Below are 126,735 nucleotides of genomic sequence, written 5' to 3' on the forward strand. Positions count from 1 at the left end.
GAAAATGAAAATAACATGGCTATATACAGGGAGTAGAAAATAACATGGCTATATACAGGGAGCAGAAAATAACATGGCTATATACAGGGAGTATAAAATAACATGGCTATATACAGGGAGCAGAAAATAACATGGCTATATACAGGGAGTATAAAATAACATGGCTATATACAGGGACCAGAAAATAACATGACTATATACAGGGAGTAGAAAATAACATGGCTATATACAGGGAGCAGAAAGTAACATGGCTATATACAGGGAGTAGAAAATAACATGGCTATATACAGGGACCAGAAAATAACATGACTATATACAGGGAGTATAAAATAACATGGCTATATACAGGGAGTAGAAAATATCATGGCTATATACAGGGAGTAGAAAATAACATGGGTATATACAGGGAGTAGAAAATAACATGGCTATGTACAGGGAGTAGAAAATAACATGGCTATATACAGGGAGTAGAAAATGAAAATAACATGGCTATATACAGGGAGTAGAAAATAACATGACTATATACAGGGAGTAGAAAATGAAAATAACATGGCTATATACAGGGAGTATAAAATAACATGGCTATATACAGGGAGTATAAATAACATGGCTATATACAGGGAGTAGAAAATAACATGGCTATATACAGGGAGTAGAAAATAACATGGCTATATACAGGGAGTATAAAATAACATGGCTATATACAGGGACCAGAAAATAACATGACTATATACAGGGAGTAGAAAATAACATGGCTATATACAGGGAGTAGAAAATAACATGGCTATATACAGGGAGTAGAAAATAACATGACTATATACAGGGAGTAGAAATGAAAATAACATGGCTATATACAGGGAGTAGAAAATAACATGGCTATATACAGGGAGCAGAAAATAACATGGCTATATACAGGGAGTATAAAATAACATGGCTATATACAGGGAGCAGAAAATAACATGGCTATATACAGGGAGTATAAAATAACATGGCTATATACAGGGACCAGAAAATAACATGACTATATACAGGGAGTAGAAAATAACATGGCTATATACAGGGAGTATAAAATAACATGGCTATATACAGGGAGTAGAAAATAACATGGCTATATACAGGGAGCAGAAAATAACATGACTATATACAGGGAGTAGAAAGTAACATGGCTATATACAGGGAGCAGAAAGTAACATGGCTATATACAGGGAGTAGAAAATAACATGGCTATATACAGGGACCAGAAAATAACATGACTATATACAGGGACTAGAAAATAACATGGCTATATACAGGGAGTAGAAAATAACATGGCTATATACAGGGAGCAGAAAATAACATGACTATATACAGGGAGTAGAAAGTAACATGGCTATATACAGGGAGTAGAAAATATCATGGCTATATACAGGGAGTAGAAAATAACATGGGTATATACAGGGAGTAGAAAATAACATGGCTATGTACAGGGAGTAGAAAATAACATGGCTATATACAGGGAGTAGAAAATAACATGGCTATATACAGGGAGCAGAAAATAACATGGCTATATACAGGGAGTAGAAAATAACATGGCTATATACAGGGAGTAGAAAATGAAAATAACATGGCTATATACAGGGAGTAGAAAATAACATGACTATATACAGGGAGTAGAAAATGAAAATAACATGGCTATATACAGGGAGTAGAAAATAACATGGCTATATACAGGGAGTAGAAAATGAAAGTAACATGGCTATATACAGGGAGTAGAAAATAACATGGCTATATACAGGGAGCAGAAAATAACATGACTATATACAGGGAGCAGAAAATAACATGGCTATATACAGGGAGTATAAATAACATGGCTATATACAGGGAGTAGAAAATGAAAATAACATGGCTATATACAGGGAGCAGAAAATAACATGACTATATACAGGGAGCAGAAAATAACATGGCTATATACAGGGAGTAGAAAATAACATGGCTATATACAGGGAGTAGAAAATAACATGGCTATATACAGGGAGTAGAAAATATCATGGCTATATACAGGGAGTAGAAAATAACATGGCTATATACAGGGAGTAGAAAGTAACATGCCTATATACAGGGAGTAGAAAATAACATGGCTATATACAGGGAGTATAAAATAACATGGCTATATACAGGGAGTAGGAAATATCATGGCTATATACAGGGAGCAGAAAATAACATGGCTATATACAGGGAGCAGAAAATAACATGGCTATATACAGGGAGCAGAAAATAACATGGCTATATACAGGGAGTAGAAAATGAAAATAACATGGCTATATACAGGGAGCAGAAAATAACATGACTATATACAGGGAGTAGAAAATAACATGGCTATATACAGGGAGTAGAAAATAACATGACTATATACAGGGAGTAGAAAATAACATGACTATATACAGGGAGTAGAAAATGAAAATAACATGGCTATATACAGGGAGTAGAAAGAAAATAACATGGCTATATACAGGGAGCAGAAAATAACATGACTATATACAGGGAGTAGAAAGCCATTAACATGTAGGCCACCCTGTCTGGGTGACATATATCAGACCCTCTATGGGGGTTTACAGCTGTTATCCAGATGAGAAGGAATGTTAGGCTCTGGAGTTCCACAGGAATCTATGGATTTCAACATATCCCCCACACCTGTGATATAAATCACTGCATTTCAATGTATCACATAATAAAACACGGAGACACCCACGTGGTGTCAGAAGAATGTAGGAATGCAATTAACTTAAATGAACCAAGCCTAGGAAGGCTAACTGTCCACCAGCATCTTGTCGGTCTACACTTGACATTTAACTCAGAACAAATGAGTAGGGCAAGAGTTGTTTGGAAAAGGTCCCTGCCACCACTGTGTGCCAACTTGAACGCTGAGTGTGAGAGGCAAACGACAGGAACACTCACACACAATCACAGCAAGCCTTTGAAAAGCAATACACTGATATAACCATCTGTGGCATTTACCTATCTACAGGTACTTATTCATAATGTCTTGGAAACTATTGGTGTCAAATGGCAAGTTTAAAAAGTACTCTGAAAAGGTTTTGTTGTAGAAACTGTGATATTACTGAGTTATTACTATGTGTTGCATAGAAACAATGCATCTGTCACAATATGACACGGGATAAAATGGACATATCCCCATATCATTCCATTGATCAAACTGCAAGAATTGTTATTTGGTGTCTGTACACAGCAAAGGATCAGAAACAGGCAAAGCGTGACAAAACTGCAACAAAGAAACAAATAAGGCACAAGCCCTGACTACATTTTTGGCGGGGATCCAAGCAGCCAGAGCGGGAGATCCTATTATTCTCTTAGATAATATACACTCTTAGGAAAAAAATGTGCAATCTAGAACCTAAAATGGTTCTTTGGCTGTCCTCATAGGAGAACCCTTTAAATAACTAGTTTTGGTTCCAGGTAAAACCCTTTTGGATCCAGGTAGAACCCTTTTCGGTTCTATGTAGAACCCTTTCCACAGACAGCATAAGAACCCTTTTTTCTAAGAGTGTATGATGTTTAGAAAAATGATCTTGCTTATAAAAGCTACCTAATAATCCTCTGTTTACAATCCTGAAAGGTGTGATCCATCTGTCATCTATTATGTATGTATATTCAGGCTAATCCCTCTTGTGCCTACATTGATCAAATCAAGCTTTCAGGACATTCGGGCAATAGCCTAGACTGGGTGCCAGTTTGTTTCTGCAAAACATGATAAGGAGTGGCAAGGAGTGGAATGATAGCTAAACAGACTGGTACACACAGGCTAGCAATAGCCTACCCCATGCACAAAATGCACAGTGAAAAAATAAATGAGAATCGTTTTTACCTGGATGATGAGACGGCAAAGTCCCCACCGTCCAACAATCGGATCTTGCAAAAAAGTACCCCATTGACAAACGGTACGGCCGTGAGCTCGTCCAATGTAAAATGGATTTGAAACTTGAACCTCTTCTTTTTCATTAAAAACGCCATTGAGACGGTTGAAACAGGTGAACTGGAATATGTTGACAGGTTTATTCAGCAGAAATAGTCCTAAATTAAACCTTTGGGATTGACCAACAAAAACGGATAGGAAATGAAACAAAGTATTAATTTCGTTTTTAAATCAGGAGCTTGCAAGTCCTTGATTTTTTGCCTCAGCATCTCTGATGACCCAGTGTTGATTCGGACCTGTAGCAGGAACAAAATAACAGGTGCTTTACGATCATATACTGAAGAGTGCAAACACATCTTATTGGTTATCCCTCATTTTTCTCACATATAGGTTAAAAGCCTTTCACAAAATATATATAACAAACAGATTATTGTAGTGATATTCATAGCCGATTATTATACTTATATTCAATCAGGGCAACTTCAGAGAAAATAGTTTGAAGGCATATTCTACACACGAACAAATGCTTTGTTAAGATGTTGTCTTGGCATTTCTTTACACCCTGTGTTGGTTATGGAATTTAGACATTATAAAATATCTACACCATTCCCAAAACCACACGTTAATTCGCAACTCGTGATTTTTAGGTAGTCGGCGTCAGTAAAGTAGATACAAAAAGGAAAGGGTAGTTCCACCCATGATCTATTCGATTCTTCTGCATTACATGAATCGTACCAAGAATTTCTTGCCAACCCTCCACGCAAACACAAGCGCATTTCAACCAGAGAACGAGGTGAATTAACAGAAAGTATACAGACACAATTACAACTAAGACACTCAAATATGTCAAAGAAAGTAATAGTTTTACCTCATATTCAAAGAGGACAACGTGACATCTCCTCACAGTCCAGCAACACTAACATTCATACTTTACTTTGAACCATAGTGGGCTGTTCTTGACTTTAGTCCCTCCTTTCTTCTAAATATAAATCGAGATGCTAAGCACCGCCTTCGGCTCAGAGAACCGTGTAAATTACGTTTTGCATTATGTATAATAAATAACCTGAATTGATAGACAGTATTCACAAACATAAACGTCTTAAACATTAGAATCCATTTCTTTTAACCACCCAAAAGTTATATAATTTTCAGTTCATTAATACTCATAAATCCACATTTTATGAGGAGAAAATAATCATTTTCTTCTACTGGCCTATTATCAATATGTGAAAACATCAAAGTACGTTAATGTGTAGAGTACTCGTCTAAAATAAATAACCTTCACACTGTCATGTCAAATTGTGATTAGTTAAATCTTAACATAGAGCGCCATCTGCTGGTAATTGTAATATTGACGTTGCATCCTCATTTTTATTCAGTCAGGGTTAGCATTCATTTTACCGTCAGTCGTGTCAGTGCCAGCTAACTGTATTTTTCCATCAAACCCAACCAAATCATGAGAAAACAAAAAGGTAATTACTTGACACTTTGGAAAGAATTTACAAAAAAACAGAGCAAACTAGAATGCTAAAGTATTTGGCCCTAAACAGAGAGTACACAGTGGCAGAATACCTGACCACTGTGACTGACCCAAAATTAAGGGAATCATTGACAGACTCAGTGAGCATAGCCTTGCTATTGAGAAAGGCCCCCGAAGGCAGACCTGGCTCTCAAGAGAAGACAGGCTATGTGCACACTGCCCACAAAATGAGGTGGGAACTGAGCTGCACTTCCTGACCTCCTGACAAACGTATCACCACATTAGAGACACATTTCCCTCAGATTACAGATACACAAAGAATTAAAAAACAAATCAAATGTGGATAAACTCCCATATCTATTGGGTGAAATACCACAGTGTGCAATCACAGCAGCAAGATTTGTGACCTGCTGCCACAAGACAAATGCAACCAGTGAGGAACAAACACCATTGTAAATACAACCTATATTTATGTTTATTTATTTTCCCATTTGTGCTTTAACTATTTGCACATCATTACAACCCTGTATATATACATATGCCATTTGAAATTTCTTTATTCTTTAGGAACTTTTGTGTAATGTTTACTGTTAATTTTGTATTGTTTATTTCACTTTTGTTTATTATCTATTTCACTTGCTTTGGCAATGTAAATATAAACTCAGCAAAAAAAGAAACATCCCTTTTTCAGGACCCTGTCTTTCAAAGATAATTCGTAAAAATCCAAATAACTTCACAGATCTTCATTATAAAGAGTTTAAACACAGTTTCCCATGCTTGTTCAATGAACCATAAACAATTAATGAACATGCACCTGTGGAACGGTCATTAAGACACTAACAGCTTACAGACGGTAGGCAATTAAGGTTACAGTTATGAAAACTTAGGACATTAAAGAGGCCTTTCTACTGACTCTGAAAAACACCAAAAGAAAGATGCCCAGGGTCCCTGCTCATCTGCGTGAACGTGCCTTAGGCATGCTGCAAGGAGGCATGAGGACTGCAGATGTGGCCAGGGCAATAAAATACAATGTCCGTACTGTGAGACGCCTATGACAGCGCTACAGGGAGACAGGACAGACAGCTGATTGTCCTTGCAGTCGCAGACCACGTGTAACAACACCTGCACAGGATCGGTACATCCGAACATCACACCTGCGGGACAGGTACAGAATGGCAACAAAGAACTGCCCAAGTTATACCAGGAACGCACTATCCCTCCATCAGTGCTCAGACTGTCCGCAATAGGCGGAGAGAGGCTGGACTGAGGGCTTGTTGGCCTGTTGTAACATCACCGGCCACAATGTTGCCTATGGGCACAAACCCACCATCGCTGGACCAGACAGGACTGGCAAAAAGTGCTCTTCACTGACGAGTCGCGGTTTTGTCTCACCAGGGGTGATGGTCGGATTTGCGTTTATCGTCGAAGAAATGAGCGTTACACCGAGGCCTGTACTCTGGAGCGGGATCGATTTGGAGGTGAAGGGTCCGTCATGATCTGGGGCGGTGTGTCACAGCATCATCGGACTGAGCTTGTTGTCATTTCAGGCAATCTCAACGCTGTGCGTTACAGGGAAGACATCCTCCTCCCTCATGTGGTACCCTTCCTGCAGGCTCATCCTGACATGACCCTAACATCTCACAGCAAGAACTGGCAAATCTGGTGCAGTCCATGAGGAGGAGATGCACTGCAGTACTTAATGCAGCTGGTGGCCACACCAGATACTGACTGTTACTTTTGATTTTGACCCCCCCTTTGTTCAGGGACACATTATTCAATTTCTGTTAGTCACGTCTGTGGAACCTGTTCAGTTTAGGTCTCAGTTGTTGAATCTTACGTTCATACAAATATTTACACAGGTTAAGTTTGCTGAAAATAAACGCAGTTGACAGTGAGAGGACGTTTCTTTTTTTGCTGAATTTATGTTGTTTCCCATGCCAATAAAGCCCTTAAATTGAAATTGACTATGGGAAGGGCACACACCCCTGTTGGGCCCACGTGTTGAGGGTCAGCGTGGCGGGAGGTGCTGTTGCCTACCTTCATCATCTCTGGGTCAGCTCGTCAGGGGGAGGGGGGGGTTCAGACATAGGGCCCTGAGCTTAGTGATGAGCTTGGAGGGCACTATGACGTTGAAGGCTGAGCTGTAGTTGATGAACAGCATTCTATCCCAGGTGGGATAGGGCAGTGTGCAGTGCAATGGCGATTGCGTCGTCCATGGATCTGTTGGTACGGTATGCAAATTGTAGTGTCGGTGGAGGTGATATGAACACTTCATGATGACAGAAGTGAGGGCTATGGAGTGAGTCATTTAGTTCAGTTACCTAGCTTTCTTGGGTACAGGAACAATGGTGGACATTTTGAAGCAAGTGAGGACAACAGACTGGGAAAGGGAGATTGAATATGTCCAGAAACACTCCAGCCAGCTGTTCTGCACATGCTCTTTGGACGCTGCTTGGGATGCCGTAGAGTACCATAAAACATACAGAAGAGGTTAAAAAAGACTAAAGGAAAAGCTAATATTTATGGTATCATTTAAAGAGTTTATTTTTGTTGCATTGATTTTGAAAATAACGAGCAAATTCTGCACAGAGGTAAAAAGGTGATGTAACTATGGCCCACTGGCTGTAAAGAACAAAAGTATTTCATTCCAAAATCATATGATAAGGAATATTAACTGGGTCAATCTAGCCATGCTGACTAAGAAGAAAAAGGGTTTTGACAATTCAGTATACTCTTTTTAGTCAGTATGGCTAGGGTCAATTACACCAATCAATAGCAGAAAATGTCAACTTCATTTTACAAGCAATACAGCAACTTATCTCTATCTAGATATGTATTTCTAGAACTACAACCCTAAACCTAAATGCTTGTTCTAAGGCAACTCATTACAATTCTCTCTCACAAACATGAGCAAGCTCACAAATGCATTTCATACACCCTCTCTCATTCACGCACACACACACACACTTTCTCATTCTCTCTCACACACAAACAAACAAACAAACACACACACTGAGTCTTTATTAGCCTTCGTCTGCTGGCTGTGGAGGCGGGGTCTTGGGCCTCTGTTCTGAACCCTCTGCAGCAGCCCCAGAGCTGTTGTTGGAGTTGTCAGTCCCGCTCTGCAGGAACTTCCTTAGGTCCTTGAGAGCAGGCCTCATCATCTGAACCAGGGCCAGCAGGGCTGCCTGGGTTCCCTCCAGGGCCTGGGCCTGCCTCTCCTGGGCGTAGGCCTGCGCTTCCTGGGACCTCCGGATCATCTGCAGCAGCTCGTTCTGGCCCTCCAGGTGCTGGGCAATCTGCCTCACGTGCACATTGGTGACCCGCTGTTCTTGGAGGAGCCGGGCTGAGTTAAGGGCGATGCGGCTCTTCAGCTCCTGGGGCTTGGCCTGGCTGTGTGGCGGAGAAGACGACACTGACGTCAGCATCTCCACCGGATGCGACTCCACAGCGGTCACCACGGTGGGCGTGGCTTCAGTGGTGGTGCAGTACTCCACCACACCGCCTTCCTCCAGTGTGTGGTATGTGGTCTCGGCTGGTGGAAAGAAAGATGGTTTTGCCCGTAAGTATAGGATTATTCACTACTGGTCTTGAAGATATTCAGGCTGATTCAACTATTCATCAAGACCCTTGATTAGCTGAATGATTCAGCCTGAGAATCAGACTGAGTCTGATGTGGCTCTGTTGGTAGAGCATGGTACTTCCAACACTAGGGGTGTGGGTTTGATTCCAATGGGGGACCAGGCCGAAAAAGTATGAAAACGTATGCACTCAGTACAGTAAGTTGCTCTGGATAACAGCATCTGTTAAATGACTGAAATGTAAATGTATTAGTGCTGTGTAGGGGGGGAAAGCCTGCACACCCTGTCGTTCACCTCAAGTAAAGTGTGAAATTAATTCAAAATAAATTATAATACCAAACATTTGAAACCTTGGAATAAACTACTTACCATCTAATTTAGTCTCCTCGCATGATGCTGAAGCTGTCTGAAGGCCTATACATATCAGAAAAAGAAAAGGTCAGGAGAGGAAATTGTAAAGAAAAAAAGTGTTTTGAATAGATTAAGCAATGTATTGATGCAATGTTTTTCCTTTAATTTTGGGTGGCAATCTGAATAAATGGCTATTGCGACATAAATAACATTATAAACATATCTTCACACTATTAGTGTGTAACATTGGCGCTGACGAACAGTAATTCACTCTAGCTCTTTTTGCCAATTTCATTACAGTCGGGTTAAAAACATGTGAAAAACGTACTCTCTGTGAGTGTCACGGTGGTGGCTGAACTCATAGTAACAGGTAAAGTTATCTCAGCATCTGGGTCTCCAGTAGGTAAACTGATGATAGTCGCCTCTCCCAAAAGGTTACAAATACGCTGCTGCATAGCAGTGAGGATGACGGGAACCGGAGTGCAGTCGGTAGTGGTCTCCTCAATTGCCGCCCTAGCCTGGGCCACTTTGCGCCTCACCTCGGTCTTCATATCCGACCACTTCTTCTTGACTTCAGCCAACTCTCTTGGGCATGTTGTTACAGCGTTCACCTTCTTCAGAATTTCTATCCACGCGTTATTCTTTGCTATGTGAGTGACTCCAGCATTGAAGTGGTTAACGAGTGTGTGCTTTTGTTTCTCTATTTCCTCCACAATAATTTCGACCTCCCGCTCTGAAAAATTCATTTTTCTTTTTTTGGTATTCGATGCCATATTTGAATAAATTCCTGTTTTTAAAATACAATTGTGCGTATTGTACGCAAAAATAGTAGGATTTACTCAATTGATCTGCGCAACGTAATGGCTTCCAGAATCGGCTTCTTCTTCTTCTTCCTACAAACAACGCTTACGTTCGTTGTGCTTAGATCTCCGCCCAACCTACCAATGTAGCGCCATGATTGGTTACATTCTGAGGGTCCCTCCAGTTTTACCTGCTGCCGTTGGCTAAACCAAATGCCAATCGTTAAAACTCACAAAATGATTTATTTCTGTAGTAAAAACAACAACAAATTGATAAAATGGTAACATTGCATTAATATATACAATAGGCTATGTTGTGATGTGGATGTTTTGTCATGAGATGGTGAGACTAGCCATTATGTATTTAAATTCACCGGTTTCCTTGTGGGCCTGACAAATGCACATTTAAAGATGGTGATTGGCTACTGGACCTATCCATCATGCGCATTCCAACACCCCTCCCCTTTCAGACGTCGCGCTTCTCTTGTCACTCGTTGAATGAGTTCGTTTTGCATGGCCCGGTGCCACGGGGGAGAAGTTTTTCATTTTAGACCATGCCATCAAAGATTTTTATAACTAAGCCAAGATAGACCAGTGCATGTCGTTGTCAAATGGAACACATTTGTCATAGTGGGCAGAAAAAGCAAGGAGGTGGGCAGGCCTATTTCTATTTTGCCCTGTTTGTCAAAAGTGTTAGAAAAACTTGTCAATAATCAACTGACTGGCTTTCTTGATGTCTATAGTATTCTCTCGGGTATGCAATCTGGTTTCCGCTCAGGTAATGATTGACTTTAAAAAAATGTTTTAACAGCTTTCTTATTAGAAGAATGTTGAATGGTCTTAATGTACTGTTCGAATTCCTTTATAGAAACACAGAAGAGTGTTTTTTATTAGTGAATTTACGTTTATGAATATGAAATCTTTCCATTAGCACAATTAGATTTATGAGGTAAAATTGTTTTTCTTTATCCTTATTATGGTTAAGGAAACCGAGCAGCACATTCTCTCATAAAAAAACAAATGTCATCAAGAATATTAACAATTATAAAACTGAATATCTTTCCATAATTGTTTTACATGTAGACAATGCCAAAATAAATGCTAAACTTTTTCTGGATGCTCAACACAAAAAGTACAGTCAATGTTAATGTCTTTTTTAAGTTTCTTCAGGTAATGAGTCGCAGGGTAATACTTATGGATCATTCTGAAAAAGACCTATTTGACCTTGTTAACAAACAGGTATTTGTGTGGTAATAACCATACTTTTTTTCCAACAGATATTAGTGACCAATGTATTCCAGTAAGTTGTGACATAAGGAATGGATACAATATCCCTTTGAAATAAAGCACTCATAGATCTGTTGTTTTGAGGGAGCAAGGAGAAACCCATTTTTCCTATTGGTGAGTCAACTGGATTAAGCGAGGGTAGGTCAAGAAGGTGAGGTCTGGCTACACCTCTAAACAACATGAGAGTTCCAGATGGAATAGCATCAAATACTATGGCTGTCACAGGGGTCGTGAAATGGAGACCAAGACGCAGCGTGGATAGTGCTCATTTTCAAACTTTTAATGAAGACACTTGACAAAATAACAAAAACGACCAACACAGTCCCTTAGACTTAGACTAGAACGGAAAACAACTACCCACAACCCCAAAGGATAAACAGGCTGCCTAAGTATGGCTTCCAATCAGAGACAACGAAAGACACCTGCCTCTGATTGGAAACCATACCCGGCCGAACATGAAAACCAACACATAGAAATAGACAACTAGAACAAACCCATATAGAAACAGAAAACCCAAAATACATACAAAACAAACCCCCCTGCCACGCCCTGACCATACTACTATGGCAAATTACCTCTTTCACTGGTCAGGACGTGACAATGGCAAACTCTCTAGGTGTAACAGGGATATTGTAACGACATAAAAAAAATCCTCATAATTGAATAACAATCCTTCTGCATTAAAAAGTTGACTCACCAACAGGATATGATAATTAAACCAGTGCTTAAAAAATAAAAACTTGTTTCTATGCAATATATCCTTATTGTTCCAAATGAAATACCTATGCGGGGAAAAATTATGTTTATATATTAACGACCACACTAAGAATACTTGTCTATGAAAAGCAGATAATTTTGTAGGAATCTTATCAATGTTTTAGTTACAAAGTAACATAAAATTGAGGCCACCAAAACGGGGGAAGATATAATGAGGGATGAGATTCCAAATTGAAGTTGGATTCTTTAAGAAATGTTTAGCCCAATTTATCTTACAAATATTATTCAAAGTAGGAAAATCTAAAAAATTGAGACCACTATATTCGTATGAGTTCATAACGACAGATTTCCTAATATAATGTGTACGATTTTTCCAGATGAAGTTGAAAAGCACCTGGTCAACTGCTTTACCTATTTTGTTGTCAACATGTAGGGACTAGGCTGCATAAGTAAGTCTGGAAACACCTTCAGCTTTAGAAAGAAATACTCAACCTTTCAAGGATTAATCCCTCTGCAATCAATGGTTCAACTTCTTTTTGTTTTTTTAAATAATAGGTATGAAATTGAATGAGCATCTTTCCTGTTGATCCTTAAATATGGTAATCCCAAGTATGTTACTTTTCCCTTGATTGGAATATTGCATATAGAGGGTATCACACAGTCTTTAACAGCAAACAATTCACACTTATTAAGGTTTAGGCAAAGACCAGATGCTTTGGAAAATATATTTATCACATCGATTGCCCTAGTAATCTGGTCAGCATCTTTCAAAAAGAGGGTAGTGTCATCTGCAAGCTGACTTATGATAATATCTCTGTCAGCAATAGAGATCCCTTTTATATCGCTGGATTTAACAGAACTTGTAAGAAGTTGGGTTGCAAGCAGGAAGAGGTAAGGCGAAATTGGGCAACCTTGCCTGATTCCTCTTTTCAAATCAAATCTAGGAGAAGTGCCATGCTTTAATTTAATGGAACTGTTCCCATTCATATAGAGTTTTAATAGTACTACAAAATAATTCCCCAAAACCAAATTTCTCAAGGGAGAGAAATAGAAACTCATGTTCCACTGTATCGAAGGCTTTATAAAAGTCTAAGAAGACGATAAATCTATCTTCGAGGATTAGATCAGAATAGTCAATAAGGCCTAACACCAGTTGGATATTATTAGAGATATGTCTATTCCTCATGAAGCCAGATTGGGTCTCTTCTATAATTGAGTCCAATACTGCCTTCATTCTTTTTGCAAATATAGAGGCTAATATTTTGTAGTCATTATTGAGCAGACAGATTGGACGCACCAATTATCGAGGAGAAGCAAGTCTTTCTTGGTCTTAGATATTAATATAATCAGACCTTGAGTCAAACTGGGAGGGAGACTATTATTTGCAAGGCTTTCAGAAAAGACCTCCAACAGAAATAGGGCTAAATGTTGAGAAAAGGTTTTGTAAAACTCAGCAGATATACCATCAGTCCCAGGAGACGTATTATTTTTAAGGTGTTCAATAGAATAAATGATCTCTTCAACTATAATAGGGTCATCACGCTGTTCCCTCTCAGCCTCCCCAATTGATTTCACATCCCCCAGAGAGTAAAAAAAAGAGTTGAGGAACCCTCACAATACTTAGAAGTATATACATTTCTGTAAAAGTTGCAACTAAAGTTAGAGATTAATTTGGGATCATCTGTGATGAGACCATTAATATTTAATTGTTGAATTGTATTCGTTTTAGAGTGGTATTTTTCTAACCTGAAAAAACAAGATGAATTTTGTTCACTCTATTTTAGCCACTTCTTCCTAGATCTGACAAAGGCTCCCTCTGCTTTCAGTTTACACATCCAACTGTTTTGTAGCTCAAACAGAACAGATTTGTCCTCCTCTGAAAGACTTTCAACAGCCTTTTGAACAAGAGAGGTGATCTTTGTAATTACACATTCTTCTTCAGCTCTCCTCGTCTTGGCAAGAATACTCTCATATTTTCTTAAATATTTTCCAACCTCATATTTAAACATCTCCCAGTTATTACTGTATGAATTGTCATTTATAGCTTTGTTCCAAAAGTGTGTAATATATTGTTTATCTCCATCTTGATCAACTCATGTTTTAATATAGAGCTATTAAGCTTCCAGTAGGATGCTCTGCCAAGGCCATTATCAGTGATAAAAAGTTTCATGTCAATATAAATAGCTCCATGATCAGTAAGGGGAGTGGCAAGGATGTTAATCTCTAGGGTATGTGGGACGAAATCGTCCCACCTCGTCAACAGCCAGTGGAATCGAATGGCGCGATATTCAAAAACCTTAAAAATGCTATTACTTCAATTTCTCAAACATATGACTATTTTACACCATTTTAAAGACAAGACTCTCGTTAATCTAACCACATTGTCCGATTTCAAAAAGGCTTTACAACGAAAGCAAAACATTAGATTATGTCAGGAGAGTACCCAGCCAGAAATAATCACACACCCATTTTTCAAACTAGCATATAATGTCACAAAAACCAAAACCACAGCTAAATGCAGCACTAACCTTTGATGATCTTCTTCAGATGACACTCCTAGGACATTATGTTATACAATACATGCATGTTTTGTTCAATCAAGTTCATATTTATATCAAAAACCAGCTTTTTACATTAGCATGTGACGTTCAGAACTAGCATACCCCCCGCAAACTTCCGGTGAATTTACTAAATTACTCACGATAAACGTTCACAAAAAACATAACAATTATTTTAAGAATTATAGATACAGAACTCCTTTATGCAATCGCGGTGTCAGATTTTAAAATAGCTTTTCGGCAAAAGCACATTTTGCAATATTCTGAGTAGATAGCTCGCCATCACGGGCTAGCTAATTTGACACCCACCAAGTTTGGCGTTCACTAAACTCAGAATTACTATAAGAAAAATTGGATTACCTTTGCTGTTCTTCGTCAGAATGCACTCCCAGGACTTCTACTTCATCCACAAATGTTGTTTTGGTTCAAAATAATCCATAGTTATGTTCAAATATCCTCTGTTTTGTTCTTGCGTTCAAGACACTATCCGAACGGTGACGCGTGGACGCATGTCGTGACAAAATTTTTTAAAATATTCTATTACCGTACTTCGAAGCATGTCAAACGCTGTTTAAAATACATTTTTATGCGATTTTTCTCGTAAAATAGCGATAATATTCCGACCGGGAGACGTCTTTTTCGTTCAAAGACTGAAAATGTAAAAAGGACTCTTCACGTGCACGCGCACACCCGTCTCATTGTTCTCAGATCGACCACTATCCAAATGCGCTACTGTTTTTCAGCCAGAGACTGCAGAGTCATCATTCAACGTTCTGGCGCCTTCTGAGAGCCTATGGGAGCCTTAGAAAATGTCACGTTACAGCAGAGATCCTCTGTTTTCGATAAAGAGGGTATAGAAGGCCAAGAAATGGTCAGAGAGGGCACTTCCTGTACAGAATCTTCTCAGGTTTTGGCCTGCCATATGAGTTCTGTTATACTCACAGACACCATTCAAACAGTTTTAGAAACTTTAGGGTGTTTTATATCCAAATCAAACAATTATATGCATATTCTAGTTTCTGGGCAGTAGTAATAACCAGATTAAATCGGGTACGTTTTTTATCCGGATGTGAAAATACTGCCCCCTACCCTAGAGAGGTTAACAGAAATACCCTGTTTATCAAAATATTTAGACACCAGCCAGAAATCTATGTGTGATTGTCTGGAGCGTGCCTTATTACTCCATGTGAAAGACTTGTCATTAGGAAACTTTACTCTCCAAATATCTATAATATCAAACCTTTCCATAAACTGCCTCAAACTTGTATTCATAGAAGTGGACTTTCCCAGAGGCCATTGTCGTGTCTTTGGCTATGCCGGATTAAGTGATATGACATGCTAACTTATAAAACGATTTCTCTGTAATTAATATTACCTGATTAAGCTAATCATGTAAATGTAATTAACTACAAAGTCGGGGCACCACGGAAGAACGTTTATAGAGCCGTTATCTTCTGAATAAACTCTTAAAATACTTAGTAATATTTTACATCGATAGCAGTCAATGTTAAGCCTTGTCTTATTTTCAGTCTCATAATGAAAGTTGTAAATTCTTGGCTATCTTCACGAACCCTGGCTAACAAGTTGAATCAGCAATACAAAATTGGGTTTAATTATTTATTTACTAAATACCTAACTAATCACACAGAATTACAAATACACAGAATACAATGATGTCATACAGAAAACGTCCTGGTGGACGGAACCTGTATGAAAGCTGGTTACACAAAGGAAAGGGGGTTGGGCTTGAATGAAAGAGCGGGAAGATTTAGGAACACAGAAACAGCAGCTATGCTATCGTAAATACATTATCTTATGCATTCTAAATTACCGCCCATTTGGAAAAGGAAAATGCAATAAATATTTACTCTGAGCTGCGCTCGGTAGATTGGTCGTAGATGCTGGCCGGGTTGGCCAACAGACCTTCCTGTCCTCGCAAGAATGTCTCTGGTGGTAAATTGGATACGTGGTGGTATCTTCGTCCGTCTGTTAGACTGGTTCCGTCGTCCGTCCTTTCCTAGCCCACGTTACAGCGGCCGCTGCTAACTCAACGGCTAGGAAGTAGCACTTCTGTAGTGAATAAGCTCAAAGTTCATACCAGTTCATACCATAGCTCACGCCGAGGTTGGCTTAGTTCTGTCCTTGACATGTGTGTCCTTCTAACGTAGAGGCTGCAGACCTCCCGTACTGGAACCAACGTGGTTATCTTTTCGTCAAAGGATTATATAGTGGAGAGGGGGGGGGAGGTGTTTCATCGTTTATAACCCCTGTCTCTTCACAGGGTTGGGCCACTGATCAAGCAGGACACTTTCCTTATGAAAACCCAAATCTCTCATTCGGAAGCTAAAATTACATTTCATCTCCTAACAAACATTTTCAATATCAAACATTTCAATTGCATAACAATTCCATGTGACTCTGATAACTAGAGGGCGTATACTTTCTCAGATACAGTTTATGTCGTCCTGTCATCAGTCATAATGTCTCAGATGACAACCGAACTGACATACATACTCATTACGTTCCCAAGCATATTTCCAACTGGTTTTATTAACAAAATATGTGGTACCTTTCCCCATTTGTTTGATGTTCCCAGACTCTCTATATTTAACACAGGCTATACAAGTCCTTCAGTAGATTCAGAGAGGGGAAGGGAGTAAGGTATTTATGGGGGGGGGTCATAAACCTTACCCACAGGCCAACGTCATGACACCATCTATCAATTAAATTATTCGAGAAATCTTAAAATCCCCACCTACAATAAGTAAAGCATTAGGGAACTTGGTTAGTGTAAGGGCCGTCGTCAGAATTAGACCAAGGTGCAGCGGAGGATGTGTTCATCTTTGGTATTTAATGAAAAGAAAACACTTTACAAAAATAAACAAAAACGACAGCGAACAGTCCTGTCAGGAAAACACACTAACAGAAGGCAATCACCCACAAAAACCCAAAGGAAAAAACAGGCTACTTATGTGTGACTCCCAATCAGCAACAACGAACTACAGCTGTGCCTGATTGGGAGCCACACACGGCCCAAAACAAAGAAATACAAAAACATAGAAAAATTAACATAGAACGCCCACCCAATGTAACACCCTGGCCTAACCAAAATAAAGAACAAAAACCCCTCTCTATGGCCAGGGCGTTACAGTTACTGCGCCCGGCTGGCGGGCGATTCTGGTTGTGCCCGGCTGGTGGGCGACCCTGGCTGCGCCCGGCTGGCGGGCGTCCCTGGGTGCGCCTGGCTGGCGGGCGACCCTGGTGGCTCTGGGCTGGCGGGCGGCTCCGGCGGCACTGACCCAGGATTCACCAGGCTGGGGAGACATGAAAGAGGCCTGGCCCTGGGCGCAGGCACAGGACTCACCGGGCTGGCGGCGGCTCTGGCGGCTCCGGACAGGCGGGCGGCTCTGGCTGCTCCAGACAGGCCGGCGGCAGAGCCGCCCGGTCAGGCGGGTGGCTCTGGCGGCTCCGGACAGGCGGGCGGCTCTGGCGGCTCCGGACAGGCGGGCGGCTCTGGCGGCTCCGGACTGGCGGGCGGCTCTGGCGGCTCCGGACTGGCGGGCGGATCTGGCGGCTCCGGACTGGCGGGCGGCTCTGGCGGCTCCGGACTGGCGGGCGGCTCTGGCGGCTCCGGACTAGCGGGCGGCTCTGGACTGGCGGGCGGGCGGCTCTGGCAGCTCCGGACTGGCGGGCAGCTCTGGCCCAGGACTCACCAGGCTGGGGAGACATGAAGGAGGTCTGGCTCTGGGCGCAGGCACTGGACTCACCAGTCTGGGGAGACCCACTGGAGGCCTGGTCCGTGGAGGAGGCACAGGACTAACCAGGATGGGGAGACCCACTGGAGGCCTGATCCGTGGAGGAGGCACAGGCTTGACCAGGATGGGGAGACCCACTGGAGGCCTGGTCCGAGGAGGAGGCACAGGATAAACCGGGTTGTGGGGGAGCACTGGAGTTCTGGTACGTAGGCTCTTTACCCACACTCCAGGCTGAATGCCCACTTTGGCCCGGCACGGGCGGAGCGCAGGCATTGGGCGAACTGGGCCCTCCCAGCACCCTGGAGACACAGTGCGCAGAGCTGGTGCAGGATAACCTGGACCGAAAAGGCGCACTGGAGACCAGACGCGCTGAGCTGGCACAATCCGTCCTGGCTCGATGCCTGCACTCGCATGGCACTTGTGGGGGGCTGGCCTATAGCGCACCGGGCTATGAACGCGCACTGGAGACACCGTGCGCTTCACAGCATAACACGGTGCCTTACCAGTACCACGCTGCTTCCGGTAAGCACGGGGAGTTGGCTCAGGTCTACCGCCTGACTCCGCCAATCTCCCCGTGTGCCCCCCCAAACATTTTTTGGGGGCTGCCTCTCGTGTCTGCTGCGCTCCCTTTCCTCATACCAGCGCCTCTCAGCTCTCGCCGCCTCGATCTCCCACTGCGGGCGGCGATAATCCCCAGCTTGAGCCCATGGTCCTTTACCGTCTAGGATGCCATGACCTCCCGAGCACGCTGCTTCATCCCCTCCTTGTGCTGCTCCTTCCTCCGCTGCTTGGTCCGTTTTTGGTGGGTGATTCTGTAAGGGCCGTCGTCAGAATTAGATCAAGGTGCAGCGGAGGATGTGTTCATCTTTGGTATTTAATGAAAAGAGAACACTTTACAAAAATAAACAAAAACGACAGCGAACAGTCCTGTCAGGAAAACACACTTAACTTAACTTTTCCTTCTAGGACTTTAAAAATAACATGTAAATCGCAAAATTTATAAAATGCATCAGTCAACTCTTTTAGGTGGGCACAACTCTATCTCAATTACCTATCCATTTATTATTAGAATTCATTAGATTTAGGTAACTGTCTCTTCTTTGATTCAGTTATTTAACTTCTTGGTGACAGGGGGCAGTATTCAGAAATTCAGATGAATAACATGCCCAAATTAAACTGCCTGCTACTCGGGCCCAGAAGGTAGGATATACATATTATTAGTAGATTTGGATAGAAAACACTCTGAAGTTTCTAAAATAGTTTGAATGATTTCCTTGAGTATAACAGAACTCATATGGCAGGCAAAAACCTGAGAGAAAATCCAACCAGGAAGTGGCTTGTAGTGTTTCTCTCTAATCCCTATTCAAACTACAGTGTCTGTGGGGTCATTTTGCACTTCCTAAGGCTTCCACTAGATGTCAACAGTCTTTAGAACCTTGTTTTATGCTTCTACTGTTACTGGGTAGAGAATAGGAGCTGACTCAAGCCTGGGACCAACGAGTTGTTTACTGCGCTCTCACGCAGGCGTGCCGCTCCTTCTTTCTCCTCTGTAATGAATACGCTATTGTCCGGTTGGAATATTATTGAAGATTTATGTTAAAAAGACCCTAAGGATTGATTGTAAACATCGTTTGACATGTTTCTACAAACGGTAATGGAAATATTTGACTTTTCGTCTCTGGTTTTGCGTTCGCGCGTTATGCCTTTGGATTAGTGATCTGAACGCGCGAACAAAATGGAGGTATTTGGACATAAATATGGAGTATATCGAACAAAACAAACATTTCTTGTGGAAGTGGGAGTCCTGGGAGTGCATTCCGACGAAGATCAGCAAAGATAAGTGAAGATTTATAATACTAATTCTGAGTTTAGTTGACTCCAGAACTTGGCGGGTAACTGTATAGCTTGCTTTGATGGCTGAGCTTTGTACTCAGAATATTGAAAAATGTGCTTTCGCCGTAAAGCTATTTTCAAATCTGACACAGCGGTTGCATTAAGGAGAAGTGTATCTATAATTCTTTCAATAACTGTTGTAAATTTTATCAACGTTTATGATGAGTATTTTTGTAAATTGATGTGCTCATTCACCGAAAGTTTTGGTGGGAATACATTTTCTGAACATCACGTGCCAATGTATCAAATTTCAAATCAAATTTATTTTTATATAGCCCTTCGTACATCAGCTGATATTCTCAAAGTGCTGTACAGAAACCCAGCCTAAAACCCCAAACAGCAAGCAAAGCATGTGAAAGAAGCACGGTGGCTAGGAAAAACTCCCTAGGAAAAACTCCCTAGAAAGGCCAAAAACCTAGGAAGAAACCTAGAGAGGAACCAGGCTATGAGGGGTGGCCAGTCCTCTTCTGGCTGTGCAGGGTGGATATTATAACAGAACATGGTCAAGATGTTAAAATGTTCATAAATGACCAGCATGGTCAAATAATAATAATCATAGTAGTTGTCGAGGGTGCAACAAGCACGTCCGGTGAACAGGTCAGGGTTCCATAGCCGCAGGCAGAACAGTTGAAACTGGAGCAGCAGCACGGCCAGGTGGACTGGGGACAGCAAAGTCTCATACCAGGTAGTCCTGAGGCATGGTCCTAGGGCTCAGGTCCTCCGAGAGAAAGACAGAAAGAGAGAAAGAGAGAATTAGAGAGAGCATATTTAAATACACACAGGACACCGGATAAGACAAGAGAAATACTCCAGATGTAACAGACTGACCCTAGCCCCCGACACATAAACTACTGCAGCATAAATACTGGAGGCTGAGACAGGAGGGATCAGAAGACACTGTGGCCCCATCCGATGATACCCCGGACAGGGCCAAACAGGCAGGATATAACCCCACCCACTTTGCCAAAGCACAGCCCCCACACCACTAGAGGGATGTCTCCAACCACCAACTTACCGTCCTAAGACAAGGCCGAGTATAGCCCACAACGATCTCCGCCATGGCACAACCCAAGGGGGGGCGCCAACCCAGACAGGAAGACCACGTCAGTGACTCAACCCACTCAAGTGACGCACCCCTCCCATGGACGGCATGGAAGAACACCAGTAGGCCAGTGACTCAGCCCCTGTAAAAGGGTTAGAGGCAGAGAATCCCAGTGGAAAGAGGGGAACCGGCAAGGCAGAGACAGCAAGGGCGGTTCGTTGCTCCAGCCTTTCCGTTCACCTTCACACTCCTGGGCCAGACTATACTTAATCATAGGACCTACTGAAGAGATAAGTCTTCAGTAAAGACTTAAAGGTTGAGACTGAGTCTGCGTCTCTCACATTGGTAGGCAGACCATTCCATAAAAATGGAGCTCTATAGGAGAAAGCCCTACCTCCAGCCGTTTGCTTAGAAATTCTAGGGACAATTAGGAGGCCTGCGTCTTGTGACCGTAGCGTACGTGTAGGTATGTACGGCAGGACCAAATCGGAAAGATAGGTAGGAGCAAGCCCATGTAATGCTTTGTAGGTTAGCAGTAAAACCTTGAAATCAGCCCTTGCCTTAACAGGAAGCCAGTGTAGGGAGGCTAGCACTGGAGTAATATGATCACATTTTTTGGTTCTAGTCAGGATTCTAGCAGCCGTATTTAGCACTAACTGAAGTTTATTTAGTGCTTTATCCGGGTAGCCGGAAAGTAGAGCATTGCAGTAGTCCAGCCTAGAAGTAACAAAAGCATGGATTAATTTTTCTGCGTCATTTTTGGACAGAAAATGTCTGATTTTTGCAATGTTACGTAGATGGAAAAAAGCTGTCCTTGAAACAGTCTTGATATGTTCTTCAAAAGAGAGATCAGGGTCCAGAGTAACGCCGAGGTCCTTCACAGTTTTATTTGAGACGACTGTACAACCATCCAGATTAATTGTCAGATTCAACAGAAGATCTCTTTGTTTCTTGGGACCTAGAACAAGCATCTCTGTTTTGTCCGAGTTTAAAAGTAGAAAGTTTGCAGCCATCCACTTCTTTATGTCTGAAACACAGGCTTCTAGCGAGGGCAATTTTGGGGCTTCACCATGTTTCATTGAAATGTACAGCTGTGTGTCGTCCGCATAGCAGTGAAATTTAACATTATGTTTTCGAATTACATCCCCAAGAGGTAAAATATATAGTGAAAACAATAGTGGTCCTAAAACGGAACCTTGAGGAACACCGAAATTTACAATTGATTTGTCAGAGGACAAACCATTCACAGAGACAAACTGATATCTTTCCGACAGATAAGATCTAAACCAGGCCAGAACTTGTCCATGTAGACCAATTTGGGTTTCCAATCTCTCCAAAAGAATGTGGTGATCGATGGTATCAAAAGCGGCACTAAGATCTAGGAGCACGAGAACAGATGCAGAGCCTCGGTCTGACGTCATTAAAAGGTAATTTACCACCTACACAAGTGCAGTCTCAGTGCTATGATGGGGTCTAAAACCAGACTGAAGCGTTTCGTATACATTGTTTGTCTTCAGGAAGGCAGTGAGTTGCTGTGCAACAGCTTTTTCAAAATTTTTTGAGAGGAATGGAAGATTCGATATAGGCCGATAGTTTTTTATAATTTCTGGATCAAGATTCGGCTTTTTCAAGAGAGGCTTTATTACTGCCACTTTTAGTGAGCTTGGTACACATCCGGTGGATAGAGAGCCGTTTATTATGTTCAACATAGGAGGGCCAAGCACAGGAAGCAGCTCTTTCAGTAGTTTAGTTGGAATAGGGTCCAGTATGCAGCTTGAGGGTTTGGAGGCCATGATTATTTTCATCATTGCGTCAAGAGATATAGTACTAAAACACTTTAGTATCTCCCTTGATCCTAGGTCCTGGCAGAGTTGTGTAGACTCAGGACAATGGAGCTTTGGAGGAATACCCAGATTTAAAGAGGAGTCTGTAATTTGCTTTCTAATGATCATGATCTTTTCCTCAAAGAAGTTCATAAATGTATTACTGCTGAAGTGAAAGCCATCCTCCATTTATGTAAAATGGGGTTTATGGATATAAATATGAACTTTATCGAACAAAACATACATGTATTGTGTAACATTGAGTCCTGGGAGTGTCATCTGATGAAGATCATCAGAGGTTGGTGATTCATCTTAGCTGTATTTCTGTTTTTTGTGACGCCTCTCCTTGCTTGGAAAATGGCTGTGTGGTTTTTCTTGTTTAGGCGCTGTCCTAACATAATCTAATGTTATGCTTTCGCCGTAAAGCCTTTTTGAAATCGGACAATGTGGTTACATTAACGAGAAGATTATCTTTAAAATGGGATATAATAGTTGTATGTTTGAGAAATCTGAATTAGAAAAAAAACTTTGGGGTTTCTGAAGCGGTGTAGTAAAATGAATGCTGACCAAGTGTTTGTGTTTTTTCTCTGTAAAAATTAGTGTTTCATTGTCTCTGGAATGTTTCCTGGGGCTATAATCTTGGAGAGAGTGAATGAGATAGAGGCCGTGAACTACCAGGTTGAAAGAGCCTGGCAATGTTTTGTTTGTTTTTAACCTAGGGTTTGCAAATACCCACACACAACAAATAGTGTATAACTATTTGTTGATATTTTTAAAATACTATGTTTGGATTGGTGTGTTCTATTTCCTTTGGGTTTGGTGAGATTTCTATTTGTCTTAGTGCCACGATATCTTAAAGGACATTTCCATTTTTCTTAGTGCTATGATATCTTAAAGGGACACGCACACACATGGAATTTTAGAAGTTTTATTTTCTGAGTTTTAATTAAACACGTGATTTCTTTTGATAAAGGAATGTTCTGGGGACCTGGGATACAACATGTAGAAAATGTTTGATGGTTTTTCTTTAATTAGTCTAATATAGTAAGAAACACTTATTTGAAGGGGTGGTATGACTTATGACCTCTATCATGACTTTCCTTTGTGGTTTGATCAGCCTCATTGGAAAGCCATTTGGATAATGAATTTAACCTGTTGGGTCTAGGGGGCAGCATTTGCACGTCTGGATAAAAAAAATGTACCCGATTTAATCTGGTTACTAATCCTACCCAGTAACTAGAATATGCATATACTTATTATATATGGATAGAAAACACTCTAAAGTTTCCAAAACTGTTTGAATGGTGTCTGTGAGTATAACAGAACTCATTTGGCAGGCAAAACCCTGAGACATTTTCTGACAGGAAGTGGATACCTGATTTGTTGTATTGACTTTAAACCTATCCCATTGAAAAACACAGGGGTTTAGGAATATTTTGGCACTTCCTATTGCTTCCACTAGATGTCACCAGCCTTTACAAAGTGTTTTGAGTCTTCTGGAGGGAGATCTGACCGAACAAGAGCCATGGAACGATGATGTCCCATTAGACACCTGGCGCGAGTTCATGTTGGGTACCCTCGTTCCAATACGTTATAAAAGAGTATGCATTCGTCCACCTTGAATATTATTCATGTTCTGGTTAAAAAAGGCCCTAATGATTTATGCTATACAACGTTTGACATGTTTGAACGAACGGAAATATATTTTTTCCCCTCGTTCATGACGAGAAGTCCGGCTGGCTTACATCATGTGCTAACGAGACGGAGATTTTTGGACATAAATGATGAGCTTTTTTGAACAAAACTACATTCGTTATGGACCTGTGATACCTGGAAGTGACATCTGATGAAGAGAATCAAAGGTAATGGATTATTTACATAGTATTTTCGATTTTAGATCTCCCCAACATGACGTCTAGTCTGTATCGCAACGCGTATTTTTCTGGGCGCAGTGCTCAGATTATTGCAAAGTGTGATTTCCCAGTAAGGTTATTTTTAAATCTGGCAAGTTGATTGCGTTCAAGAGATGTAAATCTATAATTCTTTAAATGACAATATAATATTTTACCAATGTTTTCTAATTTTAATTATTTAATTTGTGACGCTGACTTGACTGCCGGTTATTGGAGGGAAACGATTTCCTCAACATCAATGCCATAGTAAAACGCTGTTTTTGGATATAAATATGAACTTGATTGAACTAAAAATGCATTGTCTAACATAATGTCCTAGGAGTGTCATCTGATGGAGATTGTAAAATTGTAGCTGGTTTTATGGTTTTGGTGACCCTGTCTTTGACTTGACAAAACATTACACACAACTCTTGTAAATGTACTGTCCTAACATACTCTAAATTTATGCTTTCGCCGTAAAACCTTTTTGAAATCGTAAAACGTGGTTAGATTAAGGAGATGTTTATCTTTCAAATGGTGTAAAATAGTTGTATTTTTGAAAAATTTGAATTTTGACATTTATTTGGATTCAAATTTGCCGCTCTTGAAATGCACCTGCTGTTGATGGAGTGCACCACGGGTGGCACGCTAGCGTCCCACCTAGCCCCAAGAGTTTAAGGTCATCTGTAATACTGATTTTAAGGTAATTTGTGTAATTAATAATTATGATGGAGTTTAAAGTTCTTAGACATATTTGTAATTTGAACCAATGAGAAGAAAAAAAGGGCATAGCCTTTGACTAAGGGTAGGCCTCCTTAAGTCTATTTTCCTATGACCACAAGGGTACAATAATTTTTCTTTGTGGAGTTTTTCAGAGTAGTTGTTTGGATCTGATTATGTTATTTGAAATTGTATTTTATCTTTTGACCAGTAGTAGTATTTTTTATACATTACCTAGCTAAATTTTATTTTCCCTTAGGTAGTTAGCTGTTGTTATATATGGATTATTTTTTGTGTGAAATTTAACAACAACAAGGCGGTAAAATTGATATTATAGTATTATCATATTTTTTTAATTGAAAAAGATTATAAAGTTAGTAAGAATACGTTTTATTTATGGTAGACTTAAGTTAAGTATTTAGGACATATTTTAGGACACTCCTGAAGGAGTAAGAATAAATGGAGAAAAGATTTTGGTCCGTTCAGCTTCTGGACATCAGACAGTGGAAAGACTGTCTGCTCCATTGGTTATAAAACATGAGAAGTCGGGAGGGCTGGCATGCATTCCAGTCCTTAACTCCAGGTTATGTCTAGTTAATCTCACTTAATCTCACCATTGCCGCCTGCTATAGACCAGCCTCTGCCCCCAGCTGTGCTCTGGACACCATATGTGAACTGATTGCCCCCATCTATCTTCAGAGCTCGTGCTGCTAGGTGACATGAACTGGGACATGCTTAACACCCCAGCCATCCTACAATCTAAGCTTGATGCCCTCCCTCAATCTCACACAAATTATCAATGAACCTACCAGGTACCACCCCAAAGCGGTAAATACGGGCACCCTCATAGATATCATCCTAACCAACTTGCCCTCTAAATACACCTCTGCTGTTTTCAACCAAGATCTCAGCGATCACTGCCTCATTGCCTGCATTCGTAATTAGCCAGTGGTCAAACGACCTCCACTCATCACTGTCAAACGCTCCCTGAAACACTTCAGCGAGCAAGCCTTTCTAATCGACCTGGCCTGGGTATCCTGGAAGGATATTGACCTCATCCCGTCAGAAGAGGATGCCTGGTTATTTTTTTTAAATGCCTTCCTCACCATCTTAAATAAGCATGCCCCATTCAGGAAATTTAGAACCAGGAACAGATATAGCCCTTGGTTCTCTCCAGACCCTTAACCAACACAAAAACATTCTGTGGCGTTCTGCATTAGCATCGAACAGCCCCCATGATATGCAACTTTTCAGGGAAGTTAGAAACCAATATACACAGGCAGTTAGAAAAGGCTAGCTTTTTCAAGCAGAAATTTGCTTCCTGCAACACAAACTCAAAAAAGTTCTGGGACACTGTAAAGTCCATGGAGAATAAGAACACCTCCTCCCAGCTGCCCACTGCACTGAGGATAGGAAACTCTGTCACCACCGATAAATCCACTATAATTGAGAATTTCAATAAGCATTTTTCTACGGCTGGCCTTGCTTTCCACCTGGCTACCCCTACCGCGGTCAACAGCACTGCACCCACCACAGCTACTCGCCCAAGCCTTCTCCATTTCTCCTTCTCCCAAATCCAGTCAGCTGATGTTCTGAAAGAGCTGCAAAATATGGACCCCTACAAATCAGCCGGGCTAGACAATCTGGACCCTTTCTTTCTAAAATTATCTGCCGGAATTGTTGCAACCCCTATTACTAGCCTGTTCAACCTCTCTTTCGTGTCGTCTGAGATTCCCAAAAATTGGAAAGCAGCTGCGGTCACCCCCCTCTTCAAAGGGGGGGACACTCTTGACCCAAACTGCTACAGACCTATATCTATCCTACACTGCCTTTCTAAGGTCTTCGAAAGCCAAGTCAACAAACAGATTACCGACCATTTCGAATCCCACCGCACCTTCTCCGCTATGCAATCTGGTTTCAGAACTGGTCATGGGTGCACCTCAGCCACGCTCAAAGTCCTAAACGATATCGTAACCGCCATTGATAAGAAACAATACTGTGCTGCCGTATTCATTGACCTGGCCAAGGCTTTCGACTGTGTCAATCACCACATCCTCATCGGCAGACTCAACAGCCTTGGTTTCTCAAATGACTGCCTCGCCTGGTTCACCAACTACTTCTCTGATAGAGTTCAATGTGTCAAATCGGATGGCCTGTTGTCCGGGCCTCTGGCAGTCTCTATGGGGGTGCCACAGGGTTCAATTCTTGGGCCAACTCTTTTCTCTGTATACATCAATGATGTCGCTCTTGCTGCTGGTGAGTCTCTGATCAACCTCTACGCAGACGACACCATTCTGTATACTTCTGGCCCTTCTTTGGACACTGTGTTAACAACCCTCCAGACGAGCTTCAATGCCATACAACTCTCCTTCCGTGGCCTCCAACTGCTCTTAAATACAAGTAAAACTAAATGCATGCTCTTCAACCGATCGCTGCCTGCACCTGCCCGCCCATCCAGCATCACTACTCTGGACGGTTCTGACCTAGAATATGTGGACAACTACAAATACCTAGGTGTCTGGTTAGACTGTAAACTCTCCTTCCAGACTCACATCAAACATCTCCAATCTAAAGTTAAATCTAGAATTGGCTTCCTATTTCGCAACAAAGCATCCTTCACTCATGCTGCCAAACATACCCTCGTAAAACTGACCATCCTACCGATCCTCGACTTCGGCGATGTCATTTACAAAATAGCCTCCAATACCCTACTCAATAAACTGGATGCAGTCTATCACAGTGCCATCCGTTTTGTCACCTAAGCCCCATATACTACCCACCACTGCGACCTGTACGCTCTCGTTGGCTGGCCCTCGCTTCATACTCGTCGCCAAACCCACTGGCTCCAGGTCATCTACAAGACCTTGCAGGTACGTCCCTTCCGTCTTCAAGAGAGCGAGAGTTGCACCCCTTCTGAAAAAACCTACACTCGATCCCTCCGATGTCAACAACTACAGACCAGTATCCCTTCTTTCTTTTCTCTCCAAAACTCTTGAACGTGCCGTCCTTGGCCAGCTCTCCTGCTATCTCTCTCAGAATGACCTTCTTGATCCTAATCAGTCAGGTTTCAAGACTGGGCATTCAACTGAGACTGCTCTTCTCTGTGTCACGGAGGCTCTCCGCACTGCTAAAGCTAACTCTCTCTCCTCTGCTCTCATCCTTCTAGACCTATCTGCTGCCTTTGATACTGTGAACCATCAGATCCTCCTCTCCACCCTCTCCGAGTTGGGCATCTCCGGCGCGGCCCACGCTTGGATTGCATCCTACCTGACAGGTCGCTCCTACCAGGTGGCGTGGCGAGAATCTGTCTCCGCACCATGCGCTCTCACCACTGGTGTCCCCCAGGGCTCTGTTCTAGGCCCTCTCCTATTCTCGCTATACACCAAGTCACTTGGCTCTGTCATATCCTCACATGGTCTCTCCTATCATTGCTATGCAGACGACACACAATTAATCTTCTCCTTTCCCCCTTCTGATAACCAGGCGGCGAATCGCATCTCTGCATGTCTGTCAGACATATCAGTGTGGATGACGGATCACCAGCTCAAGCTGAACCTCGGCAAGACGGAGCTGCTCTTCCTCCCGGGGAAGGACTGCCCCTTCCATGACCTCGCCATCACGGTTGACAACTCCCTTGTGTCCTCCTCCCAGAGTGCTAAGAACCTTGGCGTGATCCTGGACAACACCCTGTCGTTCTCCACTAACATCAAGGCGGTGACCCGATCCTGTAGGTTCATGCTCTACAACATTCGCAGAGTACGACCCTGCCTCACACAGGAAGCGGCGCAGGTCCTAATCCAGGCACTTGTCATCTCCCGTCTGGATTACTGCAACTCGCTGTTGGCTGGGCTCCCTGCCTGTGCCATTAAACCCCTACAACTCATCCAGAACGCCGCAGCCCGTCTGGTGTTCAACCTTCCCAAGTTCTCTCACGTCACCCCGCTCCTCCGCTCTCTCCACTGGCTTCCAGTTGAAGCTCGCATCCGTTACAAGACCATGGTGATTGCCTACGGAGCTGTGAAGGGAACGGCACCTCCATACCTTCAGGCTCTGATCAGGCCCTACACCCAAACAAGGGCACTGCGTTCATCCACCACTGGCCTGCTGGCCCCCCTACCTCTGAGGAAGCACAGTTCCCGCTCAGCCCAGTCAAAACTGTTCGCTGCTCTGGCACCCCAATGGTGGAACAAGCTCCCTCACGACGCCAGGACAGCGGAGTCAATCACCACCTTCCGGAGACACCTGAAACCCCACCTCTTTAAGGAATACCTAGGATAGGATAAAGTAATCCTTCTAACCCCCCCCCACCCCCCCCTTAAAAGATTTAGATGCACTATTGTAAAGTGGTTGTTCCACTGGATATCATAAGGTGAATGCACCATTTTGTAAGTCGCTCTGGATAAGAGCGTCTGCTAAATGACTTAAATGTAATGTAATGTAAATGTAAAGTCCCCCCTTATCTCAGCTCACTGGTCACCATAGTAGCACCCACCTGTGGCACGCGCTCCAGCAGGTATATCTCTCTGGTATATCTCTCCCTCTCCCTTTGGCCATCTCTCCTTCCAGTTCTCTGCTGCCAATGACTGGAACGAACTACAAATATCTCTGAAACTGGAAACACTTATCTCCCTCACTAGCTTTAAGCACCAGCTGTCAGAGCAGCTCACAGATCACTGCACCTGTACATAGCCCATCTATAATTTAGCCCAAACAACTACCTCTTCCCCTACTGTATTTATTCATTTATTTTGCTCCTTTGCACCCCATTATTTCTATTTCTACTTTGCACTTTCTTCCACTACAAATCTACCATTCCAGTGTTTTACTTGCTATATTGTATTTACTTTGCCACCATGGCCTTTTTTGCCTTTACCTCCCTTATCTCACCTCATTTGCTCACATTGTATATAGACTTATTTTTCTACTGTATTATTCACTGTATGTTTGTTTTACTCCATGTGTAACTCTGTGTTGTTGTATGTGTGAAACTGCTTTGCTTTATCTTGGCCAGGTTGCAATTGTAAATGAGAACTTGTTCTCAACTTGCCTACCTGGTTAAATAAAGGTTAAATAAAAATAAATAGCTTACCTCTGGGCAGGTGTCTCGGAGCCTTACACTGGGCAGACACCGAGCAGGAGGAAACATAAACCCTCACGTCCAGTACTTCCCAGTCAGACAGCGCACCGTCCGACCGATCCCCGGATGACCAGAGGAGGGTGACGTGTGGGCCCAATAGATCAATTGGTCACGGACAGCAGACGGAACATACATACGCCCGACAGGACACTGGAGGGGAGCAGGCTCTGTACGCAACGCCTGCTCAATGTCCGCGTCCAGCTCCCACATGACCGGTGCTACCAGGCAAGAGGCCTGGAGTATGGGAGTCTGATCCATGGGCTGCTCCTCTGTGTCATACAGCCGGGACAGTGCGTCTGCCTTCGTATTCTGTGAACCTGGTCTGTAGCACAGGGTAAACACAAAACGGGTAAAGAACATGGCCCACCTTGGCCCACCAACAGAGTCATTGTATCTCTTCCCAACAGATTTTTTTACATTTTTATTTATTTCACCTTTATTTAACCAGGAAGGGCTCATTGAGATTTAAAACCTCTTTTTCAAGAGCGTCCTGGCCAAGACAGGCAGCACCAAGCCATTTAAAAAATTACAGACAAACAACATGAAAAACTACAAGTAATCTAGTAAAAACCATAGAATTCACAAGAGTATAACAAAATCAAAAACAGCAAATTAAAAACATTGACAGGTCAGGGAATCAGTCTCAAGATCATTCATCAGTGATTTAAAAATACCAATCGGGACAAGTTCTTCCAGTTTAAAAGTATTTTGTAAGGCATTCCAAGACGATGGCGCAGAGTACATAAAAGCCCTTTTACCAAATTCAGTTCGGACATTTGGAACAGTTAGCAGGATAAAGTCCAGCGAACGAAGAGAGTACCCACCACATTTCTGAACAATAAAAATGCCCAAATAAAAAGGTAGTAAACCCAAAATGGCTTTGTAAATAAAAGTATACCAGTGACTGAGCCTACGAGTGACTAGAGAAGGCCAGCCAACCCTGGTATACAAAGTGCAGTAGTGCGTAAGGGTTTGCAGTTTAAAATAAATCTCAAAGTGCCATGGTAAAGGGTGTCAATTGATCTCAAACACTGAGCGGAAGCATTCATATATAAAATATCCCCATAGTCTAGTAAAGGCATAAATGTAGCTGATACTAGCCTTCTTCTGGCTTCAAAAGAAAAACAGGCCTTATTCCTAAAATGAAATCCCAATTTCAGCTTCAATTTTTTTGTAAGTCGTTGAATATGCATTTTAAAAGAGAGGCCATCATCAATCAAAATTCCAAGATATTTATATGAGGTTACAACCTCAATCTCCTTGCCCTGACAGGTAGTAATAGGTGAAAGGTTCAGAGGTCTATTTCTTGCTTTAGAAAACACCATTAGTTTAGTTTTGTCAGTATTGAGGATAAGCTTCAATTGACACAAGGTATGTTGAACAGTATAAAAAGCAGTTTGCAAGTTCTGGAAAGCTTTTGTAAGAGACGAGGCACAACAATAAATAACAGTATCATCAGCATAAAAATGAAGTTGCACATTTTGGACATTTTTGTCTAAATTATTTATATAAATAGTAAATACACCCCTTACCCGTTTCACAACGACCTTGGTCACACCTGTCTGTGGATTTTTTTACCAATATACCTCTTTCACAGGGAAACACTACGATCCTGGTCGTTGTGGATCGTTTCTCTAAGTCCTGTTGTCTCCTCCCTCTGCCCGGTCTTCCTACGGCCCTACAGACTGCGGAAGCCCTGTTTACTCACGTCTTCCGGCACTACGGGGTGCCTGAGGATATAGTGTCTGATCGGGGTCCCCAGTTCAGGTCAAGAGTCTGGAAGGCGTTCATGGAACGTCTGGGGGTCTCGATCAGCCTTACCTCGGGTTTTCACCCCGAGTCAACCAGGATGTTGGCAGGTTTCTGCGGTCCTATTGCCAGGACCGGCCAGGGGAGTGGGTGTCGTTCGTGCCCTGGGCCGAGATGGCGCAGAACTCGCTTCGCCACTTCTCCACTAACCTTTCCCCCTTTTCAGTGCGTATTGGGGTACCAGCCGGTTCTGGCGCCGTGGAATCAGGGTCAGACCGAGGCTTCTGCGGTGGACGACTGGTTCAGGCGCGCGGAGGAGACATGGGAGGCCGCCCATGTTCACCTCCAGCGAGCCACGCTTCGCCAAAAGATCAGAGCGGACCGTCACCGCAGTGAGACCCCGGTGTTCGCACTGGGGGACCGGGTCTGGCTCTCGACCCGAAACCTGCCCCTCCGCCTGCCCTGCCCGGAAGCTGGGTCCGCGGTTTGTGAGGCCATTCAAAGTCCTGAGGAGGGTGAACGAGGTGTGGTACAGATTACAGCTTCCCTCTGATTACCGTATTAACCCCTTGTTCCATGTGTCTCTCCTCAGGCCGGTGGTGGCTGGTCCGCTCCAGGAATCTGAGGTGTGGGAGGTCCCTCCGCCCCCTCTGGATATCGAGGGTGCCCCGGCGTACTCCGTTCGTTCCATCCTGGATTCGAGGCGTCGGGCAGGGGGCCTTCAGTACCTCGTGGAGTGGGAGGGATACGGTCCGGAGGAGAGGTGCTGGGTCCCGGTTGCGGATGTTTTGGACCCCGGGAGTTTCACCGTCGCCGGCCGGATCGCCCTGCACCTCGCCCTCCGGGTCGTCCCCGAGGCTGGTGTCGGCGCGCCGCTGGAGCCGCGCGTCATGGGGGGGCACTGTCCTCTCCTTGTTCGGGCGGCGTTCGGCGATCGACGTCACCGGCTTTGTAGCCATCGCCGCTCCATTTCTCATATGTCCATTTGTTTTGTCTTGTTCCATACACACCTGGTTTTCAATCCATAATCACACTGCATGTATTTAGTCCTCTGTTCCCCTCCATGTCTTTGTGTGTAATTGTTTATTGTTATGTGGATATTGTCAGGCGCCATACTTTTGTTATGTTCCGTGTTTTTGGCACATTTATGTTTTTATGTGCTGTCGTTTTTGGACCGGAATTAAAGTGCGCCTGTTTACTACACTCTGATCTCCTGCACCTGACTTCACCTCCGTACACACCCCTAACAGGTAGCTATCTAGGTAGCCTATGTTGACCACCAGGCACAGCTTATGACAGTTCTCAAGGAGGAAGGTTGATTTCGGATCCGTTGATGAAAGTGCGCCCTCCGATGAAGTAAGATGCTTTCCATTCTTTTCCTGCTTTTTCCACAGCTGGCCACAGTTTCTCTCTCCTTTCTCTGTCTGCTTTCGATAAGTCTTCAGCAAACCGCAGATTTTTATTGCGTAGGAAAGTAGATTTCTTGGCTGACACAGTTATGGATGTCACTGCAAACTTAAAGGTCCTCAATGATGTCACCATTGCTCTTGATTCTAAGCAATATTGTGCTGCTATTTTTATTGACATGGCCAAAGCTTTTGATGCGGTAGACCATTCCATTCTTGTGGGCCGGCTAAGGAGTATTGGTGTCTCTGAGGGGTCTTTGGCCTGGTTTGCTAACTACCTCTCTCAAAGAGTGCAGTGTATAAAGTCAGAAAATCTGCTGTCTCAGCCACTGCCTGTCACCAAGGGAGTACACCAAGGCTCAATCTTAGGCCCCACGCTCTTCTCAATTTACATCAACAACATAGCTCAGGTAGGAAGCTCTCATCCATTTATATGCAGATGATACAGTCTTATACTCAGCTGGCCCCTCCCCGGATTTTGCGTTAAATGCTCTACAACAAAGCTTTGTTGGTGTCCAACAAGCTTTCTCTACCCTTAACCTTGTTCTGAACACCTCCAAAACAAAGGTAATGTGGTTTGGTAAGAAGAATGCCCCTCTTCCCACAGGTGTTATTACTACCTCTGAGGGTTTAGAGCTTGAGGTAGTCACCTCATACAAGTACTTGGGAGTATGGATAGACGGTCTTTCTCTCAGCACATATCAAAGCTGCAGGCTAAAGTTAAATCTAGACTTGGTTTCCTCCATCGTAATCGCTTCTCTTTCACCCCAGCTGCCAAACTATCCCTGATTCAGATGACCATCCTACCCATGCTAGATTACGGAGACATCATTTATAGATCGGCAGGGTAAGGGTGCTCTTGAGCGGCTAATGTTCTTTACCAATCGGCCATCAGATTTGCCATCAATGCCCCTTATAGGACACATCACTGCACTCTATACTCCTCTGTAAACTGGTCATCTCTGTATACCCGTCGCAAGACCCACTGGTTGATGCTTATTTATAAAACCCTCTGAGGCCTCACTCCCCCCAATCTGAGATATCTACTGCAGCCCTCATCCTATACATACAACACCGTTCAGCCAGTCACATTCTGTTAAAGGTCCCCAAAGCACACACATCCCTGGGTCGCTCCTCTTTTCAGTTCGCTGCAGCTAGTGACTGGAACGAGCTGCAACAAACACTCAAACTGGACAGTTTTATCTCAATCTCTTCATTCAAATACTCAATCATGGACACTCTTACTGACAGTTGTGGCTGCTTTGTGTGATGTATTGTTGTCTCTACCTTCTTGCCCTTTGTGCTGTTGTCTGTGCCAATAATGTTTGTACCATGTTTTATGCTGCTACCATGTTGTGTTGCTACCATGTTGTTGTTATGTTGTGTTGCTACCATGCTGTGTTGTCATGTGTTGCTGCCTTGCTATGTTGTTGTCTTAGGTCTCTCTTTATGTAGTGTTGTGTTGTCTCTCTTGTTGTGATGTATGTTTTGTCCTATATTTATATTGTATTTATTTTTTATTTTTAATCCCAGGCTCCTGTCCCCGCAGGAGGCCTTTTGCCTTTTGGTAGGCCGTCATTGTAAATAAGAATGTGTTCTTAACTGACTTGCCTAGTTAAAGGAAGGTTCAATATTTTATTTGTATATTTCCATTAGGGAACTTGCTCTGTGAAGTGCGCGTGTGCAATAACTAAATTCGCCCTTGCAATCCTTCTAAACAACGCCATTTTTAGAAAGTCTACAAAACACAGTCCACTCTGTTTGTTACAAATTCTAGTTTTGGAAACAGAAAACAGTATGGAGATCAAATGTTTCATCAATGAGAAAATGAGCAGAATGTCTGCCAAAATCCATCGCGCTCCATCTTCTCCCATTGCTGGCCACTGGGCTTCCTCTCATCACCATATTTGGTAGTGAGCGGAAACAGCAACCGGATGCGTCACATTTATACATCCGGTGAAATATCTGGTTCTATCTGTGATTCCATTGGTCAAGTGGTAAACTCACCACCAACTCGGGGAACCGGGCCATGCAAAACGAACTGGCCCAATTTGTGGCAGGAACAGCCCTCATACGATACCGGTTTATTTTGTGTCATCACTATCAAACCGACCGCCAATTCAAACGGGAGGATTTCGCCGGGACCTTAGTCAAGACAAGAAAGTGGACCTCTTCACGAACAGTAGAAGGTATCTCTGAAGGGATTTTCGTGGCACTGAAACTTGTCTAAATTGACTAACGTTACATTCTAATCCACCTCATTTCTCAGCTGTAGCTAACGTTAGTAGCTAACGCTAGTAAACCAACTGAGTTAGCAGATAATAAGTCAACCGTTTTGGACTAAACAGGCATAACAGTGGAATAAGAAAGTTAAATTGCAAAGTCTACAACATTTTACTGTTTAGTCTGTAGCTACTACTTTAGCAATCCTTAACAATTTGGGGTTATAACGCACGTGACATGGTGGCTAAAATAGACAGCTAGCAAAGCTACCACACGTCACCACACTTCGATATTGTAAAATATCGTCATTGATCGTAGTAGTTTGACATTATTGGTTCCATCCGTATGATGCACCAGCAAGGGACTTTTGTGTCACCCTTGCTCAGCGGGGTCTTTTGTCAATGCCGAACAGAGGAGGCCCACATGGGTTCTGACCCCGGTGGAGGGCTCGAGGGTGCTGGGGGCGCATCCTCATCATCTTTCACATCCTCACCTCTAACTCGGGAGCGTCCGTTGTCAGTAGAGATCACAGGTTCCTGTGATGACTCCTGTGAGCCATCATACCCATGCGAACTTTGTGGTGGACCCGAGCAGGACCATAGACTGAAAGTGCTGTTTCAAGTCCTGGACGTGAATGGTGATGGGGGCATCTGCGTCAACGACCTGTCCATTGGGCTCAAGAAACTGGGGGTTCATCGCACTGAGCTCGAGCTTATGGTAAGTGTGAGGGTTCATATCTCGCTATAGTAAGTCAATAACTTATTGTGAAGGAGTAGGTGAAAAGCAGTGAGTTCAAGCATGCTATTTAGCACTGTGTCAGGATAAACACTTTATGTTGACTCCCTGGTTAAGTGTTTTTTACATTTTTGAGTTGGTGGGAAATATGAGTTTTCTAGCCCATAAAGTCCTATCTATAACAGATGTCTTTGATTTAAAATTAGTGTCTAATATGGAATGTTGTGAAAATTTGTATTTTCAATTTGTGTAGGTTCCCACTCAGTTGTTCTTATACAGATGCAGTCCGGGATCTTAAGCGCTTACCTATTTGTAAAATGTTATGCAAATTTCAGGACGAAACATGGATGACAGTACACATTTGGGCACAATTTTCAAGGACCCATTTTGGCTCGTGAGCACTACTTTCAAATCTACTAGCTGAAATTATGCAAAAACTCTGGAGCATCACATTCATGTGACTGTCCCTTTCATAACATGTTAAAGAAAACACCCCACATTGTTGCTGTGGTTTACATCAGTAAACTCTGAAAAGCATGAGTAAAGTAGTAATACCCAGTGAATTACCAAGGTCTCGTACAACCCACCTCTTTATGAACACACCTCTTTAAATTAGGTGACTCTTATTTTCCAACCACATTCCGATATTTGAACATTAATACTGCTTAAGCGATTATTCCCGGGTTGTTGTTATTGTATTTTTCCTGTTAAAGCCAGAGGATTAAACCTTTTTCATTTGGTATTTGTGTCAGTCTGCTGATGTGGACATCAATACCAAACAGACTCCCATTGTTGTGTCTAGCCTAAACTACTAACACAAAAACAAGCAATGAGCTCGCATTTTATTTCTTCAAGAATGTCATCCCTGCCAGGGTTTAGTGACTTCAGTCTAAGATAAAGATGCCATCTAACTTAACATTTCCAAGAATATATTTTTCCTCCTACACGCATGCACATGCTATAAATGTCCATATCTGTTAAGTAAGTACAGAACTAGCGAGTTGACACTGGCAGCCTGTCATGACTCATGTCCTTCATATGGATCTGGTGCTGAGTTGGGGACTGGGGTGGGCAGAAACAAGTCAGGTGCTCGGAGACAATCACACGGGAGAAGCAGAGGGTAGGAAATACGAGGGGAAGATGAACAGGAGGGTACAAGGGGCTCTCTGTGGGTAACCTAACGTGGCAGGATTAAAATAAATGCCTGGGCGGGATCCCCACATCCGGTTTTCAGGGGAAAAGGAAGCTAGGTTGAAGATACTGGAACCCTGAAGACTGGATGTTTCCCCCTATCCTGCTGAGGGTGCTCTGGGGAAGAGAGGGAATGTTTAAGAGCATTAGGCTTGAGCGGTATCCAAATGTTCATATCATACCGTTCTTCTCTCATTCTGGGATTTACGGTATTACCGGCATGACACCCAATGGGGCGCTAAAATGCAAGAAAAGCCCATTGGGCCCCTATTACCAGAATGGTAACAAAATTAGCATAAATTAATAGGGGAAACTAGAGGTCGACCAATTAATCGGAATGGACGATTAATTAGGGCCGATTTCACGTTTTCATAACAATCGGAAATCGGTATTTTTGGACACCGATTTGGCCGATTTTATTTATTTATTTTATTTTGTATTTATTTTTTATACCTTTATTTAACTAGGCAAGTCAATTAAGAACACATTCTTATTTTCAATGACGGCCTAGGAATGGTGAGTTAACTGCCTTGTTCAGGGGCAGAACGACAGATTTTTACCTTGTCAGCTCGGGGATTCAATCTTGCAACCTTACGGTTAACTAGCCCAACGCTCTAACCACCTGCTTTACATTGCACTCCATGAGGAGCCTGCCTGTTACGCGAATGCAGTAAGAAGCCAAGGTAAGTTGCTAGCTAGCATTAAACTTATCTTATAAAAAACAATCAATCATAATCACTAGTTAACTACACATGGTTGATGATATTACTAGTTTATCTAGTAATATCATCCCACAAATGCTGATGCTCCAGATACTCAACTAGTCTAAAGAAGGCCAGTTTTATTGCTTCTTTAATCAGGACAACAGTTTTCAGCTGTGCTAACATAATTGCAAAAGGGTTTTCTAATGATCAATTAGTCTTTTGAAATGATAAACTTGGATTAGCTAACACAACGTGGCATTGGAACACAGGAGTGATGGTTGCTGATAATGGTCTTCTGTACGCCTATGTACATATTCCATAACATTTCTGCCGTTTCCAGCTACAATAGTCATTTACAACATTAACAGAAATACAGTGTAGACATTGATCAATTTGATGTTATTTTAATGGACCAAAAATTTGCTTTTCTTTCAAAAACAAGGACATTTTCTAAGCGACCCCAAACTTTTGAACAGTAGTGTACATAAAACTAAAGAGGGACTGAGGAGGAGTAGGCTACAGCAGGGATCACCAACCGGTCGATCCCGATCGATCACCAAACGTTTATGTAGAAAAGCTCAACGATAAAGGTTTGCGCTCCTATTTTCTATTTTTCTTCGTCTTGCTCTGTTGGTGGTCGGTGGACTTGATTCACAAGCCCTGCACGCCGGGTAGGCAAAGTGTTCCCATTTTGAACCATTTCATTTGTCTGAAGGGACACATTCCGCCTAGCCGGCAAACCAGGACCGCTGTGGCTAAATCAAGTGCGCCTACAGCGCTCAAATCACCGTGCCTACAGCTTCCACGACCCCAGAGCAAATTTTCATACTAGCCTACGTGAGATTTCATAACTTTTAAAACCATGACTGGAAAGACTGTCAAAGAATACAGTGAAGAGTTGCTGTTTTTGAGTGCGTTCATGTCTGTGTTTCTTCAGCTCTGTCAACCCTATTTTTATTCAACACTTTTACAAAACATAAAATGCTTTTCTTCCTACTTCCACTCGCGTTGCAGCTGCGATGAATGAGTAACCAAGTGTATTGATAGGCCTGCATTTTCATTATTAGCAGCTTGTAGTGTCTATTTTAATATCAAGAAATATTTTACTTTCTCTGGCCATGGGAACAACATGAAGACTGAGTCCCCTCTCTCTGGTCAGACTCACCATAGGAAAGGGTAGAGCAGGGACCGTGAGAGGTGGACCCTCTGCTGCTCTCTCCCTCCCTCCTCAGGTACCATCAATACTGTAAAATAAAAAAGCAAATTATTTCAATTTATGCTCAGCTGTGCCTCGCAAGTGATACAACAACTGATCTATTTTGTTATCAAAGCTCGAGTTTATTATATAATATGGACTGAGAAGAACAATATTGGCAGGCCGAGCATAGCCAATATGCTGTATTAAGCCTACTGCCCAAACCTAATTCCTACAGAACAGTTTTTATTCGGTTAATGTTGCATAGGCTTACATTTTGTTTAAAGTCATGGGAGAAAAAAAAATCTTAGTGGCAGGTCTCGGCTAGCTTTTTGACTGTGAAAGTGATATTGACTCAAAGGTTGGTGACCACTGGGCTATAGCTTAAAGAGATGGCTCTTCCTATTTATATGTTTCTACATCGGGGTGAGCAATAATTTTGACTTGAGGGACACATCGGGATTTCAAGATTCAGACCGATTTGTTTGGCAAAAGCCATTTGTGGGCCAGAAAAATGTATAAATTATTTATTTTTAATATATATATATATATATATATATGGGTAAAAAAAAAAAATTTTAAACCCTCCAGGCAACTCTTGAACATCTGATAGAAAGTATGCAGACATTATTATGGACCTACACGTTTTTTTTAACGTGTAGGTCCATAATAATGTCTGCATACTTTCTATCAGATGTTCTAGAGTTGCCTGGAGGGTTTAAACATTTTTTTTTTTACCCAAAATAATAATTTCCCAAAAACCTTCCGAGGGCCAGATTGAATGGGCTCATACAGTGCAAAGTATTCAGTACCCTTTCCATTTTCCACATTTTGTTCCGTTAGCCTTATTCTAAAATGGACTACATTCATGTTTTCCTCATCAATCTAAACATAATACCCCATAATAACAAAGTGAAACAGGTTTTAAACTGTTGCAAATTTGATAAAAAATTAAAAACAGATGCCTTATTTACATAAGTATTCAGACCCTTTGCTATGAGACTCAAAATTGAGCTTAGGTGCATCCTGTTTCCATTGATCATCCTTGATGTTTCTACAACTTGGAGTTCACCTGTGGTAAATTCAGTTGACTGGACATGATGTGCCTTTCCAAACACCTGTCTATATAATGTCCCAGAGTTGACAGTGCATGTCAGAGCAAAAACCAAGCCATGAGGTTAAAAGACTTGTCCGTATAGCTCACAGACAGGATTGTGTCTAGAAAGATCTGGGGAAGGGTACCAACACATTTCTGCTGCATTAAAGGTCCCCAAGAACACAGTGGCTTCCATCATTCTTAAATGGAAGACGTTAGGAATCACCAAGATTCTTCCTAGTGCTGGCTGCCTGACCAAACTGAGCAATCGGTGGAGAAGGGCCTTGGTCAGAGGTGGCCAAGAACCTGATGGTCACTCTGAAAGGGCTCCAGAGTTCCTTTGTAAAGGTGGGAGAACCTTCCAGAAGGACAACCATCTCTGCAGCACTCCAACAATCAGACTTTTATGTTAGTGGCCAGACGGAAGCCACTCATTAGTAAAAGGCACATGACAGCCCGCTTGGAGTTTTCCAAAACAACCCTAAGCACACAGCCAAGACAACGCAGGAGTGGCTTTGGGACAAGTCTCTGAATGTCCTTGAGTGGCCCAGCCAGAGCCCAGCTGTGCAGTGACACTCCCCATCCAACCTGACAAAGCTTGAGAGGATCTGCAGAGAAAAATGGTAAAACTCCCCAAATACAGGTGCGCCAAGCTTGTAGCGTCATACCCAAGAAGACTTGGGGCTGTAATCACTGCCAAAGGTTATTTAACAAAATACTGAGTAAAGGGTCTGAATACTTATACCAATTGAAATATCACATTTAGATATCTTATACATTTGCAAAAATGTTCATCTGTTTTTTTGTTTGTCATGGGGTATTGTGTGTAGATTAATTAGGGGGGGAAACTATTTAATCCATTTTAGAATAAGGCTGTAACGTAACAACAAAATATGGAGAAAGTCAAGGGGTCTGAATACTTTTCGAATGCACTGTTGCCCACCCCTTTAATTTTTCTCTACATATTTTCATAGGGCCAGTATTGCAAAAATGAAGGGCAACAACAACTTTTCTCAAGTAAATAAAATAATTTAAGCCAAAAATGCAGGCAGGGGCAACAAAGGAAAGGGGGAGGCTATCTCACCAAAGTGATGTGAGGAGAAACACGTTTTTGAATAAGAGGTCAGGTGCAAATGTGAGGTCACTTATGGACACGTGAGCTCCCCTTGTCCAAATGCCTTACAAAGCAAAGATATATTTGAGTTCACCACAGGAAACCAGTAAATTTAGGTCAAATCCCAGACTAAGGCAGGGCTCAGGAATTAGGTAATGCCACACAATATTTCATTTACTTAGGCCATCCGCTATCTGTCATCTGTCAAAAACAGGATAATTTCTGACTTATGACAAATTATCAGGTCAATAAAATCTCACTAGTTTACATTACTAAATTCCTTATTTTGTAAACATAATTCCTTTCCCTAAATTACATAACCCAATTCATTTAGTTAGGCCTAATATGTAGTCCTGTATGGCTCAGTTGGTAGAGCATGGCGCTTGCACCGTCCGGGTTGAGGGTTTGATTCCCGGGGCCACCCATACTTAAAAATAATGTATGCACACATGACTGTAAGTCACTTTGGATAAAGGCGTCTTCTAAATGTCATATTTATACTGAACAAAAATATAAATGCAGCGTGTAAAGTGTTGGTTTCATGAGCTGAAATAAAAGATCACAGAAATGTTCCATACTCTCAATTGCTGCACATTTGTTTACATCCCTGTTAGTGAGCATTTCTTCTTTGCCAATATAATCCATCCACCTGACAGGTCTGGTATATCAAGAAGCTGATTAAACAGCATGATCATTACACAGATGCACCTTGTGCTGGGGATAATAAAAGGTCACTCTAAAATGTGCAGTTTTGTCACATAACACAATGCCACAGATGTGTCAAGTTTTGAGGGAGTGTTCAATTGGCATGCTGACTAAAGGAATGTCCACCAAAGCTGTTGCCATAGAATTTTATGTTCATTTCTCTATCATACTCTGTTGTCTTAGAATTTGGCAGTACGTCCAACCGGCCTCATAACCACAGACCACGTGTAACCATGCCAGTCCAGGACCTCCACATCCTGCTTCTTTATCTGCGGGATCGTCAGACCAGCCACCTGGACAGCTGATAAAAATGAGGAGTATTTCTGTCTGTAATAAAGGCCTTTTGTGGGGAGAAACTCATTCTGATTGACTGGACCTGGCTCCCCAGTGGGTGGGCCTATGCCCTCCCAAGCCCACCCATGACTGCGCCCTGCCCAGTCATGTGAAATCCATAGATTAGGGCCTAATTCATTTATTTCTATTGACTGATTTCCTTATATGAACTGTACCTCAGTTTAAAAGTTATTTTCCGATTTTTATATTTTGGTTCAGTGTGTATATATAGAATAGCTTACGCTATATTTCATGGAGGCTACTGTGTTTTGTATTGTATGGGTGAAATAGTTGATATTGGAGATATAATCCTGGGTTCCTGGTGGTTTTGAGCATTTGCCAGACTGATTCGGCACGTGAAGGCTTACAATTGTCTAGTACTTTTCCCCATTGTTCAGAGAGCAGTGGCACTTTCCAGAACAACCACATGGATATGCTAGCCCACTCTATTGGCTGCAGATACGCAAAGGTCATGGGGGCATATTTTTAACACTGCGCTCAGTTTGCTGCCTGTGACATCCACTTTATCTATGATCTTGTCTCACACTTTCACATAAAGAGCATGACTTTGCTTTTCTTTGTTCCTCTTCAAAATGGAGCCCAATACCTTGTTGTCTGTTCCTATCTTCTGAAACATTTGGTTTAATATTAGCCTTAGTAAACCTGCATTTGTTGACCCAAGGTTAACCACCACCTTGACCTCTTTTAGATAAAACTGTTTTGAATATGGATTTGCTTTTGACCAAAAATATTTATTTGCTCTGCAATCTGTTTTGGTGGTTTGGCTGTCTAGTCAGGTTGTGATTCATATTTCAAATCAAATTTTATTGGTCACATGCACCGAATACAACCTTACAGTGAAATGCTTACTTACGAGCCCCTAACCAACAATGCAATATAAAAATACGGATATGAATAAGAAATAAAAGTAACAAGTAAGTAAAGAGCAGCAGTAAAATAACAATAGCGAGACTATATACAGGGGGGTACAGGTACAGAGTAAATGTGCAGGGGCACCGGTTAGTTGAGGTAATATGTAGGTAGAGTTATTTAAAGTGACTATGCATAGATGATAACAACAGATAGTAGCAGCGGTGTAAAAGAGAGGGGGGGGGCAATGCAAATAGTCTGGGTAGCCATTTTGATTAATGTTCAGGAGTCTCATGGCTTGGGGGTAGAAGCTTCTTGGACCTAGACTTGGCGCTCTGTTACCGTTTGCCATGCGGTAGCAGAGAGAACAGTCTATGACTAAAGTGGGTGGAGTCTTTGACAATTTTTAGGGCCTTCGTCTGACAGCGCCTGATATAGAGGTCCTGGATGGCAGGAAGCTTGGCCCCGATGATGTACTGGGCAAGTACGCACTACCCTCTGTAGTGCCTTGTGGTCGGAGCCCGAGCAGTTCCCATACCAGGCGGTGATGCAACCAGTCAGGATGCTCTCGATGGTGCAGCTATAGAACCTTTTGAGGATCTGAGGACCCATGCCAAATATTTTCAGTCTCCTGAGGGAGAATAGGTTTTACCGTGCCCTCTTCACGACTGTCTTGGTGTGCTTGAACCACGTTAGTTTGTTGGTGATATGGACACCAAGGAACTTGAAGCTCTCAACCTACTCCCCTGCAGCCCCGTCGATGAGAATGGGGGCGTGCTCGGTTCTCTTTTTCCTGTAGTCCACAATCATGTCCTGTGTCTTGATCATGTTGAGGGAGAGGTTGTTGTCCTGGCACCACACGGCCAGGTCTCTGACCTCCTCCCTATAGGCTGTCTTGTCGGTGTCATCGGCAAACTTAATGATGGTGTTGGAGTCGTGCCTGGTTGTGCAGTCATGAGTGAACAGGGAGTACAGGAGGGGACTGAGCACGCACCCTTGAGGGGCCCCTGTGTTGAGGATGTGTTGTTACCTACCCCAGGGTCCTTAGCTTATTGATGAGCTTTGAGGGCACTATGGTGTTGAGCGCTGTGCTGTAGCCAATGAATGGCATTCTCACATAGGTGTTCCTTTTGTCCAGGTGGGAAAGAGGACTGTGGAGTTTAATAGAGATTGCGTTGTCTGTGGATCTGTTGGGGCGGTATGCAAATTGGAGTGGGTCTAGGGTTTCTGGGATGATGGTGTTGATGTGAGCCATTACCAGCCTTTCAAAGCACTTCATGGCTACAGATGTGAGTGCTACGGGTCTGTAGTCATTTAGGCAGGTTGCCTTAGTGTTCTTGGGCACAGGCACTATGGTGGTCTGCTTAAAACATGTTGGTATTGCAGACTCGGACAGGGAGAGGTTGAAAATGTCAGTGAAGACACTTGCCAGTTGGTCAACGCATGCTCGCAGTACACGTCCTAGTAATCAGTCTGGCCCCGCGGCCTTGTGAATGTTGACCTGTTTAAAGGTCTTACTTACATCGGCTGCGGAGAGCATGATCACACAGTCTTCTGGAACAGCTGGTGCTCATGCATGTTTCAGTGTTATTTGTGTCGAAGCGAGCATAGAAGTAGTTTAGCTCGTCTGGTAGGCTTGTGTCACTGGGCAGCTCTCGGCTGTGCATCCCTTTTGTAGTCTGTAATGGTTTGCAAGCCCTGCCACATCTGACGAGCGTCAGAGCCAGTGTAGTACGTTTCGATCTTAGTCTTGTATTGGCGCTTTGCCTGTTTAACGTTTTGTCGGAGGGCATAGCTGGATTACCGAGTTAGAGTCCCGCTCCTTGAAAGTGGCAGCTCTAGCCTTTAGCTCAGTGCGGATGTTGCCTGTAGTCCATGGCTTCTGGTTGGGGTATGTACGTATGGTCACTGTGGGGATGACGTCATCGATGCACTTATTGATGAAGCCAATGACTGATGTGGTGTACTCCTCAAGGCCATCGGAGGAATCCTGGAACATATTCCAGTCTGTCCTAGCAAAACAGTCCTGTAGCTTAGCATCTGCTTCATCTAACCTCCTTTTTTTATTGATCTAGTCACTGGTGCTTCCTGCTTTAATTTTTGCTTGTAAGGAGGATAGAATTATTGTCAGATTTGCCAATGGAGGGCGAGGGAGAGCTTTGTATGCGTGTCTGTGTGTGGAGTAAAGGTGGTCCAGAGTGTTTTTATTTTATTTGTTAATTTATGATTTTATTTTTTTACCCTCTGGTTGCACATTTAACATGCTGATAGAAATTTGGTAAAACGGATTTACGTTTCCCTGCGTTAAAGTCCCCGGCTACTAGGAGCGCCGCCTCTGGGTGAACGTTTTCTTGTTTGCTTATGGCGGAACACAGCTCATTCAATGCTGTCTTTGTGCCAGCCTCAGTCTGTGGTGGCATGTAAACAGCTACGAAAAATACAGATAGTGTGGTCTACAGCTTATCGTGAGATTCTTTACCTCAGGCGAGCAATAGCTTGAGACTTCCTTAGATACCATGCACCAGCTGTTATTTACAAAAATACATAGTCCCCCGCCCCTTGTCTTACCAGACGCCGCTTTTCTATCCTGCCGGTGCAGCGTATAACCAGCCAGCTGTATGTTGATGGTGTTGTCGTTTAGCCAGGACTCCGTGAAGCATAAGATATTACAGTTTTGAATGTCCCGTTGGTAGTTTAATCTTCCGCGTAGGTCATTGATTTTATTCTCCAAAGATTTCATATTTGCTAGCAGAATGGAAGGAAGTGGGGGTTTATTTGATAGCCTACGAATTCTCAGAAGGCAACCTGCCCTTTGGCCCCTTTTTCTCCACCTCCTTTTCACGCAAATCACGGGGATCTGGGCCTGTCCCCGAGAAAGCAGTATATCATTAGCGTCGGGCTCATCAGACTCGTTAAAGGAAAAAAATGATTCTGCCAGTCCATGGTGAGTAATCACAATCCTGATGTCCAGAAATTATTTTTCGGTCATAAGAGACGGTAGCGGCCACATAATGAACAAAATAAGTTCAACGCAAATAAACGAACAAAGAAACACAATCGGTTGGGGACATGTAAAACGTCAGCCTTCTTCTCCGGCGCCATTTGATCCTTTGCAAGGTAAATTATGTACAAATGCCTGCTGGGCAATTTGCAAATGTCATTCTGATATCCAGTGAGTTTTGGAAGAAAGGTAAAGCTCTAGTGCTTTAAAATTACTTGTACGCGTTCTCTACAGTTTATCATCTTGACGATAATACAAAAAATGCTACACTTTAACCAATCATTACAAGCATGGACAATACAAATACTCCCTTCACTGCTGCAGAGTCTGAGACAAGTCCACTGTTCTATGCACTTTTCTTGTCCAATTAGCTGGGTAATTGTAATGTGTGTGTGTGTGTGGTGCCAGCTCAGCTTTTTTGTGTGTGTTTCGCTTAGCTGCTCTACTGTAAATGAAGTGCCTCCGAAGGTCAGGCAAGGGGTTTGAGCTCAAAATGGGTATGAGAAAAGTTGTCTTTGATGCTTCTCATATACTGCATGTCCATGTCCCTCCATTTACTGTAGAATATGATGCATTTTACCTGCCATAAAAATTATAATTTCTTCCTAAATTTGCCTTGGTCAAACTCCGTTGAAAGGGAATGGGGGATACCTAGTCTGTTGTACAACTGAATGCGTTCAAAGGAAATGTATAATACCCTTTATTCAAATGACTAGGGGATGATTGAGTGAAACGATTGTTCGTGAAGACATGATCTCAAGATGAATGCCACGACTGTCCAACCTCAAGGGTAACTGCTAAGTTGGTCGATTGCAATAACAGTCAAATGTGTTCTTATGGCCATTCTAAACAGGATTGTTAGCCTATTTAGAACACATTATTATCACGTTTACATAAGCATTATTGACCTAATGTGAAGTTAAGCTTATATGGAATGGCAAGACCCCATTGTTTTCCGTAGTAGGGTACGTGGCCCTCTTTACAGCGTTATGCGGTTTAATTTCAGGGACCCTTTCTGGCTCACGAGCGCACCTAGAGGCAAACATGGAGGGCATCCTATTATATAGTGCATCTTTTAATTGAATGGACAATTGGTGAAAGCCAAGGAAACGGCTAATGGTTTCAACACGTAGGCTAACCTTCACAGTAATGAGCCTAACCTTCACAGTAATGAGATTTGGGCTGAAGGGATCATTATGGAAGGAAGCATGGTGATTCTCCCTGAGGTAAACTTCACCCATAGACATCATTCTGCCAACCTCTAAAGCTCACTCCATTAGCCACTCCATCTCTGTGAATGTCAATGGGATTTCACAGCATTTCCTCACCATGAGTTCATAACTTGTGGCTCTTGTCTTGTATTCTGGCTAACACCGGACTCCCAAGTCTTCCTGATGTTGAAGGCACGATGCGTTGATAATAAAGGGGGCTGTTCTTTTTTACTGAATTGGTTCTCCTCTGTCTTTCACACTCAAACAACCAGATGGACAACCACACACAGCCCCCGAGCGCGCCCTCTTCCAATACAACTGTTGGATTTTCAAATCCAAACAACTTGAGATCAAAGCTCAGCCAATTTCTGCGCGAATACTGCATTTACAACAAACTCCTGTCCAGAGCGAGTCCCGTCAGCCAGGCTACTTGTCTTCCTGATAAAAATACTTATTATATTGTCCAGCAGGGGATGCCCCACCTCTGACTCTTTATTTTATTGAAAGCAGGGACATACTGCCTTTCGTCAGAATATAAGCATTATGTATATAATTTACACCTGGAACATCTATGACATTAAAATTATTATTCAGATTTTTTTATATGATCAGGACTGTAATTATAAGGGAGGTACAATTTGATTATGTGGTGATGAAACAGTAGTATTCTGTCAATACTGTTATTTCTTTCTGTTATTAACAGGTCAGGCCAAGTGCTGTGACGGTCATGGAATTTTGGATAACTGTTATTGGTCAGCCAAATGACCGTTTGCTACAACACCTTGCTTGTTGTAAAGCGTCCACAAACTCAACTGCACGAATGCCAGGCTGTCCCGTCTTCAGTCAGCTGTTCATTCCACAAAAATGGTTAAACGTTTATGACAGACATTTTATTTTCATGATGGTCTTCTACCATAATCGTTGGTTATACTATTATACGGTAATTGTGCCAGCCCTAGTCAGAACCTCAAATCAGTTCTGTCAAGGGTGAGGTGAATAGTCTGGTCTTAATTGTTGCCAGCACAGCAGGGCTGCAGACATTAGTAAGGCCAAACCAAATCTGAGGGGATTTTTTACATTTAATCAATACTTTCACAGCAGTTGTCTACACATAGTTGGTAGGTTAAACTGCAGCTCTAATATTGTGCAGCTCCATATTTAGTCTTGCAAAGAGTGTGCAAAGTTGTCATCGAGGCAAAGGGTGGCTACTTTGAAGAATCTCAAATATATTTTGATTTGTTTAGCACTTTTTTTGGGCTACTCCCTGATCCCATGTGATATTTTAGAAAATAGAAAATAGTTTAAAAAAATAAATAAATAAATAAAACACTTGAATGAGTAGGTGTGTCAACTTTTGATCGGTACTGTATACGCGCACACACACTACCACACACACTCTACACACACGCACACACGTACATTGTAATATTGTTCTATGGTGGTATTATACATTTTGTATTGTAGGTATGTTGTGGCTTAATTCTGTTATATGATGTACTGTTATCTTTTGTTTTGGATCCCTTATAAATACAAATACAAATGTATCACGCTGCATGAGGTAAAAAGGTGGTCACACCAGATACTGACTGGTTTTCTGATCCACGCCCCTACCTTTTTTTTAAGGTATCTGTGACCATCAGATGCATATCTGTATTCCCAGTTATGTGAAATCAGTAGATTAGGGCCTAATGAATTCATTTCAATTGACTAATATCCTTTATGTGGATATGTCCCTAGACATGAGGAGGACTCGCTGACCTTTGCAATAATCTTCTGTTGTTATCTCTGGATAAAATCCCAATGCACAATCAGCTAGTGTTGAAGGAAACAAATATGTGTTTCCTGGCCAAAAGGTCAACATGGGGAAGTCTGGACACCAAGGTTAAGTCTGCTCAGAAAATGACCAGAATTCAATTGATTTAAATGTTTTAAAAGTATTGGCATGATTGAAGCTAATGGGCAACATTCCAAATCATTCACGGAATGAGACATCCTTGACTGAAAAATGGAATTGACTCCAACCCTGTCGGAGACATCGTAATAAATTCAGTAGTCCTAAGTAATGGTAGGGATTCAGCTGTAATCGGTTCTGCGCTTCAATTTCAAGTTGAAAATGAATGAAAAATACAAATTCAAACTAATACTCAGACGTGCAAGCTCATTCAGAACAGTGTCTTGGATGGAGCAGTCTTTAAAAAAAAATGTATAACCTTTAATTAAACTAGGCAAGTTAGTGAAGAACAAATTCTGATTTACAATGACGGCCTACACTGGCCAAACCCGGACGACGCTGGGCCAATTGTGCGCCGCCCTATGGGACTGCCAATCACGGCAGGTTGTGATATAGGCTTTTGCAGACAGAAAAGATGAAGAGTGAGGAGAGTTGAAGAGGTTTTGCTGATCAGTATGTGTTAGTGGAAAAGAGCATGCAGAGCTGGGTGAGGTTGCCACGGTGATACTGACATTCTGATGGAGAGAATCGAAGAGGAGGAGGGGAAAGAACAGTCAGCAGGTTTTTCTGAGAGTAGAGAGACTTCCCCCAACCCTTACAAACCCATTCGATTCAGGATGACAAGTCATAAATGAGTTGCTTCGTTGTATCCTCTATTCTAATTGGTTGTGGAGTCCAGCTCTGGGGAATCTCCAGTTGGACCTATCAGTGTGGGCTGCTGTGATTGGCTGATGCAGCGCTGCAGTGAGAATGCAGGTTTCAGGAGCCTCTTCTTTTTTACTGCATTACTCTGTGCCGGTTAGCAGGCTCAGTATCGACGGACAATCTCACTGTAGCTCCTGTCTCAGTCTTAACCTCAGTAGATGATATGCAGCAGAGATGCAGCCAAGGTAGTATCGAACTAAACTCAAGATATCAGTTGCAGGTGCATCATTCTTTAGTCTTTAACAGAAGTTACATGTTAGTGGTTTAAGAGTTTGCCCATAACATCGTTTTGATTGGAACAGGTTAGTCCTGCATATTTGGCTGCATTAAAGCTACAGCTAAATTTATGTTTTTGTTTGGGCAGAGAAGAACTTACGGTGTGCGTTGATTGAAAGAAAGAAAAGTGCCACTAATACTGACTGATACATCTGAGGAAGGATGACGAAAGGAGGAGCACAGCTGAGTGCACACAGGAAAAGGGGCTTTTGTAGCTGAAGCAGTGACGCGGAAGAAACTTGAAGGACCCTCTTTTGCATTCTGCGGTTGTCCTCACCTGCCCTCGCCGTGAATTCTCTTTTCTACCGGCGCAGCACTCTTACCTCGGCTGACCCACCTTTCTAATTGTGTGTTGACACCGGCTTTTCAGCACCCAGGCGAGCATCAGTCTAGAGACGATGCTGCAGAGTGTGTGGACTTCCCTATGCCAATGGTTTGTGGGAAGGACAGAGTGTGAGCCCGTGGGAGCCCAGTCACCGGAGGAGAGCGAAGCAGAGGTTGCCGTCAGTGGAAAGACTGCCAAGAAAACTGGACTCGAGGGAGACCTTGACACATCTGCGAGGGATGACAAGGGCAGGAGTGATGGTGCACCTGCGAAGAAGACCACAGTGTTAATCATGGTGGTGCCCCCTGATGGCTTTCAACAGGTAACGCAGGGATGGAAGCAACCACTTTGTATGTGTGGAGGGGTGGCAGGTGGAGGGATTGAACTGGCCATTTACTGGTTGTCTCCTTTGCAGCACATTTGAAGTTACAGTAATTAAGACACTGAAAAGTGTGGTTCAATTTGGAAAAGGTAATTTTTGAGTTGAGTATTTCAACAGTTTGTGGACAAAATTCTGTAATGTTCTAGGACAGAATATAGAGATTACAGGGAGCATGTCTTCTTTGGTGATCTGACAAACTTGGCACATCTTTTAAAGTTCACACTGTGTCCACAGGCTGACACTGAACTATAGTGCCACCCTTTCAGAGAGGAGAAGTTTCTGAGAGATGTCACAGGTACTGCTTGTCCATTTCACAGCCAAAATACCTAATTCCAGTGAACATGCACAAACAACTTTAGAAATCTTTAGAAATTGGCTCGTGATTGTCCTCTGGGATGTGATGAGCATTTGTTTAAGTGCTGTCCTCTTCAGGGTCACTTAAGGGTTACCATGTACAGTGGTGGTACTCAACTGTGCCGTGGTACTCTCTTAGCATTGTGCTATGTGACAAACGTTGGCTCAAGTTATCAGGTGGGTTCAGAACATTGTGTCCAAAAAGGCTTCAAAAGTAGATGTAATGTGTGGCTTGTTGCAGGTCTGTGAAAACCGCTATGTATGGACGATCTGTCCAATGCCTGCTTTCAATTCGACTTCACCGCAGATTGCAGAGTAAACGTGATAATACGATGTATGGCATTTGACTAATAATATATGCTAGGCTTTGGTGGTAAATGGCACAAAGGGAGAAAGTGGGAGATGGCGAGTCCAGCTGTGTATCTGGTTTAACATGCTAGTTAGCTCAGTAACTGGCTGAATCAATAAGGATACGGGGCATCATATAGTGTTAGCCGTGTTTTGAGAAGTCAAAGCGTTTGGTTGACTTATCTGTTCAGCTGCCACTGCTATAATGATTTCCTTGCGTCTTGCACGCCTCTCCATTTTCGGCCCCTCAGTCTGCTCTTCTCCGAGCAGAGCAGGCAGGCCTGTTGCAGGCCTCTACATATGCGCCTAAATATTTTTCTGTGCGACCTGGAATTTTTATTTAAGAGCACCAGTGAGTCTATAAAAATGTAAGATTCTAGCTTTGTTGCTTCCCATATTTTTCATTGTACTCCTAAATGTCTTTGTGTGCGCCTACATTTTTCAGCTTAGGCGCACACGTGCTCCTTGTAAATAAAGGCCAGCGTAGAGCCCTGTGTTATTCTAGCGACTCCACACAGACACAGCGTGTACACATGCTGCTCCAGAGCCAGTGCTCTTCTTCCTTCAGACAAGCATGTGTCAAAACTTTGTTCATTTCACAATGTCTCTCATTCACATTCACTTGTAAATGTCCAAACTCTCCAAAAATGACATTTGGTAGCTACTACCTATACTTGTATAACTTTTAGCTAGATTGCCTGTCTTTGCAATTAGTTTCTTTTCGTTTTGCGCTCGTTAGCATATCTAGCTAGCAGTCACTATGGAAATACGCTATGTGCAAGTTTTGTTAGCATTCTGGTAATAGACGCCCAATGGGCTGTTTTTGCGGATTCTTTGCACCCTTAGTACACAAAGACAGTAATACCTTAATTAAATCCTGGGATGAGAGAAGGACTGTACTGTTTGACAATATGAAAATCTAGATACCGCCGCCATTTAGACTTCTAGTCCCCAATCCCATTATAATAGGTTTCTTAACGACAGGACATTTAGGCCTGGCAAAGTTGAACTGGAGTGAAGGACACACACACACACACACACACACACACACACACACACACACACACACACACACACACACACACATACACATACACATACACACATACATACATACATACATACATACATACATATCCCTGTGGCTCAGTTGGTAGAGCATGGTGCTTGCAACGCCAGGGTTGTGGGTTCGATTCCCACGGGGGGCCAGTACAAAAAAAATACAAACGTATGCATTTAAGTCGCTCTGGATAAGAACGTCTGCTAAATGACGTAAATGTAAACACGCACGCACCCACACACATCGTTCATGACACATGTACGTGTGTCACACATGTTAGACTTTATCTCAGCTCAAACCTGTGACTTTCACCAGTTACAACAATACATTAGGGCTGGGAATTGCCAGGAACATTCTGATACAATATCACAATACTTAGGTGCCAATACGATATTGCGATTCTCACGGTTCAACATGTATTGTGATTTGATACTGTGATTTTATTGCGATTCAATGTTCCCAATTTGGCTCCCTGTTTTTAAAAGAGGTTCGGGAACAAGTTATAAATAAAACATTTTGGGGTGTTTTGGTGCAGCCAACTAGTGCAAAAATATCACTACAATACATACTGACTGACCGCATGTTTTTTTGCTGTAGAAAAGCGTTTTGACACTTTGGACTGTTGTGGACTGATTAGATGAGAACTTTTAGACCGGCCTAATGACAGGACTGTATTGGAGAGAGATTGCTGATATGCTGATAACTATATGTTTATGGCCTTTTCTAAGGTGTCTATTGCATAGAGAGGGAGTAAACGCAAGATGGCCTATATTCAAATCAAATTTTATTTGTCACGTGCCGAATTCAACAGGTGTAGTTCTTACAAGCCCTTAACCAACAATACAGCTTTAAGAAAAATACCTAAAAGAATAAGAAATAAAAGTAACAAAGAGCAGCAGTAAAATAACACTAGCGAGGCTATATACAGGGGGTACTGGTACAGTCGATGTGCGGGGGCACCGGTTAGTCGAGGTAATTGAGGTAATATGTAAGTAGAGTTATTAAAGTGACTACGCATAGATAATAACAGAGAGTAGCAGCGGTGTAAAAGAGGGGGGGAGGTGGGCAATGCAAATAGTCTGGGTAGCCATTTGATTAGATGTTCAATGGAGAAGGAAGAAAACAACATGTTTTTCTGTTGTGCTTATTATTACACACATATGTAGGATCTTAATTTGATCACCCTGTTGCAGGAGAACTTTGAGGTTTTAAAAGGCTTATTTCCACTTACAAATTTCAGACTTGGTTTTCCCTTATGAAAAAATGTATCAACCCCTACAAAAATATAAATTTTATTATAATTCACATTTCCTATTATTTTCCTGCAGTATCAAACTGGCTCAAATTAAGACCCTACAGCTGTAAGACCCCATGTCCCATTCCCAGGGTCGTCCCTAGTTACCACAGCCACAAAGTCATAAATTGTAGAAATAGGCACAATTTATCTTCTTAAAATGTGATTTTTAAACCTAACCTTGACCCTAACCTTATCCACACGCCTAACCTTAAATTAAGACAAAAAATAAAACCAAAAATGTTAATGAATTTTTACAAATTACTTTGTGGCTGTGGTAACTAGGGGTAGAGCTGTCCCCGGGAAGGAAAAAAAAAATCTTGGTTGATCGAAAGTCGTGTGTTCCTTCGACCAATCGATTGGTCAAAAATGTTTAACTAGTATTTTTCCATATATAGACACACACCCTATGTGTTTTTAATAAAATTATGATTGAGCATGTGTGAGGCTTTAAGCTTACTGTTTGATGAAATAAGACACAAATGACTCGTGGGCGCCATTCAACCATTCTCATACCGCTCCTGCTGGCTATTGCAGATTCTACCAATACTCTCCTGAAGTTACCAACACGAGGAGTCGGCTACCTTTCTCATATGGAATGGCAATTTATCTTACCATTTCTAACGAACTGGAACACAGATCATATGTTCATGGAACAATTTTATTTTATTTATAATAATAATTCATTTATAATTCATTTCATATCTCAATCATTGTCATGTGGTTAATAAAAATTATATCAATCTAAACTAAAATTATACAAACCTAAAAAGTAATAATTGCCATTGTATGTAAAAAATAGCCTACATTAAGCCAACAAATAAAAACATTGCAGTCTGCAGGTGGAAAATATCCTGATTTAATTTGTTTACATCCCTGTTAGTGAGCATTTCTCCTTTGCCAAGATAATCCATCCACCTGACAGGTGTGGCATATCAAGAAGCTAAATAAACAGCATGATCATTACACAGGTGCACCTTGTGCTGGGGACAATAAAAGGCCACTCTAAAATGTGCAGTTTTGTCACACGACACAATGCCACAGATGTGTCAAGTTGAGGGAGTGTGCAATTGGCATACTGACTGCAGGAATGTCCACTAGAGCTGTTGCCAGAGAATTGTATGTTAATTTCTCTACCATAAGCCCCCTCCAACGGGGGCTGGGCGGTATACCGTATTTGACTAAATACTGGTATTGATGGTAATACTGGTATTGATGGACCGGTTGGGGTTTTTACTTTACCTTCTAAAACGGTATTTGAGTGTTTTGGTTTGTTAAATGTGATACTCCGTGCGTAACATCCCATTTTTAGAGGTTACTTAGCTACTTGAGTCATCTCTCTCTCACTCCATGCTGCTTTCCACACAGACCTATCCCCGCCCCCTGTCACTCAATGGGCACATTTTGTTGTTGCTCGAGCACAAGACACTTGCGTTTTAATATAAATCCACTAGCGTTCTATAATTAAAATCCACTAGCGTTCAATAATTACACTTAATTTGTTTCGTACATCTGCAAACAGCTTAAGCTAGTTGTTTTTTTCTTATCAAGTTGGGCCTAAATCTTGTTAGCCGCAAATGCTAATCGTTAGTTAGCTGGCATACTAGCTATCTAATAAATGTACTGAATCTGAGCAAACTTAATTAGCTATACGTCCTGATAATACCAGTGATGGTGTAGCCCTCAATCAGCATGTTTGTAAAACAGTATATTCTAAATTAGAAAGGAATACGCAAAGCATGAACGTTAGCTACATGAAGTAGCTGAGAAAACATTCAATGTAGCCAAAGATTATTGGGTGCCCTAGGAAACACTTATCAACACTTTGGTTCCTACCCTGTCACAATAACTCCTCCCTGGCATTTTCATTCGTTGTCATGTCCATCCACACTGTATTGAAAGTGCCCACTATTATATTTGAACTATATAATTAGAATAATAATTTTATTTCCATTATTCCAACAGTTCGCCGAAGTGTTTTGCTGTAAATTGCAAGTCAAATCGCAATTGCAACATTTGGTAAAATAAGGCCTAGATATTTTGACCATATCGTGCATCCCTATGTAGCAGTGTAAAAATTATCTCAAATGAGTGCGGGAAATGCAAAAATTGAAAATGCTGAAAATATTTTAGGTTGAAGTTGAATTTAACAGTATAAAACAATCAGAATGGAGAAAGACCCATTTGAAGTCACTTAGAATGTATGTGTTGCCACCCAAGGGGCACAAACTACTCATAAAGCAAATGTAGAACTTATTCCAAAACATAAAATACTGTCAATTTATTTTTTATTTTTTTAAATACTGTGATATTATGTTTTTGTCATATCGCCCAGCCCTACCTCCGTCATTTTAGAAAATTTGGCTGTACGTCCAACCGCGGACCATTTACATTTTAGTCATTTAGCAGACGCTCTTATCCAGAGCGACTTACAGTAGTGAATGCATACATTTCATACATTTTATTTTATTTTATTTTTTACTTTTTCCGTACTTTTTTCCGGATCACGTGTAACCTTGCCAGCCGAGGACCTCCACACTTGGCTTCTTCACCTGCAGGATCATCTGACACCAGCCACCCGGACAGCTGATGAAACTATGAGTTTGCACAACCGAAGAATATCTGCACAAACTGTCAGAAACCTTCTCATGGAACTCATCTGCGTGCTCGTCATCCTCACCAGCTTCTTGACCTGACTGCAGTTCGACGTCGTAACCGACTTCAGTGGGCAAATGTTTACCTTTGATGGCCACTGGCACGCTGGAGAAGTGTGCTCTTCACGGATGAATCCTGGTTTCAACTGTTAACGGGTAGATTGCAGACGGTGTGTTTGGCGTTGTGTGGGCGAGTGGTTTGTTGATGTCAATGTTGTGAACAGAGTGCCCCATGGTGGCGTTTTAGTATGGGCAGGCATAAGCTACGGACAACAAACACAATTGCTTTTTATCGATGGCAATTTGAATGCACAGAGATACCGTGACGAGATCCTGAGGCCTATTGTCGTGCCATTCATCTGCCGCCATCACCTCATGTTTCAGCATGATAATACATGGCCCCATGTTGCAAGGATCTGTACACAAAGTTTGTGGAAGCTGAAAATGTCCCAGTTCTTCCATGGCCTGCATACTCACTAGACATGTCCCAATGTTTGGGATGCTCTGGATTGATGTGTACAGCAGCATGTTCCAATTCCCACCAATATCCAGCAACTTCGCACAGCCATTGAAGTGGGACAACATTCCACAGGCCACAATAAACAGCCTAATCAACATGATGCGTCACACCAGATACTGACTGGTTTTCTGATCCATGCACCTATTTCTTTTTATTTCTTTTTTAAAAGTATCTGTGACCAACATGCATGTCTGTATTCCCAGTCATGTGAAATCCATAGATTAGGGCCTAATTAATTTTTCAATTGCAATATTAAAGCTGCTCATGTTGTGTTTCAATATTTTCATTGTAGCAGCATTTTTAAATGTATTAACTCAATCAACTTGGCTGGTTTTGAATAAGCGTGTTATGTGTAAAGGGTGAGTCTTACCTTACATCTCAGCCACGTGCATTCTGGACAAAGCAGAGTAAAAGTGACTGAAATGTTTTACCCTACAAATCAGTGACGGCCTAATGGCCGTAATGACTTTGACCAGACGTTTGTTTGTAAATGTCTATAGCCTAACTCTAAAGGGATGACTAGGTTTAGTGGATATAACAATGTTTTAGAATCTCGGAGCGATCTACCATGTTTTAGGATCTAATAATCTAGCAGCATCTAAACTCTGTACAGGTATTCTCCTTGCATGCACGTGTAACAGCTCCTGGATGTGCGTACATTATATTGAACCGTGGATTTGACCTACCTACACACACACAGACCCCCCCCATACCAAGACCCCTCTCGTCAGCGGCCATTCTTCCTTTACCCTTGGACCCCAGCCGAGTGACTCACCCAGAAATAGCTGGCCAAGTGAAATGGGAAGACCGAGAGCTAGATACCTGGCGGTCACCCAAGTGATGCTTCGCTGAAAATGTCCCCCCTCTTCTGAAAACGGCCCCCCTGCACCCCTTCAGTGGGATAGCTTTACAGGTGGTTCCTCTAGCAGGCAGTGGACAAGTGCGTGGGTTCTACAGGCTTGCTGCAGTCAGGCACCCGGCAGTCTCTGGGACTCTCCAATCTCCTGTGCCTGTAATTGAATCACTCCTTACTCTCACCACCTCTATCGTTGACAGAGGACACTTTACTGGAGCAGACTGTTACGTCAATGGTGATCTCTATTACTGACACACAATACAGTCTGGAATGGTGGTAACCTCTCATTTAGTCCTAATTCTACAGGTACATGTTCTTTCTTCAGAAGGGGACGTTTCATGCTGCTTTTTACTTAAGTTTTCTACTTAAAGGGCCCATTTGTAAGCCTACCTGTATACATTTCAAGAGCAGGCTACTAAGTTAAAATAGGCTAAACTTAATAAATCCACCAACTTCATCCCTTGGGAGGCAGGTAGCCTAGTGGTTAAGAGCATTGGGTCAGTAATTGAAAGGTCACTGGTTCGAATCCCTGAGCCGACTAGGTAACACTAATTGCTCCTGTAAGTCGCTCTAGATAAGGGCGTCTGCTAAATAACTAAAATGTCAAATCCCTCTTGACTACACTTTGGGTTAGCATTTGTGCTTCTGCTAGTACTCCTTGGGTTAGTGGTAGCATATTAGCGTAATGGTAGCGTATTAGCTGTGATGGTCTACTGCAGTCAGTCTCAAAAAATATGTCATCAATGCTAATGGTGTGGTAGTGTGTCGCCAAAGTTCCTGAGCACATCAGTGGGCCATTTTCCTTTTCTAACAAGATTACTAATATCCAGTGTATTGGCCATCTTGTTAGACATAAAAATTGTCAAATTTCTTGAAAGGAAGATGTTCGACGTTTCAAAGTTTCCCCACAATTACAACTGCACTTTAGTGTGTAACAGATTTTGTGCATGACCTTGTACTATAGGAGATGGTCATCAATGTCAAACTTCAGCTAGTTTAAATATCAAATCCCCCTTGATATAATGGTAACACTTCTCTGTAATAACCCAGTTAAAGGTGTTGATCATACAGCGCACCACAGTTTCGGTCCCAGGATCTGATTCCCTGTAATGCTGATGATCTCATGATTTCCTCTGTGTAAGAAAGAGGAAGATGCCTAATATTGCCACAGTTGGTCACATTCCAGTACGGTAGGATGTGACTTGTGTATTTAAGCTGTTGTAATTAATTACACATAAGAAGAATTTGGACTGAAAGAAAGAGGAGCTTTAAAGGGTTTTCCGGAAAGTTCACCTCTGGTTCCTTAATTTCATTCAAGTGCACAAGTCATTTTTTTTCATGAAGGGGCCATTTGTTGGGGGCTAAAGGGGGGGGGGGGGGCTCCTTTGTCAGAATGCAGTCTTGTTTGGTTCTCTTGAAATATTGACAGCCTGTGGTGGAAAGATAGTAAGAGGGCGGGATGTTGTGGCATCCAATAAGATTGCTCCTTGGTCCTACCAGCCTCTGTGTGGGAGGGACCTTTTTGAGTCCTTTTATCCCATATGTGTCTTCTGCCTACCAGCATTCCAGCTTTGCACTTCAGAGCGGGCAAACTTTTTTTTTCTTCTATGTAACTTATTTATTTTTATTTTACACTTACCTAAGAGAAACATGTTGTGCGTGTGCCTGTGCGTGCCCTTTCCAAACTCAGAACACACTGAATTTGAGTATTTTGAATCAAATGGACTACCAGCTGAACTCAAGTCTCTCTTCAAACTGAGCTTATTTCTTCCTTCTCAGGAATTTTCTACATATCGAAACTGGCGGAAGGTAGATATGCCATTTTTAAATCTGGAATCTTTTTATAGCTGTACAATTCTGTTTATGTGATTATAGCAATAACACTTGAATGAATTCCAGTTAGCATTTCGCTATTTCATTCAGCACTTTCATTCATATGGCAAGACTAGCAGACAGCCCTACAGCTGTAGAATTCGCTTTTTGATTGATTGTGTGAGTGGCCAGTCTGTAGACAGGCTCTCTGCCGCTGTGTAATAACTTGGAAATTATTGTAAATTCACACGAATTTTAATGAACTCTTTCTTGTTATATATAATCTAACGTTCTGCTGAACATTTGTCAGCAATGCATTGTCCTTTGAACCCCCTAGGACCTAGCTTTTTAATGTGCTTCATGCACTGTCCTTATTTTGTCATTTGCTTTTTCATAGGGGTCAAATATGGATTTAATGATTTATTCCAACAAAATATTTCAGACAATTCATTTCATAACCATGAGTTTGTCTTTAATTCACGTTCTTCCAAACTCTATCCAGTCAGACTTCATTTAGCCTCTGCCACAGGCTTTGAACTCACCTTCTGTATGTGAGTGAAGCCTGGGAGCCGACGCTAGACTACTCTTGACTCTGAGTCTGAACTGGTTCTTTAGATTATTCATTTAAGGTTAAGTCAGGGGTTTGGCAGGTATCCTTCAAAGAAGGCTCAGACGCTTCCTGTGGAACAAAGAGTCTAGAAATGTCTAGAAAATGTAAGAAAGCCCAGATTAGTGTCGTCAAAAATTCTTAGAATGTAGGCTAATGCTTTGGTTGATATTTGCTTGTTGTCAACCAAACTTAACTTAAATGTATTCTGAGGGATGAGTGAGAAAATGGCACTATAGTTCTTAAGACTGGACTTTGAACTCATTCCTGTTATTGCCCAAAAATTCTGTACTTCCTCAATAATTAGACTATTAGCTGGAAAACCCACTATTTTATAAACAAACTAGTGGGCGTCTCCAGTTTTACCCTTAACTTTGGTCAGTCGCTCCTGGTTCTGTTTTTAGGTTTCAGCTTGCAGAAATGGCCAGCTAGTTAGTGCACATGGTTGAGTTTATCTGATGTTCAGTCAAAGCTGTCTCCTTCTTTTCGAGGGCAAACAAACCATTGTTAAAAGGATTGCTCATGGTCATGCGTCTGAGTTCGCAAACACCCATATTAGCTTAGTTTCCTGGGTCTACTGACCGACCCTGGTTATTAGAATTGTTTTATTTGCCTTCTCCTATTCTCAAAGTATCTCTATATAACACTATACTCAAATTGCTGTCACTCGATTTAGTTTATGGCAGTCAACTTCCACTTGGCACTATAATCCACTCTTTGACACCTTTTTGCTACCAACAAGAGACTGTTCAATATAGTATAAAACCTAATGCTCTAAAAATACAGTCTGGTCCAAAATTGTCACCCTTAATAAAGATGATAAATACTGTGTCAAATAAATAAATGTTGTTTAACATGTAATGTTTTTTATTCTAAAAAAAGATGGTAGTCAAATTTATTGGCACCCCTGTTTAATACCTCACCTTGTGAGGATAATGACATTGAGCCTTTTTCTAAAATGTTTTATGAGATTGGAGAACACATTAGTAGGGATCTTAGACCATTCCTCCATACAGAATATTTTCAGATCCTTCATCGTTTGTTTGTTCTTATGGACTGTCCTCTTCAATTCAAACCACAGGTTTTCAATGGGGTTCAAGTCCAGAGACTGAGATGACCATTGAAAATGTATATTTTTGTGGTCAGTTAAGCTTATTTTTGTGGATTTTGATTGGTGCTTGGGGTTATTGTCTTGCTGGAAGATCGACTATTTTGCGTCCTGGGGTCCTTGTTAAGGTCAACGGCATCATGAACATTACCCAGTACCAGGACATTTTAGCCAAAAACCTGGTTGCCTCTGCCAGGACGCTTAAACTTGGCAGCAAATTGATCTTCCAGCCTAATCTTTCTTCCCCAAGCACACACCAAAATCCACAAAGAAATGCTTAATTGACCACAAACTCAAGATTTTGCAATGCCCATCTGTCTCCAGACTTGAACCCCACTAAAAACCAGTGATTTGAAATGAAGAGAACAGTCCATAAGCGCAGACGAAGGATGTCAAGGATCTGGAAATTTTCTGTATGGAGGAATGGGTTTCCCAAAGTCAGTACTGGGACCCCCTCTCATGCTGCAAGTTTTGTTTTTTGCTGTAGCACTACACAGCTGATTGAAATAATCGAAGCTTGATGATGAGTTTGGTTATTTGAATCAGCTGTGTAGTGCTAGGACAAAAACCAAAACGTGCACCCAGGGGGGGCCCCAGGATCTAGTTAGGGGAAACCCTGGTCTAAGATCCCTCCCAATGTGCTTTCCAATCTCATAAAACATTTAGAAAAAGGCTCAGTGCCGTTATCCTCGCAATGTGAGGTATTGATGACATCCCATATGGATGTCGATTTAAGGCAGCCCCCCGCACCTCTCTGATTCAGAGGGGTTGGGTTAAATGCGGAAGACACATTTCAGTTGAAGGCATTCAGTTGTACAACTGACTAGGTATAGCCCTTTCCCTTTCCTTTATTGAAAACAGGGGTGCCAATAATTTTGACCCCTATCTTTTTGAGAAAAAAGTATTACTTGTTAAAAAAAAGTATCTTTCTCTGAGCAATTGTATTAGTATAATTTTCAAATTTTGAGTATACAATATAGCTCAATATTTGTATTTATTTTTGTACATTTTGCTCATCTTTATCAAGGGTGCCAATAATTTTGGACCCATCTTGACGAAGACAGGTGAATCATGCTTAGTTTGCAATGGGAAGGACACTTTCCCCCTCCCACAGTGATGGCCCAGTTGTCCCCAAAAGTAGGAATATTGGTAGGCAAGTTAGTGTCCGGCTTAAAGAACTTCACATGCACTGTAACGAGTGTCGTGTGTGGAGGACCAAGACGCAACAAGGAAGTGTATACTCTTCTCTTTTTAATATATAAGAAGGAGAAACAAAATAAACACGTATACAATTAACAGAAACGACACTAACCGTTTTGTCAGGTGACAAGCACAAAACAGAATACAACTACCCACAATCCACAATACAAACACACCCCTAATTATAGGACCTTCAATCAGAGGCAACGATAGACAGCTGCCTCCAACTGAAGGCCCCAACACCAATTAACTAAACATAGAAATACAAATGACTAGACAGAACATAGAAATAAACTAACATAGAACAATAACCAAAACCCTGGACTAATAAATCAAATACCCCTCTACCTGGACACATACACAAAACCACCCTGAACCACATAAAACAAAATCCCCCCAAGATCATCTATCTTTAACTGTTGGCTGCGTTTTACCCAGAAGCCACTGCTGGCCATCAGCCAACTGCTCAAGGAGACCTAAGATTTGCTCTATTTATTGAATCATAAGGAGGAGACACACACTTCTCAGGAAAGGACTGGTAGGAGTTAACCTAACGTAGCAGGCGTAAAAGAAACGCCTGAAACTAGATCCCCTACATACTGGTCTTGACCAGAAGATTAAATAACTGTTTGGAGATTCTCTTCTGAACTGTTCAACCAATCCAGTAAATGTGGAGGAGGAGTTAAGATGGAGTGTCGCCTTGTTAATGTCCAAAAGCGGAAGTCTCGTCACAGGCTCTCTTTCTATTTCCCCTGAAAACCGGATGCATCCGGTTGTTGGGGACACGGCAGAGGCTAGGTAGGAGTTAAAAAGGGGCTGGATTGTTAGAAACACAATAGTCCTAGAATATATAGATATATTGGACCTGTATTTAGGTAATCTACTCTATAAACCTGATGTGATAACCTAAAAGTCTAACATAAGGAGTTACACTAATAACAAAGAGTTATTCTTTCACCTGTCCCCTAACATGGCCCCCAAAGGTCAGAAGTTCAGATATTTTTGGAAATGCACAGAACCATACACACACCCCTACACTCATGGAAATGCACACACAACCATGTGAGTCAGTCCTCATAGATTCAGCTGGCCCAGACCCACTCATAAACTCCTCACCCAAAGTTTATAACTGTGAGTCAAGATTGACTTTAAATCGCTGAGAAGAACTCCCAGGCCTAGCTCCACCTTTTTAATAGAGGCTCTTCCTTGGCTCAGAGCCCATTGGGGTAGGGGTTAATGATTGAAATGCACTCAGCTCCACATGCATTTCTCAACGCCTTCAGCTCAATGGCTCGGACAGCCCGTATGCTCTTTCCGCCAGGCTTGAGTTAGAGTTCAACGTGGCTGTGATGGTCTAAACACTCCACACTAATGGATCAGGTGATGCCCACCATATGACCACTCTGGAGCAAACAAGACCCAGATGGCTGTCACCTTCCCCTCACTGACCTACACGCCTGTCCTCAAATCACTCGGTCCATCTCTTTCTCGTGGCTCACCTTTGTCATAGTTTTAACTAAATTTAGGCTATAATTTCCCCTTGCCTTGAATCCTCCATGTTTTTGTTTTTTTAACAGCTGTATCCTTGACTCACCTGTCTTGTCTTCAACCTGTATGTAAGTTGATATTTAATCCTTATCTAAATGTAAAATGCCTCTTTCTCATCTGACAGAAAATAGTGAAAGCGGGAGACAAGGACCTGGACGGCCAGCTGGACTTTGAGGAGTTTGTCCACTACCTGAGAGACCACGAGAAGAAGCTTCGGCTGGTCTTCAAGAGCCTGGACAAGAAGAACGATGGTACGATGGAACACAGGCTGGAGCCACTCAACCACTGCCTGTGTTAACTTCTATCACTACCAGTTACACTTAAACCACTGTTTAGCCTTCAAAGTGCTATAACATACTAATCACTTGGGCAGTTGGGGGGAAAATGATGCATTGGGTTAAGCTGTGCATACATAATGACATACTATAACTGAGGAAATTCTGCATTTATGTCTATTACATTTGATGTAGTATTCTATAAGCTGGTATTAAAAGCTTAGTGATATAATATCCGGTTAATGAGATGATATCATCATAATTCAAGCACATTGCGAGTGGTCGATGTTGATGTTTACTCTTTTGCCCCACAGGTCACATTGACTCGCAGGAAATCATGCAGTCCCTTCGAGACCTGGGGGTTAACATCTCTGAGCAGCAGGCTGAGAAGATCCTCAAAAGGTGAGGCTGTCAACCTGGGCTGACGAGTCTCCCGTCTCACCAACACTCCTGTCTAAACTAATGGCTCGTAATGTCCAGCATGCATTTAGTCTCTGACTGTCTCTACTTCTCTCTCCTCTCAAATTCAGATTGCTTTGACATGACATACAATTTCTAGATATTACCAAAGCAATATAGTGGTACAGCATTTCAGTAAATGCAGTACAATGCAATGAGGATAATGAAATCCAGTTAATTTCAGTAGTAATAATAGTACATATAATCATGTGTGCAGGTTCAACACTACTGATGTTGTATTGTGTAATCTTCGGTTGAAGATCCTCGGGGGAGAAATCCTCTCTCTCCCCATTTCTCTATTTCATCTTTAATTCCCGAATGGCTGACTGGTCGCAGTCAGTGTCGTCCATTTACCACTGCCAGGGTCGACTGGGTAACCCGAGTCCACCAGAACATTCCACAGAAGTATTGGTGTTTCCCTCGATTACTCTGTTAGTCCTGGTCAGAGTTGCCACTCCAGTCCTATCTTGTCTTACCTGATGGCTTTTTTGAGGCTTGCCCTTTCAGGGTTCTCCCCAGGATTTTTTAACAAGGTGGTGCTGCTGAGTACAGCGGCAGGAGAGGCCCGTACACCTGTTACTGCCATTTCCTGCAATCTAGAGAAAATGTTTTGCCATATATTCAGTACCAGTCAAAAATTGGACACGCCTACTCATTCAATTTTCTTTTTTATTCTTGACTATTTACTACATTGTAGAATAATGTCAAAATATTGTTTATATATTATACTCTTCAAAGTAGCCACCATTTGCCTTGATGACAGCTTTGCAGACCAGCTTCACCTGGAATGCTTTTCCAACAGTCTTGAAGGAGTTGCCACATATACTGAGCACTTGTTGGCTGCTTTTCCTTCACTCTGCGGTCCAACTCATCCCAAACCATCTCATTTGGGTTGAGGTCGGTGATTGTGGAGGGCAGGTCATCTGATGCAGCACTGCATCACTCTGCTTCTTGGAGTCAATATGGGTATCTCAAACTCTCCATAAGTTCTTATCCTAATGTTTTCAACATTATCTTGTGGACTTTCTTTCTACCTACAGTACCAGTCAAAAGTTTGGACACCTACTCATTCAAGGGTTTTTCTTTATTTTTACTATTTTCTACATTGTAGAATAATAGTGAAGACCATTAAAACAATGAAATAACATGTGGAATAATGTAGAACAAAAAAGTGTTAAACAAATTAAAATATATTTAGATTCTTCAAAGTAGCCACCCTTTGCCTTCATGACAGCTTTACAACTCTTGGCATTTTAACCAGCAGCACCTGGAATGCTTTTCCAACAGTCTTGAAGGAGTTGCCACATATGCTGAGCACTTGTTGGCTGCTTTTCCTTCACTCTGCGGTTTAACTCATCCCAAACCATCTCAATTGGGTTGAGGTCGGGTGATTGTGGAGGGCAGGTCATCTGATGCAGCACTGCATCACTCTGCTTCTTGGTCAAATAGCTCTTACACAGCCTGGAGGTGTGTTTTGGGTCATTGTCCTATTGAAAAACAAATGATATTCCCACTAAGCTAAAACCAGATGGGATGGTGTATTGCTGCAGAATGCTGTGGTAGCCATGCTGGTTAAGTGTGACTTGAATTCTAAATAAATCACAGTGTCACCTGTAAAGCACCATCACACCTCTTCCATGCTTCACGGTGGGAATCACAAATGCGGAAATCATCCTTTCACCAACTCTTTGTCTCAAAGACACGGCGGTTGGAACCAAAAATCTCACATTTGGACTCATCCGACCAAAGGATAGATTTCCACCGGTTTAATGTCCATTTCTCATGTTTCTTGACCCAAGCAAGTCTATTCTTATTATTGGTTTCCTTTTGTAGTGGTTTCTTTGCAGCAATTCGACCATGAAGGCCTGATTCACGCAGTCTCCTCTGAGATGTGTCTGTTACTTGAACTCTGTGAAGCATTTATTTGGGTTGCAATTTCTGAGGCTGGTAACTACAATGAACTCATCCTCTGCAGCAGAGGTAACTCTGGTGTCTCTCTCTTTCCTGTGGCGGTCCTCTTGAAAACCAATTTCATCATAGCACTTGATGTTTTTTTCGACTGCACTTGAAGAAACTTGAATAGTTCTTGAAATTTACCGCGTTGACTGACCTTCATGTCTTAAAGTAATGATGGACTGTCGTTTCTCTTTGCTTATTTGAGCTGTTCTTGCCATAATATGGACTTGGTCTTTTATCATATAGGGTTATCTTCTGTATACCACCCCTACCTTGTCACAACACAACTTATTGGCTCAAACGCATTAAGAAGGAAAGAAATTCCACAAATTAACTTTTAACAAGGCACACCTGTTAATTGAAATGAATTCCAGGTGACTACCTCATGAAGCTGGTTGAGAGAATGCCAAGTGTGCAAAGCTGTCAAGGAAAAGGGTGGCTACTTTGAGTAATCTCAAATATAAAATATGTTTTGATTTGTTGAACACTTTTTGTGATTACTACTTGATTCCATATTTGTTATTTCATAGTTTTGATGTCTTCACTATTATTCTACAATGTAGAAAATAGTACAATTTAAAGAAACCCTGGAATGAGTAGGTGTGTCCAAACTTTTAACTGGTACTGTATATACTTTTTTTTTTACATAGTGGCGCAGCGCCCCTCTTAAATTCTTTGGGGAGAACCCTGCCTTTTACAGTTCTAAGGACCCACATGTTTAATATGTGCAAGGCATATTGATAAGCGGAGGAAACTACAATGATTTACTCTAGTTGAGATAAAGTTAGCCTTATGTCCTTCTGACTGTGAAGTTGTTTTAATACCAGGAAGTAGATCTATTTTACTTGCATGTTACATATTAAGCCATTTTTCACCACGTCCAATATGGATATCATGAAATCACTAAGAGTAGTTGGTTTTATTCCATCCATTTGAAAGATTCTTCCTCAGGCGTTAGTTAGGGTGGGCATTATGACATCACCACCAGAGCCCCCCTCGTTCTTTTGTAGTTCTAATTGTGTGTTTATGTGCATGTCCCTGCCCTCCCCCTTTCTGTGCCTCCCCTCTCCTTTCTCTCCCCTTCTCTTTCGCCCTCTTGCTGGTCTCAGAATAAGGAAGGGCCTTGTCTGGGCCCCTATCATGTAGTAAGTAATGGAATCATCTCCGTCTGCTTGCCCTGCCTCACAAACGCACATCGTCTTCTTCGCTTCGTATTTGACTCTGTTTGTTTCTGCCCTCTCCTCAAGTTTAATTTAATTGTTACAAAGAAAGCCACAGCAAAAACCTGCAGCCCTTTAATTGCTTATAAAAAGCCCAAATTAAGAAGATTACTGAAAGATTCCCATAACCCAACACAGAAAATGCCCATGGCATGCTTAAATTTGGAAAGTAAAAAAGCAGCACTTAAAAGCATTTATAATCTTATCAGAAAGTTGTGCATGTGTGAGCTTACTGACACTGAATTCAGGCACACGCCCACACATAGACGGTCTGGTGAAACAAAAGAGAAGCGGCGCTGTAAAAAGCTATGTTGTAATGGTTCTGGTCTTTTCTGTTTTCTCTGTCAACAGCATGGACAAGAACGGCACGATGACCATCGACTGGAACGAGTGGAGAGACTACCACCTGCTGCACCCTGCTGATAACATTCCTGAGATCATCCTGTACTGGAAACACTCTACGGTAAGATGGAAAAACTGCATGTTTTCCTCTCAGGGTTGTTCAAAAGCAAATTTTGTTTTTCATTGGTTGTTTAAATTTAGTTTTTCATTTAAGTAAAATGAGTGGTCCTGTATGGCACAGTTGGTAGAGCATGGTGCTTGCACCACCAGAGTTGTGGGTTCGATTCTCGGGGCAACCCATTCGTAAAAATGCACGCATGACTGTAATTTGCATTGGATAAAAGCGTCTATATGGCGGCGTGAACGCCATGCTCTACCAATATTAAAACTACTAGGACTGTATGTTGACACGTTTGTCTTATGTCCTTTCTCTTCCAATTGAATAGCAGAGTAGTGTTCATATATTATTAATAGTCCCACAGATACAAACACATTCTCTATGCCCCAACCATATTAGCCGTCTAGGCCCTGACCAGGGTTCCCGGAAAGACTCCCTAGAGGAGCCAAACTGGTCAGTGTGATCCTGCTTAACCAGACCAGATCAGCTACTGCTGACGTCAATAAGCTGGTCTTTCTGCTATTGTATCCCGTTAGGCCAGACAGTCAGACCTGTAGATCAAATCCAAATTATTTGCCACGTGCGCCGAATACAAGTGTAGACTACTGTGAAATGCTTACTTACAAGCCGTTAACCAACAGTGCAGTTAAAGAAAAATAAAATATTTACCAAGTAGGCTAAAATAAAAAGTAATAATAAAAAGTAACACAATAAGAATAACAATAACGAGGCTATATGTCAATGTACATTTTAATGAATTGTTCAGCAGTCTAATGGTTTGGGTGTAGAAACTGTTGAGGAGCCTTTTGGTCCTAGACTTGGCGCTCCGGTACCGCTTGCCGTGCGGTAGCAGAGAGATCTGTCTAACTTTGGTGACTGGAGTCTCTGACAAAGATCATAGTGGAGATTCAGTTCACACACTCGTCATTCACACACTCGTGGTCCATATGTGACCGACCTGACTTGATTTGGTCTTATGTAGCAAAATTTGAAATTGTGTTTTTTATATTGGATAAAAGTAGACTCAGAGCTAGAAAATTGTATATCATACACTACAGTTGAGGAACGATGGGAAAGTAATTCTCATTTGAATGTTAATACATTTGTAACCCCACTTTTGAGAAAATGGTCCTTGAATGTTTTGTAACACCTACTGGAGAGCTCTTTGTCTACGCCCATTCTGCATCGTTCACACCCTCTTAAGCCTTAGCCCCACCCATCTCTTTAAGGATTCACGTGAGGCCACGTGCTAAACAGAGTGAGTACGGTAGTGTACTAAACAACCAAAGATTTCAAGACTAAAGTCTGGTTTATACTACGTCTATCGACATGTCTGTAGACAGTTGTCACACTGACATCATGAACATTCTATTGTCGCCCGACATCAAACTTGTCGTTATGAAAAAGTATAAACACAAAAATGACAGGCTGCAAGACATCAGCAGCCTGGTGGTCCAAAATTGAATATCTGGTGTATTTTAACACCAATAAGTCCATCCAGTCAATCTAGCAAACGAGGCAACTAAAAGCAACTTTCTAAACAATGTTTTTGTTTGTTTCTGGCTAGCGAGTCAGTCGGATAATGTTAGCTAGCTAAACCGTATGCTTTAACTTTCAATGAAAACGACTTTCATTAAAAAAAAGCTGCGTTAGACAGGATTACCTACACATACTGAGCAGCTCATGTTATAGACAGAAGCATGCTACATGGCAGACCAATCCGAACTCATCTCCCGGCATGTCCAGCCCATCCATTATGCCAGCCAATCATGGCTTGCGGGAAAGTTCCCATCTTTTTCTGTGGCTAAAACAACTAGTCTCATAATTGGAACAATTTTATTCATATTTACAGATGGCATACAAGTTTGTTATTAAGGCACATGAAAGTTCACATGTTCCACAAGGCATTTCTGCCAAAAAAACGCATTTTGCTATAAAAAATTAAAAATAAGAATTGGGGTTTCAAATGCCTCTCCTGTGAAGTAGTGACGTGCAACATACGCCTAGTTTCTTAAAACGAGCCACATACTGGAGCTAGGCTTAGGCGGTATCCAGATTGTCATACCTTTTATACTGACCTTGTGCCATGCTGAGATATACGGTAATACCGGCACTGAACACGATCACTGTTTTCAAACCCCACAGTCTCTGTAATCCATAGATTAGCAATGCTAAAAGGTAAAATGCTAACTAAATGCTAGCTAGAGCCTTGTGAACATTTTATTTGACCTAAACTATTTGCAGGACAGATACCCCAGCTCAAAAGTCCATAGTGTAATTAGATCTTACACCTGGCACTTGCTGCACAACACTGAGTGACTCCCAAGGCTCTGGTTTCTCGTCGTTGTGTGCTTGTAAACATGACTGGGGACTACCGGTAAGCTTCATAATGAAAAATCATGAAATGAACGCGATCTTCTTTATCTGCTAACGTATTGCACAAGTTGACTGCAGGTATTTACTTTAAAAGCAGCTTCAAATATTCACATTTATTAAAACACTTCAAATAAATAGTTTCAACGGTATTGACAGTATTAAAAAATGATCCCATGGCTATTTCCAAATACCCGGTATGTAGTATATATGGTAAACACTGGACCATAAGGAGTACCGTCACTTATATGTAAATTACAGTTTGGAGCAGGATGCCTTTTAACTACTATCACAAGGAATCTTATATCCTGGTCGGTTAGACCCGCTATCATTGTGAATCTTATATCCTGGTCGGTTAGACCCGCTATCATTGTGAATCTTATATCCTGGTTGGTTCGACCCACCATCACGGTGAATCTTATATCCTGGACGTTTCGCCCTGCCATCACGGTACGTTTGCATGTGACAAATGTTTTTATTTTTAATTTTGATAAATAAAATGTTTTTAAACTACAGTAGGCAAGTCAGTTGAGAACAAATTCTAATTTACAATGTTGGCGTACCCCGGCCAAACCCTAACTGGACGACACTGGGCCAATTGTGTGCCCCCCTATGGGACTCCCTGTCACGGCCGGTTGTGATACAGCCTGGAATCGAACCAGGGTCAGTGGTGTCTTACACCGCTGCGCTACTCGGGAGCCCCACATGGGGGACCAGTGCTAAGTGGACTTAAACTTGAGGGGATTTGAAGGGGTTAAAAGCGGTTCTGCAGCTGAGATACAGTGGGTGTTATCACAATTTGTCGTGACCCCCACCTCCTTTTAAGAGCTCAAACTTAATTTCAAGGGACATTCCTGTTTAAATGATTGTAGGGTAGCGACTGGCTGATTCCCTGCAGGAGGTGGAACTTCTTCTAAAAACCCCTGATGCTTCTGTTCCTTAGAGGACCCCCCCTCTACAGTTGTCAACAAAGTTAAATGATTTCCCAATCGTTTGCTTATATATTTAAATAGTGTTTATACTGGGGTATGATACCGTGCTACGCCACTGCTTAGAACTTAACTAGAAGTTAAGTATAACTATAAGAAATCTAAGATGTGTCAAATAAATGATATGCAGCTCCAGCTGTGCATTTGGTTTACTAACTTGTTAGCTAAGTGGCTAGATGTTAAAATCAAGCTTCTTGGTTACAGCAGAGACTGAATGAATGAGTGAAAATTTTTTTTGTGTCAAATCGCCAGTTGGCAACCCATCCCTTACGGAATTAATTGACACACAAACAAACATTCAATCCCCTCCTGGATCAAGATCCCTGTTGCCTAAATAGTAGTATTTTAAATATAATTTAAGAAATAGTGCCCCTTGTGTGCACATTGAGTAATACCGTATACCCCAGTATGGTACAGAAACTGTATGAAAATGTGGATACCGTCCAACCCCATTCTGGATGATGATTGCATAATACTGTTGGTCACAGGGTAGAATAAGGAAAGCAGACCCACCAGTCCAACAACTCTATGTCAATCATGGGACCTCGCTGGAAGTGTGTATATGCCTCGTACTTCCCTCCCTCTTATCATGTCAGAGCAGCCTGTGCTACTCCTTATCCCTCCCATGTCCCAGAAAGTCTTATAGAACTTACCCAGACCGGATGTGGTGCTTCAGTGCTCATCTAATGCCCCAGGCAAGGCCCATAGTTGCCAGTTCAAGGCATAGCAGTCATTAGGTCATGATCATTGCCTTGAAATGGTACACACATACAATAGTCTTGGGCATCATGTTTGCAATTTTACATTGTTCAGATACAAGACCAGAAATTACTTGTAGATATAATTGTGACAAGTCTATATGATATATAATCTATACTACCGTTCAAAAGTTTGGGGTCACTTAGAAATGTTGGACAGAAAAAAATGTTGGTCCATTTTTAAAATAACATCAAATTGATCAGAAATACAGTGTAGACATTGCTAATGTTGTAAATTACTATTGTAGCTGGAAACGGCAGATTTTTAATGGAATATCTACATGGGCGTACAAAGGCCCATTACCAGCAACCATCACTCCTGTGTTCCAATGGCATGTTGTGTTAGCAAATCCAAGTTTATAATTTTAAAAGGCTAATTGATCATTAGAAAACCCTTTTACAATTATGTTAGCACAGCTGAAAACTGCAGTTCTGATTAAAGAAGCAATAAAACTGGCCTTCTTTAGACTAGTTGGGTATCTGGAGCATCAGCATTTGTGGATTAGATTCCCGGCTCAAAATGGGCAGAAACAAAGAACTATTCCTTGCGAGAAATTTCCAAGAAACTGAAGATCTCATACAACGCTGTGTACTACTCCCTTCAAAGAACAGCGCAAACTGTCTCTAACCAGAATAGAAAGAGGAATGGGAGGCCCCGGTGCACAACTGAGCAAAAGGACAAGTACATTAGAGTGTTTAGTTTGAGAAACAGACGCCTCACAAGTCCTCAATTGGCAGCTTCATTAAATAGTACCCGCAAAACACCAGTCTCAACGTCAACTGTGAAGATGCGACTCCAGGATGTTGACCTTCTAGGCAGAGTTCCTCTGTCCAGTGTCTGTGTTCTTTTGCCCATCTTAATCTTTTCTTTTTATTGGCCAGTCTGAGATATGGCTTTTTCTTTGCAACTCTGCCTAGAAGGCCAGCATCCCGGAGTCGCCTCTTCAACCCACAAATGCTGATGCTCCAGATACTCAACTAGTCTAAAGAAGGCCAGTTTATTGCTTCTTTAATCAGGACAACAGTTTTCAGGTGTGCTAACATAATTGCAAACGGGTTTTCAATTAGCCTTTTATAAACTTGGATTAGCTAACACAACGTGCCATTGGAACACAGGAGTGATGGTTGCTGATAATGGGCCTCTGTATCTAATATAATTATTGTATAGTTTTTTTTTTACAAACATCAACCCCCCCCCCCCGCCCCACATAATACGCCTCAGGTTTTAGCCTCTAAAAGTATGCGGACGTCTGATAGAGCTGTTGAAGGTACTACTCAACAATGTACATGCACTGTAATGTGTGTGATTATTACACTGTACTTGCCTATGTTATTTCCATGTAAATACCTACGTGCCTTGTCGAACATCGCAAGACACGTTTTCGTTGACAGTGTTCATGGACATTTTGAAATGGGTTTGCCTATAGTTGTGTTGATATTGTTTAGGCCAGAGGAAAAACTCAATTGACCGGTCATCTTACCGGCACCTCTTTGTTTGTCCGTCAGATCTTCGATGTTGGGGAGAGTCTGATGGTCCCAGATGAGTTCACCGCCGAGGAGAAGAAGACTGGGATGTGGTGGCGACACCTAGTGGCTGGAGGGGCAGCCGGCGCCGTGTCTCGAACCTGCACAGCACCTCTGGACCGGCTCAAAGTGCTCATGCAGGTAAGGACACTTCCTTTGAGAAGATATGGCAAGAACTGACCTCACGCAAAAGGGACAAGAACTCGGTTCTTTGTGTTCACACTGCAAGTGAACCCGGATCCCCTTTAATGCAACGCTTCTTAGTTCACTTTAACTTTAAACAGCCAGTCAGGATTTTGTCTCACGTTAAAAACAAACTTCAGACCCTACTTCTACCCTAAACAGTAGTAATATCACGTATCTATGTGTTAGTCCTATAGACGGGTGCGTGCGCAACTATGGAGCAAAACAGACGGGGTTGGCTTAGATTGTTTATTGAAAGCATAAATATATTTGCACAATGAGCACTTGTCTCTCTTACATCGTTACAGTTGTTGGTTGGTTAGCTAGCTAGCGGAGTCAATCACCACCTTCCGGAGACACCTGAAACCCCACCTCTTTAAGGAATACATAGGATAGGATAAAGGAAACCTTTCTAACCCCCCCATAAAAGATTTAGATGCACTATTGTAAAGTGGTTGTTCCACTGGATATCATAAGGTGAATCCACCAATTTGTAAGTCGCTCTGGATAAGAGCGTCTGCTAAATGACTTAAATGTAAATGAATTTTTGCCATATTAGCATAGATGTGACATCAGTCAAAACACCTCAAAACAACATATGATATTAAGAACAAGATAAAACTATATGAAATGAACCACCTACGATTCCCTACATGGCAGCTTCTTGTCATTGTTGCTAGCTATCTGGCCATCCAGAATCACAACAACACAGACTTCTGATGTTGTCAGCTAACCCGTCTATAGCAGAGAGACAATTGCATAAGGTCTGTCCTTAGGACACCGTTTCTGCTAGCAAGTGCAATTCCACTGATATGATGCACCAGGGATTGAGACACAGATGGGTGACATGGCAGAGTAGGAGGCAGAGTTCAGCTTTCTCACATTTCATTTTTTATTCAACCTTATTTATCCAGGTAGTATTATTGGGATGAAATCTATTTTTCAAGAGCGACCTGGTCCAACCAAGACAGCAGCAGGGGGGAACAATGTCTCAGACAAATATCCGACGTAACAACTTAGACATATACGCCATAAACAAATTATAGATGTAGACAAATATACATTATAATTACATACCCAGATCAATCCCTAAGGCCCGAGCTCACCCTCGGGTTGTAACGTGATTGGGTGGAAGAGAGCCAATGCAAGGGAATGTTCATGTGTGTCTGTTGGTCAATGATGTTAGCAGCGTGTGTTCCACCAGCAGAAGCAGACTGGCATAAATAACAGCTCAGAGTTTGTCTCTCTTTCTCGATCTGTTCATCCCTCGGTTCTTCACTCACATCCAGTTTTTTTTTATGAGCCGAGAGAGAAATTCTCATTCATTATAGCATAATCAGGGTAAGTACAATAACGGCAAAAGTCATGAAAATATGAACAATGTTATAAGGGGATTTTAGGATGTGAAGTTGCATCCAGTTCCTCCCTGTTACAATGCATTTCAATAACTTGAGTTCACATGCAACGTGGTGATTTGAATAATGTGAATTTTGTGTTGACTAAATTGTCTCTCGGCTTGGTCTCCAGGTTCACGCCACCCGTACCAACAGCATGTGCATCGCCGGCGGCTTCACCCACATGATCCGTGAGGGTGGCATGAGGTCGCTATGGCGAGGCAATGGCATGAACGTCATCAAGATTGCCCCCGAGTCGGCCATCAAGTTCATGGCTTACGAGCAGGTAAACCTATCGTTCAGCACCCTTACTTTGACATGACGGGACCCTTTCTAGTGTTGTCAATTGAAGCCAATGAAAGATGTGGTATCAACAGCTCTGTAATTTACGGTCCTTTGGGCAAAAAATGACTCCTTCAGACTCTGTCTAGAAACATACTCAGAGGAAAAATGTTAAGCAACTCGCTTAACAACTTTGTCTTAACTAGGTCCTCATGTCCTAGTTGTTCAGAACTGACACTAACAATAGTTGTTGTTGTCCAGATCAAACGGTTGATAGGCAGCAACCAGGAGACCCTGGGCATCCTGGAGAGGTTTGTGGCTGGATCCCTGGCTGGAGCCATCGCTCAGAGCAGCATCTACCCCATGGAGGTGTTAAAGACCCGCCTAGCCCTGAGGAAGACAGGACAGTTCTCTGGCATCGCTGACTGCGCCAAACACATCTTCCGGAAGGAGGGCATGGCCGCCTTCTACAAGGGCTACATTCCCAACTTGATAGGCATCATCCCCTACGCTGGCATTGACCTGGCCGTCTACGAGGTGGGTGGGTGTGAGTGAGTGAATGGAGGGAATTGAAAGGAAGTTGTTTAATACTATTAGTCTCACTGTCATTCTTATCTCTTGCTACCACACATCTACTTTCTCTACAACTAACCTCATTGTCTATTTCTTTCTCCCTTCTCCTTCCTCCATCCAGACTCTGAAGAACTCGTGGCTGCAGCGCTACGCCACAGACAGTGCAGACCCAGGGGTGTTTGTCCTTTTAGCCTGCGGTACCACTTCCAGCACCTGTGGCCAGCTGGCTAGCTACCCCCTGGCCCTGGTCAGGACCCGCATGCAGGCACAAGGTACGCCCTCTGCCCATTTCTATTTGGAGTTTCATAAGATCACTTGCATAGAATTAATTGGTGACAGTGTTGGTTCATGGACCAACCATAATCGGTGGTACAATGGAATGTGTTAATCGGGGATGCGTAATACGTCTGTCTCCGTACTGGTACAGGGGTAGTGTATTTTATTACAGATGTTATATATAGTTTCCATATCAGATAGTTGTCGACATTTTGAGATTTCCATACCCAACTACAACATTTTCTGTCAAGATTGAACTGCCAAAGGGGGAGGAGTTAGCCTGCAAAGTTCTGTCATACTTTCCAGGTCTATGCCCAAACAGTTTGAGCTTCTAATTTAAAAAATTAATCTCTCCAGAAATAAGTCTCTCGCTGTGCCCTGGTCACCATATGTGAATTGATTGCCCCCCATCTATCTTCAGAGTTCGTTCTGTTAGGTGACCTAAACTGGGATATGCTTAACACCCCGGCAGTCCTACAATCTAAGCTAGATGCCCTCAATCTCACACAAATTATCAAGGAACCCACCAGGTACAACCCTAAATCCGTAAACATAGATATTATCCTGACCAACTTGCCCTCCAAATACACCTCTGCTGTTTTCAATCAGGATCTCAGCGATCACTGCCTCTTTGCCTGCATCCACTATGGGTCCGCGGTCAAACGACCACCCCTCATCACTGTCAAACGCTCCCTAAAACACTTCTGCGAGCAGGCCTTTCTAATCGACCTGGCCTGGATATCCTGGAAAGATATTGACCTCACCCCGTCAGTCGAGGATGCCGTCGTTCTTTAAAAGTAATTTCCTCACCATCTTAAATTAGCATGCCCCTTTCAAAAAATGTAGAACTAAGAACAGATATAGCCCTTGGTTCACTCCAGACCTGACTGCCCTCGACCAGCACAAAAACATCCTGTGGCGGACTGCACTAGCATCGAAAAGTCCCCGCGATATGCAACTTTTCAGGGAAGTCGGGAACCAATACACGGAGTCAGTCAGGAAAGCAAAGGCTAACTTTTTCAAACAGAAATTTGCATCCTGTAGCTCTAACTCCAAAAAGTTCTGGGGCGCTGTAAAGTCCATGGAGAATAAGAGCAACTCCTCCCAGCTGCCCACTGCGCTGAGGGTAGGTAACACTGTCACCACCGATAAATCCACAATAATCGAGAATTTCAATAAGAATTTCTCTACAGCTGGCCATGCTTTCCTCCTGGCTACCACAACCTCGGTCAACAGCTCCTCACCTCCCGCAGCTACTTGCCCAAGCCTCCCCAGCTTCTCCTTCACCCAAATCCAGATAGCAGATGTTCTGAAAGAGCTGCAAAACCTGGACCCGTACAAATCAGCTGGGCTAGACAATCTGGACCCTCTCTTTCTACAAATGATCTGCCGCCATTGTTGCAACCCCTATTACCAGTCTGCTCAACCTCTCTTTCATATCGTCTGAGATCCCTAAAGATTGGAAAGCTGCCGCAACACTCTAAACCCAAACTGTTATAGACCTATATCCATCCTGCCCTGCCTTTCTAAAGTCTTCGAAAGCCAAGTTAATAAACAGATCACTGACCATTTTGAATCCCACCGTACCTTCTCTGCTGTGTAATCAGGTTTTTGAGCTGGTCACTTGTGCACCTCAGCCACGCTCAAGGTACTAAACGATATCATAACCGCCATCGATAAAAGAAAGTACTGTGCAGCCGTCTTCATCGACCTGGCCAAAGGCTTTCGACTCTGTCAATCACCGTATTCTTATTGGCAGACTCAACAGCCTTGGTTTCTCAAATGACTGCCTCGCTTGGTTCACCAACTACTTCTCAGACAGAGTTCAGTGTGTCAAAGCGTAGGGCCTGTTGTCTGGACCTCTGGCAGTCTCTATGGGGGTACCACAGGGTTCAATTCTCGGGCCGACTCTTTTCTCTGTATATATCAACGATGTCGCTCTTGCTGCGGGTGATTCCCTGATCTACCTCTACGCAGACGACACCATTCTGTATACATCTGGCCCTTCTTTGGACACTGTGTTAACGAACCCCCAAACGCACTTCAATACCATACAACACTCCTTCCGTGGCCTCCAACTGCTCTTAAACGCTAGTAAAACCAAATGCATGCTTTTCAACTGTTCGCTGCCCGCACCCGTCTGCCCGACTAGCATCACTACTCTGGACGGTTCTGACTTAGAATATGTGGACAACTACAAATAACTAGGTGTCTGGCTAGACTGTAAACTCTCCTTCCAGACTCATATTGAACATCTCCAATCCAAAATTAAATCTAGAATCGGCTTCCTATTTCGCAACAAAGCCTCCTTCACTCACGCCGCCAAACATACCCTCGTAAAACTGACTATCCTACCGATCCTCGACTTCGGTGATGTCATTTACAAAATAGCTTCCAATACTCTGCTCAGCAAACTGGATGCAGTCTATCACAGTGCCATCCATTTTGTCACCAAAGCTTCTTATACCACCCACCACTGCGACCTGTATGCTCTAGTCAGCTGGCCCTCACTACATATTCGTCGCCAGACCCACTGGCTCCAGGTCATCTATAAGTCTATGCTAGATAAAGCTCCGCCTTATCTCAGTTCACTGGTCACGATAACAACACCCACCTCTAGCACTCGCTCCAGCAGGTACATCTCACTGGTCATCCCCAAAGCCAACACCTCCTTTGGCCACCTTTCCTTCCAATTCTCTACTGCCAATGACTGGAACGAATTGCAAAAATCGCTGAAGCTGGAGACTTATATTTCCCTCACTAACTTTAAACATCAGTTATCTGAGCAGCTAACCGATCGCTGCAGCTGTCCTTGGCCCATCTGTAAATAGCCCACCCAATCTACCTACCTCATCCCCATATTGTTTTTATTTACTTTTCTGCTCTTTTGCACACCAGTATTTCATCACCATCTGCTCATCTATCACTCAAGTGTTCATTTGCTAAATTGTAATTACTTCGCTACTATGGCCTATTTATTGCCTTGCCTCCTCACGCCATTTGCACACACTATATATAGACTTTTTCTTTTTTTTCTATTGTGTTATTGACTGTATGCTTGTTTATTCCATGTGTAACTCTGTGTTGTTGTTGTTTGTGTCGCACTGCTTTGCTTTATCTTGGCCAGGGCGCAGTTGTAAATGAGAACTTGTTCTCACCTAGGTTTACCTGGTTTGATAAAGGTCAAATACATTTTTTTTAACTTTGTTTCCAGATCGGTACATCCCTAGTGTTGATGTGTATTTCTTGTCTCTCATCTATCTTCCTCTCATGTTGTGTCCCCTCAGCCACCATCGAGGGCGGTCCCCAGATGACCATGTCAGGGCTGTTTAAACACATCGTGAAGACTGAGGGTGTGTTCGGACTCTACCGGGGCCTGGCCCCCAACTTCATGAAGGTCATTCCAGCAGTCAGCATTAGCTACGTGGTCTACGAGAACCTCAAGATAAGCTTGGGGGTCGTGTCTCGGTGAGGACCAGGAGGAAAGGGAGGGAGCACCTCCCCTAAAAGCCAAAGGGTTATTTTTTGCTTTTCTTTTTGGAGAGAAAAAGAGGAGAGCGAGGAGTAGGAGACTGAGTGGGAAGAGTTACCAAGCAGCGGAGCAGGTGACTCGGAAAGAAGGGGTTGTTGCTGGGATTGTTGGAAACGTTGTCTCATTCTGTGAATGTTATGAGGACAGGTGGGTCGAGGTGAATGGAAGGGGGAGATATATACTACAACACTAACAACTAAAACGGGGTTCTCCAACCCTGTTCCTGGAGAGCTACCTCCAGGAGGGTAGCTCCAACCCCCCCACCAGGAACAGGGTTGGAGAACTTTAGACTAAAAGAAGTGATGGACAGATGTGGACAGACACTGTGACTTGGAGGGAGGTATGGGGATCCTCTCTCATAGATGTAACCTTTAATCATCATTATTTAATGTGTTATTTTGTCATCCAGGTTAACTAAAAAGCAATCTCTTCACTGGAACACCAACATTCTCCAACCAGCTTGAAGTTTGCTAATAATAATGTATTTAGGGACCAAGAAGCTGCTTTTGTTCGTGACTGTTGCATTGTGGCGGCTGTTGTATGTTTGTGGGAACTGGGGACTGACAAAATCAACTGGGGGAGCACATATCAAGTAAATGTTTGACCCTTCGTCCCATATTACTATCCTATAGGTGGCAGTATTGGTTAACCTATCTGGCTTGTGAAAGACAACCAAAGCCTAATTCACAAAAAGGGCTTTTTTGATTGTCATCTAAAAGGTTCTTATGTATTATCTGTCCCCCTTTAACGCAGCACTCCCCAATTCTGCAACTATTAGGGCACTAGCTGTGGCAAATTTGTCTCGAGGGAGAAAAACCTCAACTCAGAATTTTGGTTGAACTGATTAATTCATGTATTGTTTTGCCCCATTCAAAAGAAATCCAAACTGTGGTTTTCCTTTTTCTCATTGTTTGACTTGATAAGAATGTTAAACTGATTTGAACTGAAAAGGCGATGCAGGTTGAATGCCCATAGTGTCTTATTGTCCACTTAGTCTTAAAACAGCTGGTAAGAAGATGTGTGTGTCTTGATGCTAATTTATTTTCGTATTATAACCAGATATTTATTTAAATGTGGTCCGTACAGACAGCACTCAAATAATAGATGCTGCTAGCATATAAGTTTAGTTACAATACTATAACAACATATTCAGCAACTGTTTATATATTGTATTTAGCAATTATGATGCAACACACTGATTAGCCTACCTATTGATCAAGGTTTGGGGTGTTACGTTGTCACTACCTGTTTAACATTTCGGACAGGAAGTCCTGATTTGACATTTGTTCCTTCGGACCTTCTCTGCATCTGAAGTCTACAGTCTGTAAATGTGTGAATTTCCAGGGTGCAGGATATTCCATGTCCCTTTTCAATAAGTCTGTGAGGGCGTAGTGGCGTAGTGCGGCCTTAGTCAAAGTGCATTACACTGGGAGACACCGCATCAGCAAGTGTGGGAGTGCTCTGTCCCCAGTGCTGCAGAATGGAGAAAAATATCTGCAATGGGACAGGGCAATGGTCTGTGTGAATGAGGACCTGTGTGCATGAGGTCTCTCGTTTTGCTCCATTACATTTAAACTGCAATGAGCAAACACTTCCACCACCAAGCTTCCTCTCACTACAATTAAACAAGAAACACTTAATAATGCACTTTAAGGTAATTTTCTTTAACTTCAACCAGACTTGAATCTTTTTTTTTTACACAAATCAAATGAGTGATCGCTAGCATTGCATTGTGATGCTTTTTATCATACATTTGACTGAAATGATTAATATTAAAGGCCCAGTGCAGTCAAAAACAAGATATTCTTGTATTTTATATGTATATTTCCACACTGACGTTGGAATAATACTGTGAAATTGTGAAAATTATAATGCCCTTTTAGTATAAGAGCTGTTTGAAAAGACTGCCTGAAATTACAGCTTGTTTTTTGGGGATGGAATTTGGCCTTCCATGGTGACATCACCATGCGGTAAATTAGTTAATAGACCAATAAAGAGTTCCAAACCTTTCTGCCCATAACAGCACATGTTCTGTTTTCCCCTCCTAACTCAGACCATTCCCAGACAGTCCTAGCAAAATTCTTGCTTGAGAAATTGCTTTTTGATAAGAAGCTATTTTTGTATATTTTTGATCATTTTAATTGAAAACAATCCCAGTAAGGTACTTAATTGTTACCCAGAAATGATTTGATATTGAGATAAAAATGGCTGCATTGGACCTTTTAATTGTTATATGGAGCATGAATCGAGGCTGATATGTTATTTGTTGTAAGGCTTAATGTCTCAAAAGCTGTTTGTCCTGTATGCTGAAGGCCTTATTTTACCTGAGATCCATGAATCGACTTTTTGATTCATGTACTCAGTTTCCAGAGGATGGAGAGAGAAATTGGTCTAAGTAATTTATTTTGTTCCATCCTCAGGGAGAATTTAGTAGTTCTGAAAAACACATTTTTCTCGTAATTCCCCCTGTCAATGTTTCCCAGTGTTCACTAGGCAGTGTCAGTTTCCCTAGTCTTCACTGTCCCCTCACTGCATGTATTTATAAAGGGGAACTTATATGCATAAACATGATGACACATGGTTGTCATTATTTGGCTAAAGGCTTTTTCTGCTTGGCACAGCTCCACAAAAATAAGTTTATCTTTTACAGTTTTGCTTTAGTGCAAATATCAGAGCCTGAATCCATATGTTCTGTCCACAAGAGGATGGAAAAGGCTGAGTCTGTAGTATTGTACTCCAACTAAGGATACCACTCCATACTGCCTGAAATGTAGCGCTTTCTCTTGCATTGACGAGCAGGCAATCAGACTCGTCGCTTTTGTAAACTTGAAATGCACTGCACATGGTCCCCCTGTTTATTGCTTTAGGCTGAAATGTATAGTATCTATATATTAGTCTTTTAGATGGTCTCTTTTGAATCAAACAGACTAAATACAGACTAAATCCTGAATATGTTTAGAAAAGTATTGAAAACAATTGTCCTTTTGTAGAAGAATGCATCTTTGTTGAAGGAATGTAAAGCTAAATGTATTCATGCTTATGTTTTAAAGTAACTCAATATTAGATTTTGTATTGAGTCCTGGTTTGAATTGACCACATCTGAATCACTTCACATCTTAAGCACTATACATAGATATTGCATAGCAAATGGAGGATCAATGACTGTCCCAGCCTGTACCAACCAGGCCTCATCATTGACATGGTGGAGAGGGAGGCACAGACTTCAAATGGGATAAAACATGAACGAACATGAAACTTGACACCTGCAACATATTTTATAATGCTTAGAAATTGTATCCCAGACAATAGAAGTGAGAAGAACATAGTGAAAATGTGTCAAATAATCTATTTACAGTGAGACCCAGACTTTGCTTTTGTTTGTCACTGTTGCGCTCGGATGGCAGCTGTGGTGTGTTTGTGGGGGAGACGAAAGCTACTGGCAGAGCCGGTATCTCTATGAAAAGTGAGCCTTCACCCTGCAGTACTTATGAATATCATATAGGTGTCAGTATTGGTCAACCTGGCTTGTGAAAGACCACCAAAATCAAGACAAAGGGATGATAGTCATCACACAGCCCTACACCTCCACAAACTTTACACATCATTTAATGGGAATATGCCATGCATGGTACAAAATACAATCTCCAAATGTGTATCTTGCACAGGGGAGAAAATGTAAATACATTTTGATGTCTAAACTTTCTGATCCTGATACATAATGGGGATTCACCCCGTTGTTTTACCAAAAAGGCTCAGACTTTTGTGTTTCCACAGCCCGGCTCTAGTGTATCGCTGGACCATGGCCTCAGTGGACCAGCTCTGACTTGGGACCAAGACAAGGCCACTGGTATTTTTCAGCTGGCATTTACATAATGTATTGCCCGTTGAGAGGCTTTGAAGTCACCGGTCGGACATATTGGCACTCCCCAGTAGGAGCAGTCCTCCTTTGGAATGAATGGAATTCTACAGTATTTCAATTAAATGTTTTAAGGAAAAAAATGACATGTATTTCAGTATTTTTTGTTGTAGTGGGGACAGTAACATTAGTAATCTAGCTCAGATATACTTTTAAAGTATGCATTAAGGTGTCTGTAATAGAATAAACATGTCAAATGAATGTAAACATGAATAAATGCAGTTCTATAGCTTCCAAAATATGTTTTACAATTGTGGGGGAGTGCCAAGATGGAGGCAAGGTGGCTTCAATACAGTGCCCCCTATTAGTCATCTAGTGTATATATAAATCATTGGCTAACACCTTCCACTGTTAACACCTCACAAAGCAATTGTGTTGACGATGCAGAGGTTGTTGATTCTGCTCTTCATAAGTCTTCAGTGTCAACCCTAGCTATGGAAAAACAGTCCCCCCCGCCAAAAAAAAAAACATTAACATAATCATTGGCAACACAGTGGTGCTGTAATGGAAAAACCCTATAATAGACTCAGTCTGCCCCTGGCCTCTGCCTTTGGGGCACTTGTGTAGATCTGGGGGAGTTGGTTGGGTGGGTGGATGATTTAGTGGTGGCTCCACCTTGGGTATTTTGCTGTGTTGCTTGTGAATGACCGGTTCCTTCCAGTCTGAGTGTGAGTGGGGATGGTGTTTGGGAGGTGTTTACGGACAGGGTCGCTGTGTCTCTGGACTGCCTCTGTTCCCAGTGGTTATGATGCTCAGTCAGCCAGAAGAGGATGCCCCCCCCCAATTACATCACAGCAAAACACAACAGCCTACATCATTAAAAATATACAGCATACAAGACATTACCTTATTACTCTATTACAAATTTACAAATACCATAAATACAGTGAGTTAAAGTGTGTGCATATGCTTGTGTGTGTGTGTTTGTCTCTTCACAGTCCGCGTTGTGCCTTGGTGTTCTATCTGTTTTTTAAATCTGATACTACTCGCTTGAGTTACTTGATATGGCAGAGAGTTACATGTAGTTATGGCTCTATGGCTCTAATGACAACAAGCTCAGTCCGATGATGCTGACACACCACCCCAGATCATGACGGACCCTCCACCTCCAAATCGATCCCGCTCCAGAGTACAGGCCTCAGTGTAACGCTCATTCCTTCGACGATAAACAGGAACCGACCATCACCCCTGGTGAGACAAAACCGCGACTCGTCAGTGAAGAGCACTTCTTGCCAGTCCTATCTGGTCCAGCGACGGTGGGTTTGTGCCCATAGGCGACATGGTTGCCGGTGATGTCTGGTGAGGACCTGCCTTACAACAGGCCTACAAGCCCTTAGTCCAGCCTCTCTCAGCCTATTACGGACAGTCTGAGCACTGATGGAGGGATTGTGCGTTCCTGGTGTAACTTGGACAGTTGTTGTTGCCATCCTGTACCTGTCCCGCAGGTGTGATGTTCGGATGTACCGATCCTGTGCAGGTGTTGTTACACATGGTCTGCCACTGTGAGGACGATCAGCTGTCCGTCCTGTCTCCCTGTAGCGCTGTCTTAGGCGTCTCACAGTACGGACATTGCAATTTATTGCCCTGGCCACATCTGCAGTCCTCATGTCTCCTTGCAGCATGCCCAAGGCACGTTCACGCAGATGAGCAGGGACCCTGGGCATCTTTCTTTTGGTGTTTTTCAGAGTCATTAGAAAGGCCTTTTTAGTGTCCTAAGTTTTCATAACTGTGACCTTAATTGCCTACCGTCTGTAAGCTGTTGGTGTCTTAACGACTGTTCCACAGGTGCATGTTCATTAATTGTTTATGGTTCATTGAACAAGCATGGGAAACTGTGTTTAAACCCTTCACAATGAAGATCTGTGAAGTTTGGATTTTTACGAATTATCTTTGAAAAACGTTTCTTTTTTTGCTGAGTTTATGTATGGGTGTCTGAGCTGTGTGTTAGCTGTTTGAACAGACAGTTCGGTACTTTCAACGCATCAATAGTCATAAAGACCAGTAGTGATGCAGTCAATCTCTCCTCTACTTTAAGCCAGGAGAGATTTGACATGCATGTTACTGATATTAGCCACCCGTGTACATTTAAGGGCCAGGGCCTGTTGCATAACACTTCTTAAGTGTTTCCCTTAAGGAATCATTTTTCCTTAGCTAAAAGGGAATTTATTAAGGGCGTTGCATAGAGCCTCTCAAATATTTCCTTAGGTAAGGGCATACTTAAGGGGTTTTACAGTAGTTTTAAGGCATGTGTGGCAGAAAGAGTATCTGGTTACCATCAAGACGGCTTGATTCACTGACTAAATGTCACATCAAAGAGTTGGCTTTCATTTTGTGAGATAGCAGAATAGAACTTCTACAATCAAGACAAGATAACCAAATTACTTAAGAAGATAATAAACCATGTTCCTTGTTACTTTTTTTTCTCAACTTGTTTATATTACATTCTAGTACATCAAGCTCGCTTACAGAGTAGCTATAGCTAACTAGCAAGTTGGCTTTGTAGCCAAGGTTTGTGCACTTTCCATTGTTTAGCTAAGTAGTTAGCTGATTGATGTTTTCCTTTTGTAACCAGAGTAGAATAAAGCAACATTCACCTCCACAAATGTTGTTTACATTGATATCCATACTGAAAGTAGTTGATTTTTATTTAACCTTTATTTAACTAGGCAAGTTAGTTAAGAACAAATTCTTATTTACAATGACTGCCTACCCTGGCCAAACCCTAACCCAGACAACACTGGGCCAATTGTGCGCCACCCTATGGGACAACCACGGCCGGTTGTGATACAGGCAGGGTCTGTAGTGAACCCTAGTGATGCCTCTAGCACTGAGATTCGGTGCCTTAAACCGCCGCACCACTCAGGAGCAAGGGACCTCATGGGCACCCTTAACTTGTTGACTTAATTTAAGGGGAAAAATCACCATACAAAGTTATGTGCAACTGACTTAAAGTTAAGGAAACTTTAAGGGAAAAGATGAGGGGGAAATTAACGACGTCCATAGCTTATGCCTGCCCATACCATAATCCCACCGCCACCATGGGGCACTCTGTTCACCACTTTGACATCAGCAAACCATTTGCCGACACGACACCATACACAGTGTACGGTTGTGAGACCAGTTGGACATACTGACAAATTCTCTAAAACAACGTTGGAGGCGGCTTATGGTAGAGAAATGAACATTCAATTTTCTGGCAACAGCCCTGGTGGACATTCCTGCAGTCAGCATGCCAATTGCACGCTCCCTCAAAACGTGAGACATGTGTGGCATTGTGTTGTGTGACAAAACTGCATATTTTAGAGTGGCCTTTTATTGTCCCCAGCACAAGGTGCACCTGTGTAATGATAATGCTGTTTAATCAGCTTCTTGACATGCTACACCTGTCAGGTTGATGGATTATCTTGGCAAAGGAGAAATGCTCACTAACAGGGATGTAAACAAATTTGTGCACAAAATTTGACACATAAGCTTTTTGTGCTTCTGGAAAATGTCTGGGATCTTTTATTTCAGCTCATGAAACATGGGATGAACACTTTACATGTTGCATTTATATTTTTGTTCAGTGTACAATGCTCTTAGTTTTTATATATACTGCTCAAAAAAATAAAGGGAACACTAAAATAACACATCCTAGATCTGAATGAATGAAATAATCTTATTAAATACTTTTTTCTTTACATAGTTGAATGTGCTGACAACAAAATCACACAAAAAGAATCAATGGAAATCCAATTTATCAACCCATGGAGGTCTGGATTTGGAGTCACACTCAAAATTAAAGTGGAAAACCACACTACAGGCTGATCCAACTTTGATGTAATGTCCTTAAAACAAGTCAAAATGAGGCTCAGTAGTGTGTGTGGCCTCCACGTGCCTGTATGACCTCCTTACAACGTCTGGGCATGCTCCTGATGAGGTGGCGGATGGTCTCCTGAGGGATCTCCTCCCAGACCAGGACTAAAGCATCTGCCAACTCCTGGACAGTCTGTGGTGCAACGTGGCGTTGGTGGATGGAGCGAGACATGATGTCCCAGATGTGCTTAATTGGATTCAGGTCTGGGGAACGGGCGGGCGGGCCAGTCCATAGCATCAATGCCTTCCTCTTGCAGGAACTGCTGACACACTCCAGCCACATGAGGTCTAGCATTGTCTTGCATTAGGAGGAACCCAGGGCCAACCGCACCAGCATATGGTCTCACAAGGGGTCTGAGGATCTCATCTCGGTACCTAATGGCAGTCAGGCTACCTCTGGTGAGCATATGGAGGGCTGTGCGGCCCCCCAAATAAATGCCACCCCACACCATGACTGACCCACCGCCAAACCGGTCATCCTGGAGGATGTTGCAGGCAGCAGAACGTTCTCCACGGCGTCTCCAGACTGTCACGTCTGTCACATGTGCTCAGTGTGAAGTTGCTTTCATCTGTGAAGAGCACAGGGCGCTAGTGGCGAATTTGCCAATCTTGGTGTTCTCTAGCAAATGCCAAACGTCCTGCACGGTGTTGGGCTGTAAGCACAACCCCCACCTGTGGACGTCGGGCCCTCATACCACCCTCATGGAGTCTGTTTCTGACCGTTTGAGCAGACACATGCACATTTGTGGCCTGCTGGAGGTCATTTTGCAGGGCTCTGGCAGTGTTCCTCCTGCTCCACCTTGCACAAATGCGGAGGTAGCGGTCCTGCTGCTGGGTTGTTGCCCTCCTACGGCCTCCTCCATGTCTCCTGATGTACTGGCCTGTCTCCTGGTAGCGCCTCCATGCTCTGGACACTACGCTGACAGACAGCAAACCTTCTTGTCACAGCTCGCATTGATGTGCCATCCTGGATGAGCTGCACTACCTGAGCCACTTGTGTGGGTTGTAGACTCCGTCTCATGCTACCACTAGAGTGAAAGCACCGCCAGCATTCAAAAGTGACCAAAACATCAGCCAGGAAGCATAGGAACTGAGAAGTGGTCTGTGGTCCCCACCTGCAGAACCACTCCTTTATTGGGGCTGTCTTGCTAATTGCCTATAATTTCCACCTGTTGTCTATTCCATTTGCACAACAGCATGTGAAATGTATTGTCAATCAGTGTTGCTTCCTAAGTGGACAGTTTGATTTCACAGAAGTGTGATTGACTTGGAGTTACATTGTGTTGTTTAAGTGTTCCCTTTATTTTTTTGAGCAGTATATTTAGGACTAGCTTTCTTTATTACTTGCCACCCATTCTAAAACTGACTGCAGCTCTTAAGTCTTGCAGGGATTTCACTTACTGTGGTAGCTGACGTGTATAGTCATCAGCGTACATAGACACACAGGCTTTACTCAATGCTAGTGTTAGGTCATTAGTAAAAATATTAAAAAGGGTCCAAGACAAATATCTTGAAGTACGCCAAACTCTACCAGGTTTACGTTAGGGTGTTCTTCAATGGAACACTCTCTGTGTTATGTTAGATTCACTATATGGCCAAAAGTATGTGGACACCTGCTCCTCGACATTCATTCCAAAATCATGGGTATTAATATGGAGTTCATCGCCCCTTTCCTGTTATAATAGCCTCCACTATTCTGGGAAGGCTTTCCACTAGATGTTGGAACATTGCTGCGATTAGGCCTGGCTCGCAGTCAGCGTTCCAATTAATCTCAAAGGTGTTCGATGGGGTTGAGGTCAGGGCTCTGTGCAGGTCAGTCAAGTTCTTTCACACCGATCTCGACAAACCATTTCTGTATGGACCTCGCTTTGTGCACGGGGGCATTGTCATGCTGAAACAGGAAAGGGCCTTCCCCAAACTGTTGCCAATAAAGTTGGGAGCACAAAATCGTCTAGAATGTCATTGTATGCTGTAGCGTTAAGATTTCCCTTCACCGGAACTAAGGGGCCTTGCCCGAACCATGAAAAACAGCCCCAGACCATTAGTCCTTCTTCAACAAACTTTACAGTTGGCAGCGAGGTTTACACCATTCCAGCTGACGCTGGCATTGTGTATGGTGATAACTGATCTTAGGCTTGTGTGCGGCTGCTCAGCCACGGAAACCCATTTCATGAAGCTCCCGACTAACAGTTCTTGTGCTGTCGTTGCTTCCAGAGGCAGTGTTGCAACCGAGGCTAGACGAGTTTTAGCACTTGGTGGTCCCGTTCTGTGAGCTTGTGTGGCCTACCACTTTGCGGCTGAGCATTTGGCCAGGGCAGAAATTTGACAAACTGACTTGTTGGAAAGGTGGCATTTTATGCCACATTGAAAGTCACTAAGCTCTTCAGTAAGGCCACTCTACTGCCGGTGATTGTCTTTGGAGATTGCATGGCTGTGCGCTCGATTCTATACATCTGTTAGCAACGGGTGTGGATGAAATAGCCAAATCCACTAATTTGAAGGGCTGTCCACGTACTTTTGTATATATAGTGTAGGTAGGCTAACTCTCGATCCACGATATGGTAGAGGATGTAAAGCCATAACAAACGTTTTCAGAAGCAAACTGATAAAAAAGTCAAAGACTGCACTGAAGTCTAACAAAACCGCTCCCACAATCTTCTTATCAATTTATTTCAGCCAATCATCAGTCATTTCTGTTAGTGCCGTACAAGTTGAGTGTCCTACCCTATAAGCGTGCTGAAAGTCAGTTGTTAATTTTTTTCTGTGAAATAGCACTGTATCTGGCAAATACAATATTTTCCAAAAGTTTACGGTCGGTAGCAGCCTGACAGATCGGCTGAGTGGCAATATAGTCCGCTACCATACCATCCTAAGTAATTTTCCATCCAAGTTGTCAGTACCAGTAGGTTAGTAATTATTGATTGACAACAATAATGAAAACAATACTGCATTTTGCCAGGACATTTGGGCTATTTTGTTAAATGGAAATCTGCTATGGTATAAACAGTTTTGAGTAAATAGAACTTTGTTTTCAGAGAAAGAGTTACCTTGGCAGGTGCACAAAAAGGATGATCCAAAATAGCACGGGAGACGATCTGATTGGACATTCTTGTGGTTGTGCTTTGGTTGACAGGACATTCAGCCAATCGACATTTTGTAAGGGGAGGGGTCGATGTTTATTCAAACCATCAGCAGTGTGTAATGCCAGGAAGTCCAGACAGTTTGCTTTTGCCACCGAATATATTCAATGGACGAGGAACCGGTACGTGCGAACGCTTTACTGCGCCTTTGTCACTTTTACAACTGTTAGTTGTCGGTCGTGGTAACAAAAACAAAAAAAATCTGTTCACGTTATTTAAACTGGTTATAAAGTTGTTCAATTGTGTTTCTTTCGAGCGACACTGGACGAGACGCTGACTTTAGAGTGGTCAGTGTATGGCTATTTTCCCAACCCTCCCAGTTTGAAATCCATAATCGCGTTTCTGACATTTTGAGTCTGACATGGCAGATTTAACATTACAGGTAAGCACAGATTGTTTTATTTAGCCTAATTGTGCGCCTTTTATCGAACTGTTCTTCAGCTAGTAGAACGAAGCAATGGGTAGCTAACTTCACAACTTTTCTTATCGGTTCAGTTTGCTGAGCAGTTGGCTAGCTTGCTAGCAAGCTGACGTCAATTTACTATCTACAAAAGCATCTCTCTCATCAAGATGTGTTTCTACCACTGTCTAGTGAAAAATCCTTGTGAATAGCACCAGACAATGGAGGGGTTCTGGTTAAACTGGTTTCCCCACTTTACTTAGCTTTTATTAATTACGTTTTCATAATGCGACAATGCAGCCTGGGAAATATCAAAGTAGTTAGCAAACTATATCAACCTGTTTGTTTCAATGATTCGTGTTACTGTTGACAGTCAGACAGGGGTTTTTCCACTTGTAACCAGCCAAAAACTCCATTGGCTGACATGCCGCAGAGTTATATCTACTCTCGGTTCTCTACTTCCCAAGCCATAACACTGCTCCATCACCAACTACAATGTACCTTTCTTGAAATATCCAGTGCTAAAAAGCATAAATGAGTAGTTACAGTATTAATTCTGATTTGGCCGGTGGATGTCAGGGTGTGTCAGAAGTGTGGTCAGATGATTCAGTGTTTCCCTTAGCCTTTAGGCAGGGAGGGTTGTTCTTCTATAGAGCTTTCGTCTACAAATGTTCTGATTGGACAAAAACTGGTGCCACATGCAAACACAACACATTGGCTTATATTGGCCCGGTTGTTGCAATTTGCTCTTATATAAACCGTTGCCAACTTGCCACATTCCATTCATCAAAAGTTCCATCCCTCCCAAAGCACCTGCCTGCGGGCCGGTTGGAGGGGGACATCCTGGACCCGGAGTTCCAGCAGCGGCTGGAGGACGCACGCACCCTGCTGAGGCAGGAGATCCAGCGGGAGCTGAGGATCAAGGAGGCGGCCGAGAGACTGCGGCGGGCCGTTACTAACCGTAAGAGCGCCGCCGAAGTGGAGGGCCAGCTGAGGGCGTCGAGCCGCAAGCTGGAGCAACTGCACTGGGAGCTGCAGGAGCTCAACACCCGTGCCATCACCCCCAAGCCCCAGAAGGACAGCCCCACAGGTAATAATCATGACTGTTCTCAGATCTGAGGTTTTCTGTGAAGCTGACTTCTATGGTTGACAATGACCATAGACATGGGAGTTAGCTTTACAACACATACAGGCTAGTAATAATCATGATGATCATCATGACAATATTATCTTTTGACAAATTATGCTCAATCTGCCATCTAAAACAGATACTATTAGTAGTAGGAACAAGTAATTGTACGTTTTTGTTGCAAGGAATAGGCTAAGACTAATAGATCACTGTATAGGCTTTTTCAGCAACTGTATCCCAAACTTTCTGTCTTGTCACTCACTGCTTGTGTCTCGGTCAAAGCAGATGACAGCATGTCGCCTGACCCATGTCGCTGGGAGGAGGTGACATCCCCGCTTGCCGGGCGCATCTGTGCCCTGAAGAAACAGCTCACCATGGAGACCAAGGTGAAGCAGGGGGCCGAGAACATCATCCAGACTTACGTCAGCAGCTCCGTCAAGGTTTGGCACACACATTTACACTATACATCTGTCAAATGAGCTTTCCATGTAACACATGCCACTAAGGTCAATGTTTGGGAAACCACTATACTCACCACATGAGTGAAGAGCCAATTCAATTAAGGCATTTATAGTGCCTCAGCACTTTTGTTTTGGACCAATGCCAGAAGGATTTTAGCACTCTGTCCCCCCCCAAGACGCACACACTCCTTTAAAGTCCTCCTTGGGTGATATTGACTCTGTTGAAGAACAGAATACATCATGCTGTCTAATGTAGTGGCTTGTATATTAGACACAAGGCTCCCATTTGTTTTGTCATTTTGAATGTTCAGTAGGCACACTGTTGAACTCTGCACTGGCAGCTAGTGATTTATGCCTCCACTGTTCTGTGCGTTTCAGACTCTGCTTGTGTATGGAGTTCCCACCACATGCACATACTCACACACACACACTCAGTCACTCAAACTTGGAGATATGCTCACACAAACATAAACCCAGTCGGCTCAGAAGAAGGGTGTGTATGTGTGGACTTCTCTCCTCCCGGCTTGGCGACAGCAGCAGACCATGTGACTCTATGCCAGCCAATGTAGTTATAGGGTATAGTCAGCCAGGGTCCTTCCAGGCACAGAGGTAAACTTGTCCTTTGGAAGGAAGTCTGTTTCCAGAGGGAGAAAAGCAAGGAGGAGGGACGAAGTTGACTGAAGGAGGATGCTCTCAGCATGCTGTTGTTCTGAGAAGCTGGGTGTCTTAAGTGTTAAGAGCGAGTGAAGGGGACAGAAGGACCGAGTATGGTGGTCTGTGTCGCTAGCCAGTGAAGAGTGGATAAACTCTGTAAATGAGCAGCCCAGGAAGGACACCCCGACAAAAGGGGGGGGGGTAACTTATCGCATATTCTTTACAAATGCTGTTATGAATGAAAGAAAATTGTACCTACACACACTGAAGGCTATATCATAAGGTGAATCCAGCAATTTGTAAGTCGCTCTGGATAAGAGCGTCTGCTAAATGACTTAAATGTAAATGTAAATAAAGCCAAAACGTCTGTGTACAGTGAAAATAATTAAAAACATTGAATAATGAAGAAAGCTTTATGCGACATCTTTTTGAGTGTGAACCCATTACACCTCTCTGCATTTCAAGGTGAGGCCAGAGAGCGGCTTGTGAAACGATTAAAAATGTAACACTAGCCATAATCCTAACATTAAGGGTTTTAGGCCCATAGGGTCTGAGGACGTTCATAAATTAGGACTTTTGTAAAGGGAAGAATTCTAGCAAAAATGTTCTACCAATGAAATGTGACTGTTTAAAGAAGTTAAAGTGGGCTTATGTGTGGATGCAGGCTTTTGTTCCAGCCAAGCAGTAAAACACCTGAGGGCTCATTTCTAACATTTGCGGCATGAGATTTTCTACTTAATTTAAGCCTACGTTAATGCTTGATTCCTAAAATGAGTAAGGTATGCACGATTTACTGTAACAGTGAGTAAATCTGCATACTAACAACTACGGTGCGGTGCTGCAGAGAGCACCTCACCTGCCTTGAATTGTAATTTAGATTAGTTTGTTGCTAACGCAGCATCTGAATCAAGCGGTAACTACACCGCTTCCCTTCCCCATCTTCTCCATTCATGAGAATGAAAGGATTGGCTAGGTTACACCACCTTACTTTTACTTTGGAAATCCTATGGGGACACCGCCCGAGAGTGTTCACATCAGAGGAATGTTGCTGCTTGTAAAGGGTTGGCTGAGCTGTCAATTAAAACTTGGCAAGGCAGAGTTCTCGAGGGCCCCATTCATCATGATGTCGTGGACTTTGAGGGAAGGCGTGTTAGTGGAGATGGGTGTTGGCTAGTACGGGGCGGCAGGTAGCCTAGTGGTTAGAGCGTTGGACCAGTAACTGAAAGGTTGCTGGATCGAATTCCCGAGCTGACAAGGTAAAAATCTGTCGTTCTGCCCCTGAACAAGGCAGTTAACCCACTGTTCCTAGGCCGTCATTGTAAATAAGAATTTGTTCTTAACTGACTTGCCTAGTTAAATAAAGGTTAAATAAAAAAATAGCACCATGCATGTCAATGAACATGGGCACTAGGACTGCTGTAAGTGGCCAATGCTGTTAAGGGATGCTGTATCATGGACAAGTGAGGTACAGGACATGGCTGACTTGTGCACTAGTTGGATATTTTGAGATGGAACTGTCTTGTGTGGTCTCCCCTCCCAAGGACCGTAAGATGCTGTCCATGGCCCAGCAGATGCTTCAGGACAGCCGCACCAAGATTGAGCTGCTCCGCATGCAGATTGTCAAAGTCACCCAAGCTAGAGAGGGGGAGCGGGAAGCCACAGAGACAGATGGTAAGAGATGATATATATATATACACACACACACACACAGGTTGTGTGTGTGTGAGCTTGTTTGTCCTTTGCCATGTCTTGGTTATACACTACATGGCCAAAAGTATGTAATTAGTGGACACCCCTTCAAATCGGCTATTTCAGCCACACCTGTTGCTGACAGGTGTATAAAATCGAGCACACAGCCATGCAATCTCCAAAGACAAACATTGGGAGTAGAATGGCCCGTAATGAAGTGCTCAGTGACTTTCAACGTGGCACTGTCATAGGGTGGCACCTTTCCAACAAGTCAGTTCGTCAAATTTCTGCCCTGCTAGAGCTGCCCCGGTCAACTGTTAGTACTGTTATTGTGAAGTGGAAACATCTTGTAGCAACAACGGTTCAGCCGCGAAGTTGTAGGCCACACAAGCTCACAGAACAGGACCGCTGAAGCGTGTAGCATGTAATAATAGTCTGTACTCGGTTGCAACACTCACTACCAAGTTCCAAACTGCCTTTGGAAGCAACGGCAGCACAAGAACTGTTCGTCGGGAGCTTCATGAAATGGGTTTCCATGGCCGAACAGCTGCCCACAAGCCTAAGTTCACCATGCGCAATGCCAAGCGTCGGCTGGAGTGGTGTAAAGCTCGCCGCCATTGGACTCTGGAGCAGTGGAAACGCATTATTTGGAGTGATGAATCATACTTTACCATCTGGCAGTCCGACGGACAAATCTGGGTTTGGCGGCTGCCAGGAGAACGCTACCTGCCAACTGTAAAATTTGGTGGAGGAGAAATAATGGTCTGGGGCTGTTTTTCATAGTTTGGTCTAGGCCCCTTAGTTCCAGTGAAGGGAAATCTTAACTCTACAGCATACAATGCCTTTCAACTTTGTGGCAACAGTTTGGGGAAGGCCCTTTCCTGTTTCAGCATGACAATGCCCCCGTGCACAAAGCGAGGTCCATACAGAAATGGTTTGTCGATCTGTGTGGAAGAACTTGACTGGCCTACACAGAGCCCTTAATTCAATCCTACCGAACACCTTTGGAATGAATTGGAATGAATTGGAATGCCGACTGCGAGCCAGGCCTAATCGCCCAACATCAGTGCCCGACCTCACTAATGCTCTTGTGGCTGAATGGAAGCAATGTTCCAACATTTAGTGGAAAGCCTTCCCAGAAGAGTGGAGGCTGTTATGGCAGCAAAGGGGGGACCAACTCCATATTAATGGCCATGATTTTGGGATGAGATGTTCGAGCAGGTTTCCACATACTTTTGGTCATGTAGTGTATGTGTTACTGTACATTTAGTGTTTTTTCCAGTGCCGTTCTTTTAATTGTTCGTCCATTGGTGAATAAATGCTCACCCATTCCTCCTCCTCCCTCCCTGCAGGCCGTCCCTCTGAGACGATCAGTCCTCTAGAGCTGCGGGTGGCTGAGCTACGGCACCACCTGAAGATCGAGGCTGCAGTGGCAGAGGGGGCCAAGAATGTGGTCAAGCACCTGGGCGGGCGCAAAGTGCAGGACCGCCGAGCGCTGGCAGAGGTAGGGCACCAGGATATAGCCGAGGTCTTTAGAGGAAATCTGGTAAATACAGGTCTGATTCCTTTTGGGTTGCAGCTTAAAGATGGAATCTGCAGTAGTGGGAAACGGCGCCACTGTCCGTCCCACAGACGGCTTTAAATGCTGTACTTATGTTGCCTTTCTATGCAATGATGTCTGTCAAGTTGTGTATGGTTCACACTGCAGCTCTTTGCCCAAACTTGAAAAAGGCCTTTAAGGACGGAAGGACGCAAGGGACAACTCAATTTTCTTCTGACTTATTTTATTTCTTTAGTCAGTTAGTTAGTTAGTTAGTTAGTTAGTTAGGTTGATAACCGGTTGAGTCTCCAGAATCCTAAATGAGCTGAATGTGTATGGATGAGTGTCTCCTCTTCCGTGAAGGACTTCCAGTGAAATGCTTTTCCACCAAACATTTCACCACCTGCTATCACAAAGGTGCACCAGTATATATGTTCCCCAGGGAAACACAAGCTAATGATGGGTTCCACAATGCATACACTCTTTCGCCCCCTGCTGGTGTTTTTATCTTTGAAATCAGTTGAAAATCTGAACGCCTTGAATATGAATACCTGTCTTTTGACGCAACACCTCCCACTTGATCTCCTGGTTCTTGAACCCAAGGAGGTCACATCGGCTCCATCTTCGATCGCTTTACTTCTGCTCTTCTACAGGTAATAACACAACCAAACGCCTGACGTCCCTGTGAAGAATTGTAGCAGGGATTTTGGTTGAACGTTTCTTTGCTTTGTCTCCACAAACATGCTTCAAAGTTGAGATGGGATAACTTGGGAAGGTTCGTATATTTGCATCTCTCACAATGCCCTCCTTGTCAGCGTTGACATTGACGACCCTACCAAGCTTATACTGACTCCTCAAAGCGTTCTGGTCTGCAAGCCAGACGACGTCTCCAACGGCCACGTTTCGCTGCTTTGTGTGCCACTTACTCCTCACAAACAGGTTAGGTCCAGCCAACTGACTCCACTTCCTCCAGAACCAGTTAACTTCTGCTTGAATGACTCTTAACCTTTTGTAGGAGTAGTCTTCAAACTCAAAGCTTCCTAAGTCTCCCCTAGGTCCAGTCCTTCCAAGCAGAAGAGAATTAGGGCTGATGTATTCTATGCAGTCCTCCCGGCTCTGAGTCCTGGCATCTATGGGCCTTTCATTGGCAAGGTTAGCAGCCATGAACATAAATGTTTGAAACTCACTCCATGTGAAGAGTCCTTCGCCTCTCATATTGTGCAAGGCCCGCTTCACAGTGCGAACAGCTGCTTCTGCAGCACCATTCCTGTGAGGGGAGTCTGCTGGGTGGATCTTCCAGCTCCACTCTGTTCCATGCTTTGAAGCTTCATTTTCAAGCTCAGATGTAATTTGTTGATCCAGGAAGTGGTAGAGCTCTTTGAGGGCAGGTCTGGCACCCACAAAGTTCTTTCCAGGATCTGACCACAGTTTCTTTGGATGCCCTCTCAGTGCCGTGAATCTTTGGTAGGCCAGTAAGAAGCCTTCAGTTGACTGGTCACTGACAACATCTGTGTGTATAGCTCTGGATGCCATACAGCAGAAGACAATTCCCCACACCTTGAGCTTGACTTTCTTTCTCACCTCGTCCTTGACTTCATATGGTCCAAATAAGTCCACCGTTGTGTACTCAAATGGTCTGGCTGGTGTTATACGCTCGGGTGGAAGGTCACTCATGATCTGTTGGCACTTTCTGGCCCTAGCCTTTCTGCACACCACACAGTTGTCAACTCTCTCTTTAGCCAGCTTCCGGCCTTTTATCACCCAGGCTTTCTTCCTCATCCGGAGGAGTGTACCTGCTATTTCTTCATGGTTTGCATCATGGGCCTCTTGGGCTAGGAGAGTGGATATCCATGCCTCATATGGTAGAATTGGTACAACAGTCTCGTCCTCATCAAAGATCTTGAACCTCCCTCCACAAACCAAGAGCCCAGTCTCTTCATCTCTGTAAACAGCGAGTCTGTTGAGAGTGGTGCCTTGAAAGGTTATACCTTCTTGTGCTGCAAGGAACAGGTCTCTTAGTGCATCTTCACACTCCCCAACAGTGAGTACAGCTTGTTTGCCTCTGGACTTCCAGTTTGTTGAAAGAATTTCCTCCCACTTTGGTTTATCTGAGGCTGAATTCCTGGTCAACACTTCTTTCCATTTCGTTGCAGCTCTCCAAACCCAGGCAGTGACTCGGATCAGCCTGGTCAGGCTGCTGAATTTCCTGATGTCAATCAGTTTTGTTACCGCAGAGCCAGCTGGTGGTCTTCGGATCTTAGTCTTAGGTTCATCTGGGTTATTTTGCCTGCTTTGCTGTGCATCACTCTGACTTTCCTGCTGAACTCCCACTTCAGGAAGTACATCATTCTTGTTTCTCTTGGCCTGCGCTCTGGTCAGTGCTGCAGAGAAATATTTCCTTTGAAGTTTGTTTATGCCTTCCTTGGCATAAGCTGCAATTTCTTTGGCTGACTTCTGTGGCCACTCTTCCATGGGTTGCCGCAGGAACGCTGGAATTTTGCCACATGGAATCTTCTTGGAGGTCTTCCGGGGCTGCCCCTCTTGTTATGATGTCAGCACTGTTCAGGCCTCCCGGGATCTACCACCAGTCTTCGACGGATGTGGATTTCTGGATCTCTCCGACTCTGTTCGCGAAGAAAGATTGATACCCATAACTGTCTCTCTGGATAGCTCCCACCACAGTTTGACTGTCCAGCAGATGGAGCCATCGTTCAATTTCTATATGACTGTGTTTTTCAATGTACTTTCGAAGTCGTGCTGCGCAGACAGCACGGCAGATTTCAGCTTTCACTGCCTCCCCCTTTTGGTCCAAAGGTGTGTGTTTTGCTTTGGACTCAACCAACCTGACTTGGATGCCTTGCTCGGTTTCCCATCTGAAGTACACTACAGCTCCATAGCTCTTCTCACTTCCGTCAGAGAATGTTATTCCCCAAGGTTTACCAAGCCAGTTGACTGGTGTGAGGCTTCTGTGGAAGGTGATTTGGCTAAGACGTGTGTACTCCTCAAACAGTTTGATGGCTTCTTCTCTCAATTGTTCAGACAGAGGTTTGTCCCACGTGTTTCGGGTCAGAGTTTTGCCTCCAGCTTCTTGAAACGCCTTTCTGACAAGAATGGCACCCTTTTGTTTGGCAGGTGTGACGAGGCCTATTGGGTCATACAGGCTAGCTACTTGGCTTAGCCGTTCTCTTCTCGTCAGTGGGTTTGGAGTTTTCCCTCTCACCTCTTCTTCAAGGAGATTTTGTCCGACTCTCATCATCTTTTTCCTCTTTGAGAAATTGATTGAAGTCATAAGGTGCAGTTTGTCCTCTTCAACAAGGTATCCAACTCCAAGGGCTTTATTGTCTCCTTTCCTCATCTGGTTTGGGAGAATAAGTACTGTGCCTGACACCGCTCCTTGTTCTCCTGGTACGATCTCCTGCCTCCCGCTTTGGCCTGACCGGACCCAGGGTTTGAGGAAAAATCCGCCTGTCCTCAGGATCTCTTCAACTCCTTTTGGTGTCATTGTCCAGCTTTTGTAAGTCATTATGGGAAGTCAGGATGTCATCGACATAGGCATCCTCTTCAAGGATCCTACGTTCCTCCTCCAGGTGAGCGAACATGGTCAGTTTTGCTGTCTCTCTCATGGCCAGTTGTGCAATGCACCCTGCTGGTCGATCGCCAATGTTGACTCTGGTGATGGCATACTCTTCAATCTCTTCCTCCTCAGTGTTTCTCCAGAGAAATCTGTGGAGATGCATCTCCAGGTTTTCTAACCACACCGAATTGTACATCTTCCTGATGTCGCCAAGAGCAGCATGGACACCTCTTCTGAACCTGAGTAGTACTGCTCGGATGGGATTGAGGACATCAGGCCCTTTCAGCAGCAGGTCATTCATGCTGACCCCTTTAAACTTCTGGCTGCTGTTCCATACCAGTCGCACAGGTGTTGTGACAGAGTGTGGGTTTGGCGCCACCAAGTGGCTGACATACCATACTGGTCCTTTCCAGCTGGCGATCATCTCTTTGGTGAGTTTCTTTGCTGCTCTTCTCTCCACCATTTCATGCACTTGAGCTGTGTATGCTATTTTCCACTCTGGCTCTTTCTTGAGTTGTTTTTCTGTTCTTAAGAAGGTGGCTTCAACCCCACTCCTGTTGTAGGGAAGGGAACTTGGATCTTGAATCCAGGGGTATTTTGTGTCCCAGTGCGGTTCATCGCTGTGAGCATCTGCTTTGATGTACGTGAGGCCTTTCCTTATGATCTCCAGCTCCCTTTCCTCACTCAGAGTCATTTCCTTGCCTCCTGGTTGACAATTGCCGCACCGGCATCCTCCACACTTCGGTTCGCAAGCTGCTCCAATGCTATCCCATTTCCACCAATCCAAGAACTCTCTGCGAGCAACTGTGCTTTTGGTTTCAGCTGTGAACTCTTGTGTTTTAATTATCTCTTGATACTTGACAGCGGTTGCTCTCATGGATCGAGCAAAGTGCGTTCCAGACCTGTGCGCGGCCATATCGACTTCTTCAAACAGATCTGGATGTGCTCCACCAACAATCTTTCCTAGCGGGCTCTCCCATAAGACAAGGTCTCCAATCACCTTCACTCTTTGCGGAGCAAGTCTTCCTTCAGCGGTGGCTTATCAGTAGCTCAATGCTCTCCGGTCTCCTCAGATCTCCTAGACTGACTTCTGGGAAGAACTTCTTGAGTTGCTCAGGTTTGATGACTCTGTGGATGTTGGCAATTTCATTCAAACCATAGCAGACAAGCTCATGGGCTCTTTCTGTGCCTCTAGGCATTTTGACCCTCACTCTGAGGAGATATCTTCTGGTTTTAACCTTCATGGCCATCCCCCCAACTCCATGGACGACTAAAGTGATGTTTTCACTTCGAAGATTTAATCTCCTGGCAGCTCTGTGGGTGATATAATTTGTGTCTGATGCCAAGTCGATCAGGGTTCCAATTTTTTGTCCTGCATTGGCAGTTACCTCGAGCAGCATTAGAATAACTGGCAATTCTTCTACTGCACCTGACACAATCTCTCCAAGCTGGATCTTTTCACCACAGTTTGTCTTTGCGGTGATGTTGGTGAACGCTCTCTTGAATTTGTCCGCCATCTCTGGGGAGAGTTTAGATAGAAATTCTTCCTGCTCCTCAGTCCGCGTATGCCTTCTCACATTGAATTGTCTTCTTTCTGAGTCACTCCTCCTGAAGTCTCCCTTCAGGCATAGAAAGAAATGGTGGTCTTTTTTACAGTTTCTGTTCCTGCACAGGTATGTCTCTTTGCATTCATCATCTTCTCCATGACAGACCAAGCACCTCTTGCAGGCCCCCAGCTTTTCTACAGCAGCCAACTTTTCCACCGGCTTCAGTTCCTTGAAACGCTTGCAAAATAATATATTTTCTCTCTGCTTTTCATCACCACACACAACACAGCCTCCTTTCGTTGTGGACCGCGTGGACGCATATTTCCTCTCCATGCAAGCATTTCTCTTTTCTGGCCTTTCACTCACTCCCACTCTGCTAGGCTTGCGATTGCATTTTGGACTTGTGTTTTCACACTATCCCACCGTAGCTCAAAGCCATCTCTGTTTACAGCGGTAACGGGTATCTGAGCAACTCCATCACAGGCTGTCTCGGCTTCATGGATTGCAGACTTCACCTAATTTTCGCCATATCTAGGCCATAGATTGGACTGGACCATCTCCCTGACCTCATCCAATCGTGCTTCGCATTCTTGGAACGTCTTCTCAACTTCAGTCTGCTTCTCCTTGCTCAGTTCAGCTTCTTCACCCTCATCGGTTCCAGCTTCAATGTCTGCCAGAAGGCCAGCCCTGTACTCGTCATTTGTCTCACTGACCGTCCTCGCCTCCGACTTGAGCTTCTTGTACTCCTCTTGTAGTTCTCTTTTAGTAATGTGCTTTGCGACTCTGCTGAGGAAGTTTGCCTGCTTGGTAAAAGTGCTTTTAGCTAAAGTTCTTTTTTGCTTCAGCTCCTTCACTGTTATTCCAAGAATGCGAAGCACGATTGGATGAGGTCAGGGAGATGGTCCAGTCCAATCTATGAGGGGGAAAAAATAGTTATTTGTTTGCAGTAACTTCTTTGTTGTTGTAATATTGCAAACGGATGTGGCAGTTTCACCGTTAAGGATTCCAGTTAATGTTTTCCTGGCTGGAAACATTAGTTATGTGTACCTTGTGGGTCACAAGGAAATCTAAAAGTGTGTTCTCATGTATCTGACTGTATATGTGTCCCCCAGGCCCAGACAAGGTTGCAGGAGTCGTGCCAGAAGCTGGACCTGCTGCGTCTGTCTCTGGAGCGCCGTCTAGCCGAGCTGCCCGGGGACCACCCCAAACTGTCCATTATCAAGGAGGAGCTCACACTGGGTGCTTCCTCGCCCTCCCTGGGTCTGCAGCTGGAGCGCCTCAACTCCACCTCTTCCTGTTCGTCGTCCTCCTTCTTCAAACCTGCCACTCTCACAGGTAGCTGACAGCGTTGTTACTCTATGCTACAGCAGGCTGATTTAGTTAACTATTCAAAATGTGTGTGTGGTAATTTTGGTCTCATTGTGTTATTTTTGTATGGTTTTTGATATTTTGTTGTCGTATAGTATATTGATGTGACCCTGAAGGAAATTACTCGCATGAAAAGACCGTTACAAAATGTGTGTATGCCCTTGTATAAAGTTCTGCCAAGGACATGGAGTTTGAATTGCCTTCTCAGGGCAGTAAGCCTGAACTAATGTTCCCTGTATGTTGTCTCGCCTCTCTCCAGGTCGGTTGGAGGTGCGTCTGATGGGCTGCCAGGACCTGCAGGAGTCAGTGCCGGGTCGGTGCCGCATGGCCTGCGTCACCTCCACCCCCGGCAGCCCCTCCGAGGCAAAGTCCCTGAAGATGAGGGCCGGTCTATCCGGACGCAGCACCAACGGCAAAATCACCAAGACCGATGAGCTCTCCAGTGAGTCTACATTAGTCCTATGCAAATGTTGTTTTACATTTTAGTTACTCCCATAAAAATACAAGTCATGGAAAACATGCAAATGTTTCGTACTTTTATATCGTTCAGGAACAAGGAGTGGTAATTTACTTACTAGCAGGGTGTCCACAGGTCCTTGAGTCGTAGTCTTTTATCTGATTTTAAAAGCCTTAAGTTTTAAAATGTCTTAAATTGAGTTTTTAAAGGTCTTAAAATCTGCGACAGAGATGACTACAGTGTTTCCGTTATATTGTGCCACTGCTTAATTCTTCCACAGTGAAAAACCACCCCAACCGCCTGTTAGAGAGCCACCCCAACCGCCTGTTAGAGAGCCACCCCAACCGCCTGTTAGAGAGCCACCCCAACCGCCTGTTAGAGAGCCACCCCAACCGCCTGTTAGAGAGCCACCCCAACCACATGTCTCTGTGTGTGTACATGTGCGTGAGCCAGTGTGAGTCAGGCTGTTGCCAGAGGAAAGAGCTAGGTAGCATGTACAATTTTATAGACTAACTAGAGCTGGGATGATAAACCGAAAAAATTACCGACAACGACTTTGCCATCCTCTTACCGAAGCAATTTTGCTTACGTCAGTGATTGGGCTACACAACATTCCTGCAGATTTTTTGGTTCTAAAACCATTCTTTGGTCAACAGTAATGTGCATTAATTAACCTGCTTCCTGCAATGAAAGTATCTGCCCTGTCCCTGTTTTGCAGCTGGTGCTCACTCCTTCTCCCCCCTTTACACATGAAGTGAAAAGAAAGATGCATACTGACAGTTGAGCAACATTTCAAATGTAATTACGGGAAAGACCGTTTTTAAAACTACTGTTACTGTTGTAAAAAATAAAATAATAGGAGTCCATATAGAGGAAATGACACCACTTTACTGATTATGTAATTGAGATGATACTGAGCGTGCCATTTGTGGTGAATACATCAAGTAGCCTATATAGGTCTACCAAAGAAGTTTTTATAGTACATTACATTTACTGTTTGATCAATTGCATGCTATCTAGCAACAATATCATATTTAGAGTTAGCAATGTAGCTAATGTTTGAGTTCCTACTTCCTCAGGTGGTAAATTATGTTGCCTAGGCCAATATGTACCAAAAACATGCAAGCAAATTAATCTCTAAAGAGCCCAAAAATATATCTGATAATTCTGGATCTTATTTTGACATATTGCGCATCAAAATAGAGATCATGCAGTCCCTGAACATGTTGGATTAAATAGCTACAGCTGAAGTCGGAAGTTCAGCCAAATACATTTAAACTCAGTTTTTCACAATGACTGACATTTAATCCTAGTAAGAGATTCCTTGTCTTGGGTCAGTTAGGATCACCACTTTATTTTAAGAATGTGTAATGTCAGAATAATAGTAGAGTGATTTATTTCAGCTTTTATTTATTCCATCACATTTCCAGTGGGTCAGAAGTTTACATACACTCAATTAGTATTTGGTAGCATTGCCTTTAAATTGTTTAACTTGGGTCAAACGTTTCAGGTAGCCTTCCACAAGCTTCCCACAATAAGTTGGGTGAATTTTGGCCCATTCCTCCTGACAGAGCTGGTGTAACTGAGTCAGGTTTGTAGGCCTCCTTGCTCGCACACGCCTTTTTCAGTTCTGCCCACAAATTTTCTATGGGATTGAGGTTAGGGCTTTGTGATGGCCACTCCAATACCTTGACTTTGTTGTCCTTAATCCATTTTGCCACAACTTTGGAAGTATGCTTGGGGTCATTGTCCATTTGGAAGACCCATTTGCGACCAAGCTTTAACTTCCTGACTGATGTCTTGATATGTTGCTTCAACATATCCACACTTTCCGTCCTCATGAAGCCATCTATTTTGTGAAGTGCACCAGTCCTTCCTGCAGCAAAGCATCCCCAAATTACGCTGCCACCCCCATGCTTCATGGTTGGGATGGTGTTCTTCGGCTTGCAAGCCTCCCCCTTTTTCCTCCAAACACAACAATGGTCATTATGGCCAAATAGTTCTATTTAAAAAATTTTTTTTAAGTAAGATCTCTATCCCCATGTGCAGTTGCAAACCGTAGTCTGGCTTTTTTATGGCGGTTTTGGAGCAGTGGCTCCTTCCTTGCTGAGCGGCCTTTCAGGTTATGTCGATTTATAGGACTCGTTTTACTGTGGATATAGATACTTTTGTATGTGTTTCCTCCAGCATTTTCACAAGGTCCTTTGCTGCTGTTCTGGGATTGATTTGCACTTTTCGAACCAAAGTACTTTCATCTCTAGGAGACCGAACACGTCTCCTTCCTGAGCGGTATGATGGCTACGTGGTCCCATGGTGTTTCTACTTGCGTACTATTTGTAGAGATGAACATGGTACCTTCAGGCATTTGGAAATTGCTCCCAAGGATGAACCAGACTTGTGGAGGTCTACAAAAATAAAATTCTGAGGTCTTGGCTGATTTCTTTTGATTTTCCCATGATGTCAAGCAAAGTTTGAAGGTAGGCCACGAAATACATCCACAGGTACACCTCCAATTGACTCAAATGATGTCAGTTAGCCTATCAGAAGCTTCTAAAGCCATGACATTTTTCTGGAATTTTCCAAGCTGTTTAAAGGCACAGTCAACTTAGTGTATGTAAACTTCTGACCCACTGGAGTTGTGATACAGTGAAATAATCTGTCTGTAAACAATTGTTGGGAAAATGACTTGTGTCATGCACAAAGTAGATGTCCTAACCGACTTGCCAAAACTATAGTTTAAGAAATTTGTGGAGTGGTTGAAAAATGAGATTTAATGACTCCAACCTAAGTGTATGTAAACTTCCGACTTCAACTGTAGCTTCTTTGATACCCGATTCACTGAATGAGGGAATTGTTTTATTATACTTTTTGGTTGCAGTCAGTTTTAGCACAGTACCGCCCAAAAGAGCTACTGGGTGTGTAGACTTTTGTTCCAGCCCCTCTAACACACCTGATTCTACAAATCAACTGCTCAATGGGACCTTGTTAAGCTGACTTGGGTGTGTTTGAGCAGTGCTGAATCAAAAGCCTGCACACCCAGTGGCCTAGCTCTCCAGATGGAGAGTTGACCACATGGTTTATACAGTAACAGTTCTGTATATTTGACTTGAAGGCATTTTTTCACAGGGGTATCGTATTGAGTATGGTTACACTAAGCTGGTAACATTATTGGTCATTCTGAAAACATAGTTTGTGATCTAGCTAATGGGTAGCCTAAATAAATGCAGATGGGCAACCTCATGATTCGGCCATCTATAGCCTAGCCACTATGCTACTACATTCGTTAGGCTACAGGGGAATGCCAATTGCTAAAATAACACACCTGCCTGATATGAGCCATGTAGGCTATAACCAGCCCTGAAATACTACTTATTGCCAATATGGGCTCACTTTAGGAGAGGAATATTAGCAGGTGTGTGGTGCATGCAGACCTAAGCATTTGTATTAATTTGCATTCCAGGTGGCACTTAAAAAGGTCAGTCTTACATTCAACTTCATGGAACCTGCAGATAGCCTGTACTAAGAGCAGAAATCCTCACCTGAGAAAAGTAGCTAAGGATATGGCCCTATTCTCTTTGGAATGAGAGGCATATGATCATTAAACCCAGTATCTTTGGCTGTGGTAATTTACTATCCCAGTCAATATCTGACTGGGACAGCTAGTGTGTGTCTGTGGAGGTGTACTGACTGTATCTGTCCCGCTGTATGCTGTCCACAGCGGAGATCAGTGCGGTGCTGAAGGTGGACAACAGGATGGTGGGCCGGACACACTGGAGAGCCCTGAGCAAGGATGCCTGGGACCAGAGCTTCAGCATCGAGCTGGAGCGGGTCAGTGTTTTGTTTAACACCAGTAGGAGCAGTTCACACATTCTATTCCTTTGCATGGAAACTGTATTTTCTCAAAGTAACACACTATTGGTGCCATGAGTCGTGTTAAATAGTGTAGAAATGCAGGAAATTGGCTTTAGATTGCAAGAATAATTATGGGGAGGATCCCCAGCATTCAGTTGTCCCCTACACATTTCAAAGTTACCGGTACGCCACCTCCAAACAGTTGATCTATCAATGGCACTCTTGTCTCATCGATGCTTAAAGCAAGAGTCTGCTGGCTTTAACAACTATTAGAGGCGATTGCTCACTGCTCTCCCATCTCATGCCTCCACTCCCACTCTGCAGATGTAATCCCACTGCTAATCCTTTAACACTTTCCACTAATCTCAACCATAGCCCCATGCCAGGCTTTTGGAGGCAATGGTTGAGCTTTAAGACTACTTTCAGCTCCTAGCTTAAGGGCACACACTACTTTGTCCGCATCCTCTCAATCAAATGTATTTATAAAGCCCTTCTTACATCAGCTGATGTCACAAAGTGCTGTATAGAAACACAGCCTAAAACCCCAAACAGCAAACAATGCAGGTGTAGAAGCACGGTGGCTAGGAAAAACTCCCTAGAAAGGCCATAACCTAGGAAGAAACTAGAGGGGAACCAGGCTATGAGGGGTGGCCAGTCCTCTTCTGGCTGTGCCGGGTGGAGATTATAACAGAACATGGCCAAGATGTTCAAATGTTCATAGATGACCACTATAAGTCTTAAAATGGCACATCTGAGTGGCGCTGTACTGGTATTTTGGATTGTGCTGCGGAAAGCCTCAGGCTGGGGCATTTTAAAGATAAACAAGATTAAGTGTTATTTCTTGTAGAGGAAGATAAGGTGTTGCAGTCTGTAAACATTTTCCCTTTTCCCTGCAAATCTATTTGCATTTCTTTCCCTAAAAATTACTGTCTGTTTCCAGTCCAGGGAGCTGGAGATTGGGGTGTACTGGCGGGACTGGAGGGCTCTGTGTGGTGTCAAGTTCCTACGTTTAGAGGACTTCCTGGACAACCAGCGCCACGGCATGTGCCTTTACCTGGAGCCCCAGGGCATGCTGTTCGCTGAGGTAACTAGCACCCTTATTTCACAATCACAATAAGACATTGTCACAGTCTATATTATATATGCCACAATCAGTAATATGTCACGCTCTCTGGCCTTAATGGCCATGTACTCTTAAAATCTCCACCCGGCACAGCCAGAAGAGGACTGGCTACCCCTTAGACCCTGGTTCATCTAGGTTTCTTCCTAGGTTCCTGCCTTTTCTAGGGAGTTTTTCCGTAGGCACCGTGCTTCTGCATTGCTTGCTTTTTGGGGTTTTAGGCTGGGTTTCTGTATAGCACTTTGTGACATCTGCTGATGTAAAAAGGGCTTCAGAAATACATTTGATTGATCACTATTATATTCACTATTAGACATTACAGTGCATTTGGAAAGTATTCAGAACCTTTGACTTTTTTTCCACATTTTGTTACAGCCTTATTCTAATTGGATTAAATTTATATTTTTCCTCATCAATCAACACAATACCCCATAATGACAAAGCAAGTTTTTAGAAATTTTTGCAAATTTATAATAAACAAATACCTTATTTACATAAGTATTCAGACCCTGCTATGAGACTTCAAATTAAGCTCAGGTGCATCCTGTTTCCATTGATAATCCTTGAGATGTTTCTACAACTTGATTGGAGTCTACCTGTGGTAAATTCAATGGATTTGGAAAGGCACACACCTGTCTATATAAGGTCCCACAGTTGACAATGCATGTCAGAGCAAAAACCAAGCCATGAGGTCAAAGGAATTGTCCATAGAGCTCTGAGACAGGACTGTGTCAAGGCACAGATCTGGGGCAGGGTACCAAAAAAATGTCTGCAGCGCTGAAGGTTCCTCCATTCTTAAATGGAAGAAGTTTGGAACCAGCTGGCCGCCTGGCCAAACTGAGCAATCGGGGAGAAGGGCCTTGATCAGGGAGGCAACCAAGAACCCCATGGTCACTTTGACAGAGCTCCAGAGTTCCTCTGTGGAGATGGTTGTCCTTCTGGAAGGTTCTCCCATCTCTGCAGCGCTCCACCAATCAGGCCTTTATGGTAGAGTGGCCAGACGGAAGCCACTCCTCAGTAAAAGGCACACCCACTTGGAGTTTGCCAAAAGGCACCTAAAGGACTCTGACCATGAGAAATAAGGATGAAACTAGGCACCACTCATCACCTGGCCAATACCATCTCTACAGTGAAGCATGGTGGTAGCAGCATCATGCTGTGGGGATGTTTTTCAGCGGCAGAGACTGGGAGACTAGCCAGGATCAAGGGAAAGATGAATGGAGTAAAGTACAGAGATCCTTGATTGAAAACCTGCTCCAGAGCGCTCAGGAAGGTTCACCTTCCAACAGAACAACCCTAAGAACACAGCCAAGACGATGCAGGAGTGGCTTTGGGACAAGTCTCTGAATGTCCTTGAGTGGCCTAGCCAGAGCCCGGACTTGAACCCGATCGAACAACTCTGGAGAGACCTGAAAATAGCTGTGCAGTGACGCTCCTCATCCAACCTGACAGAGCTTGAGAGGAACTGCAGAGAAGAATGGGAGAAACTTCCCAAATACAGGTGTACCAAGCGTGTAGCATCATACCCAAGAAGACTCGAGGATGTAATCGCTGCCAAAGGTGCTTCAACAAAGTACTGAGTAAAGGATCTGAATACTTATGTAAATGGAGCCGCTTCTTCTTGTTTTTAGCTGATAGGAGTGGAACCCGGTGTGGTCGTCTGCTGCAATAGCCCATCCGTGACAAGGCCGACGAGTTGTGCTTTCTGAGATGCCTTTGCTCACACCACTGTTGTGCTCAGCCAATATTTGCCGGTTTGTGGCCCGCCTGTTAGCGTGCACATTTCGACCTCTCATCAACTAACTGTTTTCTCCAACAGGACTGCCGCTGACTGGATGTTTTTTGTTTGTTGCACCATTCTCTGTAAACTGCTACCGGCGTGCCAGGCACCGACGATCATACCACGTTCAAAGACGCTTAGGTCCCTCGTTTTGCCCATTCTAACGTTCAGTCGAAGAGTAACAATGCCTCGATGCCTGTCTGCCTGCTTTATATAGCAAGCCATGGCCACTTGACTCTGTCTGTAGGAGCGAACCGCTTTTTGTGAACGGGGTGGTGTACCTAATTAACTGGCCACTGAGTGTATGTTACTAATGTCACAATCACTAATATTTCACAATCGCCATTAGACATTGTCATAATTGTTACAATCACCATTGTTCATGGTCACAATTACCATATGCATTCTGTTTGATATGAAATCAACACCATCTCTTCTAGATTGTTACCTGACCACAACAATGACCACTGCACTTTCTATTTGATGCTACAACCACAGTTAACCATTATGTTTTACTGTTTATTGTAGGTGACATTCATCAACCCTGTCATTGAGTGGCATCCTAAACTTCAGAGACAGAAGCGCATATTCCCTAAAGAAAAAGGTATATGTTCCTGATATTTTTCAATATATCATGACATGGGAAACCAACCAAACTGTCTTTAGCTGTCTTTACCCTGTACCACAACCTGGCTTCAACACACCTCAATAAGTGTAGCTTTTGGCTATATATAATATGTATGCCATTTAGCAGAAGTTTTTATCCAGTCCGATGTGCATACATGGTCCCGTTCCCCCCCCCCCCCGTCCCCGTCCCCCCGTAAATTACTTCTGACATCACATCCTGTTTTCTTAGGGAAGAATTTCCTGCGGGCGGCCCAGATGAACATGAACTTTGCCACGTGGGGGCGTCTGATGATGAGCGTCCTGCCCCCCTGCAATGGTTCCTTGCAGGCCATGAGCCCCCCACTGGTGGGCTCTGACATGGCCATCACCTCGCCCCCCTCCATGGAGAAGATGGCCAAGTCCACCCCCCCTCTGCTAAGGTAAGTTGGAGGGGGCACCCAGGCCCCCTCTGCTAAGGTAAGTTGGAGGGGGCACCCAGGCCCCCTTTTTAGGACAGACCAACTGTAACATTGATTTTGTGGCCCACATTCACAAATACTCTCAGAGTAGGAGGGCTGGTATAGGATCACTTTTTGTCTTTAAGATCATAATGACCAGGAGTATGGACAGGGAGGGCCTGATCCTAGATCGGCTTGAAAGTCAAGCGTTTCACTATACTTGTGCATGTGACAAAACTCTGACACTGGTATTGATTACAGTAATGGAAATGTTTTCTGAAGGCTAGTTCTGTCATTGTAGAGATTCTGCTGTGGTGAAATTGGACTTCAGTGAGGAACGCCCCACCAAGGCCCTGCAGAACAATGTGGGGAAAACTCTCGCATCAGAATCCATGTGGCAAACCACGCTCTCTCAGGTAGGAGACTAACAGGAAAAACTACTTTTTATTTTTAAGATTGCGTTAAAATATTTTTTAAACTATTATATTAATATAATATGTTTCAGGAGTACTACAAAGTCTCCGCTCATAGTTTCACTCATATGAATAGGATTGTGTTCTAGACATTCTGTTTCCATGGTCTCACTTTCACAGTGACGTTGCAGTTCTACAGCATTTAGGGGCTCGTCCACTTTCATGTTTTTTTGGAGTATCAAATGTCTGTCTTCAGGTTATTTTTGTTCTCTCTCCCTTCTTTCCCTTAGTCCTCCAAAGGTCATTCAACAGAGGATAACAGGCCAACGCCCAAGCCAAAGACTGTATCTCAGCCCAGTGCTAAGTATGTCTCTCATTCAGTATAACCACCTCCTACACACACACACAGCAGTAACCCAAAACGACTACTTATTGTTTTAGCCCCGTCAGGACTGGAAGTGATGTTTGTTACCTAGTTATCTAACCCCCCTCCCTCCTCCTCTTTCACGTTCCCTCCTTGTTTGTTCTGTGTTCAGGAGGAAAGTGAGTGGTGGGATGCAAATGGAAGATTTCAACTGCATCTCGGTTCTGGGGCGAGGACACTTTGGAAAGGTACTGTCACACTCACAACCCAAGGCCCTCATACCTAAAGAATGGAACCTTTAATTTAGTTACACTGGGTTGTAGTCATTAAAACGTTTTGCAAGGAAAATAAAAAGTCCAAGTAGTTCTTCCCTGTTTTCTTCTGTTCGGTGTTCACAACCTTCAATGTGTTGCACCTAAATCCTTACCCCCTCCCCACTGCCCCAAGGTCTTGCTGGCAGAGTTCAAGAGGTCAGGCAAACTGTATGCCATCAAAGCCTTGAAGAAAGGGGACGTCGTGACGCGTGATGAAGTGGACAGGTGAGAGAGCACAGTGAGTGGATTCAGACATACCACAGGTTGAGGGAACCGGATCAGAAACACTAGCAGTTGTGTTCCACCTAAAATATACTATTATTGTTATTTACTGTTTTTGTTCTTTTGTGTGCATATATCTGTGATTTTAGTCTAATGTGTGAGAAGAGGATCTTCGAGACGATCAACTCCTCCCACCATCCCTTCCTGGTGAATCTGCACGGCTGTTTCCAGACGGCGGACCACGTGTGCTTTGTGATGGAGTACTCCCCCGGGGGAGACCTCATGACCCACATACACACCAGCATCTTCACTGAGAGACAGGCTCAGTAAGCCTTACGAACCACACACACAGGCCCCAATATGACAGCATGACAGCGACCCTAGTGTGAAGCATTGCAATTCCAGGCTGTAAGGTGACAAAATATGCCACTAGTGCAAGGGTCGTGTACATTTGCCACAGGCACATCAAACATGTACAGTTGAAGTCGGAAGTTTACATACACCTTAGCCAAATATACTGCTCAAAAAAATAAAGGGAACACTTAAACAACACATCCTAGATCTGAATGAAAGAAATAATCTTATTAAATACTTTTTTCTTTACATAGTTGAATGTGCTGACAACAAAATCACACAAAGAATCAATGGAAATCCAATTTATCAACCCATGGAGTTCTGGATTTGGAGTCACACTCAAAATTAAAGTGGAAAACCACACTACAGGCTGATCCAACTTTGATGTAATGTCCTTAAAACAAGTCAAAATGAGGCTCAGTAGTGTGTGTGGCCTCCACGTGCCTGTATGACCTCCCTACAACGCCTGGGCATGCTCCTGATGAGGTGGCGGATGGTCTCCTGAGGGATCTCCTCCCAGACCTGGACTAAAGCATCCGCCAACTCCTGGACAGTCTGTGGTGCAACGTGGTGTTGGTGGATGGAGCGAGACATGATGTCCCAGATGTGCTCAATTGGATTCAGGTCTGGGGAACGGGTGGGCCAGTCCATAGCATCAATGCCTTCCTCTTGCAGGAACTGCTGACACACTCCAGCCACATGAGGTCTAGCATTGTCTTGCATTAGGAGGAACCCAGGGCCAACCGCACCAGCATATGGTCTCACAAGGGGTCTGAGGATCTCATCTCGGTACCTAATGGCAGTCAGGCTACCTCTGGCGAGCACATGGAGGGCTGTGCGGCCCCCAAAGAAATGCCACCCCACACCATGACTGACCCACCGCCAAACCGGTCATGCTGGAGGATGTTGCAGGCAGCAGAACGTTCTCCACGGCGTCTCCAGACTCTCACGTCTGTCACGTGCTCAGTGTGAACCTGCTTTCATCTGTGAAGAGCACAGGGCGCCAGTGGCGAATTTGCCAATCTTGGTGTTCTCTGGCAAATGCCAAACGTCCTGCACGGTGTTGGGCTGTAAGCACAACCCCCACCTGTGGACGTCGGGCCCTCATACCACCCTCATGGAGTCTGTTTCTGACCGTTTGAGCAGACACATGCACATTTGTGGCCTGCTGGAGGTCATTTTGCAGGGCTCTGGCAGTGCTTCTCCTGCTCCTCCTTGCACAAAGGCGGAGGTAGCGGTCCTGCTGCTGGGTTGTTGCCCTCCTACGGCCTCCTCCACGTCTCCTGATGTACTGGCCTGTCTCCTGGTAGCGCCTACATGCTCTGGACACTACGCTGACAGACACAGCAAACCTTCTTGCCACAGCTCGCATTGATGTGCCATCCTGGATGAGCTGCACTACCTGAGCCACTTATGTGGGTTGTAGACTCCGTCTCATGCTACCACTAGAGTGAAAGCACCGCCAGCATTCAAAAGTGACCAAAACATCAGCCAGGAAGCATAGGAACTGAGAAGTGGTCTGTGGTCCCCACCTGCAGAACCACTCCTTTATTGGGGGTGTCTTGCTAATTGCCTATAATTTCCACCTGTTGTCTATTCCATTTGCACAACAGCATGTGAAATGTATTGTCAATCAGTGTTGCTTCCTAAGTGGACAGTTTGATTTCACAGAAGTGATTGACTTGGAGTTACATTGTGTTGTTTAAGTGTTCCCTTTATTTTTTTGGAGCAGTGTATATTTAAACTGTTTTTCACCATTTCTGACATTTAATCCTAGTAAAAATTCATGTCAGTTAGCCTATCAGAAGCTTCTAAAGCCATTATATATTTTTCTGGAATTTTACAAGCTGTTTAAAGGCACAGTCAACTTAGTGTATGTAAACTTCTGACCCACTGGAATTGTGATATAGTGAATTATAAGTTAAATAATCTGTCTGTAAACAATTGTTGGAAAAATTACTTGTCATGAACAAAGTAGATGTCCTAACCGACTTGCCAAAACTATAGTTTGTTAACAAGACATTTGTGGAGTGGTTGAAATACACTTAGGTTGGAGTCATTGAAACTTGTATGTAAACTTCCGACTTCAACTGTACCTACCGGTGACTACAAATAGATAATTCAGGCTAGTCTAATTCTCATACAAAGGGTACAGTAATGAGTACAAGCTTTAGAGTTGATGTATCTAAACTCAACATTATATGTGTGCCTTGTTTAGGTTCTATGCCTCCTGCGTGCTGCTGGGACTAGAGTTTCTGCACCAGAACAAGATAGTTTACCGGTGAGTAAGTTCTCTCAGCACTGCTTTCCAGCCCTCTGTCTTCACACACTGAAGAAGCTACCTGTGGGTCATTCTTTCCCGACAATGCAGTTATCAATCGTACTATAAAACATTAAGTCAAGTACAACAAAAACACACTAGAAATAAAAGCACAAAGTAAGTAAGCTATATACAGGTTCAGTTGATTCTTGTCTCATTTCATCCTGTCATGTTTCTCACCTCTTCTCTCTCGGGGATCTGAAGCTAGACAACCTGTTACTGATCTCTCTCTTCTCTGTCTGGGATCTGAAGCTAATCGACCTGTTACTGATCTCTCTCTTCTCTGTCTGGGATCTGAAGCTAATCGACCTGTTACTGATCTCCCTCTCCTCTGTCTGGGATCTGAAGCTAATCGACCTGTTACTGATCTCCCTCTCCTCTGTCTGGGATCTGAACCTAATCGACCTTGTACTGATCTCTCCTCTGTCTGGGATCTGAAGCTAGATGACCTGTTACTGATCTCTCTCTTCTCTGTCTGGGATCTGAAGCTAAACGACCTGTTACTGATCTCTCTCTTCTCTGTCTGGGATCTGAAGCTAATCGACCTGTTACTGATCTCTCCTCTGTCTGGGATCTGAAGCTAATCGACCTGTTACTGATCTCCCTCTCCTCTGTCTGGGATCTGAAGCTAATCGACCTGTTACTGATCTCTCTCTCCTCTGTCTGGGATCTGAAGCTAGACAACCTGTTACTGATCTCTCTCTCTCCTCTGTCTGGGATCTGAAGCTAGACAACCTGTTACTGATCTCTCTCTTCTCTGTCTGGGATCTGAAGCTAATCGACCTGTTACTAATCTCTCTCTTCTCTGTCTGGGATCTGAAGCTAATCGACCTGTTACTGATCTCTGTCTGGGATCTGAAGCTAATCGACCTGTTACTGATCTCTGTCTGGGATCTGAAGCTAATCGACCTGTTACTGATCTCTGTCTGGGATCTGAAGCTAATCGACCTGTTACTGATCTCTCTCAGGGATCTGAAGCTAATCGACCTGTTACTGATCTCTCTCTTCTCTGTCTGGGATTTGAAGCTAATCGACCTGTTACTGATCTCTCTCTTCTCTGTCTGGGATCTGAAGCTAGACAACCTGTTACTGATCTCTCTCTTCTCTGTCTGGGATCTGAAGCTAATCGACCTGTTACTGATCTCTCTCTCTTCTCTCTCAGGGATCTGAAACTAGACAACCTGTTGATGGACGCAGATGGCTATGTGAGGATAGCAGATTTTGGATTGTGCAAGGAAGGTACGTATGGTACATTATGGTTATGGCATTCCCTTTGAGACCCACTGTCCCACCCACTCACTTGGTTTATCAAATGAACAGTCAGTGTTATTATGTTTAAGTTGCACTTTAGTTAAGTTATTTGCTTTTAGCCCTGGGCTAAGCAACGCCTCACTATTAAAAGTGGGACAACAGCGTCAAGCTTGCTGTCTTGATGCACACCCCTCCAATCCCGCAAAAAAGTTATCTTTCTCCGTCGTGTGTGTGCAGGTATGGGTCATGGAGACCGCACCTCCACGTTCTGCGGCACGCCAGAGTTCCTAGCCCCTGAGGTGCTGACAGACAGCAACTATACCCGCTGTGTGGACTGGTGGGGCCTGGGTGTCCTCATCTATGAGATGCTGGTGGGAGAGGTCAGTAAAATAGAGATGAATAATGGGACCTAGAGGATCTGGTCAGTTGGCTCACAGGTCCACTCCTATGGTGAATCAAGAAAGTATTTTGAGGTCTTGGTTGAATTTACCTGTTTGGTCCAGAGAAATGAATAGAGAAACCTAAAGGATGTTTCTGGTCAGTTGGCTCACAATGTCCAATCATATTGTGATCCCATTAAGTATTATTCTGATGATTGGTCTTGCTAGAATTAAGATGTTTTCGGATGCTAAAGAGTGAGGTTGTTTGGGCTTTTGTTGCTCTCTCTCTCTCGTCTGTGGCAGTCTCCCTTTCCTGGTGACGATGAGGAGGAGGTGTTTGACAGCATAGTGAATGATGAGGTGCGCTACCCCAGGTTCCTCTCTCCAGAGTCTGTCTCCATCACCCAGAAGGTATGTGGGCCATCACTCAGTATACTGCCTTGTACAGGTCTGGATACAGGTTACCTCTTTTTATATCAAAAAAAATATCATTATATTACGTTGTCTGAATCAACAACAAACTGCATTGCAAGTACACAAAATGAAAACTACGAGTGGGAAGAAACATACAAAGATGCATAGTGGGGGGGCATAGACTGAGCCAGGCTTTCCTATTGTGCTGCAGCTACTACAAAAGAACCCTGAGAGAAGGCTGGGATCAGGAGAGCCGGATGCCAACGAGGTCAAGAAACACAGGTTCTTCCAGGTAAAAACTAGCTTAATTTGGGGCTTTTGTGTCATTTAATTTCAGTTGAGCATCGCCAAGATTTTGGTATAGTATATTTGATGTATAATGTTGTTGATCCCAGGGAGTGGACTGGGCGGCCTTGCTTCACAAAAAAGTGGTTCCTCCGTTCATCCCGCGCATTAAGATGCCGGGGGACGTCAGTAACTTTGACGAGGAGTTCACAAAGCTCAAGCCAGTCCTCACCCCCCCACAGACACCCTACTTTCTCACTGCAGACCAACAGGAGATCTTTGCAGATTTTTGACTTTTCCTCTCTGCACTGACCTTTTAAACATACACTGACGGATGGACAGACAGGACTGAAAGCCAAAACGGTTGCTGCTCCACTGAAGATGTTTCCTTTACTTCACTGTGTCAAACGGCTACCTGTGGCTGAATGAGTACTGACGACACAGGCTACCGTGATGTCCTCTTCAGGGTCCTTACTGTTCGTATGCTCTGTGGCTGAATGAGTACTGACGACACAGGCTACCGTGATGTCCTCTTCAGGGCCATTACTGTTCGTATGCTCTGTGGCTGAATGAGTACTGACGACACAGGCTACCGTGATGTCCTCTTCAGGGCCATTACTGTTCGTATGCTCTGTGGCTGAATGAGTACTGACGACACAGGCTACCGTGATGTCCTCTTCAGGGCCATTACTGTTCGTATGCTCTGTGGCTGAATGAGTACTGACGACACAGGCTACCGTGATGTCCTCTTCAGGGCCATTACTGTTCGTATGCTACTGTGGCTGAATGAGTACTGACGACACAGGCTACCGTGATGTCCTCTTCAGGGCCATTACTGTTCGTATGCTCTGTGGCTGAATGAGTACTGACGACACAGGCTACCGTGATGTCCTCTTCAGGGCCATTACTGTTCGTATGCTCTGTGGCTGAATGAGTACTGACGACACAGGCTACCGTGATCTTATCTTCAGGGCCCTTACTGTTCATATGGTCTGTGGGTGATGAGAATTCCACCTGTACCTCTACAGCCAATCAGAACTGGGAGCTCGGCCTGCCTTGTTGAAATCTGGATTGGTATGTCAGTGTCTCTGTTGGTGTTCAACATTGACTTTTATTACAACTGTACTTGTTTTTTTTGTTTTTCCTTTGAGGTTCCCACTCCATATTGATAGTATATCAACTAGGTTCGACATTGATATTGCCAAATCAATACTTGACATGCCACTGTTTTGGTGCTGTCAACAATAATCAATTGGCCATTTTGTTGCACTTTTGTATTCATTTGTGAAACTAAATTAAAGAGTACTTTGTTTCAAACATTGCACCAATGCAATAATGAGTTTTTAAATTGGTTCTAATTAGAAGGTTATGCATGACCAGCACCTCCTAACACTACACTCCAATCATAAGAATCTTTGCTGTAAATGAAGATAGAAAAATATATTTATTGTAAACCCACTGCTGTTTTGGATCTAACACTGATTGTAGCGACTGATGTTTGTATGTTTAGCCTGGGAATCCAAACTGAATCGCCATTCATTCCTTGGCTAGTTTATGTTATCTTAATGGAGGAAACGGTCCCTGAAGCTGTTTAAAAAGTGTATTGTGCTACTTTGTAATCAACCTATTCCATGGGTCCATCTTGGGCAGGTTTAGGCCATTGAATGTCATGTTGAAACTGACATCATCCTGAAGTATTTTTCAAAAAAAAAAAAAAAATAATTGTAAGTAAACTTTTTTGGAAGGATTATAGTTTAAGTATTCCTAGGGAGTCATTTTCATTCCATTCCAGTAACGAGTATGTTGCCATTTATATATTGTATTTCATATGAATATACATGCTTTATTACTAAAATATATATGCTGTGAATTACAATGAAAAAGAATGTGTCTAGAGATGAAACAAGTACGTTTTTCTTTACAATGCATGAAGGAAATGTAAATTAATAAATATATCTACTGGACTCTTGAAGCATTTTTCAGAAATAAACCATTGTAATTCAATTTATTCATAGGTGTACTGCATTTTAAAATTATAAAAATAAAGAAAATGCATACATTTTGTTCAGAAACAGTTCACACTGAAATCAGCACTCAATACCAAACATTAATGTATATAAAATCACATCACTCATCTTCAAATTATACTGGAAGAGCCAGAAGGATTTTACAATACTATAAAAAGTAGTCCATATTACCATTATTGCTTATTTCTGTTTTTCAACGCTCTCCTATTGCACAGAAGATGAGCAAACGCTTTACTTGGGGAACTCAACGCAAATCTGTTTTTACAGATTGCGTGCTGTAAAGGTACATTTACGATTTGAGCCGACAACGCAGGAACATTGCCTTTAAATTTCAATTACGCTGTAAAGCTGAATTTACGCAATACGGATTGAGCACAGCCCTTAGTCAGCCACTTAGTGGCTACGGAGGCTCTGTCCATGCAGAGTCGATATTGGGGAAAGGACACCAACAAAGAATTAAATAATGCTCTAAAAAATTGACCGTTTTATATCACGATTATATGAAAGTCCCTTTATACTGTAAATAACAGTTGGTGTATAACTTAGTAAACTCATGGAATTGTACAACAGGCCATAAGTGATTTTTATGTATCTGTTACCCTAACTGTCAAGGGCTTCATTTACACAGGCAGCCCAATTCTGATATATATTTTTTCACTAATTGGTATTTTGACCAATCAGATCTGATGTGGTTGGTGAAAAGACCAATTAGTGTAAAAAAAAAAAAAGAGCAGAATTGGGCAGGCTGTCTAAATACAGCCAAGGAATGGTGTGATCTATTCTGTAAATATGTTTCCTCACACAAGTGTTCCGTCACTTAGCTCAAATTCCTAAAATATTTAACTATTCAGTCTTATAAATTATTCTTTGGGCTGAAGAGGTCATTGGAGTAGGTGGGAGTCCCCCCCCAGAACCGCCCCTGCACACTGGTTGAATCAACGTTTTCACTTTCATATATTGAAGCAACATCTCAAGACATCAGTCAGGAAGTTAAAGCTTGGTCGCAAATGGGTCTTCCAAATGGACAATGACCCCAAGCATACTTCCAAAGTTGTGGCAAAATGGATTAAGGACAACAAAGTCAAGGTATTGGAGTGGCCATCACAAAGCCCTGACCTCAATCCTATAGAAAATGTGTGGGCAGAACTGAAAAAAGGCATGTGCGAGCAAGGAGGCCTACAAACCTGACTCAGTTACACCAGCTCTGTCAGGAGGAATGGGCCAAAATTCACCCAACTTATTCAGGGAAGCTTGTGGAAGGCTACCTGAAACGTTTGACCCAAGTTAAACCATTTAAAGGCAATGCTGCCAAATACTAATTGAGTGTATGTAAACTTCTGACCCACTGGAAATGTCATGAAAGAAATAAAAGCTGAAATAAATCATTCTCTACTATTATTCTGACATTTCACATTCTTAAAATAAAGTAGTGATCCTAACTGACCTAAGACAGGGAATTTTTACTCGGATTAAATGTCAGGATTTGTGATAAACTGAGTTTAAATGTATTTGGCTAAGGTGTATGAAAATGTCCGACTTCAACTGTATTTGGCTGTTTTTGCTGCATAACATTTATAAGTTGCCCTTTTCAGGTTTTGAAGAAGTGACTGCTAAATGCTAACTTTCGTTTGTATAAACTGGTTAGCATACAAAAATCAATGGTGGTAGTCAGTTGTTTTTAACTGTAATGCAGTTGATTGGTGAGGATGACATGAGCATGTGTTGGGGTTGACATCCATAGAAGGTTTTTACCTCAACGTAGTGTGAAATACACAAACAATAGCCTGAATGTAGGCACATTTTGCTGGGAGGCAATGAGATTTGGAATCTTTCCCCAATGTGTTTCCATGGCAATTCCATTGTGTTTGAGTTCAATTGACCTCTTTACTGCATCTATGGAATGTATTTTTTGTAATGTCAGTTGAGTTGACTCAACAAATCAAAGCACAGATTGAAGGGTAGGCCTACTTTTCCTGCTTTTATTTACCTGGCATGGGTATACTGAAAATGATTGCCAATCCACCCATTATGCCATCACTGACTTAAATGGAGACTCCATTTCTATTCATACTAGTTTTATGGTAAAGATACTTCTAGAAAAGAGGATGTAAACACAATTGTGGGAAAGGCTGATTTCTAGGGAAGGAATGAAGGCCTTGAGTGGATGGTGAGTTAGCATTAAGTCATCAGATGGGGTCGCTGCCCACCCGGAAGTACACCTGCTCCCACACAACAGCGCCAAAGAAGCCCCAGAGGTTGCGAAGCGCACCGCGGTCAAACGGGTTCTAGTTCACTAGTTCAAGAGGCTCGGTTGTTATTATGCTCTCCAGAACCTCTGTTTTGTCAGGTAGACTGTCCTCTGTTGGCCCTGCTTACTCATCAGTAGGTCGTGTGGCAGAACATCGACATCGGTCTGCTCTGATAGCATAACAGCCTGCGGAAGCTGTGGCAACAGCAGTGCATGTGAGCCCACATAGCCTCGGCGTGACCCTGGACAACACCCTGTCGTTCTCCACTAACATCAAGGCGGTGACCCGATCCTGTAGGTTCATGCTCTACAACATTCGCAGAGTACGACCCTGCCTCACACAGGAAGCGGCGCAGGTCCTAATCCAGGCACTTGTCATCTCCCGTCTGGATTACTGCAACTCGTTGTTGGCTGGGCTCCCTGCCTGTGCCATTAAACCCCTACAACTCATCCAGAACGCCGCAGCCCGTCTGGTGTTCAACCTTCCCAAGTTCTCTCGCGTCACCCCGCTCCTCCGCTCTCTCCACTGGCTTCCAGTCGAAGCTCGCATCCGCTACAAGACCATGGTGCTTGCCTATGGAGCTGTGAGGGGAACGGCACCTCCGTACCTTCAGGCTCTGACCAGGCCCTACACCCAAACAAGGGCACTGCGTTCATCCACCTCTGGCCTGCTCGCCTCCCTACCTCTGAGGAAGCACAGTTCCCGCTCAGCCCAGTCAAAACTGTTCGCTGCTCTGGCACCCCAATGGTGGAACAAGCTCCCTCACGACGCCAGGACAGCGGAGTCAATCACCACCTTCCGGAGACACCTGAAACCCCACCTCTTTAAGGAATACCTGGGATAGGATAAAGTAATCCTTCTAAAAGATTTAGATGCACTATTGTAAAGTGGTTGTTCCACTGGATATTATAAGGTGAATGCACCAATTTGTAAGTCGCTCTGGATAAGAGCGTCTGCTAAATGACTTAAATGTAAAAATAACCCACTCAGCACCAGTGTTAATGACATACAGCTGCAACTTCATGTCTTGATAAAGCACCAGATGGGAGGTCAACAGTAGCCTGGCAGCTAATGACCACCTCGTTGGAGTCAGAGGCTTTGTCAAAATATTGGTTGGACCAGCAAAACACATCTTGCACTCTGTCTGTGCGCACAGCGTTAGCTTCAGCTAGTAAGGTCTCGTACGGGACCCTTGTCAGGCGATGGAGTGCACTGGGTCGTATGAAGGGCTCTCTGCTCAAAGTATCTGCAATAAAAAAAATTGGCCCAGGATTGTACTTGATGTCAAACTCGTACGGTGCCAGCTTGGCGACCCATCTCTGTTCACAAGCATCGAGCTTTGCTTTGGTCAGGATGTATGTCAAGGGATTATTATTCGTCCATACTGTGAACTGCTGCCCCCGTAACCAGTGGTGGAACTTGTCACAGCCTATTTCATGGCAAAGAACTTGAGCCTGTGCGCAGGGTGCCTCGAGTGCACATAACTGAGGAACTTGCTCGCAAAGGCTATATGTCTGGCTGTAGCTCCCCGTTCCTGTACTTGGGACAGCATAGCACCTAAGCTGTTGCTGGACGCGTCCACCAAGAGTAGAAAGGGTTTGTCGAAGTTGGGGTGGGCCAACAAAAACTGGTCCAATAAGGCTTGTTTTAGCTGGAATAAGGCTTGTCTGCATTCTGCTGTCCAGTCGGCAGCCATCAACTTCCTGACAAGCAACCTTAAATTAACTGTTGGTAATACACCACCATCCCAAGGAATGACCTCAATGTCTTCTGAGATGGAATGTCAGTGCCATCTTCCATCAGATCAGCTTCTGTTACTCTTGTAATTGCCCTCACCTTCTCAGGGTCTGTAGCTACAACATCCGCACTAATGATATGCCCCAGAAAATTCACAGACCTCTGCATAAAGTGACACTTTTTTGGTGCAAACTTCAGGTTGTGAGCCTTGAGACGCTCAAAAACCATTTGCAGGCGCTGTATAGACAGATCTTCAGTGGGCGCATAGACCTAGACATCATCAAGGTAACACAGCAGGCTAAGAAAGTTCTGATCCCCAAAGTTGTTTAGCATCATCCTCATAAAGGTTGCAGGACTATTACATAACCCCTGTGGCATACGGTTGTATTCATACAATCCAAATGGTGATGTTTTTGTTCCAGCCCAGCACAAAAGCATATGGGCTGGAAGAAAACCTTGCACTGCATACCCTGTGGGTCACCACAATCATGATGTAACAGGAAATGACGACTCATCTCGTCAGACATAATGGGACACATCTCATCCAAAACATTTACTGAAGTTTTGCCAAAAAACACCTGGATGATCATAAAGACTCTTGGAAGAATGTTCTATGGACAGATGAGTCAAAAGTATACCTTTTTGGATGACGTGGTTCCCATTACGCCTGGCGAAAACCAACCACTGCAATCCACAGTAAGAACCTTATACCAACAGTCAAGAATGGTGGTGGTCGTGTGATGGTTTGGGGATGCTTTGCTGCCTCAGGACCTGGACGACTTGCCTTAATAGAAGGTTACCATGAATTATGCTCTGTATCAGATAATTCTAAAGGAGAATGTCAGGCCATCCATCTGTGAGCTGAACCTGAAGCGCAGCTGGGTCATGCAGCAAGACAATGATCCAAAACACACAAGTCTACATGAAAATAGCTAAAAAGCAACAAATTGAAAGTTTTGGAATGGCCTAGTCAAAGTCCAGACCTAATCCCAATTGAGATGTTGTGGCAGGACTTGAAATTAGCAGTTCATGCTTGAAAACCTACAAATGTCGCTGAGATAAAGTAGTTCTGCATGGAAGAATGGGCCAAAATTCCTCCACAGTGACATGAGAGACTGATCAACAA

At 43.2% G+C, this 126,735-nt stretch overlaps 4 protein-coding genes across 10 annotated transcripts in view; 2 read left to right on the forward strand and 2 right to left on the reverse strand.

Annotated features, from left to right (window-relative positions):
• The window catches only part of eeig1b (estrogen-induced osteoclastogenesis regulator 1b), a 90,177-nt gene extending 85,300 nt beyond the window's left edge, over positions 1-4,877 (reverse strand). The window contains exons 1-2 of the mRNA XM_045693160.1: positions 4,779-4,877; positions 3,863-4,206 (exon numbers count right to left, since the gene is read on the reverse strand). Coding sequence (XP_045549116.1) covers positions 3,863-4,008 — 146 coding nt within the window. The 5' untranslated portion in view covers positions 4,009-4,206; positions 4,779-4,877. The remainder of the gene's footprint in view (positions 1-3,862; positions 4,207-4,778) is intronic.
• Positions 4,878-7,909: 3,032 nt separating this feature from the next.
• On the reverse strand, positions 7,910-10,238 carry LOC106570653 (nuclear apoptosis-inducing factor 1). The gene is made up of 3 exons (XM_014143125.2): positions 9,651-10,238; positions 9,341-9,385; positions 7,910-8,925 (listed from the first exon to the last, which is right to left on the reverse strand). The coding sequence occupies exons 1-3, from the start codon at positions 10,093-10,095 to the stop codon at positions 8,414-8,416; spliced, it is 1,002 nt and encodes a 333-aa protein (XP_013998600.1). The 5' UTR covers positions 10,096-10,238; the 3' UTR covers positions 7,910-8,413.
• Positions 10,239-36,140: 25,902 nt separating this feature from the next.
• On the forward strand, positions 36,141-84,796 carry slc25a25b (solute carrier family 25 member 25b). 5 transcript variants are annotated; one of them, XM_014143088.2, is made up of 10 exons: positions 36,141-37,041; positions 65,604-65,730; positions 66,069-66,156; positions 69,279-69,314; positions 69,741-69,852; positions 75,476-75,634; positions 77,204-77,356; positions 77,614-77,889; positions 78,047-78,197; positions 81,489-84,796. In XM_014143088.2, exons 1-10 carry the CDS (start codon positions 36,670-36,672, stop codon positions 81,671-81,673), a joined length of 1,659 nt encoding a protein of 552 aa, XP_013998563.1. In that variant the 5' UTR covers positions 36,141-36,669; the 3' UTR covers positions 81,674-84,796. The 5 variants fall into 5 exon arrangements, with proteins under 5 accessions (XP_013998563.1, XP_013998567.1, XP_013998576.1 ...); XM_014143101.2 differs by lacking the exon at positions 36,141-37,041 and adding an exon at positions 51,220-52,058; XM_014143109.2 differs by lacking the exon at positions 36,141-37,041 and adding an exon at positions 60,756-61,013.
• A 7,889-nt stretch (positions 84,797-92,685) lies between these two features.
• On the forward strand, positions 92,686-121,586 carry pkn3 (protein kinase N3). 3 transcript variants are annotated; one of them, XM_045693182.1, is made up of 22 exons: positions 92,686-92,766; positions 93,855-94,134; positions 94,456-94,613; positions 96,830-96,959; positions 98,330-98,481; positions 104,751-104,973; positions 105,266-105,448; positions 109,182-109,291; positions 110,256-110,399; positions 112,744-112,819; positions 113,072-113,261; positions 113,581-113,695; positions 113,983-114,056; positions 114,229-114,304; positions 114,504-114,595; positions 114,742-114,918; positions 117,165-117,227; positions 118,429-118,505; positions 118,755-118,897; positions 119,201-119,308; positions 119,523-119,603; positions 119,707-121,586. In XM_045693182.1, the coding sequence occupies exons 1-22, from the start codon at positions 92,752-92,754 to the stop codon at positions 119,887-119,889; spliced, it is 2,850 nt and encodes a 949-aa protein (XP_045549138.1). In that variant the 5' UTR covers positions 92,686-92,751; the 3' UTR covers positions 119,890-121,586. The 3 variants fall into 3 exon arrangements, with proteins under 3 accessions (XP_045549138.1, XP_013998540.1, XP_045549134.1); XM_014143065.2 differs by having other exon boundaries at positions 92,697-93,026; XM_045693178.1 differs by having other exon boundaries at positions 92,697-93,026; positions 94,459-94,613.
• Positions 121,587-126,735: the final 5,149 nt, after the last annotated feature.

This window comes from Salmo salar, chromosome ssa01 (assembly GCF_905237065.1).
Source record: "Salmo salar chromosome ssa01, Ssal_v3.1, whole genome shotgun sequence".
Lineage (NCBI taxonomy): Eukaryota > Metazoa > Chordata > Actinopteri > Salmoniformes > Salmonidae > Salmo > Salmo salar.

Bases quoted from the DNA above. Each gene is read 5' to 3' on its own strand.
- slc25a25b (XM_014143088.2), top strand. From the start codon at position 36,670: ATGATGCACCAGCAAGGGACTTTTGTGTCACCCTTGCTCAGCGGGGTC. The intron at 37,042-65,603 runs GTAAGTGTGAGG...CTCATCTGACAG, and splicing joins GCACTGAGCTCGAGCTTATG to AAAATAGTGAAAGCGGGAGA. The intron at 65,731-66,068 runs GTACGATGGAAC...TTTGCCCCACAG, and splicing joins CCTGGACAAGAAGAACGATG to GTCACATTGACTCGCAGGAA.
- LOC106570653 (XM_014143125.2), bottom strand. From the start codon at position 10,095: ATGGCATCGAATACCAAAAAAAGAAAAATGAATTTTTCAGAGCGGGAG. The intron at 9,386-9,650 runs GTACGTTTTTCA...TGATATGTATAG, and splicing joins CACCGTGACACTCACAGAGA to GCCTTCAGACAGCTTCAGCA. The intron at 8,926-9,340 runs GTAAGTAGTTTA...TCTTTCCACCAG, and splicing joins CGAGGAGACTAAATTAGATG to CCGAGACCACATACCACACA.
- pkn3 (XM_014143065.2), top strand. From the start codon at position 93,006: ATGGCAGATTTAACATTACAG. The intron at 118,898-119,200 runs GTCAGTAAAATA...CGTCTGTGGCAG, and splicing joins ATGAGATGCTGGTGGGAGAG to TCTCCCTTTCCTGGTGACGA. The intron at 119,604-119,706 runs GTAAAAACTAGC...TGTTGATCCCAG, and splicing joins AGAAACACAGGTTCTTCCAG to GGAGTGGACTGGGCGGCCTT.